The sequence below is a fragment of the Pinus tabuliformis genome, chromosome 9 (genome assembly GCF_031772625.1).
Source record: "Pinus tabuliformis cultivar Carrire ecotype Pingquan chromosome 9, CPIR1, whole genome shotgun sequence".
NCBI classification, from domain to species: Eukaryota; Viridiplantae; Streptophyta; class Pinopsida; order Pinales; family Pinaceae; genus Pinus; species Pinus tabuliformis.
Genome location: NC_142307.1, coordinates 300968302 through 301112480, shown reverse-complemented (window position 1 = coordinate 301112480; position 144179 = coordinate 300968302). Strand labels below are relative to the sequence as shown.

Here is a 144179-nt window from a genome sequence, read left to right as displayed (position 1 = left end):
TAGTAGGGAATTTATACACAAGACAAACAAAATCCATAACATATGCAGATAGATAAAAAGGAGGATAGACCCTTTGAGACAAGGATCTTTTAGACTGGTAACTGATAACAACCGTGTAAAGATTATTAGAAAGAATTTTGGCCCAATCCACAATATCAACATTTGTGGCAGCATCAATTAATGGTAGCCATTCAGACGAAAACTTGTTGATATCTGGCATACCAAATAACCTACAGAGCATGGCCGCAGCAAAACAATATGGAGAGGTGAGGGAACCAGTGCTGTACATACCGTTTTTGTCCTTTTTGAGTGGCTCCTCTTTCCTAGACCAATCTTTGGTGGTATCTGATAGGTCTGGGTTCTCCGCCGCGAACTTCTTAACTAATTGAGCATTATAGGTCATTTGTGGTTCAGGAAGATGATACATAAGCTTCAAGTCTTGCGCAACAAACGATCCGATGAGCCCGTGTCCTTGAATTTTGAATTGTTTGTTGTTCATGTCTGCATCATCAAGTATCCACTTGATCATGTCCGTATATGGTAGGATTTTGGGTCTTGCCGCTATTCTGTGAAGAAACGAACATGCTAGGTCCTCTAAGGACGCCTCAGAAGAGCGGTGCGAGCCCAAGGAAGTAACAACTTTCATTATTCTGGGATTTTCCTCTTCCAGCAGCCTGTACATGCTTTCCCATGTTGATATTCCTGCGTCTTTGTTACAGGGTGTGTTTGCTTACAAAGGCGCCATTTCCTTTGTCTTTTCCTTTGCTTCGGAGCTTTGAGCTTTGTGTTTCTTTCCCATTTCTTCCTGTGTCTGTGTTTGAATCGTCTTAGCCCTTCGTTCCTGCAGATTACGAGTGAAATGGAAATGACTGATCCGGAAGGGTGATGGGAGAGTTTTAAATGCAATAGATATATTAAATATGCCACCTTACGTGAAGTAAATCTCTATAAAGGCACGCGTCTTTAATTCACTTAATAATTGACAACTAATTCATTTACTATCATTAAAAGCGCATGATTTCAAGTCAGATTATGGTAAGTGTCTTTTTATTTGAATGGCGTGCCCGAAGGATTCATACTAAAGTGATTTATGGTTTGCTTACGTAAGATTGCATAGCGCACGATCGCAAATCGCACCATCGCAAATCACACGGTTTCAATATCGCAGCGATCGCAACATCACAGATTGCAGAACTTTGATGTCTGCCAAATCCTTGTCGGTTCATTTCTGCGATATGCGATCTTGCGATCGACGTTATTGCAGATCGGCGAATCTTTAAGTTTTTCTTTATGAAGATTACTTTTCTGCAACGCGATGACATTCTTAACACGAGGATTTTGCGCATATTGATATTTGAAGAGAAATGGAGGTATTTCCTATCTTTTGCAATGCAACTTTAAAGATTTTCTCTTTATCATAGACTTAGGTTTTAAAATGTTCAAAAGACTTACCTAAGCCTATGATGGTAACCTTATCTTGAGGGAAGGAAACTCTTGTTTTTTCTAAAAATTAACTAAGGGTCCCCATTCATTTAAGTATTATGGTCAACACTTAAATGAACTAGAGGGGGGGGTTGTTGCTAGCCACAACAATTGGCGATTCACTTGGGAGAACCCGTTATCCCTGATCTTCTATTGACACTTTCAAACTCCTGAAAAATAATTTCTCAGAGAACTTAAACTTTATTATAAAAAGATAAAGCATATCATACTTCAACCTGTTAATGATGTTTTGTTTCAACCTTTTTCTATTTTGATTACTTGTATCCTCGGCTTTGTCCTTGCATTTACATCAGCCATTACTTGGTCTTGTAAAACATAAAATAAAGTTTTCCCTGTGTAGCAGCCTTTTTTTTTTTAGATATGCTCCTTTGTCGCAGGTAGAGCCTCTGCTGCCAGCAGGCGTCCATAGCCTCGACAGGGTTACCTATTACCCAGTAATGATCCTTTATCCTGCTTAAGGTTATGTACAACTTTTTAGAGAAAAACCCATTTTGACACTCTTTCCTTTTTATTCTCTAAAGAACAATGTCTTGGTTTGGTGGCCAAATTATGACACAGTCATTCTCTTGATTTACACTTTTGCTGAACAAGCTGGCTCGTGATGAGACCCCTTGCCTTTTGATTGCAACAATCTTGAGTCGTTGCCCTGTTTTGGTAGACAGTATTGGCAAAGTCAGCAAGTTATAATATCTGTGATCATGATAAGCCGGCTCGTGATGAGACCTCTTATTCTTTGAGATATAGTGTTTCTTTCTGGGTTGTCCCTTTGAATGCTGCAATCTCCTTTAGCAGGGAGGAAATCAAATTTCCTTTCCTTAAGAAAGTTTTGGACGACAATGATGGAGTTGTTTGGGAATGGCTGTTTCTACAGAGAATCTTTATTTCGTTATTGATACCTTTCATTGTACTGACATAAAACAATTTCTTTACAGAGGTAGCTTTCTTCAGATTTCTTGGAGTTGAAACTAGCATCATATCTGGGTTAAAGTTCTAATGATAATAAGGATTAAGCTTTCAAAAGATTTGCTCTTCATAAAAGCAGAAGTTTGATGTTTTTGACAGAGAAAAGGTGTCGTTAGTAAATGTCAAATACTGTTAACCATAGCAAACCTTATTATGGAGACAAATATTAACTATTATGAGAGATAGACATTTTCTAGGGTTATGTACAGGATGGAGATAACCCCTTCTCTTATTTTGCCTATCAATTATCAAAAGCAAAACTAACAACCTAGTTAAATTACTCCTACTCCTATTCTAGCTATATACAGAAAATTAGCTAGGTGAAATGATATTTCCAATGGAACCATCTCTTCATTTTTATTCCTATCCATTTGTAACTTCCAAACATCAGTATTAGGATCCTAATTTTCCTTGGACTATTAATGTTGGATGTGGAATAAGAATGCATGAGCTCAGTTGGAATCCTGTCTGATATTTCTTTCTCACGAAAATTTCTTTCCAACTGGATACCTATTGGATCATCAAAATTAGGATGAACTTCTATTATGGATTGATGACCTCGTAATAGGAAGGATGATAAGCCAGGTTGTGAATATGATTTTTTAATTTCAATGGCTTGTAACATACTGTTCGTTAAAGCTGAGCTTTTAGCGATCTTGTTTAAAAGGAAATTTTCCATATATAAATCACTAAATGGTTCGATGTAAAATAGATGGAAATTCCCGGAAAGATCTTCATCAATTGGCGTGAATGGCCAATAAGTTTCGAAAGGTACTTTCCTTGGTTGATGGTGTTCTGGATGCCAAAGAAGTTTCTTAAGAAAGTCTGACATTGATTGATGTTGAAATTGAGAAAGTTCTAAACTTCCTTGACCCAGCTTATCTTTCCAAAATGGTGGCATGTCTTTCGAATGTTCTTTGATAAGATGCTCAACATGCCACAAAAATCTATCAAAAGTCTGAAAATTTAAAACAGAATCCGATTTTGTACAAAATGGGTGCAAGTGAGAAAGAAAGGGATGATTATCTGTACAAATAGTGTTACAGCACAACTGGGATTTACTTGTAATATCTTGCTTCTCACAAGGACTGGCCAGAATTATGGGATTCGAGTAACTTCGAATTCCGTCTTGTGAATCAGAAGATAAGTTATGATTGTGAGCAGGCCTGGAGGTTTCATCATAGTATGAATCATAGATCGGGACATTGTCTTGGATAGTAAAATCATGCAAATGATCTTTTACTTTGAAATGAGGGTTGACTGATATGATTTCTGAATTAGGATATCTCTCATTATCTGAGCTTAGTTGAGTTACCTGGGGTAACTCAACAACCTCATCGTTGTCAAAGTAGCTATCGTAAATGATTTTACAGGTTTCCCTAGATTTCTCTTTTTCGTCATATATTTTCAGACAAGGAAGGTGAAGTGGTTCTTGTTTGAAAGTGGCCAAAGGATGTTCTATAACTGTCTCATTATCCTGAAAACCTAATGATGGCTTGTTTGAATAATCCTCTGTGTTTCTTGAGATATCTTTAATATTGAGAGGGGAGAAATTATCATCACTAAAAACATCAGGATAAAGAGAAAAATGCGATTCTGGAACAATGCATTTGAAAACATCATGGAAAAATCTTTGTTCATCAGATTCATCATAGACATCGGGCTTTAGATCATACCTTTGTGTACTGATACTTTTTGAAAGAGAAATAGTTTGTCGTTCTAACCTTGGCACCTGCATTTGTTGATTTGCAATGATATTATCTGACCTTGTATCAAAGTCGTCTTCTGGTTCCAAGGTAGACTTTCCTCCAACATTCTCGCTTTTGTCTTCTTGCATTAGAGCATGCATGACTCCCAAGCTCTGGGGACTTTCTTCATCATGGCTGATTTGTATATTCAACTTGGAATCCTCATTCATGTTAGAAGAAAATGAGACAAAGGTTGAACTAATTTCTACTTGATCAGTCACAGGAGGTACGGAATATTCAGCATAATCTGAAGATTCATCATCGGTGAATTCACTTTCAAGATCATACTTTAGACAATTAAGATGAAATCGCATATTAAAATCCCTAACAAATTCATCTTGTTTCCGTAAATAATCAATTTCATCATATACCTTGTCATAGTCATAACAATCAAATTCAAAAATGAAAGCCTTGACAAATTGGTCCCAGCTGTGAATTGATGCAACTGGGAGGTTTCTGCACCATTTTTTAGCTTTCACTATGAATGTAAGAGTGAAAATTATGCATAAAACGCCTTCATCAATTCTCTGAATATCAGAAATTGAAACTCTTTGAATAAATTGAAGAGCATGATTAAAAGCAGAAGAATCATTCTTACCATTGAATTTTACCTTAGACAAGAGTCTTAGCACTTCTGGTGGAGTGTTGGAAGAGGTAGGAACACGGATGCAACTCCAAATAGGAATTTTACGAGCAGCCATCCTGATTCAAATCTTACAATTGAAAATCATTCCAACAGACACTATGTTCAGGCCCTCCTTCTAGCGCCAAATATGTTGAAGCCCCGAAAATCGGGTCGACAACAAGGGGGATACCCACCCGGTCCGGACCTTGGTTGGCAGCTCCTTATCCGTTTGGTATAGCGGGTCCGACTGGGGATAATGGGACCAGTTTCCCAATCTAAGGGGTGTGTGTGTGTAGAGTTGGATGCTGTTGATCTAAGAGTATTTTAATCTAATTTAAATCAAATTCCTAAACTAACACTATGCTACTGTAATCTAATGAGAAACAACACATCTAATCTACGCTAACCCGGGTGTATTTCTTCTGTTATGCGATCTAAAAAGATTTCGAACAATAGCTGGTAATAAAGATCATTCAACTATCATAAGAATAGAAATCAAATTAAGATAAACCATTCTGCATAAGAAGTTAAGCAAAACAGTTGTGAACAACATATCGCATAATAAGTTATTCATATATCAAGCACAAATAAATGACTCCACCGTACAGAAGTGCCAAATGGTAATCAACACATTCATGCATTAACATATAAACAACTGAAAACTACATATCACTTTAAGAATATGAACAGAAACATGCCAAGAGATAAAAGTACCATTTATGACTGGTTCCACTCATAAGCTTCAAGCAATAACGATTTACCTCTACTTGTTCTAACATCTACTAAGAGTACAAAAGTGCAACATCAGTAGCAGACATTAAATGCAAACATTAATAAATCTCGATCCATCCATTCATCAAAACCTCCTCTGAGGGTGCAGAAGTGCATGTTCTGAGGACAAGTTTTTGACAAATTTCTGGACCCTTCTCTAAATGCATGAGAAGGGTTAAAATACTACTTCCTAATTCTAATAATAGTATTATTACAAAATTTAGGATGCGGTTTTCAAATGACCATCCTTTTTCTAATCTAGTTAAAAAGAAAAAACAACATTCTAAGTAAGGCTACTTCTGAACTTGGTCCTTAAAGTTGCAAGTATCCAGCATAGGCTTAAGAAGAGTCGGTTGACTGATTTCGGCGCTGAGATGTGCTGCGAAAAAAACATCCATGAGAGCTGGCACTATTTTTCGGCCACGTTTGTGATGCATTTCACCGTCATCCATTGGTTGTGCAACTTGACTAAGTACGTCGAGTAACATTCCCAATTCAACCTGGCTAATGCATGGATTGCTTTCTCCTTTTCCTGCGCTTTCTGCTTCCATTCTGCTTCCAGTTGTAACCTCTTTGGTAGATACCCCGGGGTGGTCTCTGCGATTAAATTGGCCCTGTGTAAATTTTCATTTACACAGTCGATGAGAATGCTTGCCTGTGTAGCCGCTGTCTCCGCTGCTTGCTCCGCCTGCCTGATTTGATCGTCCAATCTTTTAAAGAGCAGTTCTTTATGGTTTTCGTTTATCCTGAGTGCACCTGCTCTTCTTCCCTCATCATCATCCTGCCATGTTAAATATTCCGTCACCCTTCTGTCACTTTGATCATAGTCACTCCGCAAATCTACCACCTGATTGGTGATTTTATCGCTCATCTCGCAATAGTGACTCCACTGTACTATTTTACGTCCCAACTCTTCCTGTTGCTGCAGTAGTTGCTCATTTAAGCCAATAGTTTTTGAAACAAATTCTGCCAGCTTAGGCTCATCTTTATGCATTTCTTGTAAAGTCTGCAATTGTTTTCCTTTTTCGTCGAGACTTCTTTGATAGCCTATCTACATCTGTTGAAAGTCTTCCTGCAGCTTCTCGAGCTGTTTGGAAGCTTCAGTGTTAACATTGGCTTGTTGAAACTGTTGTTGTAGTAGCTGTATCTGGTCTTCTTGTTCTTTCAATAGCTGCTGAACTTTTGATGCCTTATCAATAGTTGCAGAAGCATATGCTCCTGCGATCTGAGACAACTTAGTGAGGTTTTCAGTTGGGTTATTATTGGGGTCTTTCCATAAGACATCCAACTGTTCGGCATCTTGTGGCAGTGTATTTCTAGTTTGCTTTTCTTCCTCTGCCTTCTTACAACTGCTTTGTGTTGGGGACTGTAGAATACATCCAGTGGGGGGATTTCTTCTACATTAAGTAGAAGCTCAGAAGGTGGAGCGATCGGAGAATGCTCCGTTTCTGTGACACTGTTGACTATGGTCGGGACCACTTCTTGCACTACCTGTATATTGTTTACAGGTGTTTTTGGGGCTTTCCCTTCAAGATTGATCAATTCATTGAAGGTTTCCCATTCTTTGTCCAATTCTGTTGTGACGAGCGGTGCTTCGATGACAGGAGGGGGGACATCTCTTGGCGGAGAGGCGATAACTTGTTGCTGAGACATTGCACTTGACTGAGTTGTATCCTTAGTAGTTTCTTCACTTTTCCCTTGGTCGTATCCAGACTCTTTAGGATGCTTAGGCGCTCCTTGTGCAGTGTTGGATTTAGATTTGGAAGTGCTAGAGTTTTCGCTGAGGCTAATGCTCGGAGTTGGTTCTCTAGCGGGCAGTCGCAGCTTCTCTAGCGGAATATTGGCCAACCTTCTTTCCTTGTATAACATGAATCTTTGGAGGTCATCTGAAGACAACCTCGACTGAGCTTCCCGCAAAATTTCTTGGAGCGAACTTCTATTTTGAAATAGATCATCAAACAAATCTTTCTTCCTAGAGAACACTCTTATTTTGACGTTCGTGGTGAACTCTTGGGCGATATCATTTGGCTAAAATGGCCTTGTTGGGAATTTAAATAATTGAAGACACGTCACATTCTCCACTTCGGCGAAAGCGTGTCCTACATCGAAAAATGAGAAGGCCCCACAAGCTACAGGAAATTGAGGCCATATGGCCTTCTTTTTGTCTTTTAGTTCTTTGGTCAGACCGCCTTCTGAACAAGTTTGATAAGCAATTTCCCGAGCTAAAAGTTTATTAGGGATATATAGAGGTAGGACATGTGGAGGTATAGTGCTTCCAGAAACTCTAACATGAGTAAACCATTCTTCCCCGAACCATCTCGCGATGGGGATGATGTCAATTTGTGCCTCGGGAGAGCACCTAGGGGGGTCTTTATCATACATTATTCTATACAAGGGCAAAATGAGCCCGTGGCAAATCTGATAGAAGTGAGGAGCAAACTGAGAATCCCATAACACCTTATGATAGACATGGATAGGCAATGGGTCTTGGGTAGTCCATTTCCAACTCATAGTAGGGAATTTAGACACAAGACAAAGAGAATCCATAACATATGCAGACAGATAAAAAGGAGGATAGACCCTTTGAGACAAGGATCTTTTAGACCGGTAACTGATAACAGCCATGTAAAGATTATCAGAAATAATTTTGGCCCAATCCACAACATCAACGTTTGTGGCGGCATCAATTAATGGTAGCCATTCAGACGAAAACTTGTTGATATCTGACATACCAAATAACATACAGAGCATGGCTGCAACAAAACAATATGGAGAGGTGAGGGAACCAGTGCTGTACATACCGTTTTTGTCCTTTTTGAGTGGCTCCTCTTTCCTAGACCAATCTTTGGTGGTATCTGATAGGTCTGGGTTCTCCGCCGCGAACTTCTTAACTAATTGAGCATTATAGGTCATTTGTGGTTTAGGAAGATGATACATAAGCTTCAAGTCTTGCGCAGCAAACGATCCGATGAGCCCGTGTCCTTGAATTTTGAATTGTCTGTTGTTCATGTCTGCATCATCCAGTATCCACTTGATCATGTCCGTATATGGTAGGATTTTGGGTCTTGCCGCTATTCTGTGAAGAAACGAACATGCTAGGTCCTCTAAGGATGCCTCAGAAGAGCGGTGCGAGCCCACAGAAGCAACAACTTTCATTATTCTGGGATTTTCCTCTTCCAGCAGCCTGTACATGCTTTCCCATGTTGATATTCCTGCGTCTTTGTTACAGGCTGTGTCTGTATACAAAGGCGCCATTTCCTTTGTCTTTTCCTTTGCTTCGGAGCTTTGAGCTTTGTGTTTCTTTCCCATTTCTTCCTGTGTCTGTGTTTGAATCGTCTTAGCCCTTCGTTCCTGCAGATTATGAGTGAAATGGAAATGACTGATCTGGAAGGGTGATGGGAGAGTTTTAAATGCAATAGATATATCAAATATGCCACCTTACGTGAAGTAAATCTCTATAAAGGCACGCGTCTTTAATTCACTTAATAACTGACAACTAATTCATTTACTATCATTAAAAGCGCATGATTTCAAGTCAGATTATGGTAAGTGGCTTTTTCTTTGAATGGCGTGCCCGAAGGATTCGTACTGAAGTGATTTATGGTTTGCTTACGTAAGCTCGCATAGCGCACGATCACAAATCGCACCATCGCAAATCGCACGGTTGCAATATCGCAGCGATCACAACATCGCAGATCGCAGAACTTTGATGTCTGCCAAATCCTTGTCGGTTCATTTCTGCGATATGTGATCTTGCGATTGGCGTTATCGCAGATCGGCGAATCTTTAAGTTTTTCTTTATGAAGATTACTTTGCTGCGACGCGATGACATTCTTAACACGAGGATTTTGTGCATATTGATATTTGAAGAGAAATGGAGGTATTTCCTATCTTTTGCAACGCAACTTTAAAGATTTTCTCTTTATCATAGACTTAGGTTTTAAAATGTTCAAAAGACTTACCTAAGCCTATGATGGTAACCTTATCTTGAGGGAAGGAAACTCTTGTTTTTTCTAAAAATTAACTAAGGGTCTCCATTCATTTAAGTATTATGGTCAACACTTAAATGAACTAGAGGGGGGGGGGGGGGGTTGTTGCTGGCCACAACACATCCGCGAATGAGGTTTTGAAACTCAGAGGCATTTCCCAAGTCCGGTCCGACATCACTACCATATAACTTCTAAAAGTTAAGATCCTCGAGGTAGTCACAGGCTTGCAGTCCATCATACCGAATCTTTCCAATATCTTCACCACATATTTTCCTTGAGATAGGAAAGTTTCTCCTGGCTTCTGCCACACTTCAAGTCCTAGGAAGTAGTGCATCAGTCCTAGGTCCTTCATTTCAAATTCAGAAGCCAGCTCCCTCTTACATTTGTGAATGAGAGGGTCTGCACCTATTAGAAAGAGGTCATCCACATACAACACCAGTATGAGAGGCTTGTCATCTTCAACCTTAAAGTAAAGGTGAGAATTGTTGGGTGTGGAGCCTGATTATCTTCTATATTCAAAGGTATCGCCACATAGGACCCCAGTTTGAAATGGGTGCGGCAACGCCGCCCGTAAAATATTCGCTACAGGGGGGGTCCAAGGGGGGGCGGTTGCGACCTTTGGGAGCCCCCCCTTGGTGGGGGGTTTCGCGGGCAGCACCCTCGAAGCTAAAAACAACTGTAGAATTGCCTTGTAAAAGTATAGTAATTTCTAGTCAATCTGGGCCGTTCATTAGGTGGATGATCTGACGGTAGAACTTATGTTTAGTTTAGGGTTTTTTGCCCTAGAAGGCAACCCCTCTCTTTGTATGAGGGTATTGTATTTGAGGCTATGTGATAGATGTGTATTCTGTGAGCGAGAAACAGAGAGGTGAGACTGTGAGAGAAAACAGAGGATATTACAACAGATTTGCTGTAGGTTGTGTCTCTTCATTTTGCTGGATAATAGAAAGGAAGGACTGGCTGTTCGGGGTGGACGTAGCCCAAACTGGGTGAACCACGTTTATCTGTGTCTCTCTTGTTTTGTGCGTTTTCTGTGTTTATATTTCTGCAATATTTTATGTGTTCCATTGCTCCGTAATATATAATTTTATAACAACTGGTATCAGAGCCGAAGGTCTATTTGGCTGATAAACTCGTAGGAAAGAAGGGTTCCTGGTTCGAGTGGGAGCAATGGCAGAAGATGGTAAATTTTGGGTCGAGAAATTTAACGGCCAAAACTTCTCGCTGTAGAAGATGCAGATGGAAGATTATCTGTATCAGAAAGATCTATACCTACCATTGGGCAGAAAAACAAAGATGCCAACAGGCATGAAAGACGAAGAATGGAACCTTCTCGATAGAAAGGAACTCGGAACAATACGGTTGTGCCTTGCTGCGTCAGTCGCCTTCAACATTTCGAAGGAAACCACGATAAAGGGTTTGATGCAGACGTTGTCGAAACTATATGAAAAACCCTCGGCCTCAAACAAGATATTTCTTATGAAACGAGTATTTAATATGAATATGTCGGAAGGTGGATCTGTTGCAAACCATTTAAATGATTTTAATACAGTTACAAGTCAGTTAAGTTCTGTAGGGGTAAACTTTGATGATGAAGTTAGAGCTCTGTTATTCTTGTGCTCATTACCAGAAAGTTGGAATGGTTTGGTAATGGCCATTAGTAACTCTATTTCTGGATCTAGTACTTTAAAGTTTGATGATGTTGTCGGTACTATCCTTAGCGAGCAAATGCGATGGAAAAGCTCCGGTGAGACATCGGGAAATGCTTTGAGTGCAAAGTCTAGAGGAAGAAAAATGGAAAGAGGAAAGAGCTCAGGATATCGTAGTAAATCAAGGAAAGGCAGATCCAAGTCCAGATCGGGAATAGTATGCTGGAAATGTGGAAAGAAAGGACACCTAAAGAAAGACTGTAGATCTCGGAAGGGAAAAGAAGGAGATGCACAACAAGAAAACAATCATGAAGCAAATGTGATAGGTGAGGTGTTACAATATGCTTTGATTCTTTCTTTCGAAAATATTACTAATTCCTGGGTGGTAGATTCAGGGGCTTCATTCCATGCCACACATGATAAGAAGTACTTTCATGACTATGTTCAAGGAGATTTTGGACAAGTTCATCTGGTTGATGATAAACCCTGTAAAATCGTTGGAATGGGTAAGGTTCTTGTAAAATAGCAGAATGGAAACCAATTGCTATTAAAGGAGGTAAGGCATGTTCCAGATCTAAAGAAAAATCTAATTTCAACAGGGCAGTTAGGCGGTGAAGGTTGTGTGACAACTTTCACAGATAAAGCTTGGAAGGTCACCAAAGGAGCCCTGGTAATAGAAAAAGGCGAAAAGGTTGGTACATTGTATTTATGCAATGGTATTTCTAACTCTGTTAATGCTTTAACTTCCAAAGGAGCAGATGCAACAAAGAGTTTGATAGGTACTATTCAGAGCATGGAATTCGCAGAGAGAAGACAGTTCCAAGAACACCACAAGAAAATGGTGTGTCAGAAAGGATGAACAGAACAATCATGGAGCGTGCAAGGTGTATGAGATTGCATGCAGGATTGCCTTTAGAGTTTTGGGCAGATGTTGTAGATACTGTTGTTTATCTAATAAACAGAGGGACTTCAAGTTCCTTGGATGGTGGTGTTCCAGAGGAAGCATGGACAGGTAAAAAGGTAAACTACTCTATTTTAAAGCCTTTTGGTTGTGAGGCCTTTGTCCATATTGATAAAGAAAATAGAACAAAGCTTGAGGCAAAGTCAAAGAAATGTACCTTTATTGGATATGGTGTTAATGATTTTGGTTATCGCTTATATGATTACGAAAATCACAAAATCATTAGGAGCAGAGATGTAATATTCAATGAAAAGGTCTTGTATAAGAATCAGTTGCAGGAAAAGAAACATGAAAAGGAAAACAAGGAATACGCAGTTCTTGATGAAATCACTGAAAAAAGTAAAGGTGCCTAAAAATAATAATAATAATCAACAACCACAACAACAACAACCACCACAACAGCAACCACCACAACAACAACAGGCACCCGAAACACCTGAAAGTGGTGTTAGAAGATCTACCAGGATAAGTAGACCCCCTGTACGATACTCTCCTTCATTATATTATTTATTGTTGACTGATTCCGGTGAACCTGAATGTTATGAAGAAGCAATGCAGGTTGAAAGCAGGAAGAAGTGGGAGGTAGCCATGGAAGAAGAGATGGACTCCTTAATGCATGATCCATGTGGATATTGGTGGCCACCTGCCAATTCCACCTGGACCCCCACCATTGTCTTTCTCATCATTTTCAGTTTCCTTAATTGTAGCACAACTTACTATTTTTAGCAGTTTTTCGGGTCCTGAACTTCCGGAGCCGTTTTGAGGCCCTAAACGACGTTTTTTGGGGAATCCGGGGGCAACATGAGTCCATGGAATGGACTGGTGTTTCCCGTTCCAACAATGATAGTGCTCGGATAGATCTTTCTAATGAGCTATTGTACGCGTCAAACGGAGATCATATGCCAAAGTTACGACCCCGGGAAGTTGATGTACCAACTTACCCCCAAATGGGGCCCACAGTTTGGCGTTTCACCTCCTAGGGTTAGGTTTTGGAATGTTAAGGGTTTGCCATTGTTTCTCAACAATAAATAGGCCTTCGAGCCTCATTGTAAGACAGTTCAGAGGCATGTAGCCATCACATCTCTTCTCAGAGATAAGCTACCATCGCCCTAGCTAGTTTATTTCCATTTCTGATTGTAAGCATATTTCAGTATTTCCTATTAATGAAATGAAGTATTATTTCCGCTGCATCTTTGTGTATATGGTTATCTCTGTAATTTGTTGCGTTCCTGTTTAAATCCGGATCAGTGGTATCAGAGCGGTCTGCTTCTTCTCTGTTTTTCTTTGCATGTCCCCAACAAGGTCGGGATATAAGGAGTTAGGGCTTGAACTGGTTGAACCTTTGCAAGACCAGCCTCGCAAATCCCGACGGCCTCCCATGGCGGACGAGAAGAAAGACGAGGGGGCAGGAGATCCCATCAAAATCTTGCTCGAAGAAGTGCTCGAGCGACAACGGAACGCGATGATGGACAGCTTTGCGCAGATCCTTCAACGGCTACCCAGAAGCGGCGCATCGGCTTCCAGCAGCTCCTCTGGAAACACCACACCCTTTAAGGTACAAGTTAATTTTGAAATACCCATATTCGAGGGTCAGATAGACGCCGATGCCGTAGATAAATGGTTAAATATGCTAGAGGGTTATTTTTCTGTTCATGAATTTTCGAGTCGGGAAAAGATTGTTTTTGCTCTTCTCAAAGCAGCCCCCCACGTCAAGGACTGGTGGGAAACCTACTGCGAGCAGAAGGATGAAAGTACTGGCTCACTATTTTCAGCCGCACCCACCTGGGATTCGTTCCGGGATGCCATCAAGGAGCAGTACTACCCTGTCGGGAGCTATGAGGATGAATACATAAAGTGGACCACGCTGCGGCAGGGAAGGGACCAAGATGTGCCAGAGTTCACCAATCTTTTCCATACCCTTCGCACAAAGTTGGGTATCAAGGATTCAGAGCAACATTTGATACTCAAATACCGTGGCTGCGTGCACAAGTACATTCAGGAAGAAATACAGTTCCTAAACATCCCCTCGCTCAGCGCAGCATACCGGTATGCCGTCCAGGTCGAGCAGAAGTTTAAACAAAAGAAGCGAGACTTTGGATCTGCAAATCCAAAGCAGGGGAAAGGTGCCCCTAAACCACAGAACAAAGGACAAAGCCAAGGCGGGACAGCCCAAGACAACCAGCCGAAGCTGCAAGCAAAGAACAACGTCGCGAAGCCGAGAAAGGACACTGGAAAATGGTGCGAGTTCCATAAGAGCTCCACTCACAACACAAGTGAATGTCGGGCCAAGCAGTCACTGGTGGCTGAGCTAAAGGTTTCAGAATCAGATGCATGTTCCGACTCTGAGTCAGAACCCGATAAGGGGTATGAAAAAGGGAAGCAGATCATTGATACGGACCCCAGCGCCACTGTTGCTACCGCAAAGATCCAGAAAAATGAACCCGAAGATCCAGAGGAGGAGGAGTGTCTCTTTCACTCCCAGATGTGGGTAAAGGGCTCCCCGATATAGTTCATTGTTGATAGCGGGAGTCAAAAGAACCTCATTTCGGCAGAGGTCATGAAGCGGTTGGGCTTACCGACCACAGCACATCCACAGCCATACACCATTGGGTGGCTTCACCAAGGACGAGATCTTCGCGTGAGCCAGCAGTGTCGCCTTCCTTACAACATCAAGCCCTTCACGGATGAGGTATTGTGTGACATTGCTCCCCTTGAAGTTTGTGATGTATTACTAGGACATCCATACTTGTGGAAGCGACATGCTGTGTATGAATCAAGGCCCCGTGCTGTTATTATTACATTGGGAAATAAGTTGTTCAGGATACCAGAGGTAGCACCACCTGCCGCCATCTCTTTGATTACTGCAAAACAATGCAGTAAGATCATTTCCAAAACTAGGAAATTTGTTTTCCTGATGATACGCCCTCAAGGGAAGAAGAAGACAGTGGCCGCGGCCTCCAAACGGGGTCCCTCTGCATGGCAGCTGCAGATGGACAAGATTGTGGAGGAATACGAAGACATCTTCACCTCCCCGGCAGGGGTTCCTCTGCACTGTCAGGTCAAGAACTCCATCGATCTGACCCCTGGTGCGCCGCTACCCAATGGACCAATTTATCGGCGCTCCATTCTGGAGAACAATGAAATCAAGAGGCAGATTCAGGAGCTCCTGTAGAAAGGTCACATCCGTCCGAGTTCTTCACCCTGTGGGAGCACGATAGTGTTGGTACAGAAGAAGGATGGGACGTGGAGACTCTGTATTGACTATCGGGCGCTGAACAAGATCACTGTCCGTAATAGGTACCCGATCCCGCGGATTGATGACCTCCTAGACCAATTAAAGGGGGCGAAATATTTCAGCAAGATCGATCTAAAGTCAGGATATCACCAGGTACCAATCGAACCCTCAGATGTGTGGAAGACTGCCTTCAAATCCAAGGAGGGCCTCTTCGAATGGTTGGTCATGCCTTTCGGATTGACGAATGCTCCTACAACTTTTATGAGGTTAATGGATGACATCTTGCGGCCATTCACCAACTCCTTTGTAGTAGTATACTTGGATGACATTCTGATCTTCAGCCAGAGTTGGGAAGAGCACCTCCACCACATCCGACAGGTTCTCCAAACACTGCGGCAACACAAGCTATGTGCCAATTTGGAGAAATGCACTTTTGGCATGACCGAGGTTCAGTATCTGGGATACATCATTGATTAACAGGGGGTGCATGTCGATCCAGCCAAGGTCCAAGTCATTCGGGATTGGCCCTCTCCAACCACTCTAACAGAGCTCCGCTGCTTTCTAGGTCTTGCCAACTTCTACCGCAGGTTTGTGTTGGGGTTTTCTCATATTTCTTGGCCCTTGAGTCAAGTCACCAAGGGCGGGGCAAAAGCAAAATTCTTTTGGTCTGAATCTCAACAGAAGGCATTCAGGGAGTTGAAGGATCGCCTTTGCACGGCACCAGTGCTCGCGTTACCAGATTTACAACAACCATTTGAGGTCAAGACAGATGCCTCTGACTATGCTATTGGGGCAGTCCTTACTCAACATGGACATCTAGTGGCATATCACAGTGAAACACTTTCAGACACAGTCCGGAAGTACCCCACTTATGATAAAGAGATGTATTCCATTGTACAGGCCTGCCGACAATGGAAGCATTGCATTTTGGGGAAGGAAACAGTCATCCACACAGACCACCGACCTCTGCAGTTCATACAGACCCAAGGGAAATTGCAGAATGATCGCCATCAGAAGTGGTCTACATACCTGCAATAGTTTCACTTGAATATCAAGTATAAAAAGGGCAGCACCAATAATGTTGTAGATTGCCTCAGTCGACCACCGATCATGGCGCTAACCACCATGCTCAACTCTTGCGGGCACGAGACTTCTGATTGGCCACTTCTCTACAAAAGCGACCCAGAATTCGGCCACACATACCAGACACTCTTGGAGAGTCGGCAGGTTGCAGATTTTCACCTCCAGGATGCCCTATTATTCCACCTCGGTCACCTTTGTGTTCCTTCAAGCGAGCGTGCCAAGATGATTTGGGAAGCACACTACAGTCGGGCTGCTGGGCATTTCGGGGTTGAGAAAACAGTGGCAGTACTGCAAAATTATTTCTATTGGCCGAATCTTCGACAGGATGTTGGGAAGTACATCCGATCATGTACTGCCTGTGCCATTGCCAAACCGACCATTAAGAAGCAAGGCCTCTATACCCCGTTGCCTACCCCTAGTCAACCGTGGGAATCCATCTCCATGGATTACATGTCAGGCCTTCCTTCCACTAAGCATGGAAATGACTGTGTTTTTGTGGTCGTCAACAGGTTCTCAAAGATGGCCATTATGATGGCCTGCAAGAAGAGTATCACAGCAGAAGCCACTGCTAAACTCTTCTTCGAGCGAGTGTCTATCATCTCAGATCGGGACAGTTGGTTTCTCAGCACATTTTGGTCCAGTCTCTGGTCAATGCTGGACACCAAACTCATGAAGTCCACAGCCTTCCATCCTCAAACTGATGGCCAGAAAGAGGTTGTCAATAGGATGATTGTGCACATTCTACGCATGTATAATTCAAAGCATCCACGCACATGGGACGAGAGCCTCCCCTATGTTCAGCACAGCTACAACCGAGCTCTTCACAGCTCCACTGGCCATAGCCCTTTTCAGGTGGGTTTGGGATTCCAGCCACTATGTCCCATTGATGTGGCCATGCCACTTGCAGCCACTCACATGAATTCAGCTCATGTCCAGTCCGAAACAGATAAGGTCACCAGCTTCATTGAGCGCATCCAACATATTCGCCAGTAGGTACATGACATTCTTGAGAAATCAAATGCCAATTACAAGCAACGACATGATCAACATCGGGTGCCACACAAGTTTCAGGTGGGCGACAAAGTCTGGTTGCATTTGCAAAAGGAACGCCTTACTGGAGCCTATCGGAAATTGAGACCACTCCGATATGGTCCTTACACCATTACTAAGGCTATGGGAGACAATGCATTTGAGCTCAGCATTCCCCCATTCCTTGGCCTGCACCCAGTGTTCAATGTGGACCGCCTTCGGCCATACTTTCCACCATTGCTAGACACATCCGACATTGCAGAACAGCTCAAACCCACAGAATTAAATCCAGATTGCATGGAACAAGCTGCAACTGATCGGATCATGGACACACAGATCAAGAACACTCGCCAACAGAATATCCAACTGTATCGAGTTGTCAAAGCAGGCCAACTCCTTCAGCAGGGCAAGTGGCTCACCAGGGAACAAGTTCAACAGAAGTTTCCTCATCTCATGGAGGAGCTCAACACAATGGGGACCATTGCTTCCTAAGGGGGGAGGAATGATCCAGGTGGATATTGGTGGCCACCTGCCAAGTCCACCTGGACCCCCACCATTGTCTTTCTCAGCATTTTCAGTTTCCTTAATTGTAGCACAACTTACTATTTTTAGCAGTTTTTCGGGTCCTGAACTTCCGGAGCCGTTTTGAGGCCCTAAACGACGTTTTTTGGGGAATCCGGGGGCAACACGAGTCCAACAATGATAGTGCTCGGATAGATCTTTCTAATGAGCTATTGTACGCGTCAAACGGAGATCATATGCCAAAGTTACGACCCCGGGAAGTTGATGTACCAACTTACCCCCAAACGGGGCCCACAGTTTGGCGTTTCACCTCCTAGGGTTAGGTTTTGGAATGTTAAGGGTTTGCCATTGTTTCTCAACAATAAATAGGCCTTCGAGCCTCATTGTAAGACAGTTCAAAGGCATGTAGCCATCACATCTCTTCTCAGAGATAAACTACCATCGCCCTAGCTAGTTTATTTCCATTTCTGATTGTAAGCATATTTCAGTATTTCCTATTAATGAAATGAAGTATTATTTCCGCTGCATCTTTGTGTATATGGTTATCTCTGTAATTTGTTGCGTTCCTGTTTAAATCCAGATCAATGCATAACCAGACTTGGGATTTAGTCAGGTTTCCTGTAGGAAAAACTACATTGAAGAATAAATGGGTTTACAGGCTGAAGGAAGAAGATGGAGGAAAACAGAGGTATAAAGCTAGACTTGTGGTGAAGGGGTTTGCACAGAAGAAAGGTATTGATTTTGATGAAATATTTTCTCCTGTTGTTAAAATGACTTCAATCAGAACTATTTTAAGTCTTGTAGCAGCTGAAGATTTGCATCTTGAGCAGTTAGATGTAAAGACAACCTTTCTCCATGGGGATTTGGAGGAAGAGATATATATGCAGCAGCCACAAGGATATGAGGTGAATGGGAAGGAGAAACTAGTGTGCAGGTTGAAGAAGAGCTTGTATGGCTTAAAATAGGCTCCAAGGCAGTGGTATCTAAAATTTGACAAGTTTATGTCTGAACAAGGTTATACTAGATGTCACTCTGATCATTGTGTTTATTTGAAAAAAGCAAAATGATGGCAGCTATATTATATTTTTATTGTATGTAGATGACATGCTTGTTGCAGGATCTAACATGCAGGAAATAAATGTGCTCAAAAGAAAATTGGCAAATTCATTTGCAATGAAGGATTTGGGAGCTGCAAAACAAATCCTTGGTATGAGAATAACTAGAGACAGGAAAAATTGTAAATTAACATTGTCTCAGAATGAAGTACATACAAAAGGTGTTGAAAATATTTAACATGCACAATGCAAAACCAGTTAGTACACCTTTTGCTAGTCATTTCAAGCTTAGCAAGGAAATGTGCCCAAAGACCCAAGAAGACATGGATTATATGTCTAAAGTTCCATATGCATCGGCAGTTGGAAGCTTAATGTATGCAATGGTCTGCACAAGGCCTGATATTGCACATGCAGTGGGAGTTGTAAGCAGGTACATGAACAATCCAGGAAAGGAACATTGGATGGCAGTGAAATGGAATCTCAGATATTTGAAAGGTACCACAAATCAAGCATTATGCTTTGGTGGTTCAAACATCTCCCTACAAGGATATGTTGATGCAGATATGGCAGGTGACAGAGATAACAGGAGGAGCACTACAGGATATGTATTTACTGTTAGAGGAACAACTGTCAGTTGGGTTTCAAAAATCCAAAGTGTTGTTGCACTTTCAACAACAGAAGCAGAGTATGTTGCTACTACAAAGGCTAGTAAAGAAATGATTTGGTTACAAAGGTTTATGGGTGAATTTGGTTACTTTGTTGCTGGTTATTTTTATATTTATTCCTCTCAGTAATTATTTATGTTATGCAGTAAATTTCTTAACAAGTGGTATCAGAGCCACGCCCCAAAGTTAGCCAAGTGGATGAATCCGCGGAATGCCGAATGAAGGTGGTGGGCCTCGGTAATATCTCGATGGGATCCGTGGATGAGCTATGTTAGACAGGCGGTGTGCTCCAGATTCTTCATGGATGTGTCCTGGTCCCAACACGGTGAAGAGGAGTTGACCTGGGATAGAGCAAGCTCTCGAGGCAAGTGGTGCTTCCATGTAAGGCGTGTGCTTCCAACGCATTGGAGTGGAGAATCCTGGTTGGTAGAGAGTGGATGGATGGATAATCGTTTGAGGGGAGGCTCGATGGTCCTTTGTTCGAGGGGAGGATTGTTGGTATACGACCAAAGTCCCACATTGACTAGAAGTGGGGAGGATCATGGGTATATAAGGATGGACAAATATCTCCATTGGTATGAGGCCTTTTGGGGTAAAGCCCAAAAACAAATCCATGAGGGCTTAGGCCCAAAGTGGACAATATCATACCATTGTGGAGATATGTGGTGTCCAGAGTCCTAACAAGAATGGGCTTCACTCCTAATGAATCCCAGCTTCATCAAGTAGCTATCGATCCTCTCATACCATGCTCGGGGTGCTTGCTTCAGCCCATAGAGAGCCCTCTTCAACCTGCATACATGAGATTTTTGATCATAAATCTCTAATCCTTCGGGTTGCTCCACGTAGACCTCTTCTTTGATCGAGCCGTGCAAGAACGCAGTCTTGACATCCATCTGATGTAGGTTCTATCCTTGTGAAGCCACAAGGGCTATGATCAAGCGAATTGTCGTATATCTGGAAACAAATGCAAATATCATAGCCTATACCTCCCTTCTGGGGTAAACCACGAGCAACAAAATGAACCTTATACTTTTCCATACTTCCACTGGCTGCATGCTTTATCTTGTAAAGCCATTTTGAAGTAACAATTGTCTTGTCCAGGGTCTGGGAACTACTTCCCAGACATCATTCTCCATAATAGACTCATATTCTATGGTCATAGCATCCTTCCATAGTTAATGCTTGATGACATCTGAGAATGATGAAGGTTCATTTTGTATGATCGTGCTCATGATGGACAGGTATCCCTGATACTTGTTAAGTTTCTTACTTTGATGGAAGGTTCCTTAGGGTGCGGCATGTCCTTCAGGATGATCAAGTATCACCCTAAGCCATGAAGGCCTCTTCCTAGAAGAGGAAGGCTCATGTGGATGAGGATCAATCAGATCCATGGGTTCTTCTACTTCAGGCATTGATTCATCATCCTTTTCTTCCGGTTCCCTGGTGTCGACTTCTTGAGAGCTACTCAAAGTCAACAGATTGTCCACCTTGCTGAGAGCCATATCTTTGTCAAAGGTGACATCATGACTAATCACAACTTCCCTTTGACCGGTGGTGAACATTTCTTCAGGAGTTTAGGAACCCAATGCTTGATGAGGGCATCAATTTTTTACATATACGGCGGTGATTGTAGTTTCAGCCCATAGAAACTTTGGAAGTCTTTGATCATGTAGCATGGCCCGGACAACTTCCATCATCGTGTGGTCCTTCCTTCCCACCACACCATTCTGCTCAGGAGTATGTGGTGTAGTAGTCTCCCTCTTAATGTCAACCTCAGGTATGCCTGAGTAAACCAATTGTAATATATTGGAGGTCTTGCTTTGGCTTCAGGGGAATGGTCCCCTTTTGAGCTTTCCTTTGGCACATCCCGGACATACACCTTCTTTCTCTACTTGGAATTCGGGCATCCCTGTTACCATCTGTCTTACATCGGGTAGAGCTTTGTAATGAAGGTGGGCAAACCTTCGATGCCAAAGTTCAGACTAAAGAGTTGTGTCACAAGACATTACACCTAGCGGACTTCCATCGACCTGATATAATCAATCAACACTAAACCCAAGAGTAAAGGCATCTTTAACATTATTTTTCCATATACATACCTTGCCATTGCTGAAGGTTACCTTGTAGCCTCTGTCTTCCATTCCCAAGATGGACACTAGGTTCCTTTTGAGGTCAGGTGCATTTAATACATCCTAGAATTTCTAGCCTTCTTGAATGCTTGTCCTCTTCCTTGATTCCCAGCTCTCCTCTTACGTTTGCTGTTGAATTTTTCATTCCTTTGATTGCCATCAGAGGGATTTCTAGTTGCACCACTGCATACTGTACCATGCTTCTCTAATCATGATTATCATCATGCTGCCCATGTCCATGATTTTATCCATCATAATTCTGCTCAAACTAGTGTGCATCATCATCATGCTATCCTATATGTCCATGATCTGATGTTGCCCTTTATTTCCATGATCTCATTCATCATGATGCTCATGATCTCATACACAGTGACTTGCTTTATTGCAAATGTCATCGTCATTTTCTTATAGCCTTAGGTCCAGCCTTTCCTTTTGATTTAGTCCCAGAATTATTTCTTTTCTTTGCATGAGAAGAAAAGGCAGCAGGAGGACCTTTAGACATGGGCATTTCTTGCACTTCTTCCCTTGTTTCTTCTTGAATGCATCTAGCCATTAATTCCTAGAAACCAGGAATTACATTATAGTTCAAAAGAGTAGTCCTGAACACATACCATTCAAATGGCAATCCTCCAAGAGTTGTGAGTGCCATTTCTCTGTCAGTAATAGTTTCCCCAATAGATAGGAGATCGTTCTTGATCTCGATGATTCTTAAGAAGTATGCTTGCATACTTTCATCTTTACCCTTCTTGATTTCCCTCAGCTTATTTCTAAGAAACAAAACTTGATTTGCATCATTAACTTTAAATAAACTCACCAGTCTATCGTAGATTTCCTTGGAGGTGTCTAGTTCAGAGACGTAGGCCACCAAGTGCTTGTCGATAGAGTACCGAATGATCTTCTATTGTTTTGACTTCTCCATTTTTTCATTTGTTCGAAGCAGCAGCGGATGCATTTGATGGAGGCTCAACAATATTGCCTCTCACATGATCCAACACTCCTTGATTCTCAAGGGTTAGATCGATAGACATCTTCCATCCATGATAGTCAGCTTTCTCACGGAGCTTGTCTTCAGCAGGAAAGAGTGTTGAGGACCCCATAGTTCTTTTAGGATAGCCTTGCCAATATTCTCTTCGATGATTGCTCTTACTCTTGCTCGGGTTTTGTCTTCACCTCAGATCTGATACCATGTTAAGTTATGGTATGTTCTATGCTTATAACAATTTACTTCTTTTCCTTATTATATTCCAAAGATTAGCAATCACACGTACATAAAGTAAAGTGCAGATAGAACATTAAACGATCGACATAAAACAAGCCAAGACAAGAGACACAAGATGTGGCGGCTAGCCAGGGACAAACCCCACAATGTGTGGGGAAACCCTTTGATCAAATCTTCTTTTATCTTCAATAATTCAGCAGAGATAAATAGTACAATAAATCTGATTCATATCCGCAGTAGCAAACCCTAGATCAGCAACATCAACATTAGCGGCTTCATTATCAAACTAGGGTAGACCATATCTCACAAACTGACTGTCGGATTGACTTCATTCCACCACCAAAAGTTTCGGCTTTTAGAGGAGGTTCAGATGAACCTACAACGTAGTTCCAAAGAGGAGATCTTCTAGGCCACGCAAGTCAATCTTTACTTCTGCAGTTTTAGCTTCAGTTTCAACAGTTTCCGGCTTTAAACTAGGGCAGTCGATATCTTGCAAAGTGTTCGTCAGATTGACTTCATTCCACCACCAAAAGTTGCAGCTTTCAAAGGAGTTTTAGATGAACCTACATCGCAGTTCCAAAGAGGAGATATTCTAGGCCACGCAAGTCAATATTTACTTCTGCAGTTGCAGCTTCAAATTCAACAGCTTCCGGCTTCACATGTGTGAGAGGGAGACCCATTTCAGCGCAATAGAGAAGAGACTCATTTCTGCGCAGTAGAGAGAGAGAGATGTGATGAGATGAGTGAGTCCAAATGAGGAAAGTCCTCTTATATTTATACACAACGTTGGTGGGTGAATAGATGCGACTGTTGGGCTTCTGAGCCTACATGAGTTGTAGGCCGGCTTGATAATAATTCCATAATCAAAATAAATTGATATCTCCATGAATACTTATCGAAATCGGATGATCTTTATATCAATCCTACACCTCTCGACGAGAGGAATCTAATAAAAATATTATCAGCCATGAATAAGATGACCCACATGAAGTTTTTCCCTGGTTGCCAATTTTAACAAAGTTGTTATAGGTCCTTTTCGTAAACCTAGTCATACTTCTTTGTTTTTGAGCTTCTCTAGTCATGATTGTCTTATAGGAAACACATTGAGTTGCTTTGTAACCAAAGTTATGGCAAGAGAAACATTGGCCATTGAAGAAACTTCTGCGATTATCAAATCTACCAGCCAAATGATTGTAATTTCTATTGTCATCCATTCTTGAAGCAAATTGAGAAGTTTTTACCTGTGGTTGGTTGTATCTGTTGTTCACCCTTAATATGGATTGCCCCTGGTTTACCTGGTAGTCTTTGTTTGTAATTCGTCCCTGCTTTACCTGGTGATCTCCATTGGGCTTTTGCTCATTCCTCCTTGCTGCATCAAGATAACTCTTTGAGGTGGATGCTTGAGATGTTTCTCCATTATAACCCAGAATTGTCTTGATTAGTGGAGAACGTTGTACATTGATAATGTCATCCAGAGTTTCAGATCCTTTAACAAATTTAAGATTAAGAGCCTTTGTTTTCTCAATTTCTTGTCTAAGGCCAACAATTTCACTTTCTAACTTCTCAAGAAATTTTTCTTTTTCATCAAGTTGGAATTGCAGAGTATCAATGATCATATTCTTTTCTTTTAAACAGGTTTTGAGTCTAGAAATCTCTTTATAAAAACCATCTACATCCATAGCATCCATGTAATCATCATCTTCAAAAGCCATTAAAAGTTTATAATCATTACGTCGTTCAACTTCGTCACTATTTGATAGGCCATCACTGTCTTCATGAGTGTAGTAACTTTTCTTAGTTGCATTTTGTTTCTTGTTCCATCTAATAGGTTCCTTCCCTTTGTCAATCTTATCCTTGTGAGGACATTTCCACAAGCAAAGCATTTGAAGGGTAACTTACCTCGAAACCGTCCAGTACCCCGTTGAAGATTTCTGACAAAATTTGATTCTTCTTCTTCTTCTGATACGTGTCCTGACTCATAGTACTCTCCTTTGCCTGAAGCCTTGAAGGCAGCTTCTCTCCTGTCTGATGGACCTCCTTTCCTCATTTCATAAGCAGTTAGAATTTCGTGCAGCTGTGACATTTTAAGGTTTTGTAGATTCTCTTTTTCTTCTATTGTAGAAACTTTAGATTCAAACCTAGGGGACAAAGATCTTAGAACTTTTTCAACCACAACAACCTCTTTTATTTCTTCACCCAAATTTTTCATACAATTAACAATCTCATCTACACGAAGAAAATAGTTAGCCACACTTTCATCATTATACATCTTGAAATTTTCATACTGAATCCTGAGGGTTTGAAGTTTTGCTCGTTTTACCTGATCATCTCCTTCATGGCTCAGAACAATCCTGTCCCATATCTCTTTTACGGATTTAAACTGCATTACCTTGACAAATTCTGATTGAGATAGGCATCCTAATAGAGTATTGACAGCCTTTGCATTTGTTTCATATTTCTTCTTTTCAGCCGGATCTGTAGGAGTTGCTGATGGAAAAGTATACCCTGTATCTATGATATCCCAGAATTCTGTACCAAGAGATTGAAGGTAGGCAGTAACTCTTACCTTCCAACAAACGAAGTTTTTCCCATCAAAAATCAGTGGCCTGATTGATGCTTCCCTCTCGTAGTTGCTCATGATGAAAGATCTTTCTTCAAGTGATCAAGCTTCTTTTGAAGAACCGGTTCTGATACCAATTGTTGGAAATAATACTAGGGGGGGTGAATCAGTATTATCAAGTCAAATATTCCTTTTTCAAAATCAAATGATATATGCTACTTCAGTTAATTAAACCCGCGTATATACGCAACTATGCAAAAGGAAACCCGCATATATAATTCAAACTTTTTAATTTACTTTATCTTTCTGATGTTGATTGTTAATCTGTGTTTCACAAACAAATAACCGGTAACCAGAAACAATAAAACAGAGCAGAAAGACAATCGCACAAAAGAACACAAGATATAAGGTGGAAACCCAATGTGGGTGAAAACCACCTGCTGCAATTCGTCTCTATCTTCTCTTTAATTAGAAACTTATTTTTACAATTGTACTGGTGCAGTCCTTTACCAGTACGCAGGCTGCAACCTGCAGAGAGCTACAACCCTCTCTCGTTTTCCAGCTTCTCTTGGAAGGGAGCTACAACCCCCTTAGCTCTTGCACTAGCCAAGATACTAGTACATAGGTGTTGGCCTACAAAAGGCTACAACCTTCTCTTTCTTTTAGGGACCACGTTTCATAAATTTTCAGACTAGATCCACAAATAACATCAATCAAACATCAAGAATTTCTGCATCAACCAATCACCTTTTCACAAATCAAAACTGAATCAACATAAACGCTTCTCTGACGACTATGCCCAGATCACAGTAACAGTAACCACACACCAAATCTGAACCCAGAGCACTGCAACAATAAACAGAGGCAGCTAGATCACAACTCAAAAGATATACGCTTCTTTAATAACCTGAAACCTGCGTGCATACGCTTCTGCGTATGGAACAAATACGCTTCTTCGCTTCACTGAACCAGCATGTATACGCGCCTTCGCTTCACTGAACCTGCGTACAGGTCTATAAAGGATAATTCTCTCTTTCAGATATTCAAACACTAATTAACCCAGATTATCAGACTTATAGATCAAACAAGCACCACATATAGCAGGTCAAAATCATACAAAGATACTATCATTCAAGTTTAAAGATTATGACCCATCAATAGAACTTATCCTTCTCTTTGCGCTAAGGCTCCTCCTTCATTCAGATCCAGATCTGCACCATAACCCAATTACCAGTATTCCAAATCTAGCACTTTATCAGATATTCAATAATAATTTAGATCATACTTTGCCACATGATCTCCTTCCTCTTTTATAGTTTTAGGCCTTCCACAATACCACAGTCCAAAACCATAATAAATAATACCAAGGACCCAATACCTGGGGTCAACACTTCTGACGAGATACCATGGTCCAAAACCATAGGTTCAAATACCGAGGACTAACTACCACGGACCAAAAGTAAGTTCTCCAACATATATGCGCTTTTCCTTGCATGAAAGTGCGTGTATACGCATACACGCCTTTGAAACGTCTAACCTGCGTGTATACACGTATTCATCTAGATGAACCTGCGTATATGTCTTTTCCTTCATTCTGAAAGCCTGAACTGAGATCTGTTACCAAAGAGAGTTGCCATCAAGGACAACACCTGTGCCATAGCTCCAAACCTGTGCCATAATGCCAATATCTTATATCACTTGGCCGTTGATTCAAGTCAACAATGGAGAAGCAATTTTTTTCTTTTGGTCTAAATCTCAATGAAAGGAATTTGTAGAGTTGAAACATCACCTCTGCTCTGCAATAGTGTCACATTACCAGACTTGCAACAACCATTTGAGATCGGGACAAATGCCTTTGACTATGCTGTTGGGGCAGTCCTTAATCAACACGGGCATCCAGTGGCATATCATAGTGAGACACTTTCAGAAACAGTCTGAAAGTATCACATTTATGACAAATAGATGTATTCCATTGTGCAAGCCTTCTGACAATGGAAGCATTACATTTTAGGGAAGGAAACAATCATCCACACAGACCATTGATCCATGCATTTCCTATAGATGCAAGGGAAGTTGTAGAATGATCGACATTAGAAGTGGTCCACATACCTGCAATAGTTCCATTTCAATATCAAAGACAAGAAGGGAAACACCAATAATGTTGCAGACTGAATCAACCTACCAACGATCATGGCGTTAACCACCATGCTCAACTCTTGTGGGTACTGTTATCACAAAATCAGTACTAAGGGCTGCTACCTAGCAAGATCTCATGTAACTATTTCAACCAGACTTTAGACTAAGGATTAGCCTCCTTAGTCAGAGAGGGCTCTCTCACAGATCATGAATATGGATTTAGGACAAGGAAAGATGGCTAACTCTTTAAACAACACATGAAAAATAAGCTGGTTGGACAAATATCAAATTAGTCTTCATTGGGCTATGGAGTCTCACACATTCAGTAAACAAAAGCACAGTCATTTCATGGAAGTCAAGGCTCTTTACATCAGATGTTCAAACATACTTTACATAAACCACAGCTTGCCAAGCATACAGGAAGTCAGAGCATTAAACATGAATTCTGAGTGATTATGCTGTAACAAGACTGTAAAAGAACATTAAGAGAATAAACCACCATTACATTTGAACAATATGATCTATTGAGAATCTTGAGAAGAAACAACAGCTGTTTTTCTATTACTGTAATAAGTCTTTTACATCAGCCAAAATAAAACTCTGTTTTTCATAAATCTCCAACCCTACTTACATCAGAGTTTTCACCATATATAGGAAAACCAAAACTACAACTATCTTGAGTCTCCTCAACAAGCATGAAGGGAGAACTCGATGATCTACCATTAATTACCCTTATCTATTTCTAAACCAACTAATTAAATACATGAAGTGTTGGGCTGTAAATACATAGAATCCCAATTATATTTCAAATCCAACTCCATCTCCTCGTATGCATGATTCTCCTTGGATCCTTGACAGCTGTACAATTTCTGTTGTGGCTGAGACATGTTGAGGAACATTCACTGAACGAGCTGACCCTCGGGTGCTAGCTGTATAGATGACTCATAAATTGGCAAACCTGAACACCCTATTTTCACGGTCCCTGTCTTCCATTTTTCTTTACCATTTAAAGACCACACTCCAAGTTCTTTAATCCTTCAATAACCACGCATAACACCATATGCCTCATGATCTGGATGCTTTGTGGAGTGAACAAGTGTGCTAGCCAAAAATCTCGGTAACCCTACCAGAACCCTAGTATTTCGGTCATAAAGTGACTTTAAGAGAACTTTAGCAAAAAAAAAAAAACAAAACATTTCACTTTTTCTTCAAAACTCACACCTGTCACCATTTAAGCTGCTATGATATTCATATATAATCTCCCTCCTGTCCTCGAGACATTCCTTTCAAAATTTGCTGACCTCATCATCAAATTTCATTATTTCCTTATAAAACAACGTTCTACAGTAGTTTCGTAGCGCGCTACGAAACTACTGTTTCTTGCCAAAACAAAACATATTCATCTTGCAGCGCTTTCAGCTTAAAGTCATGACTTCTTCAGATATTTGTACAGGTGCATAGGGACCTAAATAACTTCAAAATGATAGAAGTTGAACCAAAATTTATCAAAACTTTGAAAAGTACCTTTCTTCTTAAGTCAGTGAGCTAGTTTACCTAGCTTCTTCTTCAAACTGCTAACCTCCTCCTTCAAAGCCTTATTTTCTGATCTCAGACACATGTTCAGCTTTCTCACATGTTTTGCTTGTTTAAGTGCTAGTATCATCCATGAGAATACATCAGAGCTTGAGTCAGCTTGCTTCAGTAGACTTGTGCTGCCCTTTAATACAACCCTCCTATAACTTGCATATCTCATTGCTCTTTCTTTAGAAAGACTCTTTGTCTGAGTTACCACTTCTTTGGTCTTTCCTGCCTGGTTTTTGATAGCAATGACATTCCCTCCTTGACTAATAACAACCTTTTTACTTTTGTCTTTACTTTTGGCTGCATGCACTGTTTTAGTCAAAATTTCAATAAACTCTGTACTAGGCATTTTTACAGCTGCCTCCTCTTTATGCACTTTCTCGGCCTCTTTCATTTGTCTTCTTGTAATTGGCCTCCTTGGTTTAAACACATATTCTTCACTTGGCTCCTCAAACCGTAACCTCTTTGAAGCCTTTGATTTCTTCATGCTCTCTGGTGAAGATTGGGTTAAGTCAATGTGCATTGGTTGCACTGGCTGATCTTGTTCAAGTTCCATTGGCTCAATCTGCACTGACTGATCTTGTTCAAGTTCAATTGCTTCAAGTAAATCAGTTAAACTAGCTTTTGACACAGGACTCTCTTCAACAGCAATTGACTTACCCTTTTCCTTGCTCAACTGACCTCTGGTTTTTACTCTTGATCCCTTTTCAACTTCACTTGGTGCAGGTGCATCCTTCTTCTGTTTAACCTTCTCTTTTGATGATGATTTAGGTGTCTCCTTGATCACCACAGGCTTGACTGGTTTCTTCAACTTGGTTTTGGACTTCTTTAGATCTTTCACCTCCTTCCTGATCTCAGCAAGAGTAGGTTCTTCAATCGTTTTCTCCTTTTCCTTAACAGGCAATGGAGTTAGGCCCGTCTTGCTCTGAAAGCCCGCCATAAAAATAAAGGAGTCCCAATCTCTTCCAATCTTCTGCAAACCATCTAATACTAACAACTTCACCAAACCATGATGGAACAGTGATGTCTCACAGTCATCTTTTTTCAACTGAATTTTATCACACATTTTACTCAGGCTTCTGAATAAGTAGAAAGGGATATCAATTGATGCTTTGCCTGTGAAATGTAACAAAAGCTTAAAATGATATGAGTACACTTTATTATACCTCCCTTCGCATGTTAAATACTTTTGGATGCATGTGAGAAGCAGAGCAAAATGTTCTTTCACGTAACTCCTTGGCACAACTTTCGTGAGATCCTCATTTACATAAGGTTCCTTCAAAAATTCCTTACACGGGCTCATGTCGAATTTAAAGTTTTTGAACCATTCATTTCCACCTCTAGGGATCTCAGTCACGTTAGAAATAGCTTCTGGGGATACAGGGAATTCTAGCATTGACACCTTAGAGTTTAAACCAGTAAAATTCAATGCAAAAGCTTTTGTTACCTCTGCGTGCCCACCTTGCAACTTCTCACAAAACCTCCAGCAACCAGCATTTTTAAAAGCTCTGGCTACACCTTCATCCTTTAAAGTAATATCAAGCCCCACAGGTTCTGTTCTTTGGCACCTACCGGATCGATGTTCCCTTTTCTCCATTTCACTTTGCAAACTTTCGAACAGAAAACTAACAGCAGCTTCAACTCAGAAGAGAACTTCAAACTTTGGGATACAGGCTCGCTTGCAAACAGGTCCTTTTAAAAGAAAACTCGGGCTCCCTTTCGCTTCAATCATTTTGACATACAAACAAAACAGTTCCCGCACTAATAACAAATATCATAATACAACCATACATCATAAATCACTTTGAATGATATTTAGGTGCGTGGTTTTGAACCTCATAGCGTAATGATGACCAAAAATGACTTGGAGAGGACATTAACTGACAACCTATGAACGGACCTGATGACTCATCCCCCCAGACTTGACATTTCAAGAAAATGCGCTGCATAAACCCCGAATCCCCGATTTCATAGCGCAAGCAGCTATAAATGGACAGAATTTGCTGCGAAATGGCTGATACATCACACGCTACGAAAAGGCGGAAACATCATTACGCTGCCAGATTGGCCAATCAAACTGCGCTGCGAAACTGCGCAAAGGACCAATGACGCAAACAAGATATGACATGCTTTAAAGAATTATGATGGAGATTGACTAACGGTTTTTTGCAATGATTCAGATCAACACCTTTTTAAAACATGATCCCTAAATACTACACACAAGACTATAACCATTCATCACACATGACAATGAAAACTTTGGGATAACATTATGTACATGGACTGTAGTACATTGACTGAAATTCTAAGTGATAACAGGTACAATACTTCCAATTGGCCACTTCTCTACAAAAGCAACCCATAATTCAGCCACACATACCAGACTCTCTTGGAGGGTCAGCAAGTTCCATATTTTCACCTCTAGGATGCCATGTTATGACACCTGGGACACCTTTGTGTTCCTTCAAGCGAGTGTGCCAATATTATTTGGGAAGCGCACTACAATCGGATCGTTGTGCATTTCAGGGCCGAGAAAATGGTGGCAGTATTGCAGAAGTATTTCTATTGGCCGAATCTTCGATAGGATGTCGGGAAGTACATCAAATCCTGCACTTCCTGCACCATTTCCAAACCTACCATCAATAATCAAGGCCTCTATACTCTGTTGGCTACCCCTAGTCAACCTAGGGAATCCATCTCCATGGATTACATGTTCAACCTTCCTTCTACTAAGCATGGCAGTGACTGTGTTTTTGTGGTCGTCGACAGATTCTCTAAGATGACCATTATGGTGGCTTGCAAGAAGAATATCACAACAGTAGCCACTACTAAAATCTTCTTTGAACGAGTGTGGGCACACTTTAGGATCCTACAATCTATCATCTCAGAACGGGACAATAGGTTCCTCAGTACATTTTGGTCCAGTCTCTGGTCAATGTTGGATACCAAGCTCATTAAGTCCACAACTTTCCATCCCCAAACTGATGGCCAGACAAAGGTCATCAATAGCATGATCATCCACATTCTGTGCATGTACAACTCAAAGCATCCATGCATATGGGATTAGAGGCTCCCCTATGTCCAACACAACTATAACCGGGCTCTCCACAACTCGACTGGCAACAACCTTTTTCAAGTGGGTTTGGGATTCCATCTACTATGTCCCATTACCGTGGCCATACCATTTGCAACTATTCAAGAAGATTCGGCTCATGTCTAGTTCGAAGCTAACAAGGAAGACAACTTCATTGAGCACATCCAACACATCCACCAATAGGTCCACAAAATTCTGGAGAAATCAAATGCCAAGTACAAGAAACGACATCATCAACATCGGGTGCCACACAAGTTTCAGGTGGGTGACGAAGTTTGGTTGCATTTGCAGAAGGAACACCTTACCAGATCCTATCGGAAACTCAGACTACTCCGATATGGTCCTTACACAATTACCAAGGCTATGGGAGAAAATTAATTTTAGCTCATCATTCCCCCATTCCTTAGCCTACATCTAGTGTTCAATGTGAATCAACTTTGATAATACTTCCCACCATTGTTGGAAAAATCAGACATTGCAGAACAACTCACACCTACAGAGTTAAATCTAGAATGCATGGAACAAGCCACAATTGATTGGATCAAGGACACACATATCAAAAACACCCGACAACAAAGGATCCAACTATATCAAGTTGTCAAAGCAGGCCAACTCCTTCACCAGGGCAAGTGGCTCACTAGGGACCAAGTTCATCAGAAGTTTCCTCATCTCATGGAGAAACTCAACGCAATGGGGACCATTGCTTCCTAAGGGTGGAGGAATGATCCATGTGAATATTGGTGACCACCCAGCTATTCCACTTGGACCCCCACCATTATTTCTTTCTATTTTTCAGTTTCCTTATTTGTAACACAATTTACTATTTTTGGCAGTTTTTCGGGTCCTAAACATCCGGAGCCGTTTTGAGGCCCTAAACGACATTATTTTTTTTTGGGAAAAATGGGTCTAACATGGGCTATAGATTGATGTTGGTCACTCAAAAGTTTTATTCCTCGGATAGATCTTTCTAATGAGGTATTGTGCGCATCAAACAAGGATCGTATGCCAAAGTTACGACCTTGGGAAGTTGATGTACCAATTTACCCAAACGGGGGCCATAGTTTGGCGCTTCATCTCCTAGGGTTAGGTTTTTGGATGTTTAGGGTTTTCCATTGTTTATCAATAATAAATAGGCCTTTGAGCGTCATTGTAACACAATTGATAGGCATGTAGCCGCCACATCTCTTCTCAAAGATAAGCTACCATCGCTCGAGGGATTCTTCGAGCAACATTTTGAAAGGATCCCCTGCCCCCTCATCTTTATTTTCTTCTACCATCGGAGGTCGTCGGGTTTTGCGAGGATAATCTTGCAATGGTTCAACCAAATCAAGCCCTAACTCCTTATACCCTAACCTCGTTGGGGACATGCAAAGAAAAAATGAGAAAGAAAAGACCACTTTGATACCATTGATTTGAACTTAAACAAGAATGCAACAACTTACATATATAATCATAAACACATATATGCAACAGAAAAACACTTCATTTCATTAATAGAAAAATACTAAACTATGCTTACAAATAGAATGGAAATAAGATAGCTCAGGCGATGGTAGCTTATCTCTGAGAAGAGATGTGGCGGCTACATGCCTTTGAACCGTGTTACAATGAGGCTCAAAATCCTATTTATTATTGGAAAACATGAGAAAACCACAAAAAACCAAAACCCTAACCTAGGAGATGTAAAACTAAGGGTTTGTGGGCCTCGTAGGGGTTAGTTGGGCAACCAACTTCCCGGGGTCGTAACTTGGTCATATTATCTCCATTTGGCGCGTACTATACCTTGTTGGAAAGGTCTTGCCAAGTACTACAGGTTTCACTGCAGGCCGTTGCATAAGGTAATGGGCCTACCACGAACCCCAAAAAAAGGCCGTTTAGGGGGTCAAAACTGCTCCGGAAGTTCAGGACCTAAAAAACTACTAAAGATAATAAATGATTAAATGTACAAGGAAACATATGAAACTGATGGGGGGGGGGGGGTCTAGGTGGAATAGGCGGGTGGCCACCAATATCCACCTTGATCACACTTGTTTTAGCCCGACCCGATGTATTAACTTACGATTTTGTTGTTGGTCCTCACTTCCTCCTTTGAGAGGGGTCAACCTCTGGTCACATGTTGACATCAATTTATATATATGCGTAACCTAATTAGTTTGACTGAAGTTTGACAGTTACTATGTCTAGTGTGTACATTGTCAGAAATAAATAGTTGTAATTTAATTATTTTTGCTATAATTTGATAGTTACTCTTCCCTATTGATATAATAGTAAACCTATGTGTTCAGTTTGGAAAGGGAATGGAATTCAAAGTTTCTTTTTGTTATTTTTTGTCATCAGTCTCCAAATGTTTAGATATTCTTGCCTTGCGCAATATTTCTTCATTGTGAATTATGAAAATTTAAATGACAGTAGCACTATCCTATTATACACGATCATGAGTTTTGTGGTACTTATTATGTAATGTTCATATTTTTGTTCTTTTAATTCCGCTTGAAATAAGTTTGTACATTTGTTAAGAGGATAGAGGGACCGATTCCAGACTTCCATGATTAGTCCGAAACTTTATGGACACAGAATCGGGTCCGTCCACTTGGTTGTTCATTCTCGGAATTTGCTTTCGGATTCACGACTCTCTAGAATTGGGATCATTGGACATTGGAGATTGATCGAGGGGGTTATAGGGAAACTAACTCACCCCCTCTCCTTGTTGGGTCTCATTTTCTCGTTCCTTGGTTCTCTGTGTTTCTCTCTGCTATTGAAAAGGGTCTACCCATTCAGAAAGTTGGTACAATCAAACCATGGAAATTGTTCCTAATTCTAAGATTCTTTCAACATTACAGGGTATGTTCGAACCCTCACGTAAGATAATTTTTACTTAAGGTTTTCTTCATGGCTACCATTTTTATGGGTTTCCTCTAAATTATTTCAATCTCCTAGTTAAATATTTTTCCCTTGTAGTGATGATGTCTCTTACCATACAGTCAAATACAAAGGGTTTACGAGAGTCTCAAAGTCTCACTTCAGGTTTGTTTTTTTTTACCTAATTAATATTGTTGTTGGTTAATTCTTTTAAAAGCAAAGTCGTGACGAGAATTTCTCTTTTGTTGGTTCATCTTGCGTAGTAGGGCTTCTTCTATGCCATTTGCATGGTTCAGATTAATCTCACCTCCTCATCTATTTACCACCCATAAACGACTTAATAATTCCCTAATTGACTCCAGAATTGATGATTGTATTTACCCTTTTTCCTTGTATATGGTACAACTACGCTACCGCAGGGTTTATACTGGTTCTTTTTGACTCGTCACGGTTGTCTAAATCTTGACCGACACCCTTTTTCGTTTTCGGTGTGCTATTCCCCATATTGGCTCTTAGATGAAAAAAGCCTTACACCCTCTTCTAATACTAGAAAATAAATGAAAGGAAACCCTAACTGGGTTAACTTTTCGAGTTCTCTCTTTTTATTTCTGGGCCATATTTTCAGCAGCGTATAGAGATGTTGTTGGTTCTAAGTTGTAAATAAAAAGGGTCTCAATGCACATTTTGCTGCAAGCATTGACTCTTGAATCTATTATTCCATTCTGTAATGGATGGTGTTAAGGTTTAACTATGCTTTAAGAATATATGTTGTTGGATACTTTTACAACCCCAGAGGATTTTGTTTTTTGTGGACTGCTGTAATAAATATACAGTGATATGTGGTTCATAGGGTTTGTGCCGACATCATTATTATTATTAGGTACGGGATCTTAATGCCTATGGTTGATAATTAATCAATTATTTACTCGATTTTCTTCAAATAGTACATTTTCTTCAACTGTCCGACAGGGTAGCAACCTTATGTTTGTAGGGTTTCTTTTTGCCCATGCGACGCTAGCTACCTCTCCACAATTGACTTGAACTATTCTTTGAATTTTCCCTCATGGAATTAACCAGCGTTCACTTACCAATCTACGTCATTAGCATGTTCAATACTATTTTCAAGAAAAACCAAGAATTTTTCTAATCATTTGCCTTAAAAAAACTAAAAATTCTTTCAATAAATCGTTTAAACTATTTAATTGTTTATGGATCTAAGCTTGTATCGTTCACCAGCTATTGTTATAGTTTTCATTAAAACTTTGCATGTGAATTAAAAATTTAAATGGAAATTCAATCTTTCAATACAAAAATGCTGGCAAGTTGTCTTACTCATTTAAGGAGAGACGAACACCCTACTCTTCCTCTGCAACGCCAACCTTAGAAATCGAAGACCACCCAAGCATTTTTATTGCAACACCAAAGTCCAAGAAACAACAACATGACACAACAACCTTCCATAAATATGAAATTTCGCGAGCATGCAAGCAGTTTTACCATCCACCACCATGGCACCCGTTTTAGAATCCACCCTCATGCCACTTGTTTTAGTATCCACCACTATTAACACTTGTGCGAGTGTCGACATTCTAGAAACAGTAATCACTAACGATTGCTACAAGTAGTTATCTCAATCGAGAAACACGAAGGAGTGGTAGAGAATCAAGCTACCAAGCTACCAAGCAACATCACATTCTACCAACAGTAAGTAGTGGTAGGAGAAATACTTATTTAACTATAGTTTACTTCAACAAATTTTTTAATTACATTAAATTTTATGCATTTATGCATAACTGTTATTAATCTTTAGTAACCTTCATCATGAAACTATCATGTTTTTGTTTTGTTTTGGTTTTTTTTCTAACATATTAAATTAATTTATTAAATGCATCATGCTTAATTATTAAATAAAAATCCATTTATGATATTATTTTATTTTATGACTATAAGACAAGTAGTTATTTAATTATACATGACTTGAACAAATTATTTCATCGCATTAATTAACTCGTAATAACTTTGATGATGAATCTATCATGTTTCATGTTTGCGCCTTTTCTGTAACATATTAATTTTTTTTTTTGTTTATGATATTATTTTATTTTATGACTATTGGACAAGTACTTATTTAATTATACTTCAGTTGAACAAATTATTTAATCACATTATTTAACTTTTAATAACTTTCATGATGAATCTATCATATTTCATTTTTTCTAACATATTAAATTAATTTATTAAATGCATGGTGCTTAATTATTAAATGAAGATGAAATCAGTATTTGTTTGAGAAAATAACATACAATATTAAACAAAATTCATCAACTCAGTTTTACTACACCGCGACAACATTTCAAAATCCAACCTTACCACGTCTCCTTTTCCCCTTTGCTGAGCGGTTGATTGAACACTCACACTAAGAATATGCTTGGCATATTCGCTCTTCATTAAATTCGCCCATCCATTATCAATAAAAAACAAAATTGACCAAACCCCCTTCCACCTAAAGTTCATACATATACATATATTGACAAATTACTTAATGTTTCCATATTTCATATGATGATTATTAATATTTTAATCAAATTTGTATTTTATAAAAAATATTAAAAGTATTATTTTACTACTATTTTAAAAACAATACTTTAGTTTATTTTTAAATAAATAAAACTTATAATAAAAATATTAAATATCCATTTATTTAAAAATCATAATGATGTGTTAATCCAAAAGACATTACTATTACAATATATTACAATATGGATCACAAAAATCTTAGATCTAATATCCATTTATTCAAAAACTAAACAAGTGCAATGAAGTTATATCTATTTATTCAAAAAAAAAACTAAACACATGCAATGAAGTTAAACATATATATACAACATATAGGTAGTGTCTACTTATTACACTTTTTGAAAAGTTTTCTGGTTTATTTTCCAATCTAATTTGTCTAGAATCTGGTAGGGATTTATTGAAATCACAAGATTTGACAGGTGAACTCTTCACAATAGAAGTGTCCTAGGAATTTTTGAGGGTGTAAAAAACCAGTTTAAACAACACAAATCAACATTTAACTACAAATCTTAATTACTACCCAACAAAGCCCAATTACTACAAAAAAAATCTACGAGATTTCTCAATAAAACTCCCAAACATATATAATATACCTCCAAGTTAAATTTTCCATTCAAAACGCCCAAACCACACGCAATGAAATTATATATAATATAATATAACTACAAATTATATCAATAAAATTATATATAATATAATATAATATACTTGCAAATTATATCTTCCACTCAAAACACCTACAACTATCTTATAGTTAGAGTTTCCACTCAAATACTTTGAATAGTTCTCTAGATATACATCTTATAGAAATGGGACTGAAGGATTAGACATGGACTTCCTGCACCTGTTCTATATGTAAAGCATGTACAACGTCTTTTCCTCGAAGATCCTTACTCATAAACTCTGTTCCATACTCCCCAGCTTTAACGGCTTTTTACAAGCTGGGATGAGCTGCATCGATTAGTTCGAGAGCAGTATCAATCAACACATCCTCTTGTGGACTCAAAAACATGGCCATGGACATGCGAGTCTATTTTGTGGACTCAAAAACATGGCCATGGACATGTGAGTCTGTGCTCGACAGTCTTGTATTTCCCATTGCTTACTATCTGCCATTGCACAACCCCTTAAATATTTTACAAAAATTCCGGTCAAGGTGTAACCCCAAGGAAATAGTCCAAATCACGGAAATAATTAAAATCCAAAAAAGAGTTGAAATAATTTCATTGAACTGTAAAAAATCCCTGATATTGATAATAAGAGCTCCAGGAACAGAGGGCACAGTGAACCAATCCTCATCTTTCCGAACCTGGAGACCATCCACCCCATCATCCAGCAGAATAATGAGCATATCGCCATCTGAATTGGGTTTAAGCCCATTCACCATATCTGGCTAAGGGAAAGGAGGGTAATAATTGATTCTCAGTTGGAGCAGGGTTTCCTTATTGAGGGTTTGGATATACTTTGGGTCCAGCTCCAAACCCTTGGAAAGAAAACCCAACAACTTCTCCATAACCCTCATTACCTCTTTGCTGTCTTTTTCATATGTTTCTCTTCACAATGCACACAAAAATGTATCAGAATGGATGCAATTAGCTCATTATCAAGGTTTCACAATGTGTATGTATATCTGTATAGAGTTGTACCTATATGTGGAGGGGTTTTTGGGCTAGTGCTCAACTGCTTTGGTCCACTCTGGAGAAATATAATGAGAAAGAGAATCAATCTAATCCAAGACCGTGTCATTAGAGATGTCAAAAAAATGGCCATAGCCTTCGAGCAGGTGAAGATCAGGCCTCACAGGTCACTATTCTCGTTTCTCTTCAACAGAAAGATCAAAGAACTCTGGTGAAACCCGTTTCACAGTCTTTAGCAATGACAGAGGTATGCCATGATTTATTATCTTCAAAACAATTGAAAACCCATGAAATCGTAATCCCAAGCGACCAGGAAATTGGTTGGATAAAGAAAAGAGAAGCAAAAAATGTGATTGCAATGACAAACCTGAAAGAAACCCCATTCCTGAGATGCTTGGGCTATTTGACTGACAATCTTGAAGCTTTGATCAATGTCTTCTAGGCCTATTAGATCAATGACAGGAAGAGATTGCTGGACTTGAGGAGGATGAGATGGTCTTTGTTCCGAACGAATGATTTAGCGTGCAAGGACTTGCTTCACTTGGATTTCATGTAGCGTCTGCACGAGATCAATTGGTCTCTAAAGTCTTTCAAATTGTTTTAGAAGAGCATCCATGGAAGGTGATGAGGATTCCAGATTCGTAGTAGGTAGTGAAATTGGAGTTGATTCCAAACCTCGACCAATTTTTTTTTTTAATAGCTATATAAAACATTCAAATGATGTCTCTGGTAAAAACAAAAAACAAGTTGTAAGTGAAGAAATTAGATTCCTCTAGACTCATGTAAAATCCCTATTTAAGATGGATCAAGACTAGTAAATATATGAATACTCTCAATAGGGGAAAGACACGATTGATCCGAATTGGATCCTAGAACACTCTCTAAGTTTTCATGAACTTTTAAAAATCATGCCAAAGTTTCAAGGTCTTATAAAGAGCAAGCTTATCAGAGATATCCTCGAAATAGTTGCAATTTTTGAATAGTGCGAAGCAACGAGGACTGTCAGTCAAGTGCACAGACCATCGGCCCATGGTAACGCACACTGTCAGAAATTAGCAAAACCAGAGATCAATTTAAGAAACGGGGTTAGTTTCTAATATGCGATTAACGACAAGGAAAACCCCTCAAAGAAGGAAAAGCCCCGAGCGCCCAAACCCAAAAAGTTATAAAATGCAACAGATATCGCGCTGATTCTGTTAGAAGTAGGGTCCCAAAAAAACCAGCAGAATATTGAAAGGGCTTCGAGCAGTAAGTGGTTTCAATCGAGTCCCGCCTGATGCCACACAAGGAGTGCCACTGTTGGAAATAATACTGAGAGGGGGGGGTGAATCAGTATTATCAAATTCTTTTAATAAATCTTCCTTATTTGTTCTTTGAATTATTTTTGCATGTCAGTACCATAAAATAATGAACATGAACAAGGAAAACAGATAGTCACACCAAAGAACAAAAGATGTAAGGTGGAAACCCAATGTGGGTGAAAACCACCTGCTGCAATATGTCTCTATCTTCTTTCAAATTAGAAACTCCTTTTAAAATGGTTTTGTACTGGTGCAGTCCTTTACCAGTACACAGGCTGCAACCTGCAGAGAGCTACAACTCTCTCTCTTGTCTTCCAGTCTCTCCTGGAAAGGAGCTACAACCCCCTACTTCTTTTCATAAAGCATCAAGTACATAAAAGTTACAGTCCACTACATTTATCAGATCATCAATAACAAAACTAACCCAGAACACCTTATCAACGGAAAAATTCAATCAACAGAACATTTTAAGACAGAGACGCAGTTTTCCCTTCTGTGGCCTGCGTCGCCACGCAATTCACCTTCTGCTTCCATGTGTATACCCGCAGAGATCCTTCTGCCGCGCTGCGTGCCCACGCACTGTTCCTTCAACCGCACTGCGTACTGTTACTGCAGGTACGCACCCAGAAATACTATCGCGCCGCGTACTTTTACTATGCGTACGCACCTGAACCTTAGTCGCTCTGTGTACCCACGCAGCTCTCCTTCTTCTGCTCTGCGTACCCACGCAGGTCTCCTGTTTCTGCTCTGCGTACCGACGCAGATCTCCTGTTTCTGCTCTGCGTACCCACGCAGCTCTTCTGTTAGACACCTGCGTCCTTCTGATTAGGGCCGAATAGGTAGTCCACCAGAGTGGCACAGTTGCTCAGATCTGATCATGCGCTCGAGAGATCACCCTTAACAGATTCGTCTTCAACTTCCCTTTCATATAGATCAAGCTTTTAAGACCATAACCCAATATTTCAGATCTAAAGATATTCAATTGCAAAAGATGCTTAGCCAAGTGATCTCCTTTGCTTTATATAGGCAAGCTCCTCCTAAAATCATGGAACAATACCACGAGCCGACACCATAATAACCCAATACCATCGGCTAAATACCAAGAGTAAAACATAAATAAACCCCACATGTGAATTTCTTTGCCTTGAAATGTGTGCACTGGGGTACGCACCTCCTGAATGGCTGGCCTGCATATCTGGACGCGGTCCCTGCATGGTGTACCTGCAGGTACGCACCTTCTGAAATGATTTCCTGCATACTTCTGAATTTTCAACAAATTGAGAGCCTTGCCACGGGAGTTGCCATCAAGTACAACATCTGTAACATATAGCCATACCAGAAACATAATGCCAACAATCTCCCCCTTTGGACTTGATGGCAACCTCACAATCTTCAGCTTCATCTTCATTCTCCCCCTTTGACATCAAGGGCAAAGGGGTATGCTCCCCCTAAGAACATGCTCCCCCTGAATATGAACTAGATCTGTAACAAAGAACCATAATCCTCCATGAAAGAGATAGAGACATATTGCAGCTATTTCCAAGATCTCCTTCTGACCATCCTCCATAATGCCAACAATGCATTATATGCTCCCCCTGAACTTGTACCATCAATCAGAAAAGGTTCAAAAATAAGATGATGCATCAACAACCCCCAGCTTTTGCCTGAGGTATTCAAAAGTGTCCCTGGGCAATGGTTTAGTGAGAATATCAGCAACTTGTTCCTTAGAAGGAACATACTCCAACTTGACCTTCTGTTCAAGTACTTGTTCCCGGAGAAAATGGTACTTGATTGGTATGTGCTTGGTTTTCGAATGCATAACAGGATTCTTTGAGATGCTGATTGCACTTGTGTTATCACATAAGATGAGGATTGGTGGTGTACAAGTGATTTGAAAATCCTGCAAGGTCTGCATCATCCAAAGGAGTTGGGTGCAACAAGATGCAGCAGCAACATATTCCGCTTCAGCTGTAGACAAGGCAATTGAACTCTGTTTCTTGCTGAACCAAGATACCAGTCTGGAACCCATAAAGAACGCACCACCACTTGTGCTTTTCCTGTCATCCACGCTTCCGGCCCAATCTACATCTGTATAAGCATGAAGTGTAAGATCTGTATCTCTAGGATACCATAAGCCATAATTTTGAGTCCCTTGAAGATATTTGAAAATTCTCTTTACTGCCTGAAGATGAGTCTCCTTCGGATTTTCCTGAAATCTTCCAACTATTCCAACTGCATGCATGATGTCCGGTCGGGTACCTGTCAAATAAAGTAAACTTCCAATCATAGATCTGTAGGTTGGTTGGTGTACTGCTGCAGATTCATCATTTGCACTAAGGCTACATCCTGTGACCATGGGTGTACATACTGGTTTTGCATCTTCCATACCATATTTCTTCAAAATCTGTTTGAGATACTTGGTTTGAGATAAAAAGATTCCTCCTTCTTTTTGTTGGATTTGCAAACCAAGGAAATATGTCAGTTCTCCTAGCAAGGACATTTCAAATTCTTTCTGCATGACCAAGGCAAAGCTTTGACTCATAGCTTCTTCATTTCTCCCAAAAATAATGTCATCTACATACACAACAAGTATTAGCAATTTTTCATTTTCAACTTTTATATAAAGATTGCTATCTGCTGATCCTTTTGAAAAACCTTGTTGATGAAGATATTTGTCCAAACGGTAGTACCAAGCCCTTGGAGCTTGTTTGAGACCATAAAGAGCCTTTTTCAATCTGCATACAAGATTTGGATCATTTCCAAGAATGAACCCATCTGGCTGTTCAATGTATACTTCTTCTTCCAAGTCTCCATTTAGAAAAGCTGATTTCACGTCCATTTGAAATACTTTGAAGTTTTGAAAACTTGAGAGAGCAAGGAACATTCGGATGGCCTCAAGTCTTGCAACAGGAGCAAAGGTTTCTTCAAAGTCTATTCCTTCTTGCTGCGCATACCCTTTACAAACAAGTCTGGCCTTGTTTCTAATTAATTCTCCATTTTCATTCAATTTGTTTTTGAAGACCCATTTTGTTCCGATAACATTCTTATCCTTTGGTCTAGGAACCAGCTCCCAAGTGTTGTTCTTTTCGATTTGCTCAAGTTCTTCATCCATTGCTTTCACCCAACATTCATCTTTGCATGCCTCTTTCACATTTTGTGGTTCAGTAGAGGAGAGTAATGCCAAATAGCTTGAAGCCTCTGCAACTGTTCTTCTTGTTTGTACACCTGCTTCTTTCTGCCCCATAATCTGAGATTCTGGATGATTCTTCTGAACATATCTGGATGGAGTCTTTTCTTCAATTCTTGTTTGCTCCTCTGGTTCTTCTTGAGGTTCTTCTTCTTCATCATTCTGTCGTTGGGGGTAGCCTTCATCTTCTTCGATGTCTTCATGATGTACTTGCCTAGGAATGTATCCCTTCTCATCAACCACTACATCAATGCTGTCAACAATTCTGCCAAGTCTTTTATTGTAGCATTTGTATGCTTTGCTATGTGGAGAGTAACCAAGAAGAATGCCTTCATCTGCTCTAGGTTCAAGTTTGCCAAGCTGCTCATCAGTATTCTTGATATAGCATTTGCTCCCAAAGATTTTGAAGTGCTTTACCGAAGGAGTCCTACCACTCCAGAGCTCATGAGGAGTTTGAGTGCTGTTCACCCAGACATTTGTTTTGTTAAGAATAATAACCGCAGCATGTGCAGCTTCACCCCAGAAAGTTGTGGGAGTTCCTGAATCATCAAGCATAGCACGAGCCATTTGTTGGACTGTTCTGTTCATTCTTTCCACAACTCCATTTTTCTGAGGAGTTCTAGCTGTAGAGAATTCTCTTCTTATCCCATGTTCTTCACATAAATCGAAAAATTCATTTGAGGTAAACTCCCCACCTCTGTCGGATCTGAGGCACTTAATCTTGTGACCTGATTCATTTTCAACCAAAGCTTTGAAGGATTTGAATTTTTCGAATGCTTCATCTTTGTGATTCATAAGTCCTAGCCAGACAAACCTGGAGAAATCGTCAATGAATAATATCAAGTATTCTTCTCCTCTAGGTGTTCTTTTCCTGAATGGACCGCATGTATCTGTATGTACTAGCTCAAGAGGCATGCTAGCTGATCCTTCCTTCTCTGGAAAGTTAGTTCTGGTTTGTTTTCCAAACTGACATGATTTGCATATGGTGTTGTCAGGAATTTTGATATCTGGAAGATCGTGAACTGCCTGATATTTGCATGCTTTCCTTATTTGTGAAAAGCTTAGATGTCCCAACCTCCGGTGCCATAACTAGTGCTCATCATCCTTGCTCAGATAGCATTGTTGTTGTCCTTCTTCAAATATGTACAGGTTATTTGGAGTTCTTTTGCCTTTGATCACTATTTTACCTGTATCAAGATCACGAACAAGACATCCATTTGATCGGAATATAACCTCGGTTCTTTGATCACACATCTGGCTGACACTTAGAAGATTATGCTTCAATCCATCAACATACAAAACATTTCCAGCCTTGACCTTTTCTTTTAACTGAGCAATGCCTTTTCCTTTTATAGTTGCAGGAGTATCATTTCCAAAAGAGACTTTCTTTCCTTTTTCTAGAGCAGAATATGACTCAAGTTTTTCTTTATCACCTGTCATATGCTTCGAACATCCACTGTCAATGTACCATAGATTTTCCTATCCCTCTGCATAAAATTCTATCCCACATCTTTCTGTTTATGGTTCCTTTATTCTCCATGTTTTGGTGCTTGAGGCTTGTTCCTTTTTTCTGCTGAAACCTGCTCCTGCATTCAGAGTCTTCATGACCAAAGTTATTGCAAATAGAACATTCAACTTCATTTTCAAGAACCGAAAAGTTGTTATAGGTCCTTTTTGTAATCCCGGTCATACTTCTTTGTTTTTGAGCTTCCCTAGTCATGATCGTTTTATATGCAACACATTGAGCTGCTTTGTGACCAAAGTTATGGCAAGAAAAGCATTGTCCATTGAAGAAACTTCTGCGGTTATCGAATCTACCAGCCAATTGATTGTAATTTCTATTGTCATCTATTCTTGAACCAAATTGAGAAGATTTTACCTGTGGCTGGTTGTAGCTTTTGTTCACCCTTAAGATGGATTGCCCTTGATAGTTTCTGTTTGTAATTCGTCCCTGCTTTACCTGATGATCTTCATTGTGCTTTTGCTCATTTCTTCTTGCTGCATCAAGATATCTTTTTGAGGTGGATGCTTGAGAAGTTTCTCCATTATAGCCCAGACCTGTCTTGTTTAGTGGAGACCGATGCACATTAATAATCTCATCCAAAGTTTCAGATCCCTTGACAAACTTGAGATTAATAGCTTTTGTTTTCTCAATCTCTTTTCTAAGGCCAACAATTTCACCTTCTAATTTTTCAAGATGTTTTTCCTTTTCATCAATTTGAAATTGTAGAGTATCAATGATCATGTTCTTTTCTTCTATACATCTCTTGAGTCTAGTAATTTCATCATAAAGGTTATCCACATCTATAGCATTCATATAATCATCATCTTCAAGTGCCATTAACAACTTATATTCATTACCTTGTCCATCTTCATCACTGTTTGATAGACCATCACTATCTTCATGAGTGTAGTAGATTTTCTTATTTGCGTTCTGTTTCTTGTTCCACCTAGCAGGTTCCTTTCCTTTATCCTTATAAGGAAATTTTGTAGCATAATGACCTACTCTTCCACAGGCAAAACATTTAAAGGGTAACTTACCTCTGAACCTTCTAGAACCTCTTTGAAGATTTCTGACAAAATTTGATTCTTCTTCCTCTTCTTTGTGGCTTGCTTCATAATAATCTCCTTTGCCTGATGCCTTGAAAGCAGCTTCTCTTTTGTCTGATGGACCTCCCTTTCTCATTTCATAAGCAGTTAGAATTCCATGTAGCTGAGACATAGTAAGAATTCGTAGATTTTCCTTTTCTTCTATTGCAGATACTTTAGATTCAAACTTGGGAGACAATGATCTTAGGACTTTTTCAACTACAATAACCTCTTTTATTTCTTCACCCAATTTTTTCATACAATTAACAACCTCATCTACCCGAAGAAAATAGTTAGCCACACTTTCATCATTATACATTTTGAGAGTCTCATACTGAATTCTGAGAGTTTGAAGTTTAGCACGCTTTACCTGTTCATCTCCTTCATAGCTTGTGACAATTTTGTCCCATATCTCCTTTGCGGATTTATAGTGCATTACCTTCATGAATTCTGATTGAGATATACATCCTAATAGAGTACTGATTGCTTTCGCATTTGTTTCATACTTCTTTTTCTCGGCTGCATCTGTAGGAGTAGCTGAAGGAAAAGCGTAGCTTGTCTCTACGATGTCCCAAACTTTTGTACCAAGAGATTGAAGATAGGCAGTAACTCTTACCTTCCAATAATTGAAGTTTGTCCCATCAAAAACTGGTGGCCTGATTGATGCTTCTCTCTCGTAGTTGCTCATGATGAACGATCTACCTTCAAGCGATCAAGCTTCTCTGAAGGACCTGCTCTGATACCAATTGTTGGAAATAATACTGAGAGGGGGGGTGAATCAGTATTATCAAATTCTTTTAATAAATCTTCCTTATTTGTTCTTTGAATTATTTTTGCATGTCAGTACCATAAAATAATGAACATGAACAAGGAAAACAGATAGTCACACCAAAGAACACAAGATGTAAGGTGGAAACCCAATGTGGGTGAAAACCACCTGCTGCAATATGTCTCTATCTTCTTTCAAATTAGAAACTCCTTTTACAATGGTTTTGTACTGGTGCAGTCCTTTACCAGTACACAGGCTGCAACCTGCAGAGAGCTACAACTCTCTCTCTCGTCTTCCAGTCTCTCCTGGAAGGGAGCTACAACCCCCTACTTCTTTTCATAAAGCATCAAGTACATAAAAGTTACAGTCCACTACATTTATCAGATCAGCAATAACAAAACTAACCCAGAACACCTTATCAACAGAAAAATTCAATCAACAGAACATTTTAAGACAGAGACGCAGTTTTCCCTTCTGTGGCCTGCGTCGCCACGCAATTCACCTTCTGCTTCCCTGCGTTTACCCGCAGAGATCCTTCTGCCGCGCTGCGTGCCCACGCATTGTTCCTTCAACCGCACTGCGTACTGTTACTGCAGGTACGCACCCAGAAATACTATCGCGCCGCGTACTTTTACTATGCGTACGCACCTGAACCTTAGTCGCTCTGCATACCCACGCAACTCTCCTTCTTTTGCTCTGCGTACCCACGCAGGCCTCCTGTTTCTGCTCTGCGTACCGACGCAGATCTTCTGTTTCTGCTCTACGTACCCACACAACTCTTCTGTTAGACACCTGCGTCCTTCTGATTAGGGCCGAATAGGCAGTCCACCAGAGTGGCACAGTTGCTCAGATCTGATCATGCGCTCGAGAGATCACCCTTCACAGATTCGTCTTCAACTTCCCTTTCATATAGATCAAGCTTTTAAGACCATAACCCAATATTTCAGATCTAAAGATATTCAATTGCAAAAGATGCTTAGCCAAGTGATCTCCTTTGCTTTATATAGGCAAGCTCCTCCTAAAATCATGGAACAATACCACGAGCCGACACCATAATAACCCAATACTGTCGGCTAAATACCAAGAGTAAAACATAAGAAAACCCCACATGTGAATTTCTTTGCCTTGAAATGTGTGCACTAGGGTACGCACCTCCTGAACGGCTGGCCTGCGTATGTGGACGCGGTCCCTGCATGGTGTACCTGCGGGTACACACCTTCTGAACTGATTTCCTGTGTACTTTTGAATTTTCAACAAATTTAGAGCCTTGCCACGGGAGTTGCCATCAAGTACAACATCTGTAACATATAGCCATACCAGAAACATAATGCCAACAGCCACGTGTCCGGCGGAAGAGAGAGAAAACCGCTCACATCGGAGCGTAAACATCATGTTACTTACCCACCCGATATGAATGGTGACTGTAGGATTTGGAGGCTCAAGATCAATGGTGGAGATGCGTTCTGATGGGTGACCGGACTTGATGTGGTAAACATGCAGAGTTCTATAAGATTTGAAGTCCAAGGAGGATGATGCGTTGGAATAAGGTCGTGTTTCGCGGGCATTCTTGGAGTTAACGGATTAAATGGTCGTTTTGAAAATGTCCAAGAGTACTGACACTCAGTTCGTTACGAAATAGGTGGCCACCTCCCTGTGAGGTGTTATATGGTGATGATTACGCAAAATAGAGGGATTCAGATGGACAGAGGTAGGGGAACCGGAAAGCCGAGAAGCGGAAACGAACAGTCAGAAAGTAGATTGGCTTTAAAGCCACAAATTGACAGACAAAGTGAGAAGGGGGGAGGTAAGTTAGCAAAGTTGAGAGCAGAGAGCATCAAGCCAGAGTTAAAACAGAGCCAGAGAAAGTCAGGGAGTCTGTGTACTCCAGAAAGGGCTTGAGAGGTTCAAGCGAACTCCTCTGTATATGTCTGTCATGTATGAGTCTCAGATTGGGCTCATACTACTGTGACCAATAGAGGTCGAGAGTCGGTAAGGAGAGTCTGTGTACTCTAGAGACTTGGGGGATCCAAGAATAGTCTTGCTGATTTATTTCTATTGTGTGAGACTCAAATTGAGCTCACTGTTGTAAAAACTCTGCTTTGAAAACATAATAGAGAGGCCACCACTGAAGGCTGGACCAGGAGACGTGGCCCGGGAGTGTTGGGTGAACTCCTTATTAAACTTGTTATGTTTATATGTTTGCTTGTTATGTTTTTTTTAACTACTTCAGTGCCTGTGTATTTCACAATCTTATTGATCCATTGCACAAAATAACATAGGCATATCCATGCACATGAGTCTGTAATACCTTATTAATTGTCTTAGATCAATTTCAGATCAAGTGGTACCAGAGCTCTAGGTTGTTAAGGTTAGACAAGATTGTGCTGGATTTTGTTGTTGAATGCTAACTAGGACAAAGCTCAAATTAGGAGAAGGGGAATTGGTTGAAGCTAACCCAAAAATTGGAAGAGTCTATCCTAGGAGGAAAATGGCAGAAGAAATTCCCTTGGAATTAGACTCTCAGTTCATGGATAGTTTCATGACCATGAGAGCCATGGTAGAGGAAATGTATAGAGAATTTAAGAAAGGTAGAGACGAAGATTCATCAAACTCCAAACAAGATAAAGGAGCAGAATAATCTCTCCTCAATGACCATTCTAAAGGCAAAGGGAAAGAAGAAAAGCTTCCCACACCTCCTAATAGCCCTGAAATAAAAAGAAGACATCCTTGATTAAATTAGATGTTAAATTTGATTTGCCGATATATAATGGAGAGTTGAATGCAGAGAAGCTGGATAATTGGATTAGACAGATTAATGTGTATTTCAGGGTGCACAACATTGATTCAGGCAGTAGTAAGATTCAGCTGGCCAGCCTACACCTTGGAGGCACTACCTTGGTATGGTGGGAAGGCAGGACATAAGCTGACATGAAGAAGCATGGTAAAATCCTTTCTGTCTGGAGTGAATTTGTTTTTGCAATTAAAAAACAATTTTATCCACTAGCTTATATGAATCAAGCTATGATGAGTTGGCAAAATCTTCGCCAATTGAAAGGGAAAAGTGTACGAAGTTACACCCAAGAATTTAGAAAAAGAGCGTTGATTCTAGGCATTTCTTTAAACTCACCTGAAACTCTGTTGAAGTATATAGGTGGTCTACATAGTTATTTGAGACATACCATTCTCATGTTTAATCCTACTAGCTTAGATGAGGTATCTATTTAGGTACACATCTAGAGGCTAGAGGCAAGAATGTGAACCCAGAAGTTGGGGGATCATTAAGACCCACTGCAAGAAAGAACAAGGAAAAGACCCACTGCAAGCAAGAACAAGGAAAAGAGAGGAAGGAAAATGTTGTACAAGAGGCCAAACCTTTGTGCACTCACTGCAAGAAGGATGGGCATGATGATGAACACTGCTGGATTCTGCATCTAGAGTTGAAACCCAAAAAGTACAATGGCAAAAAGAAGAAGATTGCTGTAGCTATTCAGAAGGATTTAGGGTCAGACTCAAGGGATGAAACAAAAATCACAACCACAGGTATAAAAGGTTGTCTGCTTTAGAGAATGCAGAAATCAAGAAGCAGGTATAGGAGCTACTCGAGAAAGGGTTCATAAGACCTAGCACATCACCATGTGGGTCTCCAATTGTCTTGGTGAGAAAGAAAGATGGCTCATGGAGAATGTGCATTGATTACCAAGCACTGAATAAGATAACGATAAAAAATCGTTATCCCCTTCCTCGCATAGATGATCTATTAGATCAGTTGAAAGAAGCTGTTTACTTTTCCAATTTGGACTTGCATAGTGGCTACCATCAGGTCAGAGTTGCAGAGCAAGATGCATGGAAGACTGCTTTCAAGACAAAGCAGGGATTGTATGAGTGGTTAGTTATGCCTTTTGGCTTAACTAATGCTCCTGCTACTTTCATGAGAGTAATGAATGATGTACTCAGGCCTTTTATTGATGATTTTGTCATTGTATATCTAGATGACATTCTTATATTTAGTAAAACATGGGAAGACCATTTGAAGCATGTAAACCAGACTCTAGATGCTTTAAAAAGAGAAAATATTTTTGTTAAGCTATCAAAATGTGAATTTGGAAAAACATCTTTGTATTATTTGGGTCATATTGTAGGGGGTGGTGAATTGAAGATAGATCCTTCTAAGGTTGCAGTCACTGTAAACTGGCCTAAACCCAAATCTGCTACAGAAGTTAGAAGCTTCCTAGGAGCAGCACATTATTGGAGAAAGTTTATTGCTAACTTTTCCTTGATTATAGCTCCCTTACATGCTTTAACAGGATTGAACAAGGTGTTCTATTGGGGAGGCAAATAGCAGAAAGCCTTTGACACCCTAAAAGAAAAGATTAGTACAACACCAACACTAGCACTGCCCGATCTTCAAAGACCATTTGAGATTGAAACAGATGCCAGTGACTATGCCATGGGAACAGTGTTGATGCAGCACGGTAAAGCCATATGTTATCATTATGAGACATTTAATTATGCAGTAGTTAATTATCCCACAAATGATAAAGAATTGTATGCATTAGTACAGAGTGTGAAAAAGTTGAAACATTATCTAATGGGAAAAGAGACAGCTATACATACTGATCATCAACCACTTCAATATTTACACTCACAAACTAAGTTGCATCAATGGGACACTATAGGTGGATGGGTTTTCTACAACAGTTTCATATTGTCATCAGATATAAAAAAGGCATACACAATAAAATTGCAGATATGTTGTCCAGACCAATTATAAATGCATCCACTATACTTAAGCATAACTCAGTATTGCATGAAAGCTACATTAAACAATATGCTCAAGATATAGATTTCAAAGATGTATATGCAACTTTAAGTCATGGCAAACAAGTAGAAGAATTGGATTATCATGTTAAGGACCAACTCTTATATCATTTTGGAAAGTTATGCATTCCTCAAACCGGAAGAGTAAATATAGTTCGAGAAGCACACACTTCTCTAATATCAGGTCACTTTGGTGTAAGTAAAATAGTTGCATAGCTGCAAAGATTTTGTTATTGGCCAAAAATGCATGAAACAGTTTCTAGATATGTAAGAGGGTGTACCATGTGTGCTAAAAGCAAGCCCAACAATAGAAAACTAGGCTTGTACACTCCACTACCAGTTCCTTCTCATCCTTGGGAAAGTGTTTCCATGGACTTTGTTGGGGGACTGCCTAAATCTATAAAAGGTCATGACTATTTATATGTTATTATGGATAGGTTGAGCGAAATGTGTATTTTAATACCTTATAACAAACAGATTACAGCTGAACAAACAACAAAGTTGTTCTTTCATCATGTATGGGTTCATTTTGGATTACCCACTTCCATTGTAGCTGATCAAGATTCCCAATTAGTTGGGAAATTTTGGTTGAGTCTGTGGGAATTGATGGAGACCAGATTAAAGAAGAGCACAACCTTTCATCCAAAAACAGATGGCCAAATAGAGGTGGTCAACAGGACAGTGATCCAGTTGCTCAGAGGATATTGCAGCAAGCATCCCAAGCTTTGGGATGAACATTTGTGTTATGTGCAACATGCTTACAACCGGGCTAAACATTCTTCTACACAGAGATCTCCTTTTGAGACCTGTTTTGGTTTCATACCAAGGTCTCCCTTGGATTTTGTCTTTGGTAAAGACATAGTGGTTGATGGACACATTGATGTGGACAAGGAAACCAAGTTCATTGAACCAGGTAGTACAGGAACAACTGGAAAATATCCAAGCCAAGTACAAGGCAAGGCATGATAAGCATCAGACTGAGCATAGTTTCCAAGTTGGTGATCAATTCTGGTTGTATATCAGCAAAGACAGAATGCAAGGTGAAGGTAAGAAGCTGAAGCCAATAAGGTATGGACCTTTCAGGATACTTGAGAAAATTGGTGAGAATGCTTTTCGCCTTGATTTGCCAGCTTACATGCACATCTATTCAGTAGTTAATGCAGAAAGCTTGAGACTGTTTGAACCTTCGTTGATTGAAGATCCCAAAGAGCAGAGCCAATTTCCTTCTATTGATGATCTGTTGCTTGAATATCTCAATGAGTTCCAAGAAGATACAGTTCTGGACAAGAAGGTGAGAACTACGTGTAGAGGGGATGTTGAGTACCTCAGAATTGGACTCAAGGGTTCAAAACCAAGCAATGCAAGATGGATAAAAATTGGGCAAGAGAGGAATCTATATCCTCACTTGATTGATGCTTAAATACCAACTTTTGGTGGTCCAAAAGCTTTTTCCATGGGAAGGCTGTGATCCGAATTGGATCCTAGAACACTCTCTAAGTTTTCATGAACTCTTAAAAATCATGCCAAAGTTTCAGGGTCTTTTAAAGAGCAAGATTATTAGAGATATCCTCGAAACAGTTGCAATTTGTGAACAACATGGAGCAACGAGGACCCTCGGTCAAGCACGCAGACCGTCGGCCCATGGTAATGCACGCTTCCACAAATTAGCAAAACTAGAGGTCAATTTAAGAAATGGGGGTAGTTTCTGATATGCGATTAGAGACAAGTCGCTAATCGAACATTGCAGGGAAAACCCCTCAAAGAGGGAAAAGCCCCGAGCACCCAGACCCAAAAAGTTATAAAATGCAATGGATATCGTGCCGATTTCTTCAGAAGAGGGGCCCCACAAAAACCGGCAGAATATCGGAAGGGCTTCGAGCGGTAAGCGGTTTCAACCGAGTCCCGCTCGATGCCACACAAGGGGTGCCACGCGTTTGGTGGAAGAGAGAGAAAACCGCTCAATTCGGATGGGTAAACATCATGTTACTTAGGATTGTAGGATCTATAGGCTCCAGATCAACGGCGGAGATGCCTTCCGATGGGTGACTGGACTTGACGAGGTAAATAGGTAGAGTTGTATAAGATTTGAAGTCCGAGGTGGATGATGCGTTGGCAGAAGGTCGTTTTTCATGGGCATTCTTGGAGTTAATGGATTAAACGGTCATTTCGAAAACGCCCAAGAGTACTGAAACACGGTTCGTTACAAAATAGGTGGCCACCTCCCTGTGAGGTGTTATACAGTGATGATTACGCAGAACAGAGGGATTCAAATGGACAGAGGCAGGGGAACTAGAAAGCTGGGAAGTGAAAATGAACAGTCAGAAAGCAGATTGGCTTTAAAGCCATGAACTGACAGAGAGAGTGAGAAGGGGGGGGGCAAGTTAAGAAAGCTGAGATTAGAGAGCATCGAGCCAGAGTTAAGACAAAGCCAGAGAGAGTTGGAGAGTCTGTGTACTCCAGAAAAGGCTTGAGAGGTTCAAGCGAACTCCTTTGTATATGCCTGTCATGTATGAGTCTTAGATTGGGCTCATACTACTGTGACCAATAGAGGTCGAGAGTTGGTAAGAAGAGTCTGTGTACTCTAGAGACTTGGGGTATCCAAGTACAGTCTTGCTGATTTATATCTATTGTGTGAGACTCAAATTGAGCTCATTGTTGTAAAAACTTTGCTTTGAAAACATAATAGAGAGGCCACCACTGAAGGCTGGACCAGGAGACGTAGCCCAGGAGTGTTGCGTGAACTCCTTATTAAACTTGTTATGTTTATATGTTTTCCTGTTATGTTTTCTTTAACTGCTTTAGTTCCTGTGTATTTCGCAATCTTATCGATCCGTTGCACAAAATAACATAGGCATATCCATGCACATGAGTCTCTAATACCTTATTAATTGTCTTAGATCAATTTCAGATCAACGATGCACATAAATAGGTCATTGTCTAGGTAGTGAGTATCAACATTGTCACAAAAAAATAAGTCTCTACAAATACAAGGTAGTGATTATCTACATTGTCACATAATCATGACAACAATGATTTTCACTGTTTTAATTGCGTTGGATAAATATGGGCAAGTTTGAAGACATTGAACTTGGGCAATGTGAAGGTGTCAAACCTTTTTGTTTTATACGTTGTATTGATAGAGATGTGTCACATTTTTTTTTTTTTTTTTTGTCCAGCTCAAACCGATGTTGGAATATGTCAATGTCAGATTTTATTTTACTAATTAATTTTACTTATTTTTCTTTTTTTAGGTCAAGTGACCTGTGTTTATCTAGGCTTCATCTGTGGCTTGAGAAATCGGGACTTAGGGGCATCTAAGCCGTAAAAATCACCATGGGCCAAACCAACATTGAACTTGGCCAATATGAAGGTGTCAAACCTTTTTGTTTTATATTTTGAATTGACAAAGATCTGTCACTTTTTTACGTAGGATTTTCAGTCCAGCTCAAACCAATGTTTGGAATATGTCAATATCAGATTTTATTTTACTAATTAATTTTACTTATTTTTTAAGGTCAAGTGATCCGTGTTTATCCAAGCTTGACCTGTGGCTTGAGAAATTGGGACCCATGGTGATCGAACCCACCTTGGGCCACACTTGTCCTGTGGCTTGAGAAATTGGGACCCATGGGGATCGCACCTAGCCTGGGCCACACCAACCCTGAGCTGACTGGATTTTAGCATGTCTCCTCCCCTTAGCACCAACGCAACAACCTCTGTGAGGTTCAATCCTGGGTCGCCTTCCTTATGAGGTCTATCCTGAACTGGTTGTGCTAGTGGGACTTAACATTAACGCTTTTTAAATGATTGTGTGTTGGAGTATGTCATAAAAGATTTTATTTTAATAATTAATTGTGACATAAAATGTTTTTAATTGATTTTGATTAATATAAAGATGTTTTCTTTTTCGGAAGATTTTTTTATTTTTGTGGAAGATGTTTTTTATTATTCTTCTTCTGAAAATATGTCAATATAGGCACTTATTTGTTTTTCATCTTTTCTTTCATTAATATGAAAATGCTTCTTTTTTAGCTTTAAAAGTTTTTGAAGATGTGTCAATATAGTAATTTTTTATTTTTTATTAGTTTTCTTCTCAATTAATTTTGAGTAGAAAAGATTGTTTGTTTTGAATGTCTAAGATATTGTCTAAATTTAATATTTAGACAAGTTATATTAGTTAGTAATATGATTATATACATTAAATAGCTGGTAAATATGAATAAATATGAGTCTATAATAAACATCAAAAGTCTTATTTCATCAGACATATCAAATTGTTAAAATTAAAAATATTATAAAAATTAACTAAATTGTAGTTTTATTTTAAAAAATTATTATTATTATTAATAAAAAAAATTAATATATAAATAATGTATATACATTTAAAAAAAACATGTAACAAGATTCTTAACCATGGATAATCACCACTAATTTTTCATGGAAATTTTTAATATGTAAATAGACTTAGTTACAAAATTATGGTCAATATCATGGCTTACCAATAGAATATGCCCAAAAAAACATAATTCATTTCATAGGACACCTGTTCATATGGATTTTTTTTAATTAATGAAATAATTAAAATGAAATAAAATACATAACTACTTTATAAATAAATCTTAGTATTTAATTTGTGTGTACTTCTAAAAATATTCTAGAATATTCTATGGAGATTAAATCCCTACCATCCACCTAATAATTATTGATAATTAAATTAAAATTCTAAAAACTCAATTCTAGAATAGACATACCTATAAACTTAATAATAGAATCAAATGTTTCATAATAAAGATAAATTTTCAAATATTTCAAGAATAGAACCATCTTCGATAATAGGTTCCAAAAATAAAAAATAGTAATGAAGGAACTTAGCTGAAGGGCTAAAGAAGAAGAACATGATTTCGATTGGGCCCGGGATTGATATTTCCAAGGCTTGGGCTTTTATTAATAGAGCTGTGAGTCATGTGAGGGATTTTGGGGAGTGGGAGTAGCATGGAGTAGCATTTCACTTAAATAACCATCATTCTTTCCTTCTTAGCTTGGAATTACGTCCAAGATCTAATAATAAAGCATAATTAATTGAGAGTAACTCTTCACTTAAATAACCATCATTATTTCCTTCTTAGCTTGGAAGTACGACCAAGATCTAATAGTAAAGCATAATTAATTGAGCTTAGGTTGGTCCTCGATTTTGTAATATCTAGGCATGTGAAGTGCCCTCGAACCTTTGGTGATTCTAGGGTGGTTATTGATTGGTTCTTGGGGATTGACACATTACATATTTTGACTCTAAATTCTTGGAAACAAAGGATTTACCAACATAGGAATTTTTTGAGACACTGAAGGTAGCACATATTCATAGAGAACACAACGTTGATGCAAATAGAAGATCAAAGGAAGCATTACTCCAGTATGTTGGACATTTAGTGATAATAGAAAAAGTTGGCGATGTCTTTAAGGTGAATGTATACAACATTTTTCTTATTTTAAGCTTTTGTAATGATTTTGTCTATTTTTATGTTTTCACTGTTTTTGCTCTGGTTGAGAAAACATGTCCAGAAAGTTGTATTTGAACAGTAATATGTGTACTTTAATTTCAATAAAATAACAAATATAGAATCATTTTATGTGCGAAAAAATAATCAAAAATAAAAATAAATAAATAAATAAATAATATTTATAGGGATTATTTTTCTCCACTTAATTACTTATCTTGATTTTTTTTAATATTAATATTGACAAGTTCTATCAATTATAATAAAGAATCGAAATACTTTATTATAAAGTTTTCTTGCACTTTTAGTTGATTGTGAAGCGAAAATATACCTCTGATAGGAAAAATAGTTAACAACAAGAACTCAATCAACTGACCTATCCCTTAAGGCTTCTTTAATATATATAATAATAATAGTTAAAAGAACAAAATTATTAAATCAATGATATAATTACAACATATAATTTTAATAAATTATATATATATATATATATATATATCTAATTTGAACAAAAGGAAATCTAAAGAAACCACAAATATAAAAAATTTATTCATGACCTTCTGATAGGTAAAATACTTAGCAACAAGAACTAGACCAACTGAGCTATCCCTTAAGGCTTCTTCAATATATATAATAATAATAGTTAAAAGAACAAAGTTATTAAATTAATTATATAATTAAAACATATAATTTTATAAATTATTTATATATAATTAATTTGAACAAAAAAAAATATAATGGAAACACAAACATCAAAAATTGTATCCCATATATAATCAAATACAATAACATTCTAAATTTAAATAGATTTTTATGGTGTGATTACTACAAGTATATTTTGGAGTTAAATAATAATATTTAAATTCAATTAAAAATTAGTCAAGTTGCGTGTGATACTTTAAATAAAATACAACAACCTTCTAATCTTAAAGAGATTGTAATGGTGATATTTGTTCAAAAAGATGGATAGGAATTTGTATTATTTAAAAAAATCTAGTTAGTAAGCGAGAACCTTTACATATTTTAATCTTCTTTGGATATTTTAAACTAAGCACGGTGGCTCAATCCCAACGCTCAAACAAGTTCCTCATGACACAAAAATTTGAGACCCTTTCCAACAAAAAATTCTCCAAAAAACTCCCAAAATCCAAATACATTTACATTTCATTATTCGCTACTTTTCTTTTGACTTAGGCTAACTTCTTGTTTTCATTGGCGAAATGACTCTTCCTCTCCTCCCAACTTGAGTCTAGCACATATTTTCTTCTATTTCCAATGTATCATTCTTCAGTGTGTGAAAATTGGACTCTTCCTGATTTGCCTAATCTGTCCAAGAAGATGCTTTTCCTGCAAGAATCCTTGTGGATTTAGAAGGGGATCCACTTTCCATGAGGTTTTTTTTCTTTTCTGCTTTTGTTGAGTTTGGAGGAGCCTCATTTGGATTCATTATTTCTTGCTTGGTTTATGGTGTCGCTGATGAAGTTTCTTTGGTTGAGTCTACTTCATTCTTGTCTTCTGGTTCTTTTTTTTTTTTTATCTTGAAGCACATCCTCTTTAAATATCGTATAATAAATACCATGAGGTCCTTCCCACCATTTGGGCCTTCATGTTATTTTCTAGTCTTTGTTGTTCTATAAATGCTTAGGGAAGTTTTTAATTATGTGCCTCGTTTCTTAACAGTCTTTACAACGAAAATAAATATATTCATAGTGGAGCTTTTGGACCTATTGGCAGGACACTTTGCTTTCTTGTTTGTTGTCATTTAATTTAGATTTGAATTGACTAAATTCCCACATCTTTTATTTGATCACTACTTTCCTTTCTTTCTTAAGCTGGGATCTATTTCACGGTTCATTGAAATGAAAGGGTTTGTTTTTCTTATTACTATGGTTTGTTTTAGTTAGTAGTTTCCCCTAAGAGAAAATAAATTGTTAAATTAAAGGCCGCTACAGAATCATAGATTTTGTAGCAGCCCATAATCATATTTATAATATCAGTTGGGTAGTTGTTATACATTAACATGGTGATTTTCCTATGTTTAGCATTTGTTTCTATGAACCTGAGATTTAAAATGTTTAAAATGTTTCCTATTCATATCCTTAACCTAAAGTTTGAACATACATTGGTTGCGTTGTGCGTTATTAGTTGATTGATGCTATGAATTGATCATACCATATATGTTATTGATATGCCCTATTTAATGGTATGTTCTTTCAACTTGAATATATGATTCTCACAAATCATTTCATAGATACACACTTATGGTAAATACTATGGTCGATCAACTTGTCATGTTAATACGCCTTATTACCTGCTTACCTGACAATTTAAACGCCTAAGTGTCATTATGTATTAGCGTCAATTGGTATAAGGTTTTATTATGGTTTGATTGCCCACACTTCAAGGTCATCCTTGCTCTGTCATTTACATGTACTTGACAATTCTAATGTGATATCCTAGGCTTCTTGAGAGGGTTTCACCAAACCATTCATTTTCGTATTTCTCGTTTGGCCTCGAGGGTTTTGTGGCTTAGGGTTGTATGTATGTTTTCATTATTTCAAACCCTATTATACCTTGACCTCTGAAGTTTGCTTCAGTGATATGCCTCCAGTAGTTCGACAAGATCTCATTGGAGCATAAATTGTTGAGGCAAATGATGAAATTTTAGTTTTGTTTTGTCAAGTAGATTGGTGGAAGTTCTTGCAATTGTTTCAAGGGCATAATGATGATCTTGTTAAGGAATTTTTTGCTTATTTCAATGGAAGGAGGGCTTAAAATGGTCGCCTTGAAATTAAGTTTAATTTGTAGTTTGTGGCAACAAATACCCAAATACCCTTAGAAGGTGAGTTTTGGTCCAAAAAAGTTGTGGTCAAGGGAATTCTATGGAAGAAATTGTTAGAAAACAAAGAATGTGAGTACTCTGTGAAAGGCATGCATATATCATTTCTTAAACCAAATTTGTGTAACTTGTTACATTTGATTGACAGATATATATATATATATATATATATATATATATATATATATATATATATAATGTCGTAAGGTCGATACAACATTATTTACATGTTCAAATTTCAATGGCCTTTTTAGGCCAAGAACTTAATTTACCCTACTTTCTCTTGAAGAGTTTAACCAAGATGTCAAAGTCTTACCAAGCTGAACATAAAAACCCTAAACAATATCTCTTCCATAACGGGTTAATATGTATATTGGTTAGATATCATTTAGCCTAGATGGGTGATGACTGGGATCCGTTTCTTACTAGAAAAGGTTATGGTAAACCCCCATAGTTTGATCCTGTAGAGTCTTATGCCAATAGGATTGTCGACCCTTGTCCTGTTGATTCAACTTCTGATCCAGGTGGATATTGTTGGCCACCCACATATTCCACTTAGACCCCCACCATTGTTTCTTTCAATTTTTTAGTTTCCTTAATTGTAGCACAATTTACTATTTTTGGGAGTTTTTTGGGTCTTGAACTTCTAGAGCCGTTTGAGGCCCTAAACGACGTTTTTTGGGAAAACCACCAATGAAAAATACAAGTTTTCAACTCAGTATTTGTTGTCAGTAGTTCTAGTCCAGGAAGTTGATGTACCAACTTACCCCAACAGGGCCCATAGTTTGGCGCTTCATCTCGTAGGGTTAGGTTTGGATGTTTGGGGTTTTCCATTGTTTCTCAATAATAAATAGGCCTTCAAGCCTCATTGTAAAACAATTCAGAGGCATGTAGTTGCCACATCCCTTTTGAGAGATAAGCTACCATTGCGAGATCTAGTCTTATTTCCATTCTATTTGTAAGCATTTTTCAGTATCTAATATTAATGAAATGAAGTGTTATTTCTGTTGCATCTCTATATTTATGTTTATATCTGTAATTTGTTGCATTCCAGTTTAAATTTGGATCAATGGTATTAGAGTGGTCTGCTCTTTCTATTTTTTTCTTTTCAAGTCCCCAATGAGGTTGATATATAAGGAGTTAGGGGTTGAACTGGTCGAATATTTACAAGACTAGCCTCGCAAATCTCGACAACCTCCCATGGGGGACGAAAAGAAAGATAAGGGAGAAGGAGATCCTATCAAAATATTGCTCGAGGAGGCCCTCGAGAACAAAGGAGCACGATGATGGATAACTTTGCCCAGATCCTTCAACAGCTGCCCATCGACAGTGCATCCACATCCAACAGCCACTTTGAAGGTGCCACTCCTTTTAAGGTACAAGTAAACTTTGACATTCCCATATTTGAGGGCCAAATAGATGAAAATGCCTTAGATAACTGGTTAAATATGCTAGAAGGATATTTTTTCTGTTCATGATTTTTCCAGCTGGGAAAAGATTATTTTTTCTCTTCTTATAGCCGCAACCCACGTCAAGGACCAGAGGGAAACCTACTTTGAGCAGAAGGATAAAATTACACCCTCATTATTTTCAGCCGCATCCACTTGGAATTCATTCCAGGACACCATCAAGGAGCAGTACTACCTTGTCAGGAGCTGTGAGGATAAATACATAAAGTGGACCACATTGCAATAGGTAAGGGACCATGACATGCCAGAGTTTACCAATTTTTTTCATACCCTTCACATGAAGTTGGGTATCAAGGCTTTTGAGAAACACTAGGTACTCAAGTACCATGAATTCCTACATAGGTACATCCAGGATGAGATGGAGTTCCTGGACATATCCTCGTCCGACACAACATAGCGATACACTGTCAAGATCGAGCAAAAGCTTAAACAGAAAAAGTGAGACTTTGAATCTTCGAATCCGAAGCAAGGGAAAGGTGCCCCCAAACCGCAGAAAAAAAGATAAAGCCAAGGTAGGGTGGCACAGCAAAACCCACCAAGGCCGCAAGAAAAGAACAACACCGCAAAGTCAAAGAAGGACATGGGAAAGTGGTGTGAGTTCCATAAGAGCTCCACTCACAACACAAGTGAGTGTCGGGCCAAGAAGTCACTGGTGGCTGAGTTGAAGGATTCTGAATCAGATGCATGTTCTGACTCTGAGTCAGAACCCGACAAGGGGAATGACAAAGGGAAGCAGATTATCGATGTAGAGCCCAATTCCACTGTTGCCACCACTAAGATCCAAAAGGAGGAACTCAAATATCTAGAGGATGAGGAGTGCCTCTTCCACTCCCAGATGTGGGTAAAGGGTTCCCTGCTACAAGTCATTGTCGACAACAGGAGCCAAAAGAACCTCATTTTAGCAAAGGTCGTGAAGTGGCTGGGCTTATCGACCATAACACACCCACAACCGTACACCATCGGGTGGCTTCACCAAGGACGAGACCTCCATGCCAGCTAATAGTGTCGACTTCCATACAACATCAAGCCCTTCATAGATGAGTTATTATGCGACATTACTCCTCTTGATGTTTGTGATGTATTATTATTCCAACCATACTTATGGAAGTGACATGTTGTGCATGAGTCAAGGCCACAAACTATTATTGTTACGTTGGGAAATAAGTTATATAGGATACTAGAGGTAGCACCGCCTACCGCCCTCTCTTTGGTTACTGTGAAACAATGTAGTAAGCTCATTTCTAAAACCTGGAATTTTTTTTACCTGATGATATGCCATGAGGGAATGAAGAAGAGGGTGGCCACGACTGCCAAATAGGGCCCCTCCGCATGAAAACAATAGATGGACAAGGTCATGGCAAATTACGAGGACATATTCACCTTTCTCGTAGGGGTGCCTATGCATTGTCAGGTCAAGCACTCCATCAATTTGACCCCAGGTACATCATTTCCCAATGGACCAATCTATCGGTTCTATGTTCAGGAGAATGAAAAAATTAAGAAGCAGATTTAGGAGCTACTATAGAAAGGTCACTTCTGACTGAGTTCATCGCCCTGTGGCAGCTCGATCATGTTGGAACAGAAGAAGGATGGGACTTGGAGATTCTGTATTGACTACCGAGCGTTGAACAAGATAATTGTCTGAAATAGATACCAGATCCCATGGATTGATATCCTTCTAAACCAACTCAAGGGGCAAAAATATTTTAGCAATATTGACTTGAAGTCTGGATATCACCAGGTACAAATTGAACCCTTCGATGTGTGGAAGATTGCCTTCAAAGCCAAGGAGGGCCTTTTCGAATGGTTGGTTATGCCTTTCGGGTTGACGAATTCTCCTGCAACCTTCATGAGGTTGATGGATGACATGTTGCGGCCATTCACCAATTCATTTGTAGTGGTATACTTGGATGAAATTTTGATCTTCAACCAGAGTTGGGAAGAGCACCTCCACCACATCTGATAAGTTATCCAAACACTGTGGCAACACAAGTTATGTACCAATTTGGAGAAATGCACTTTTGGCATGACCCAGGTTAAGTATCTGGGTTACATTATTGATGAAAAGGGGGTGCATGTGGATCTAGCCAAGATCCAAGTCATTTGGGATTGGCCATTCCCAACCACTCTGACAGAGGTCTGCAACTTTCTGGGTCTTGCCAATTTCTACCGCAGATTTGTGTTAGGGTTCTCTCATATCACTTGGCCCTTGAGTCAAGTCACCAAGGGAGGAGTGAAAGCAAAATTATTTTGGTCTAAATCTCAATGGAAGGTGTTCGTAGAGTTGAAGCATTGCCTCTAATCTGCACCAATTCTTACATTACCAGACTTGTAACAACCATTTGAGATCGAGACAGATGCCTCTGAATATGCTATTGGGGCATTCCTTACTCAATAGGGGCATCCAATCGCATATCACAGTGAGACACTTTCAGACACAGTCTGGAAGTATCCCAATTATGACAAAGAGTTGTATTCCATTATGTAGGCCTGCCGATAATGGAAGCATTACATTTTGGGGAAGGAAATGGTCATCCACATAGACCACCGACCCCTGCAGTTCATACAGATGCAAGTGAAATTTTAGAATGATCGCCATTAGAAGTGGTCCACATACCTGCAATAGTTCCATTTGAATATCAAGTACAAGAAGGGTGGAACCAATAATGTTGTGAACTGCCTCAGCCGACCACTGATCATGGCGTTAACCACCATGCTCAACTCTTGTGGACATGAGACTTATGATTGGCCACTTCTCTATAAAAGCGATCCATAATTCAACCACACATACTAGAAGCTCTTGGAGGTTCAACAAGTTCCATATTTTCACCTCTAGGATGCACTGTTATGCCACCTGGGACACCTTTGTGTTCCTTCAAGCGAGCATGCCAAGATGATTTGGGAAGTGCACTACAGCCGGGTTGCTGGGAATTTCGGGGTCGAGAAAACAATGGCAGTACAACAAAAGTATTTCTATTGGCTGAATCTTTGACAGAATGTTAGGAAGTACATTAGATCCTACACTGCATGCGCCATTTCCAAACTGACCATCAAGAAGCAAGGCCTCTATACTCCACTGCCTACTCCTAGTTGACCTTGGGAATCCATCTCCACGGATTACATGTCGGGCCTTCCTTCCACTAAGCGTGGAGACGATTGTGTTTTTGTGGTCATCAACAGATTGTAGGAGATGGCCATTATGGCAGCCTGCAAGAAGAATATCACATCAGAAGCCACTACTAAACTCTTGATCCGAACTTAAACAAGAATGCAACAACTTACAGATATACTTATAAACACAGAGATGCAACTGAAAAACACTTCATTTCATTAATAGAAAAACACTGAACTATGCTTACAAACATAATGGAAATAATATATCTCGGGTGATGGTAGCTTATCTCTAAGAAGAGATGTGATGGCTTCATGCTTATGAATTGAGTTACAATGAGGCTCAAGGGCCTTTTTATTATTTAATAATAAGAGAAAACCCTAAACAACCAAAGCCTTAACCCGAGGAGATGTAACACCAAGCGTTTATGGGCCCTGTTGGGGTTAGTTGGGAAGCCAACTTCCCGAGGTTGTAACTTGGTCATATTATCTCCGTTTGACACATATGATACCTTGTTGGAAATATCTCTCCGAGGAATACAACTGCCAACATGATTACTTTAGTAATCACTGGAATGTTTCCAAAAAATGTCTTTTAGGGCCTCAAAAAGGCTCCGAAAGTTTAGGACCCGAAAAATGCCAAAAATAGTAAACTGTGCTACAATTATGGAAACTGAAAAACTAAAAGAAACAATGGTGAGGGTCCAGGTGGAATAGGAGGGTGGCAACCAATATCCACTTAGATCAGTCCTCTCCCCTTAGGAAGCAATAGTCCCCATTGCTTTGAGTTCCTACATGAGATGATGAAACTTCTGCTGAACTTGGTCCCTGGTGAGCCATTTGCCTTGGTGAAGGAGTTGGCCTGCTTTGAAACTCGATATAGCTATATCCTTTGCTGCCAAGTGTTCTTGATCTATGCGTCCATGATCCGATCAGTTGTGGAATGTTCCATGCAGCCTGGGTTGAGCTCTGTGGGTGTGATCTATTCTGTAATGTTAGATGTGTCCAACAATAGTGGAAAGTATGGCCGAAGGCGATTTACATTGAACACTAGGTACAGACCATGGAACGGTGGGATGCTAAGCTCGAAGGCATTGTCCTTAACGGCCTTGGTGTTGATGTGTGGCCCATATCGAAGCGAACGAAGCTTGCGGTGGGGTCCAAAAAGGCTCTCCTTCTTCAAATGTAGCCAAAATTTGTCACCCATCTGGAATTTGTGCGACACTCGATGCTGATCATGGCTCTGCTTGTACTTAGCATTGGATCTCTCCAATACATCATGGACCTGTTGGCGGATGTGTTGAATGCTCTCAATGAAGCTGTTAGCCATTTTAGCTTCATAATGAACGTGAGTCGAATCTACCTGAGTGGCTGCAAATATTATGGCCACATCAATGGAGAATAATGGCCGAAATCCCAACTCTACCTGAAATGGGTTGTGGTCTGTTGAGCTGTGAAGAGCTCTGTTGTAGCCCCTTAGACTCCTATATATAGAAATGAGGTTTAGTCATTTGTATCATCTGAGAAGTGTTCATTTGTGTAATGTAAAGGAGGTTTCCCCCCCTAAGAGGTTGAATTCTAAGGCGTTGATCTATCTTTTCTATCTTTTTGTGAGCTGGTTTCATAACAAGCCACTCGATGGTGTACAACTGTGGATGTGCTCTAGTCTTTAGGCTTAGTCTCTTCATGACTTCTGCTGAAATGAGGTTATTTTGGCTCTTGCTGTCGACAATGAAATGCAACGGAGAACCCTTCACCCACATCTATGAGTGGAAGAGGCGTTCCCCCTCATCTGGATCTTCAAGCTCAATTTTCTGGATCTTTGTGGTGGCCAAAGTGGCACTGGGCTCCGCATCAATGATCTTATTCCCTTTGTCAGTCCCCTTATGGGGTTCTGATTCAGAGTCAGAACCTGTGTCTGATTTGGAAGCCTTCAACTCGGCCACCAGTGTCTGCTTGGCCTGACACTCACTTATATTGTGAGTGGAGCTCTTATGGATCTCACACCATTTTTCCACATCCTTCTTCATCTTCGTGGTGTTGTTCTTTACTTGTGGCTTCGGCAGGTTGTCCTGGATAGCCCCGCCTTGGCTTGGTCCCTTGTTCTATGGTTTGGGGGCGCCTTTTCCTTGCTTTGGATTTGCAAATCCAAAGTCCTACTTCTTTTGTTTAAACTTCTGCTCAATCTTTACAGCGTATCGATACACTGTGTCGAGAGAGGAAATGTCTAGGAACTCCATCTCGTCCTGGATGTACTTGTGTAGACAACTGCGATAATTGAGCACCAAATTCCGCTCAGTATCCTTGATACCCAACTTCATGCGAAGGGTATGGAAAGTATTTGTGAACTCTGACACATCTTGGTCCCTTCCCTACCGTAGCATGGTTCACTTTATGTATTTATCTTCATAGCTCCCGACAGGGTAATACTATTCCTTGATGGCGTCTTAGAAAGAATTCCAAGTGGGTGCAACTGAAAAAAACAAGGGTTCACTCTCTTCCTTTTGTTCATAGTAGGTTTCCCACTAGTCCTTGACATGTGGGGTGAATTTGAGAAGTGAAAACATAATATTTTCCCAATTATAAAAGTCATGAACTGAAAAATATCCTTGCAATAGATTTAACCATTTATATGAGGCCTTCAAATATGGGAATATCGAAGTTAACTTGTACCTTAAAAGGATTGGTGCCTCCAGAGTGGCTGCTCGCTGAAGATGCATTGCCTGTGGGTAGCCGTCGAAGGATTTGGGCAAAGTTGTCCATCATCGGGACCCTCTGTCACTCGAGGGCTTCTTTAAGAAACATTTTGAAAGGATCTCCTGCCCCCTCATCTTTCTTTTCTTTGGCAACGGGAGGTCATCAGGTTTTGCGAGGCTGATCATGGAATGGTTCAACCAAATCGAGCCCTACCTCCATATACCCTGACCTCGTTGGGGACATGCAAAGAAAAACATAGAAAGAGAAGACCACTCTGATACCATTGATCTGAACTTAAACATGATCACAACAACTTACAGATATACTCATAAACACAGAGATGTAGCCGGAAAACACTTCATTTCATTAATAGAAAAATACTTAACTATTCTTACAAACAGAATGGAAATAAGATGGCTCAGGTGATGGTATCTTATCTGTGAGAAGAGATGTGGCAACAACATGCCTATGAACTAAGTTACAATGAGGCTCAAGGGAATTTTTATTTTTGAGTAGTAAGAGAAAACCCTAAATAACCAAAACGCTAACCCGAGGAGATTTAACATCAAGAGTTTATGGGCCCCGTTGGGGTTAGTTGGGCAACTAACTTCGAGGGGTCGTAACTTGGTCACATTATCTCCATTTGACATGTATGATACCTCATTGCAATTAAAATTTTGAGGACTACAAATATCAATGCGATTATCTAAGTATCCTTGATACCCAATTTCATGCGAAGGGTATGGAAAGTATTTGTGAACTCCGACACCTCTTGGTCCCTTCCCTACTGTAGTGTGGTCCACTTTATGTATTTATCTTCATAGCTCCCGACAGGGTAATACTTTTCCTTGATGGCATCTCGGAAAGAATTCCAAGTGGGTGAAATTGAAAATAACGAGGGTTCACCTTCGTCCTTTTGTTCATAGTAGGTTTCCCACTAGTCCTTGACATGTGGGGCGATTTTGAGAAGTGCGAACGTAATCTTTTCCCGATTGAAAATGTCATGAACTGAAAAAATATCATTCCAATAGATCTAACCATTTATCTACGACATCTGCATCTATGAGGGCTTCGAATATGGGAATATCAAAGTTAACTTGTACCTTAAAAGGAGTGGTGCCTCCAGAGTGGCTGCTGGATGAAGATGCATCGCCTATGGGTAGCCGTCGAAGGATCTGGGAAACGTTATCCATCATCACATCCCTCTGTCGCTCAAGGGATTCTTTGAGCTCCATTTTGAAAGGATCTCCTGTCCCCTCATCTTTCTTTTCTTCCGCCATGAGAGGTCGTCATGTTTTTTGAGGCTGATCCTGCAATGGTTCAACCAGATTGAGCCCTAACTCCTTATACCATGACCTCGTTGGGGACATGTAAAGACAAACAAAGAAAGAGTAGACCACTCTGACACCACTGACCTGAACTTAAACAATATTGCAACAACTTAAATATATACTCAAAAACACAGAGATGCAGCCAAAAAACACTTCATTTCATTAATAGAAAAATACTGAACTATGCTTATAAATAGAATGGAAATAAATAGCTCAAGCGATGGTAGCTTATCTTTGAGAAGAGATGTGGCAGCTACATGACTCTAAACTAAGTTACAATGAGGCTGAAGGGCCTTTTTATTATTGAACAATAAGAGAAAATTATAAACAACCAAAACCCTAACCTGAGGAGATGTAACACCAAGAGTTTGTGGGCCCCATTAAGGTTAGCTGGGCAGCTAACTTCCTGAGGTTGTAACTTGGTCATATTATCTCCGTTTGATGCGTATGATACCTCGTTGGAAATATCTTTCCAAGGACTACAACTGACGATGCGATTACCTCAGTAACCTTGATACCCAGCTTCTTGTGAAGGGTATGGAAAGTATTTGTGAACTTCGACACCTCTTGGTCCCTACCTTGCCGTAGCATGGTCCACTTTATGTATTTATCTTCATAGCTCCCGACAGGGTAATACTATTCCTTGATGACGTCTCGGAAAGAGTTCCAAGTGGGTGCAACTGAAAAGAGTGAGGGTTCACTCTCATCCTTTTGTTCACAATAGGTTTCCCACCAGTCCTTGACGTGTGGGGCAGCTTTGAGCAGTGCAAACGTAATTTTTCCTGATTGGAAAAGTCATGAATTGAAAAAAATCCTTCCAATAGGTTTAACCATTTATATATGATGTTTGCCTTCGAATATGGGAATATCGAAGTTAACTTGTACCTTAAAAGGAGTGGCACCTCTAGAGTGGCTTCTGGATGAATATGCATTGCCTGTGGGTAGCCGTCGAAGGATCTGGGCAAAGTTATCCATCATCGCATCCCTCTGTTGCTTAAGGGCTTCTTTGAGAAACATTTTAAAAGGATATATTGCCCCCTCATCTTTATTTTCTTCTGCCATGGGAGGTCGTCGGGTTTTGCGAGGCTGATCCTGCAATGGTTCAACCAGATTGAGCCCTGACTCCTTATAACTTGACCTCGTTGGGGACATGGAAAGAAAAATAGAGAAAGAGTAGACTGCTTTGATACCACTAATCCAAACTTAAATAGGATCACAACAACTTATGGATATACTCATAAACATAGAGATGCAGCCAAAAAACAATTCATTTCATTAATAGAAAAATACTGAACTATGCTTACAAATAGAATGGAAATAAGATAGCTCGGGTGATGGTAGCTTATCTCTGAGAAGAGATGTGGCAGTTACATGCGTCTGAACTGAGTTACAATGAGGCTCAAGGGCCTTTTTATTATTGAACAATAACAGAAAACCCTAAACAACCAAAACCCTAACCCGAGGAGATGTAACACCAAGAGATTATGGGCCCCGTTGGGGTTAGTTGGGCAGCTAACTTCCCGGGGTCGTAACTTGGTCATATTATCTCCATTTGACACATATGATACCTCATTGGAAAGATCTTTCCGAGGACTACAACTGACAACACAATTACCTCAGTATCCTTGATACCCAACTTCGTGTGAAGGGTATGGAAAGTATTTGTGAACTTTGACACGTCGCGGTCCCTTCCCTGCTGTAGCGTGGTCCACTTTGCGTATTTATCTTCATAGATCCCAACAAGGTAATATTGTTCCTTCATGGCGTCTCATAAATAATTCCAAGTGGGTGCAACTAAAAACAGTGAGAGTTCACTCTCTTCCTTTTTTTCATAGTAGGTTTCCCACCAGTCTGTGACGTGTGGGGCAGCTTTAAGAAGTGCTAACGTAATCTTTTCCCGATTGGAAAAGTCACGAATTGAAAAATATCCTTCCAATAGATTTAACCATTTATCTATGATGTTTGCATCTATGAGGCATTTCAATATGGGAATATCGAAGTTAACTTGTACCTTAAAAGGAGTGTTTCCTCTAGAGTGGCTGCTGGATGAAGATGCATTGCCTGTGGGTAGCCGTTGAAGGATCTAGGAAAGTTATCCATCATCGCATCCCTCTATCGCTCAAGGGCTTGTTTGAGCAACATTTTGTAAGGATCTCTTGCTCCCTCGTCTTTCTTTTCTTCTGGCATGGGAGGTTGTCGGGTTTTGCGAGGCTGATCCTACAATGGTTCAAGCAGATTGAGCCCTAACTCCTTATATGCTGACCTCGTTGGGGACATGCAATGAAAAACAAAGAAAGAAAAAATCGCTTGGATACCACTGATACGAACTTAAACATGATCACAACAACTTACATATATACTCATAAACATAGAGATGCAGCGGAAAAACACTTCATTTCATTAATAGAAAAATACTGAACTATGCTTACAAACATAATGTAAATAAGATAGCTCGGGCGATGGTGGCTGATCTCTGAGAAGAGATGTGGCGGCTACATGCATTTGAATTGAGTTACAATGAGGTTCAAGGGCCTTTTTATTATTGAACAATAAGAAAAAACCCTAAACAACCAAAACCCTAACCCGAGGAGATGTAACACCAAGAGTTTATGGGCCCTGTTGGGGTTAGTTGGGTAGCTAACTTCCTGGGATCGTAACTTGGTCACATTATCTCCATTTGATGCGTATGATACCTTGTTGGAAAGATCTTTTCGAGGACTACAATTTTTGACACAATTAATTTTAAAATTATTTAGGAAATTTGCCAAAAAAATGTCGTTTAGGGCCTCAAAATGGATCCTAATGTTTAGGACCCAAAAAATTGCCAAAAATAGTAAACTGTGCTACAATTAAGGAAACTGAAAAATTGAAAGAAACAATGGTGAGAGTCAAAGAGGAATAGGCGGGTTGCCACCAATATCCACCTGGATCAACTCTTCTTTGTATGAGTGTGGGTACACTTTGGGATCTCATAGTCTATCATCTAAGATTGGGACAATAGGTTCCTCTGTACATTTTGGTCCAGTCTTTGGTTGATGTTGGAAACCAAGCTCACTAAGTCCACATCTTTCCATCCCCAAAATGATGGCCAGATAGAGGTCATCAGCGGGATGATCGTCCACATTCTGTGCATGTATAACTCAAAGAATCCATGCACATGGGATGAGAGCCTCCCCTATGTACAACACAACTATAACTAGGCTCTCCGCAATTCGACTAGCCATGGCCCTTTTGAGGTGGGTTTGGGATTCCAACCACTATGTCACATTGATATGGCCATACCATTTGCAGCTACTCAGGTAGATTCAGCTCATGTCCAATTTGAAGTCGACAAGGCAACCAAATTCATTGAGCACATTCAACACATCCGCCAATAGGTCCATGACATATTGGACAGAGTCAGTGCTAAGTACAAGCAACAACATGATCAACATCGGGTGCCACATAAGTTCCAGGTGGGCGAAAAAGTTTGGTTACGTTTGCAGAAGGAGCGCCTTGCTAGGCCCCACCACAAGCTTCGCCCGCTCCAATATGGGCCATACACCATTACCAAGGCAGTAGGGGACAATGCATTTGAGCTTAGTATTCCACCATTCCTTGGTTTTCACCAAGTGTTCAATGTGGACCGCCTTCGGCCCTACTTTTCACCATTGTTGGACACATCTGACATTGTAGAACAACCCACACCAACAAAGTTAAACCCAGACTACATGGAACAAGCCACAACTGATCGGACCATGGATACACAGATCAAGAACACCCGAAAACAAAGGATCCAACTATATCGAGTTGTCATAGTGTTGTAGGGAAAAGTATCCGATTCGGATGACCCTATCCCACTCTAAGGGTGATAGTACCTCAGCAACAACTGTAAAGGAAACTACTGAAGGTTTACTTCTTTATGAAAGCAAAAGAGAATGAAAGAATGCACTAACCGTTGCCTTGCGCTTAATGTCGAATCCAAACTCTTCTCTATGGCTGCTTGCTCCCGGCTCCTTGCTCTATTGCTGACCCAGCTACAATGAGATCCTGCAAAATAGCAAAGAAGGAAACTACAAGCAACATGCAATCATAACTGATTCAGGGATTAGTGTAAATCAAATATACAATTATCACAATATATCATTGAAACAAGAGCATATAGAAGAACCTCAATAGCTTTTATTAATGAAGAAGTAAAGGTTCTGAGAGTGTTACAACCATTGAAGGCTCCAATCCAGCAACACCTCCCAGCAGAAAGAATTTCTCCTCTTCACCTCCTTCAAGCAATCACCCAATAGCTCTATAGTGAAACCAACAACATATAATTACTTTGCACAAAATTCCAGCCTCCTGAGCTCATAGGAGAGAGCTCAATATATAGATGAATTGAGAAAGGATGAGTCAGCTTGCAACTGATGTGTAGCTGCCTTGTGTCCTCTCTCTCTTCAGTTGATCTTCAGTTCTTGAGTCCACTTGGAGAACTTTGCTTCCACTTGGAGAAACAGAGCCTCTGACTCATCACAAGGCGAAATCCCTGATCCAAGTGTCATTTTTGGAGCAATGACTCAGTGTGCCACTTGTCCAATCTCGCTCAACGCAGGTGGCCTTTGTTCTACCTACTTTGCAACGCAGGTACACCATAGAGGAGTTATGTTTCAGCGCAGAAGCCTAGTGGAGCACCTGCTTTGATTTCAGGATTGCTTGTTTTTGAGTGTTTTCAGGTGGAGAACTGATCTGAGAGCTGTTGGTTTGCTGACCTTGTTCCTCTAGGGGCAGGAACATCATGTTTAGGGAACTTTGGATCCCTTGGATTATTGACAATTCATACCTGTTGCTGTAAGGCACAAAATTGTCTATAACAGATGCCCCCTAAAGTATGAGGTCGTTTATCGGGTGAAATGCTTTATTAGGAGGATCTGAAGTTCATTCAATCTGCTGAGAAGTGTCCTGTAATAAGATACAATACAATACATTATTCTTTCATACTTTTTCATGATCTAGCTGAGGCGGGCATTCCCATGCTCAGTTTTATAAATACATTTTGGTACATAGAACAGACGATCGTCTGATGGTAGACTGATAATTCTTCGCTGAAATTATCATCCTTTGAGAAGGATGATCATCTGCTGTAATGATGTACATATCAAATGCCTTTATATCCTGAATATATATCGCAGCCCGGATGGATGAAACTAGATCCGGGGTCTTCAATCTCTTCTGATCTTCACTCGATGTACAAGTCGATCCATGTGAGAATTTCTTGAAGTCGAACATGAAAAGACATCGCTTGATTACCGGTCAATGATGTAAACCATTAACAAGCGCGAGAGGAATCACCGATAAGGATGATGACCCTCAAGGTACGGCAGTACAATTCACATGGTGGGAATAAAGGACTTGGCGTCGACCACCATGCAAAATCTTCTGGTCGAAGGTCATTGATGTATACATGTCGCCGGAAGTGAGAAACTTGCCATTGAGGCATGCAAGCTTCAAAGTACTGAAGGGGGTGTTCCTAGATCAACTCCTTGGATAGTGAGCTGATGTCGACAAGGAGCGATCCGTCAAAGGAGGGCCTTAATGAATCCCACATCAGTGACACGGAACGGAGCTAGTGATTGTGATGAGGTGAAAACAAACTGTGATGTATGATTCAGGGTGGCGGTCATGAAATGGATGAAGGACAATGTATGGCAGTGGATGGGACACGGTTGACTCTTTGCAGAACAACATCTCTTGAACATATAACGACACTGATGTGATGGATTGGTAGCATTACCCCAAATGTGGATGGTGTGGCGAGGACCATGGTTATGAGACCGGTGAATGAAACAACCCAACCCGATGTGATACGGAGGACAAAGTGTCATGTTCAAGAGCGACTTGCTACCATTAATGCTGTGAGGTTCTCCCAATTTTTCCCCAGTCATTGCTGACCAGTACCTCTTTATTTTTGTCAAGCTTGAGGAGGATAACATATGCTTGTTCTATAACCTGCCCTTCGGGCAAGCCCATCACTATGTTTTAACGAGCCTAGCGATAGGGAAACTCGTTCTCGTCTAAAGACAAGTTTGTCGCTATTTAATACATTTAACGAGTCTAACGACAAGGATAACTCGGTCCTTTTCATTTTTAGAGAGTCTGAAAAGGTACATAAAGTTGACTCCAAAATTCCTTTTTCGTCATCTAATCCCTTAAGTCCGAAAAAGTATAAAACAATACAGAAGGGATGAATTTTCGATTTCTTTAACGAGCCGAACAAAACAAGCGCTCGATCTTTTTGTGCAATAATCCCTCAGGTCCAAAAAGATTAAAATCTAGAGGAGGGATAGCTTTCCGGTCGCTTTAACGAGCTGGAAGGCCAAAACTTGGCAAACTTTTCATATTTTACGAGTCAGTGAAAAGAGCTCAAAGAAGACTCGTCTTTTGAGGAACGAGTGATGAACAGGGATAGCAGCAGATTCCAGGTACAGGTTGGAATTTTCCAATCACGGCAGTGTCACAAGGATGGCTAAGTGAAATCACTCTTCGCAGCTATTCCTCAAAATGGGTAAACAAACATATGGAGATGAACGATTGGCCAAATGAACGGATGGAGGTGATGGCATCTAAACACGACCAATGGCTTTTAATATGGCAGTCAAAGGTTACATTTCTCAAGGTTATTTACCGGTTCATTTTTTCTGGATGAGCTTGAACTGTAGGGAAAGATTGCTCACAATTTATGTTTATTTTTTAACGAGCATGAACTCTGTACAAAAATTGCTCGATTATGGATGCCCCCAGCATAATAATGCAGACGAGGCATATGCCCCCTAAACTTTAAGGGGCAGTTCATTTTTTAACGAGCTTGAATGCGTTCAAACCTTGCTCAATTATACCAGTCTTAATACAAGGAACGCCTCAGGTGAGGTATTCTTATTTAAGGAGCTATACCTCATTAGCTACTCCAATTTGGCAAGTTTTAACTTTTGCCCCACATCCTTTCTTTATGCAAGCTGGAAACGGCTAATCCTACGAGTTTAACGGGTTATACCTACAGGTTTAAAGGGAGGACCTAAAAATTTAAAAAAAATAAATATTTGTCCCGTGCTTGCACTCCAAAAGATTCGCATGCCCCCAGGTATAAAGTATAATTTCAAGGCTCTTCCCTCTTACTTATTATCCGAAAAATGGTTTTGTTTGCTGCCGCAAACTAAACTCTCTTTTCAGCGATGTCTATCATTAGGTTGCTAAGGATGGTGACTACTTGTTGCAGCAATTTCATCTCTTTCTTTGGAGACTGCCCCTACTTATCCTTCAAAACATATGTTTTAATGGGTGAGGCTTGACTTCAAAGATGGTGGCTACTTGCCGTCACAAATGGATCTCCTCCCTTAGGAGAGCCTATTTTTTTAGACAAAGGGAGCGAACTTTGTATCACTCACATAACTTTGACAAAAGAACTTTATCCTAGAACAACCCTCTTTTGACGGGGTACGGACTAGTCCATTCTTCTGCGGAAATTAACTTTATACCCAAGGTTTCCTCTGCCCAAGGCAGGCCAGGGTGCATGCCCCCTGGGTCCTAGTTCTTTCTTCCGAATCACTCGCATTCATCGGGAAGTAGAACCGGGGGAGGAGGCATTCCTTGAGTGAATAAACCGTTAAGGGATGGTATTTGACTATTTGTGATGCGTGATCCTGGAAATGAAAGTTGGTCTACGAGCTTGACCATTCTTCCTTCGTGCGGAAAACACATGACTCTAAAGAGTGAGGACACTATCGCCTCCATGCAATATATATAGTCTCGTCCAAGGAGTAAGTTATACACCAAGGGTCCCTGGACGACCATGACGTTCATATGAACTGTCTTCCCTTTCAATGTAATTGGAACATTGGGGAGAATCCCTAACGGGCGACTGGTTCCTTTATCAAAACCTGATAGATTTCTCATCTCAGGTAAAAGCGCTGGGCAACCCAGCGCTTTCCAAGCAATAGAGGAAAGGATACTCACAGATGCCCCTTCATCAATGATAGTTCCAGCCATCACCATTCTGTAGATTTGGACGATGATTCTGAATGGGATACTGGCTGGTAACCGGGGTCTGCCTAGTTGATTCCAATCAAAGGATACAACTAGGTTGCTTGGCGGTGGGACCGAATATACGGCTGGATACGACCCTGACGATGTTCCTTCCTGCGATAAAGGAATGGGCGCATTTCCCTGATGCTCATCAGAGTCTGTGTTGACGAAAAGAATATGGACGGTGTCATCCTTATTCTCTTCAGTGAGGGTGTCATTTGAAGATGAATCTTCAATGACTGTGTCATTTGAGGATGAAACCTCTGAAGGAAGAACCGGGTCAACTGCCGTTTTGACCTTTAGACTTTCGTCTGGTCTGGATTCAGTAGGTTCATTCTCAATGACCGACACTTCAGCTGACCATTTGAGCGGGCCAGCTGGATTTTCAACTATCGAGGGATTAGGCGCGAGTTTTCGGTATCCAGGAGGAAGTCGTAATGGTGAAACCGGACGATCTTCCAAAACTCTCTTTGCCTCATCTAAGAATGGACATCGGTGGATGGCATGATCGCCTTCACACAACATACAGGGTGATCTTGGTCTCCCTCTTCGTCCTTCACTCTCGCTAGTTGACGGACTACAATCAACATGACTACCAGAGGTTGATGCTACCGGATTGTGCAACCTTGGGGACCAGTCCCTTAGTATCCGGGGAATACAAGGACAATCACGATGGAAATGGGTCCCTTTGCAAATGACACATGGCGATTTAGGCCTGGTCGGTGCAGTGTGTGGATTTTTGTCAGTTGTCTTTTGCTTGCCCCCAGTCGCCTTCGCCATAGGCCCCTTCTGCTTCTTTTCTCTCTTCTTCTTTTCCTTCTTCTCCATGGGAGGTTGACCTTTGCCGGCTCTACCTTGTGAAGATGAAGGATCAGAGGAAGAATTGTAAGAAGTGGAAGGCTGGTGGGTAGTTCTAGACTGGTCTGACTGTTGATTCGACTGCTCAGGATTAGTGGTGATTTGAACTACATTAGTTGAAAAGAGCCATACAGGTAGGCCAATTGTCAATCCTGGAAGTGACAATGTGGCCATATGAGGCGCACCAACATCTCCCCAAGAGGAGAAGGGATTGGGACTTCCGCCAAGGTTACTTCCTTGGTTGGTGGGCTCCATACTTTTCAACTGAAAGATCAACGTGGGAATAACAGGTGATTATGTTCCTCTTAAAATAAATTTTATTAACGACGCTTTAGACACAAATTTGCTTTTTCATGTTTTAAGAGTCGAGAAAAAGCTAAAGATGACTCTAGTCTCCTTCGATGTATTAACGAGCCCGAAGTGACAAATGCTCGGATGGACTTTTTCAGTTATAGAGTTTGAAAAAGGCCAAAAGAAACTTCTCTGGAGTTCTAGGCAGAGGGTGTGCCAAACTTTTCGCGAAACCACAGAATACGTTTTACGGTACAGGTGGTCGATCTTCGTGAATGCTGTGTTCACTGCATCGCGATCAGTAGGGCGGCCGACACGGCTTCCTATGGATAAAGGCTTTTTCCTATAGGGGTCTCCCAATATATACGCGACGGTACGTGGGAGCACAAATCCGTATTAGTGCCGCCGACTCTCAGGAGGAATCACCCACCTTCGTAGAGATCGACAGTCACTATGTTTAACGATGCCGGAACACGTCTCTACCTAGACCTCTATATGTTTGCGTTATGTTACAAAGCGTTGTTATGTAAATTGAATTTATTTTAATGTTGATCTTGCTTAGCAGTTTGCCTTTAAGGATCACCACGAGATGTATGTAACAAATTCCTGAATGCAGTCTAAGATGAGAAGCAATCTTTTCAATCTTTCAACTTTGAAAATCTTAACTACTGAGGAGAAGAAAGGCAAATCTTTTCACACAGATCATAGAGCACACACTAATGCAATTTTTTCCTAAATCATCATGCAAACTTTTTCAAATGCAAAATGCACAATGCATGTATTTTCTTTTCCCTTTCTTAATGTTGATGGGTTACAAAAAGAAAGTTGCTATATAACTTTGATTTCGATTTAAAGCGAAAGTAAACAAGCTTGTCCAAAATCAAAAGACACCTTAAGATTTACTTGTTTAATCACTGGAAATACATGAAATCAAACCATAATGACGAAAGTAAAATGACTAATCAGCTATGGACAGCAAACAAGCTAACTCTTTAGACCAGCAAAATGCCTAACACAGGTTCAGATCTAAGAGGCCAAAGCAAGACTAGTTTACTTTTCGTTATGGGAAATTGTAAATGACGCAAGAAATACAAAAGAACAAGTGCAATTTCGTTATATAACAGAGGCAGAATGATGGCAAGTAAGGTTGGTCTCAGAACAGGTACAAGACTGGTAACTGGCTGCCAAATCTAAGTGAAAACAGGCAAGAGAAAGGGAGGAAACCCCAACTGCACTAGGCAAAATTGGGCCAACGCAGGTGCTGCACAGCCAGTCTGGCTCTCAGCGCAGGTAGCCCCTTCGGGACCTGCGTTGCAAAGCAGGTAGCCTGTGTACTACCTGCTTTGGAAAACGAAAGTTGCGTTTTCACAGTTTCCGGGTCACAATTTTCTCAAAAATACACAGTTTTTGCTCAAATCAGAAGCAATCAGTCAAGCACACTCAAAGGGATGATTAGGAAGGTGAAAAACTATCACTAAGAGCTTACAAGGATCCTTGTAGATCAGCTCTTCAAATCATGAACATGCTCAGAAATGAGCTAGAGTAGCTGCCCTCTACTTCGCTTTTGATATAGTCAAAAGCTTTTCGATTTGGTACTCTTTTGTTCAGGAAATGAATAGCAAAATACTACAAACAATCAAACAGATACGATCCCCAGTGGAGTCGCCAGTTTGTTGTAGGGAAAAGTATCCGATTCAGATGACCCTATCCCACTCTAAGGGTGATAGTACCTCAGCAACAACTGTAAAGGAAACTACTGAAGGTTTACTTCTTTATGAAAGCAAAAGAGAATGAAAGAATGCACTAACCGTTGCCTTGCGCTTAATGTCGAATCCAAACTCTTCTCTATGGCTGCTTGCTCCCGGCTCCTTGCTCTATTGCTGACCCAACTACAATGAGATCCTGCAAAATAGCAAAGAAGGAAACTACAAGCAACATGCAATCATAACTGATTCAGGGATTAGTGTAAATCAAATATACAATTATCACAATATATCATTGAAACAAGAGCATATAGAAGAACCTCAATAGCTTTTATTAATGAAGAAGTAAAGGTTCCGAGAGTGTTACAACCATTGAAGGCTCCAATCCAGCAACACCTCCCAGCAGAAAGAATTTCTCCTCTTCACCTCCTTCAAGCAATCACCCAATAGCTCTATAGTGAAACCAACAGCATATAATTACTTTGCACAAAATTCCAGCCTCCTGAGCTCATAGGAGAGAGCTCAATATATAGATGAATTGAGAAAGGACGAGTCAGCTTGCAACTGATGTGTAGCTTCCTTGTGTCCTCTCTCTCTTCAGTTGATCTTCAGTTCTTGAGTCCACTTGGAGAACTTTGCTTCCACTTGGAGAAACAGAGCCTCTGACTCATCACAAGGCGAAATCCCTGATCCAAGTGTCATTTTTGGAGCAATGACTCAGTGTGCCACTTGTCCAATCTCGCTCAACGCAGGTGGCCTTTGTTCTACCTGCTTTGCAACGCAGGTACACCATAGAGGAGTTGTGTTTCAGCGCAGAAGCCTAGTGGAGCACCTGCTTTGATTTCAGGATTGCTTGTTTTTGAGTGTTTTCAGGTGGAGAACTGATCTGAGAGCTGTTGGTTTGCTGACCTTGTTCCTCTAGGGGTAGGAACATCATGTTTAGGGAACTTTGGATCCCTTGGATTATTGACAATTCATACCTATTGCTGTAAGGCACAAAATTTTCTATAACACATAGTAGGCCAACTCCTTCACCAGGGCAAGTGGCTCACCAGAGACCAAGTTCAACAAAAGTTTCCTCATCTCATGGAGGAACTCAATGCAATGGGGACCATTGCTTCCTAAAGGGGGAGGAATGATCTAGGCGGATATTCGTGGCCACCCACCTATTCCACTTGGATCCCCACCATTGTTTCTTTCATTTTTCAGTTTCCTTAATTATAGCACAATTTACTATTTTTGGCAGTTTTTCGAGTTCTGAAATTCTGGAGCCGTTTTGAGGCCCTAAACGACGTTTTTTTTGGGGAAAATCACCAATGGAAAATACAAATTTAACCATAGTATTATCCATCATTAGTTGTAGTCCTCATATATATCTTTCTAACGAGGTATCATGTGCGTCAAACTAAGATCGTATGCCAAAGTTACGACCCCAGGAAGTTGATGTACCAACTTATCCCAACGGGGCCCATAGTTTGGTGTTTCATCTCCTAGGGTTAGGTTTTTTTATGTTTAGGGTTTTCCATTTTTTATCAATAATAAAGAGGCCTTCAAGCCTCATTGTAACACAGTTCAGAAGCATGTACCTACCACATCTCTTCTCAGAGATAAGCTACAATCTATTGAGCTAGTCTTATTGCCATTCTGTTTGTGAGCATATTTCAGTATTTGATATTAATGAAATGAAGTGTTATTTCTGATACATCTCTATATTTATGGTTATATCTATAATTTGTTGCATTCATGTTTAAATTCAGATCAACTTCGTCCATTGCTGAAGAGTCACACCAGGATGAGTGTGAGGTTTCTTCTTAAACACGAGGGCCACCTTCTTCGTAGGATAGTCAAATTGATGTTTCTGAAAATTTAACTTCTCTCAGAACTACCAGAAGTATGGAAAAATCTTGTAAAACTAGTTTTTTTGATGAATCTTCTCAACTCGAAGTATGACATGTTCATCCTGCAAAGAAATAGGAAATTGGTCAAGACATGATGAAAATAAAAAAATTGCAGAGAAAAATTGCTAGCGAGAAAAGAAATAAGGTTAAGGGATCCCTTGAAATTGTCCCTTTGGTTGAATTGGAGAAAAGTATTGAACCATATCTTAAAATAAATAAGTCTTGTTCCCAGGATCTTTCACTAGGACAAGACAATGTTGTCAATTCTGATGGTATTTCCTCTAAAAAACCTCACTCTGATTATTGGATCGCAAATATGTATTGGAAATAATGATATTTTCTCAATATTCCTCGTTTGGAGCATAAGATTTGCTAATTAATTTATGAAAACAATAAATTAAGGGTTGATTTCCAGAGAAAGGATAACTTTAACAAACAAAATTCATCTTTTTTTGAAGGTAAAATTGGGTCAAAAGGCACACACAATGTGGTTAATGCCACGAACCTCAAGGTTACCATTTCCTCAAAATTAGAGGGACCCAGTGTCAGAAAATAGGTTGTTTGTTTAAAAGTTGATGTAGGTAATATTTGTTTGATTCAATGTACTTTTAATTATAATAAAAAAGGGTGCCTACAAATTCATAGATTTTGTAGAAACCCCATGTTATTTTGTCATTACATTATCTAATTTTGGTTTGTTTTCTTAATAGATTTTAAATGATGGCAGGACAATCTTCTTGGGTAGTGTGATTTAGGATCCATCCACCCATTATGTATGGAAATTCTGTCTTCCATGTGTCATATGTTAAATTTCTTCTGGGCCGAGAAGGCGTGAACCTGAAATAATTTCTTGTTATTTCTTGTAACTGAATGATTTGAGGATAGCTTATGGTTATTTTATTGTAAGGTTGTGGGCCTTTGGTTATATAAATTTTTGGATTCATTTGCAAAAGGGGGATTTGAAAGGGAGAAACTCTGAACAAATTAATGTTGTTTATTTATTTTATTTTATTTTGGAATACATATTTTTCACAGTGAATCGACTTGTTTGAATTCAATCTATTACTGATGTTTGTTTTATTTTCCATAGTATTTTTATATCTTTTTATGTCTTTGTAATTGGATTTCTAAGACTTAGAAGATAGTAATTTATTTTTTTTAATGATTGGAATTCTTAAACATGATAAGGTTATTATCTCATTTCTTTCTTGATCAAGTATTTTTTTTTCAATTTGTCTTTGCTTAACCAAACTGATACACCTCTCCAGTGACTTGTGTCATAAGAGAGTTATCTATCTAGACATTTTAAATACTTGAATGTCTGTGGGTGGAAACCTGATGTTTAAATTTGTATAATTGCCTTCTCCCATTGCAAGTTGAATAAATATTGTGACTACATTTGATTGGAAAATTATATCATTTTCTCTTTTGAATTGTTTATTGGTTGTATCTATAAATCAAAACAGAAGTATTTGAATTTGATAGAAAATTGATTACATTTTTTCTTGTTTTCACTTGGCTAAGAACTATATATATATATATATATATATATATATATATAACCTAATGTTTAAATTTGTATAATTTCCTTCTCTCGTTGCAAGTTGAATAAATACTGTAATTGTAACTGATTGGTAAATTATATCATTTTCTCTATCGAATTGTTTATTGGTTGTATCCATAAATCAAAATGATAGAAGTATATGAATTCTATAGACAACTGATTACATTTTTTCTTGTTTTCACTTGGCTAAACAATATATATATATATATATATATATATATATATATATATATATATATATATATATATATATATATAGATATATATAGAATGTGAAATATTTAAATAAACATTGTTGTGCTATGTTTATTAACGAAATTAAGTAACTTGTATGTTCACAATTATTGGTTCGTTCATCATATATGTTGAGAATTATTTGACAACTAGTTGCATCTAGAAATAACATTTTATCTCATTATGTTGAATATTTCCCAATTTATCTATAGATCATTTTATCTTGAACTAGTTTCAGTATGATCTCGTCTTTGTCATTTGCATAATAATTGCATGTTATATCATAACTTGATTTTATAATATAGATCTTGCATTATATTCTAATTCTTATTTCTAATTGCAATTATAAATTATAATTATTTTGTATATCATATTTGTACTTTTGGCCTTCTGCTCATAAATCGTTTTAGGTTAATGCATTTGTACTAATTTTTTAATAGGAGTCACTTAGTTTATTATTTAATCATAACTTAGTATAGAATATTTTGTAGCAGCTACAACCACCCTCCCAAATTTTGGTTTGCACCAATTTCGGAGCCTCCCTTGAAGAGTTTCACTTGATGAATGCACACACTCGGGTTCACTCCGCGAGCTCGTGTGAGTATTTACATTCACCTTGCTTGTTCATTGCATTCAAGTCTCTGCATGCTGATGTCTAAGTCATGCTTGTGACCATGTTCAGGTTATGCTCAAGTCTTTGCTTCGTACGTGCTTGTTGTTTTCGCTATGAAAGCATCCTTCACACTCACACACAGAGTCACATTCACTATCGCACAAGCATTGTCTCGATCAATGAATGATCAATCATGAGTGTCGCGCTTGTCACTTGCACCATCAGTCAGTCATGTTGAACATGTGTGTCTGGATGGTTTGGTCGTTTTGTCGTCAAGTCATGCAAGTGTGTGTTCGTATGATCACCTATGCATCTTTCGATTGTTCACACACCCAGTCATTTTTGCTGAAGCTCTCATGACCAAAATCCCCTTTGAAAATCGGACCATCACCCCACCATCGAATGGATTGACTATCAACCAGAACAACACAAAAGCACCAAGCTAGTCTTTTCAAGCTGCGTTGCCCACAAGAAACTCAATCAAATCTCATGCTGGCCACCTAGATAGTTGGACTCGAAAGTCACCCTGGGACTGACTCCCCTCAAAAATTGTGCAGAGGCCACTAACCTCACTCGCTCAACTAACTGAGAAAATTACACAGATAGGCCAAACAGACACCAAGTGCCCATCCCTGTCTCCTTCAGAAAATTGTGTAGTTTTCCCAATCAGTGACCTGGATAGTTCACCGGCTGTTCATCTCAGAAATTGCACAGTGTTCATGAGTAGGAATTTCACTGCCCATCAGTCAGATTAGCTCAGAAATTGCACAAAGATGATCAGCAGGCTGATCTTTTGGCCTCAGTGCATTTTCCCTTGCCAACAACCCCTAAAAGCAGACTGCCAATTTCCTCCAGGAATTGCGCAGTTTCTGCTGCCAGTGACTCCACCAGCCAAACGGAAGTTCCCTCTGGGAATTGCGCAGTTTTGGCTACTAGTGACCCCAAAAACCAATTGGTAGTTCCTTCTAGGAATTGCATAGTTTTGGCTGCTAGTCTTCCAGGCAGTTCCCCCAAAAAACTGCGCAATCCCTGCCTGCTGACCCTTCATGCATCCCCGCTTGTTGCTCTGGAAAATTTCTCAAATCTGGCTGTCCTTCCCCCACTAACTGTTTGTTCCGAAAAATGTGCAAAGCATGCTTGCCTTACCTTCTTGTAGCTCAGACCGTCCCTCCCAAAATTTGCACAATTTTGTCTCCCAACCGAGCCAGACCTCGCAGATAGTCACTGTTGATTCAGATTGCCCATCTCCACCACTCAGTGACCCTTGTGTAGTTTTCATCAGTAGTGCTTGGAGACATCATCCTCCTTCACAACCTTGCTGCCTCTCCTAGTCACCTGCATCTGAAATGATCATGTTTCATGGTAGACTAGGAGGTTTTGGATTTGATGTCATCTTGTCATGAGTGACTACAGGTACAAGTACACCAACAAACATGGCAAGACAATGAATGAGATGAACAAAGGGAGCACATGCAAAAGGATAGGTTCACCAACAGATGAACAAATGAAGCATGTGGATTGGACGAATGCAACGACCATGCACCTTCGCAAAAAGATGAGCCCGTCAAGCCTTCCAACATGAAAGCAAGGAACAACATGCTAAAGCTTCATCAAGCGAACCAAGGACCATCAAAGACTCCACGCACTTCTCCATGCAGAGGTGAAGCTATGATACACCCTGAAGACATCCATCACCCAACAAAAATGTAGCTTGACATGCACTCCAGCAACAATACGAATGTACCAACACTATCATGTCAAGTCATGTCGCCCACATCTCCACTATGGGCTATGTTGTCAATCAATGTGATGTAACGTGGAAGTCCAAGAGACCCACTTGTTGAATAAAGAGTCATGTAAGTCGAAAAGTCATGGAATTCAAATGGTCATGAGGGTAGTCGAACAACCACAAGGGTCAGTTTCACCCTTGGCTATAAATACCCCCTCATTTGTACATGCAAGGGACTTTTCACCTCAACTCCTCCCACATAGCCAAGAGAGTCTGTAATATTTTCTTTGAGGAGTAAGTAGTGGCTCCAATGCCCTACACTTGGGGTTAGTGATGTATGGTGTAACGATGTGTCTTGGAACTTTCACTTAATTCAGAAGCCTGCTAACAGGCTAACACATTTTCACACATGTATTGTATCTGCCACTTGTAATGCATGCTTCTTTAACATGTGTTCTAGATCTGAACTGTTTCATTTGTTGTAATGCATAATCTATTAATGGAAATGTGTTGTATATGCTGTTAACGTTGTCTCGCCCGTGTAGACTGCTCTCTCGGACATCAGGCAGACCTTTCCCATGAAGCTTGCTATAAAAACCGTTGCACTCGTTTGGACTGATCGGTGAGTGTTGTATGTGTTATCTTACCTTGTATGTTGTGATCGCCGCATCCGTGTGGACTGCTCCTCCAGAAGCTGTGCATGGCCTGTTGTGTTGTGTGTTCCTAGCTGAGGTGGGACAGGTCCCATCCAACTTAGAACTCACCTTCACCCTCTCTGTAGGTTTTAACCTCGTACCAAAATTACCTGCATACGAATTCTAAAACACATAAAAAAAACAATGCGAGAGCATAACACATAAAACACATATACACAAATATTTTCCCCTGGATCCTAAAACCGGGACTACCAGCTTGATTTTTCATTATGTTCCTTTCAATATTACAATACATATTTATACATGTCGAAGCATCCCATACCATGGACCGAAAACCATCACGTCGAAAACCATGGACCGAAAACCATAGGTAGGTTCGCCCAACCTAATATAGGGTCCAATTTTTTTTTTTCCCGGGGCGCTGCCCTGGACCCCGTAGAGGGGGGCTACCCACCCCCCTCAAACCCCCCATACAGGGGGGGCTGCCACCCCCCCATGATCCCCCCCATTGCATAATTGGCGCAACAAAGGGGGGGCTCTGGCCCCCGTCTAACCTCCCGGTTCACTAGGTAGGTTAGTCGTGGAAAGAATATAACACAAACCAACACTCTCCCCCTTTACAATGAAAGAACCATTGACACAGGTACACTTGCACTCACTAGGCACCGTACCTCACTTCGCAAAGACAAAGCAGACCACTCTCCTGTTCTGAAAAGAAAGAGTTGAGGCAAATCCTTAAGACAATGGAAATGAGCCATCATATCGGATAGGAATCCCACACCAAACGGTGTGAGGTCTAGTTGGGACTTCATACCGGGGTGATCCCCTAATGTTGGCGGGTTCGGAACCGTCAACAGAATAATATAGTATAATGTTAATTTAGATTAGATTAGGTTCTTCTCAAATTCAATCCTTCATAAGAAGAATGGATCATAGGCTAACAGAGCCTTTAAACCCATCATGGGTGACCATTCCAAATGGCTTGGACTATTAAAGAGCCTCAGTCTGGGTCACTTCCTCCTTGTTGACAAGGGTGCATAATGTCTACTTCAACAAAAAGGTGCTAGAAGGAGGGACCCTTTGATTCTAAATGTCAAAAATTAGTCACAAATGTCAAAATGCTAGGTCACTCATTTGAAATAAGAGTCACACTGATCCACCTCTTGCTGAGGCTTCAACTAGTTCTCATCCATCACTTGAGCAGACCCACAATGAGCCTACCATGCCTAATCAACATTGCACACAAGAAAATATCGATCAGGTACTACAAATATCTCATAAAATCATTTCTTGAACTCAAGAAAGAATTGAGAAAACTTCTTCCCTTCAAAGAAGCATGTCTTCATGCTTAGTATCACCTCTTGAATTGAACATATACATTTAGTACTTGAACAATCTGAAACTATTGGTCAAACTATTCTCACAATTATCGATCGGTTACATGATATCCTCACCAGTAGACTAATCAAAATGTTTTAAATACCCGAGAGAGTATCTACTCAACCGACTTTGTTTGGTGGATCTGATTCTCCACCTTCTCTGCCTAGTTTACCCTCATCCTCTAGAACATATTCTAGTGAAGAAATCTCCTTTGACTCATCTAAGTCCGAGGGATCCCCTCAGAAGGCATATAATCAGGGTGATAACCCTAAAAAAAAACAAAATGACCCTACCACTCCTTGTTTGAACCAAGACATTGTATCCGTTCCTAGAGTGTAGCATCCTCCCCTAAGGAATCCACATAAATTTCTACCAAAATATGATCTTGATTTGAAGAAACCTGTTGAGGATCATGTTAAAGCATTCATGCTTGCCATCAGGCAAAAGTGTGTCTGTCAAGAGGATGTAGTAAGTAAAATTTACTCATATGCATTTGACGGTAATGTACTACTTGGTATTTTGCTCAGCCTCCTCAGAGCATAGTTTCATGGCCGTAATTTGAGTCTGCATTCTTGGAGAAGTTTGAGGCTAACAAACCACTTGAAGTCTTGGTTGATGATTTGTTTAATATAAATATGCAGAATAAAGTGAAAGTTAAGGAATTTAATGTTGGATTCTTTTCATTGAAGAATAAAATACATGTTGAGTCCCTACCTCCTCAAAATATCATTATCACCTATTATTTCAAAGTTTTACATCATGAAATAGTTGTATGGGTTATAAGATCCTAGACGCCCACTTTGTAGGCAAATTTTGAAGAAGCCTTAACATTTGGAAAATATGTTCTCAACCTTAAACCAAGTACTGATAAACAATTTGAGCATGCCTCTTCTTCTAGAAAGAAAGTGGAAATATCAAAATAGTCTGCTACTAAAAAATACCAATCAACCCTAGATTTAGAAAGCCTTCAAAAGGTTATCAATAAATTTTCTAATGAGATAGTTGAACTTAAGAAAGTTAAATTTGAATGACCATTAGGTAGGGTAAACATTAGAAATTCGTTTAAGAAACCACCTTTTCATAGACCACCTCCCCTTAATGAAGGGATTAACATAGAGGGATTAGAAAATATATTGCATGCTTTGACAACAGATCTTGATCCAACTATCAATAACAATGAATAGAAAGGAATTGAAATAAATTCTAAAAGTATAGAAGAAATTCAACCTCTTTATTTTTCATTGAATGTTTTTGAATAATATTTTGATTATGTTTGTGCATTTACTCATATCAAAGCTTTAGCTGAAAGCCAAACTCAACCTATAGTAGATAGAAACACCGATAAACATTCCCCTAACACTAAAAAATTTGCAACTTCATATATAGAATATGACCTAATAGATGGTCTCAAGAAAATAAAGGTTAATATCTCCTTGTATGAGCTTTGGAAAATTCTTGTAATTCAGAAAAAGGTCGAGCAACACATTCCTAGCATAAAAGCTCATGCGAGTAAAGATATAGTTTCCTTTGATAAATCAATTTTGGAGAATGTTCAAATAATGTGATTCAGTTAGCCTTGCTATTCAAAAAAGGAATCCACTGCCATTTTTTCTAACCTTGCAATTTTTCAATCGAAATTTCCATAATTGTATGATTGATATAGGTGCATATTCTAATGTAATGCCTCTTTCCATCTGCAAGAAGATTAATGCACAAATGAAACATTCTAATGTAAAAATTGTACAACTGGACACAACTTTTGTTAAAGTGGTTGCGGAACTAAATGATGCTTTAATTGATTTTTCATAAGACCGTAGAGTCCATCAGATCATAGATATTACGACTGTTGACATTCCTAAAGTTTGTGGATTATTTTTTAGAAGTACCTCAAGGTTCAGGGAAAGAAAAAAAATGAAGCGTCGAAGATGCATCCTAAATAAAAAAATAAAAAAAATTTGATGGTTGGGATTCGCTGCAACATCTTAAGGGATTTATGGACACTTATTTGAATCAATTATAGTTAACTTAGGAAGGGTGTGTTGTATATTTGTACACAGTTCTAGGCTGGGGAGTTGTGCCAAAGCATCTAAGTAAGGGTTTAATTGAATTGGATGACCAATGCATTAAACCTTTAACACTTGTAAAATATAAATATTTCTGAGAAGCTTTTAAGGGCTAATTTTCATTCATAACAGAATAAATCTTTAAATTGAGTTTGAAAGCATAAATTAAGAAGATATGTGATAATCAAACATCCATATTGAATATTTAATTAATCAAATATAGTTGATGCATGCAGAAAAATTCTACAACCAAACAATATATGTTCAAGAGATGACAAAAGGAAACAATTAAAAGATATAGAGGAACTAACTTAAACAAATTGTTTATTTAATTAATATCTTTATGATTGTAATGTTGTAGCAGGCTATCAAGGAGATTGATACTCAATCTAGCCTTACCCTAACTCTTATGTTATCTTGAACACATGCATAATTAAATTATGGAAAACATAAATGAATAAATAGGAAAAACTCACATGGACACAAAATTTGTTAATAATGAAGTTGTAATCCTTTGATTATCTTCATAAATATTGCAGAGTATTACAATATTGTCATTGGATCATCACAAGTGTTCAACCCTTCCTTCTTCAAATTACAAAATACTCATAGAGTGTAATTCAAAAGTATCTATATCTAATAAAATTTATTACAAAATGGAATATTTTCCAAAAATGATTTGGATATTACGAAAATAGAACACAAAAATATCTTTTCTTAGCTGATTTGAGTAATCAACACACAATTCAAGGGTGTTTCTTGACGACTACTGCTTAAAACTGGATTTTCTTCTTTCTGCCCCTGCTTTCTTGCTTTTTGCTCCTCCTTTCTCTGCAATTGGTTAATGAATTTTTGCATTTTAATTCACTCGATGAGTTCAAGTAATTTATCCCATCTTTTATCATTTGGGATAGAAAATTTTGTTACTTTTCTATATGCCTTATCGAACTTCGTGTATTTCTTGAAGGTTGGCCTAGTAATGAACAAATGTTGAATTTGATGTTGGATAAAAAGATCATATTCTAGGCCTTCAAGGAATGGCTTACCACTTATTATTCCTTTGAATTTGGAAAACTTGGTTCTATCTGTTTCTATCTCGTGCAACCTGTGTTGATAATTCTCTAGTGGAATCAAATGGCCACTAGAATCTCGTAGAGTAGGAAATCCTTTATAGTGTAGAATATTAAATTTTTTGTAATTTTTTTTTAACCTGTTCTTCTAAGTTTTAACATTTTTTTTCTAACTGTAATATTAAGTTCCCTTTTGTCAAAAATCTTCTTACTTATCAGACTGTATCAGTCCTGTCTTCAGTTCCAGATTCCTCTAGTTCTTCTTTATTTTAGAATTCGACACTTTGACTATTCTAGTTGCGTCCCCTCACTTATGATCTAAAACTTCTTTATTTTTTGTAATGTCTACCTTTAACCTCTGCACTAGCTCATCTTGTTCAAAATATTTCAATAGATGTCCAAAGTTCAACCATGGTTGAATCTGTATCGATCTATATATTTTATTTTTCTTCAGATAATGTTTTTGCAATCAATGATTCACTTTCATATTTTTCCAATTGCTTAGTTAATCTGAAGTTTTTTTGTACTTCGGTCATATATGCATTATCATCTTGTATCTTATTATCTTGGTTCTTCTCCAACGAGACTCTCAGTTTTTAAATCTCCATATCTTTTAATGACATATCTCCCATAGCTTTTTATAGTTGATATGTTGGATTCTGGCTAGTAGGATTTGCTTCTACCGTTGACACTGTTGTTGTAGATATTGTTTCTGTAGATGTCCCCACTCCAGTGTTCATTAGGAGTTATATTTCCTTGATCAATTTCTCCATCTATGCCTCCATTTTATGAATTTGTATATTTTTTTCTACAATCATCCGAAACATGTTTTATTTTTCCTTCACCATCTTACCTACTTCTTGTGCTTGGGGATGTTCAATTGTTGGTAATCTCAGTTGTTTCCTTAGTGCCAATATGTCTGAATTTATGCTTTTAATTATTTCCTCAACTACCTTTACATATCTAAGATTCAATCCTAATTTTAAAACCAGATCCTCCAGCCCCTTAATTTTGGTATCCTTTGCAAGAGAAGACATCATTTATAGCTTCAACTAAGTGTGAATATTGTTTAGAGATGCTTGTAGCTTAGAAGTTTCCATGCCAGAACTTGTAAAGGATGTGTATATCATTTCTCCTGCTTCCTAGTGCAGATAAATTTGATCAATAGGATGTATCTGTTTGGTATCAAATGAAAACACACAGGTTTTGAAATCCTTAGCTCTCTTAGGCACAGGGACTTTTGGTTCCAAAAATGCTAATTGGAATTTTCCATTTTCACTATTTAAGGCAGAAAGTAATCTAGTCTGAGTTGTGGAAGACTGTTTCCAGAACTCCGCATATGTAGAAATTTTTAGTGCCTCATTTTTCTTCTTCATCTCTAAGATTATTACAAAAATACTCTGTTGCATTGAAGAATAAGGAGAAGAAGGAGAATCTATTGTGGTTTCTTCAATCTACTGTAATGAAAATGCAGATTCTCCTGAAAGTATGACTGTAGTAGGTTCTTCAAAAGTTTGAACTTCTAAGGACTCTTCTTCAACATTTATAGTTTTTCTCCTCTTGAAAACTTTGAATGTTTCCTTCTGTAACTCTGATCCTACTGGAGATAGACTCTCTCTTGGTCTTTTCAATTATTTTTCTATCATCCTTGGAGTTTCCAATGTTGTTTGACTGGAAACTAGCTCCTCAACTTCCCGCAGTGTGTTCTCTTCCCATTCTTCTTTGTTGGCATATTATTCAATCTCAGGTTTTGCAATGTGCACATATGGTGCATACTTCTTCCCAACTCTCATTGATGATATTACTCCTAATGTATCATATGACCAACTAAAAATCAATCTAAAATTCATCTGACTTAACAAATCATCGACTTCTTTTTTTGCAGCTATGGTGTTGAATATGAATGGGCCAACCTATGATTTTAGTTTAAATTGAGCCTTTTATTTCCTGGAAAAAAAATGAACATCATCCATGTTAAACATCTGCCTGATATACTCTAGTGAAAAAATCCTTATGGGGAGGAACACCGGTAATTTGTAAGGTGGAAGCTGATTGAAGGTTGCTCTTCGCTAGAATTTGTTTGTGCTTTTGTGTTAGAAGTTCTAGTTGTAGGAGGAAATGGTGAAAGAATCTATTTTGGAGAGGATAATGACTTTTGTTAAGGTATTTGTAATGGATTTTAGTTGGGTTAACCATTATTGGCATGAAAGTTTTAATGCTTTTGAACGTTGGTGGGAGAATGAAATTGCACAATGGTCACCTGCTAGATTTATTGGAAGGAATGGTCATGACTAACCATAGAGGGAAATTGGTGAAATGTGGAAATTATGGGAGAAGTGGAGGAAGGCGATGAGTGGTTTGTGGGGAGGGTGGTGCCGATGGCTTATGGTTTTTAACGGAGGGGTATTGCAAGCTCAAAAGTTTTCGAAATAGAAAAAATTGGGGTGGAGTGAAACCGCTTTGTGGAGCCACGCATCCCCCCATTTACTTTCGAGGATGTGGGGGGTCCCGCAATGCATCAGAGACCATTGATATCAGCGCGCCCAATCATATTAGTCAAAAGTTGCAAGAAAATTAATTCTTCAGTGGGTTGTCAAAACGAATTTATTACAAAGAAAATAATTATTTATTGTTAAATACAATAAAAATTTGTGGCATTTAAATGTGCTAATTATTCTAGGGGAAAAATAATTTCTTTGCATTTTCTTTTCTTCCCCTTTTATTCGTTCTTTTAATTAATTATTTTTTTCCTTTTTCTCTATTTTTTTTGAAATGAAAGGAAAATTACAAAATATTACAAGGGTAAAAATAAGTTACAACATTAGCTCCATCTAGGGATTGCTTCCCCCTGCGAGATGTAGAGAACCTACAGATCCATATGTCTTCTTGTCAGGCTATGGAGTCTTTGCTGTGAAAATCACACTTACTGTGGAAATTAAAGAAAAACTAGAAATGTACAATTATGATGATTAAAAACACTTAATACTAAATATAATGCTTGAAATATTCCTTATTGACTGGCAATGAGAAATATTGTCCTTCCAGATTGCAAAGGATGAATGTATTATTTCCTTTGATTTCTGCAATACTAAAAGGTCCCAACCATAATTTATCAAACTTCCCATGTTTGCCTCTTTCTTCTCTTCTTGCATCCCATCTGAGAATTGAATTTCCTTGTCTGAAATCACTTTCCCTGGATTTTTTGTCAAACAAACTTTTCATCTTTTCTTTATATTGTAAAAGTTTGTGTTGAACTTCATCTCTATCTTGATTTAGCTAAATGATTTGATTGGTCCTTATTGAAAAATCATATGCTTCTTCATATGACTCTTGCAAAAAATTCATGACTAGAAATGCTATTTGTGTAGGAAAGATAGCTTCTATTCCATAAACAAGTTTAAAAGTAGATTTACCAATAGGCATTTTAAGTGAAACCCTGTTTTCCCATATTGTGTATTTGAGATGAATGTGTCGACTCCTTTTATGATTTGATAACAATTTCTTTATGATTTTAATCAAACTTTTATTTGATGATTCTGCCAGCCCATTACCTTGTGGATAATAAGGTGCAAAATGATGTAAATTAATTTGATATTTTGACAAAATTCTATCATATTTATGCTACTGAAATCTTGAGCATTATCTGTAACTGTTTGTCTTGGACAACCAAATCTAGACAAAATATTTTCTTCAATGAATTTACCACCATTATGTCAGTTTCATTCTTAACAAGAATTAATTTTACCCACTTTGTGAAATAATCAGTGGCTATTAATATCCATTTGTGTTGATTGTTGGAAGTTGGAACTATTTCACCAATGAAATCTAATCCCCGCTGCAGGAAAGGATATTACAAGGGATACAACTCCTCACCTTTTATCCAACCTATGAAAACAGTTTTAGCCAATAGAAACCTGCTCTCAGTATTTCATATGCAGTTTCCTTCCAAGCATAATGTCCTTCAAAAACTCCTTCATGATACTGCTCAATTACTCCCTTTGTTTCACTCTCATTCAAACATAACAAGAGTATATTTAATGGATCCTTGCAATACATATTTTCATTTACTATACAGTAATTTATGGCCTTGAGTCTAAGGTATCTACATTGATTTTTTTTGAAGTCAAGAGGGTACTCAAAATCATGTAGAAAATGCACATTGCCTTTGTATCAATCTGATAGTAAAAACTTTTCATCAATGTGTAAAGGAAGACGAATATGAAATGTACTGGAACAAGGTACTTGTGGATTCTTCTCACCTAAAATTTGAGAACGTTCTTGTGGATTCTTATCACCTAAAATTTGAGAAGGTTCTTGTGGATTCTTCTCACCTAAAATTTGAGAAGGTTCTTGTGGTTTCTTCTCACTTGAAATTTAAGAAGGTTCTAGTGGATTATTCTCACCTGAAATTTTAGAATGTTCTTGTGGATTTTTCTCACCTAAAGTTTGATAAGGCTCTTGTGGATTCTTCTCACTTGAAATTTTCATTATAGTATTAATACCAAGTGTTTTGAAGTTTTATCCTGCCAACAACTTAGCCAAACCTTGTCCTTTCACCAACTTTGTAGGTCTGATATCTAAATCAAACTCAAGTATCTTAGAAATCCATCTCCCCCTCTTTCCATTTGTATCAGGTTGAGTCAACATTGTCTTTACTTCATTGTTAGTAACATAAGAAATGTAAAACATAAATCCTAAATGCTTTCAAAGCTTGTACCAAGGCATAAGCTTGTTTTTCTATGATGTCATATTTTAGTTAAGCATCTCTCATAACCTTACTAAAGAAAGAAATAGGTTGCTCATGTTGATCATCATTTCTCTGCAATAAAACAATTGCTATGGTAGTATCTGAGGCAAAGGAGAAAATACTAAAAAGTTTAGAATAATCTGGGTTGGCTAGCACTGAGGCTTTTGAAATTTCCTTTTTGATCTATGAGAAAGAGTATCTAGCTTGGACAGTCCATTTAAATTCATTATCTTTCTTGAGCATATAAATAATATCTTTAATAATTTTAGCATAATTAGGTATGGACCTCCTTAAAAAAATTATCTTCCCTAAGAATGACTTAATTTCCTTTTTATCTCTAGGAAAATTGATTGCCTGAATTGTTGAAACTCTCTTAGGATCAAATATGACTCCTTTTGAAATTATGTGCCCCAACAATTTTCCTTTCCTCATTGGAAAAAGTGATTTTTTAGGATTAAGAGAAATCCCAATTTTTTTGCATCTTTCAAAAATTTCCTCAAGTATTTGATGTGTTTAGCATCATAATTAGAAAACGCTGTCAAATCATAAAGGTAAATGACTATGAATTTATTTACCTTACCAACAAATGTCGGATCCATTTCCATTTGAAATGTTGCGCCAACATTGATTAGACCAAATTGAATCTTGGCGTACATGAAAGTACACCACGTAGTTGTGAATGTTGTATTTTATCTGTCTTCTTAACTGGTCAGAATCTGGTTGTACCTAGAAAAACCACCTAACATTTAAATCCTATCAGAACCTGATACTCTTTGAAGCAATTGATCCATTTTTGGCAACAGATAATTATATTTTAGGGATAATTTGTTCAAGTTCCTAAAATCGACACACAACCTTATTTCTCCATTTTTCTTCCTAGTAGGTACTAGGTTAGCTATCCATTTAGAATATCCTTAGGGAGCAATTATTTTATCATCCAACAATTTTCTTACTTCTTTCTCAATAATAGGAAGTAAGATTGGGTTAATTCTTCTTAATTTGTACTGAAATGGCTTAGTTCCTAGTTTAAAAGTAATTTTGTGCTCAATAATAGTTGTGTCATAGGTTTTCAATTCTTCATATGACCATGCAAACACATCTCTCTATTGTTTAAACAAACTGACATATTTTTTGTTTTATGTCTTGAGGAAAAGAGGCTCAAATTTTGACATTTCTGATTTCTTCTGTAGTTCCAATATTATAGTCATGTACATCTTCCTATTATGAACTTAGAATTAAAGTATTTGATACATCGTTCTAATCAATTTTTTTTCAAAAGGAACTACTCCCTTTGGAATATAATTATTTGATAACTGAATGATATCATGATCAATAATTTTCTATTTAAGTTTAAATCTAAGTGACCATCATTTGATTTGATTTCATCATTGTTTTTTCTTGAACATGTAAGCCAGAAAATTCATCAATTGCCTGTGAGAAATTCTTCAATTGTTCATCATCTTCAAAAACTTTCCAGTATCTTATATTATCTGGGATGGAAGGTATGTACTTTACTTCAATTGAGTAATCTAATTTCAAAGGATTGGGTGTTTTAAAAGAACTTACAGAAACTGCCAAAGAATCTGCATGGATATTTAATTCTCTCGGAATTGATGAGATATTGAATGCATGAAAATAGTTTTTTACACAATCCCATACTTAATTCTTATAATATCAAAGCCTAGATCTTTGTTTGAAAAAGATTCCTGACCCGTTCTACAATTAATTTTGAATCACCATATACTGCCAGGTTTTGTACTTTCAAGCTTTTAGCTAATTCCAATCCTAGAATTAAGGCTTCATATTTGGCCACATTATTTGTGAATTCAAAATCTAATTTGAAGGATTGGGTTATGTTTTTCTTTTCAGGATAAATTAGTATAATTCTTGCACCAGATCCATCCTTAGAAAATGCCCCATCAAAATACATTTTCCAAATGTTACTATTTGAAAACTGAGGTATATTGACAATATCTTCAATTCTGGTTTGAGGATTAGAGAGATAAATTGCAACCAAAGTAAAAAGCATCCAAAATCTTGATCAATATCATATATTGGATTATATATTGCTTGATTAGCTTTACAAACAGTTTAATGAATCTTACTTCTTTGTATAGTCTTAAATGTTCACCTCCATAAACTGAGATTGTAGCATAGGACATGTCCATTTGCAAGTTTCCTCCAATATTAGCACAACAAGATATTGATAACAACATGCCAAACTTTGGTGAAATGTTTGTAACAAATATATCCAAAATTACACTTTTCACGGGGATTTGAGCAAGTGTAACAACTAAATATTTAATTAATCCCAGGAAAGGAACTTTCTTTGAATCAAAAGTGTATAGATCATGATATGGCTTGGTGATTTGAAACTAAAGTTGGTCCATGATAACTTTAGGCATCATATTATGGGAGGAACCAGAATCTAACATACAATTGTACAAAAGGAAATCATGAACTTTCAATGTAACATAGAAAGGTGGCACACTTTCATCAATCATATCTGAACTAGGTCCAAAAATAATTAAAGGTTTCTCATCCTGTAGGCTAATGACATCCCCTTTAGAATATACACTCGAAGATTGTATCCATTTGGATACTTGTTGTTTATAACCTAGATTTCTAAAATTTCAGATATAGGAGTAGTAATTTTAACCCTTTCTATTTTTTTTTTCAACATTAAAAACAATTGGAACAGGTTTTTCAGTAGTGGATTATTCTTGTAATTGATTTGGTGGTTGGAAAGAAGGCATTTCAACATATTTTACTTGAGGTTCATAAAAGGAAACCTTTTTTATAGATATATCAGGGCCTTGTCTAGGTCTTAGGTCATATCTTCTATTCTGTTCAACAATGAGAAACTCAGAAAAACCTTGATATTTTGAAAATTGGGATGAATCTTGATTTTGAGCTAGAGGATGGTCTTGACTGATTGTAACAATAGAATTTTGAGATGATGGATCTTCAAAATAATTAATATCATTTGTAACAACAGGGACAACTTCTTTAGGGTCTTGATCATCAATCATTAATGGAGGTTGAATTTGTTGATCAATATTTGGTCTTTGCAAAATTTGAGGTTGGAAAGGTCTTCTACATTGGAATTAAGGTTTATTTGCAACATGTTGGTTACTCTAGGTTGAGTTTCTATTCTTGAAATTATATTAGACATATTTATTAATAAAGAGGTTATTTCATCAATTTTATGTTCTTCATATTTGGTCTTTGATGATGAAGTACTTTCCTCTATGGATTTCATTTTGCTTTCAACCTTTTCTGCCTTTGCTTTCAATTTACTAGACGTTGACCTGTTTGCTTCCACTTCAATTGCATTAATTTGCTTGTTTGCTAAGGTTGTATATTTCATCTCTCTAAGAATTACATCAAAATCATCATCAAATGCTTTAGAAAATCTCACTTTAGCTGCAACGACTGGGGGTTTACAATCTGGTGGCATCTTGTTATAAATATTATTGAATCTCTTGATAAAGCGCAACAAGTTCACTAGGGTTTCTTATCAAATATTCAAATTTTTCTAAGTAGAAAACATGATCCTTTTTAATTCCCCATTGGTTCTTGAATATGTTGGTTAATTCATCCCATGATTTTATAGAATTTCCTTGTAATTGCCTAAACCATATACTGAAATTTCCCTCTAATGATTGAACAAAATGTATGGGGTAAACATCCTCATGTTCAATGTTCATATTATCTGCAAAATCAAGAAATGCAGCCAAGTGGCCTTCTGTAGATGGCCCAATTTCTTCATTGAATCTAGGAAAATGTTTCAAATACCCTTTAGGAAAATCATGAAGTTGGGCTATTAGTGGAAGTAATAATGTTGCATATCAAGTTGTTACAATTGGCCTAAATCCAACCATTTGGTGTTGTAATGGAAGTGTCTATTTTGGAGAGACAATTTTACTTGAATATGGTTGGGATGGAGGTTTTTTATTTTTGGAAAAATTTAGGATGGAAAACTAAATTCTAGACTTCAGGTATGATTTTCTCTTGATATTCAAAGGCTAAAATATTGGTGTAAATGTTATTTTCCTCTTTAGGCTTGGTAGAAATTGAAGGTTGAATATGTATGAGAGAGGAAATCAAATCATCTAGATTTAACTCAGGAAATTGAAGCTCAAGATACACTTTAGTATCATATGGTTCTGAATTGGAAGCAAGAAACTCGAAGGTCTCAAACTGATGAACTAGAATTGGCAATTGAAGATCTAATCCTTTAGAAAGGAGTTCTAAAACTTTAGGTGGAAGATTTGTTAATTCAGTGGGCATTTGGATTGATTTAAAATGATTAGCTTGTGAGGGTAGTTCAGGTGGAAGAGAGGAAAAGAAAAAGGTGGATGCTTCTAATATACATCTGATAGATGAAATTCTCACAAGTTTCTCTAGATCTGATAAAGGAGAGAAGAGCTCTGGATCTGAATGAGTTCTGGTATGCCCGCGTGAAGTTAACTAGTGAAGTCACCAGGTGAATTATTTTAGTTCATTGACGTGTTATTCACCATTAAGAGGTAGTTTTGATCAATGTCCCAGGAAAAAAATTCAAACTTCATTCCCCAACAACGATGCCAATCTGATGTTGTAGCTTTGTAAACAATTTTAGGCTAGGGAACTGTGCCAATGCATCTAAGTAAGGGTTTAGTTGAATTGTATGACCAATGCAGTAAACCTTTAACACTTGTAAAATCTAAATATTTCTAAGAATATCAAAGGGCCAATTTTCATTCATAATAGAATAAATCTTTAAATTGGGTTTGAAAGCATAAATTAAGAAGATATGTGATAATAAAACATCCATATTGAATATTTAATTAATCAAATATAGTTGGTGCATGTAGGAAAATTCTACATCCAAACAATATATGTTCAAGAGATCACATAATGCAACAATTAAAATATATAGAGGAAATAATTTAAACAAATGGTTAGTTAATTAATATCTTAAATGGTTATGAATTTGCAGCGGGTTGTCAGGGAGATGTTAGGAAAAATACTGAGAAGGGGGGGGGGGGTCGTGAATTAGTATTTAAAACTAATTATCATTTTATTTTCTTATTCAGATTTATGTACGCGACTATTATGAAGTAAACTTGTGTATGTAAGCGAATGTGATGAAGACAAGTAGCATATATCCAGTTCACTAACTTTTTTAGTTAATTCGTCATATGTTTAACATGAACCAGTATATCAATACCTCATTAAACATTAATAAAAACAATAACCATGTGTAGTAAGAACAAAATAATTCATAAAACACAAGAAACACACGAACACAAGGATTGTTTGGTGGAAACCCAATGTGGGAAAAAAACCACCGTTGTTGTCATCTTTGTCTTCTTATTTTATTATAAAGATAAATTTCTTATAAATTTTACTAACACAAAATCATACCAGTACATAGGAACCTACCTGTAGAAGGCTACAACCTTCTCTTGTTTTATAAATTCTTCTGGAAGGGAGCTACAACCCCCTTATCCTTTTTTCTTTATGGATCACTTTTCAAAATGTTTCAAACTGGATCCATTCCAAATATCAGACAACAATATTGAAACCAACACTGTACCAAGTCACTTAATCACTAAACCAAATGTATCATCAAATCAAACATAGAAATAACTTATTCAAACAACTAGACCAACTTATATCACTATATACTTACTCATTAGAATACAAAACCAAATACTGTACCTCAATGAAACTAGATTTTGTCACTGCAAACCCTGTCTAAACACATGTCAAAATATATACACTATTTTTTACTCATTCCTACGTATGTATGTGTTTTCCCTGAAGCATACTCGCGTATAGTTTTCAAAATATTGATAGCTGAATCTGTATATCTGTACCATTGAATCAATCACCCAAATAGATACTAAAGCCAACATAAATCACTGAACCAAATTCATATTATCACTTAGCAACATCATCAAGTCAATACTTTACTTCATAATCAATTCGGGCAAAACATTATTGTCAAAAATAGATAATTATAAGAGACTTCATTGACATACAACAACAAACGTAATAGAACAGATCAACCATTATCATCAACTCATACTAAAAAACCCTAGTAGAAATACATAACTCTTATAAAGTACTTTTGCATATGTATGTGCCATTTATACTTGACACTCGCGTACAAATCTGTTTATTTTGCAAAATGTATATGCGACTATCCAAAATCAGATCTGTGTAGGTACGTGATTTTTTTTGAAGAACACCTATGTACAAATCTGTAATTACTGAGTCAAACCTTCGCTGCACACCATAACACCTGTCAAACCCAAATCTCGGCATACACCATAACAGATACACATCATAAAATCATCATCACAAATCTATCAAATCATAAGTAGATTATTCAATATATATTTATTTCAGATCTAATAGATCTGATCCATTATCATACTCCTTGGTGCACACTTATTTTAGATCAAACCAATCATAAATAACCCAATACATGCACACTTAGCACTTTGATCTCCATCTCCTTATATAGCTTAGGCCTTAGCCAATACCTTAGGCCAATTCCATAGTTATGCTGATGGTATTCTTTGATGGGATCAAATATTCATTGTTGCGCTCATTACTATGGGATAATACCATGGTAAATACCCCTGGTATTTAGAATACCATGGTACAAAAATTGTATGCGACTTTTCGTTACCATACCCGTGTATGTACACGTATTTGTTCACAGGACATGCATATGCTTCTCAAAACATCACTGTTATCATTCATCTGTCTCTGAAATGATATTCCTTTTTCCAATCATTTTGTCATGTATACTCTTCATGTTGACATATTTATCAAGTAAGCTGCCATCAAGGACAACACATTAGTCATAATGCCAACAATCTCCCCCTTTGGACTTGATGGCAACCATTTTGGTGTTTGGTTACCACCACCTGTAGATGCATTTATAGACATACCAAGATTCTCTCCCAAGTCACCAAGCATTCTCCAAACACTAAGTTCTCTCCCCCTTTGACATCAAGGGAAAAGGGCTAACCAATGTTGAATGAAGACTTCTCTCCCCTTTGTTGACATGAGCGGTGTAGATCTGATCTGCTGAGTATGAACACTGAATGCTAACCATGCTGAGCATATGATGAAATTTTTTAAGATATTCAAAGAAGTACATGACTCTATGACTCAACCAGATATGACTTTTCCTATCACCAATGACTCAAGCTTACATCAATCACCCAACACAGTGGGGTTACATATTTGACTCAATATCAAATGCTTAAAATGGGATTACAATAGTCCAAACATGACTAAGTATTACAATGATTACATCATGGATCTCTATGTGACTTTTACATCAAGAGACATTTATGACCAAAAAAAATACCTCAATAAGACCATGATAGTCATCAGCAACTATCATACACCATATAGGATATGTACCTTCAACAATATATGTGTCTTTAGCAGCAGAATCCATGATATATACCGATCATGAACATCGTCATACTAGAATGCTAAAGAAATCATAATGCCAACAATGCACTATTAGAAGTATAGAAAATGCTCCCCCTAAACCTGTGCCAATTGTTCACTGTCATATCTAATTACATTAGTTTATCCATTATTTAGGCCATCAAAGCATCTTCATCAATCAATAATTTCATCAAAACTATTGTCAGTCACTGCTTTACAAGTTGTCAGCTGTCCAGAATGCCTAACGACAGTGAATCTGAAGCCATTTCCAACACCACAAAACCTCTTAGAGATAAATTAAACCCTCTCCATTGAATAGTTCTTGGAAAGAGCTTTCCAACGGTATATGGAAGTCCAAAAATGGACTCCTGGAGCAAAAGTTAGAGCATGTTGAAGTTACCATTGTAAAGCCCGGAAAACAAAGAGAAATGACCAAGTATGAAGGCAAATTGCAATATCGGGGACCCGAGAGCCTATCACAATCATAAATTGGCTATTAGAGGGGTCCCAAGCATAGGCTTACGGTTTATCGGTGGGTTATGGTACTGATCACCGATATCGCAGTCCCGCCCCTGCAGTCCTGCATCATCGGAAAATCAACATATCAGCATATCGACAATCGACGGGGTCCTAACTTTAAAGCCTCGCGGTGTTGCGATTTGTGATATAGTGTAACATCACCAGAGGAGGCAAACCTGAAGTCCCACATATCAAGCATGTCACATTCCCACAATACCGTGATCTCGCAGTCCCATAGTACTGCGATCCCGTAGTCCTACAATCCCGCGATCCTGTAGTCCCACAGTCTTGCAGTTCTGCAGTCCCATAGTCCTGTAGTCCTGCGATCCCGCAGTCCCGCAGTCTCGCAGTTCTGCAGTCTTACAGTCCCATAGTCTCACATCCCATAGTCCTGGATGGCCCTTGCAATACCCGATGGGCCATCCTTAAGGAATTGCGGGGGGGGGGGGAACACACTGATCGTATTAAAGCGTCAGGGATGGAAGAGGCCGATTTACACTGAAAAACCAAGGGCAGGCAGACCCCCATTTCTCTCTCCTCCGGGGGCCACGTGGCAGACTACCCACAGTCCTGCAGTCCTACAATCTCGCAATATCACGTGATATCGCCGATTTTTGATCGAGTGTAAAAGCGCTGGGGGAGGCCAAAAACGCTTAACAAAGGAAATGCATGAAAAAATCAAGGCCGAAAAACCCTTTCTCTCTTCTGTACGTGGCAGTACAAAAGATGACGAAACAAGTACAGAGGACATGTGTTACTCAAAATCGACAGTTTCAGGGGTACTACAAGGGCATTTCAGGGTGATGCGTGTCACCACTCACAGGATGACACGTGACAATGGTGATATCACCCCTGCAAATCAGTGATTGGTGATCACACAGGTTAAACCGCTCCTACACCGAAGTCTCCCTTACTTGCGATTGCGATTGTGATATGCGGGGGTTTCTTCCCAGATGCAATATTTCATGTGTTCCACCCTATAAGGATTTCACGTCTGGACAAGTCAGCCCACGTTATGAAAAGAAGTGAAAGGGTCTTCCTCTCCTGGGTTGCAATTGTGATATCTTCGGTGGGCTCGATCCCGACAATTGGCAATTGCCATGTCAAGGGGAAGTGCCAAAGTTAAAGCGTATCAAGTGCCAGGATGTAGTATTTGAGGTAACAAAGAGAAAAGGTCCCTGGATAGGAGCCTAAAGGCCTTAGCGCCCGGGGGTAAACCCCTAGTTATAGCCCTCAGTCATATGATAAGAAAAGTAGAAAGGGGCTAAACCAAAGGGGGCTAGGGAGAATTAGATCTTGTCGTTCTGCAATGCTTTCAAGAGTAAAAGTCTCACTACCTTACAACCCTGAAAGTATGGTACATGACTCTTAAGGCAGATGGGTCAACAGTTGAGTTGTTAAATGAAAGTGTTGCACATTGGTAGACTAGTAAGGGGGGCTTAGGAAAACTTAATGGCATGACATGGAGCTCCACTCAGATACCCGGTAAAGGACTGCCGAGACCCACTCCCTACTCCAGAGAATGAGTCATTCACGCAGTAAAGGCAGAAGTGACAGGGAACCAGCTGAACAACCAGAAGTACACACGATGATATAGACGTGGCTTGATCAGAAGGCTTCACAGGGACCACAAAGGACCTCTTCCTCCATCTTCTTATTATTTTTTGTAGTTTCTTATTTCCAAGAAAGGGAGAAAATCATAGTTGTAATCTTTGGGCACTAGAGCCTTACACTGGCCAAGACAAATAGTCTAGAAGATAGTTGGAGCTTAGGCCAAGATATTTGTTTTAACTATAACCCAAGCTCTTCCCCTCTTCTTATAAATAGGGGAAAGCAACATTATACAAAGGTTCCAGAATTTCTCACCCGATGGGTTTGAACTCTGTGATACCAATTTGGCTCATAAATCTGTAAGAAAATGACTTGTATTTCATACTGTATTACTTTACATAGCCAAATGTTTCAGACTAAGAAAAGAAATGGTGGTGATTCCCCCTTCTAAGTATTACAGTATGTTATCCTCCTGTTTAATTCCATTATATTCATATTCTTCTCTGCATTCATGCTATAATAGCTGCTAGAAATGATTTCATGCTTCCTTGCAGATCCATGTGTGTTGATTTATTAATGCATATGCCTGAATGAAGGGCTGAAATTATATCTTTAAACTGATATATATGAATAATAGCACCCATCATCTCTTCAATCCATTATCTCTGATTGTAACAAAAACAAGTGCAGAATTTCCCATTGCTTGTAGCTCTATGTTCTCATTATAGAATTCTGGATGTTTTTGGCTCTCTATATGATGAGTTATACTTTCTCCTAATCCTTTCTCACTTACTTAACAAATCCTATTAAGCTGTAATCCCCTTTTAAGTAATCGACCTCCGTTGTTCTACATTTTACTTCTGAGAATTGTGTGTGTGAGGAAGTACCTGAAATACATAACTCATACATTTAGAGGAATGAACCAACCCCTTGTTATCTTTCATTATGTGACAACTGGAGTGCTGCAAACCCCTCACATATAACCTTTCATGCACTCCTCTACTTAAGATGTCCTAAGAATTGGTCTACAATCAACCTAGAGGTTGTCTCTAGGGGGCTTTCTATCTCTCCTGCAATACTTGTGCTGCTGGTGCGATCTTAAGCGACAAAATCTTTCTTGTGTCATTGCCAGGGAACATATTAGAATATTTTTCCTTGGGTACGACAAAAAAATACATTTCCTCTGTTAGGTGAGCAGGCGAAGTGTGAGTTGAAGATCTCTCACCTTAGTGACTCCTCTGTTTCATTCTACGGTAAACATCCTGGAAATTCCACTATCCATTTCTCTATTTGATCATACTGGATTTCGGGTAACCCAATACTTACTATGATGCTACAATAATTGAAGCTTTCCCTACTTTTGAAACTAAAATCACTCATATAGGGAGGTTTCCGAGATGGCCCTTTCTTCATTTATGTCCAACCAATTTGCCCCACTGGGTTTCTCTTCTATTGGTGGTTATCTCAATCATATCCCTGTGTTTCATGAGTGGAATAGCGATTTGCCTAGATTTAGTGGGAACACATAGAGAGGACCTGACCAACACCTCAAAGACTTTCATGAATGCATGGAGAAACAAGGTATTCTTCTTGAAGATGCACAAATGAAGTTGTCCAAAATTTCCTTAGATGACAATGTTAGATTCTGGTACAAAACAATACCTCATGGCATCATATCTTCCCTAAGAAGTTTTAATACAATGTTCAATCACTATTACAAATGATTCTATCCAAAAAATGCTCTATTTGAATATTGTTGTAGATACTTTAATGACAAATACATTCTCAAGGTTGATGACTCTGTTGAATATGTTTGTGGAGCTCCACTCTGATAAAACATCTACTCGCATAAAGAAGAATCACCCACTAAGCGAGAAAGTGAAGAAGGAAACATCATTGAGCTGCCAACAAACCCTCAGGGGTCTGATTTGGAAGAATGTGATGTTTCCCCTTCCTATGATGAATACGACTCTGGTGAAGAGTCAAGTGATGTAGAGCCACAATGCTTCCAGTCAGGGGAAGCTGCGCAAGAAGAGGAAGCCCATCAGGAAGTCAGCGAAGAGCCTCTAGTTTTCAATGCTCATCTTTCGCCTAGAGAACAAGACCAAGACCCTCCTCCAAAGCATGATTCATATTATTCAGAGGAGGAAGAGATGGTCACTGGGGTCAAAAAGGGGTCGTTTACCAGCAAGTGGGGAGAAGGCTCCCAACAACAAGTTTTTCAAGAAGAGCCCAAAGCTGAAAGACCACGTAGAGTCTGCTGCTGCCTGCTGCAGAAAGATTCCTGCCAAGAATTTTCAACAGATTCTCCAATATATGACTCTTACAGTTCAGACAATGAAGAATCTGTTGCAGATTTCCAAGAGGGTTGGCCCATTGAAGAATGGGTAGTAAAAGATCAACAACAAGTTTTTCTTGAAAAAGCTAAAGTGGAGGAGTTGGACAGTGTTTGTGGCTGCCCTGGCCAAGAGGATATTGGTTAGTAGACTGCTCATGAAAAAGAGGCAACTACAAACTTTCCCTATCCATTCCATGACCCTGTGGCTAAGTACATGAGCCTATTCTTAAGCCAACAACAGAGGTTATGCCAACAACATGCATCAAACTTTTCATTTGCAGATTTTTCATGTTGCATGCCTGTTTTAATTTTTAATTTGCAGTAGTATGAAGGCATAAGGTCTAGTACTCAAATGTTGGCCTGGCTCCATTGGAGGGTTGAACTCACCTAGGTGAATTAAGCTCTGGTGCATAAGTAGGAATGTACATAAATAAGCTCACAAGATGAGCATTTTCTTTTCAGTTATTAGAATTTTTATTTTTGCGTTTTTTGATGAGGAAAGTCCCATGGAGATTTTGCTGGTTACAAAGTTCATATATTAATGACTCCATGCCCAATAGTGAAGGATGTTGGTTTGTAGGTTCTCAACACCTTGCCAGCAAGGCATTGTCCCCAGTTGGAGCCAATGTTGTAACTCATTGCTTTACAAGTTGTCAGCTATTCAGAATGCCTAACATAAATGAAGTTGAAACCATTTCCAACATCAAAAAATATCTCAAATTTAAATCATACCCTCTCCAGTACCTAGCTCTTAGAAATAGCTTTTCAATGGTATATGGAAGTCCAAAAATGTACTCTTGGAGCAGAAGTTAGAGCATGTTGAAGTTACCATTGTAAATCCCAGAAAACAAAGAGAAATCACCAAGTATGAAGGCAAATCGAAATACCGAGGACCCAAGAGCCTATCACAATCACAAATCAGCAAAATTTGGATAAGTTTAGCATCAAATTGAAGTGCTCATCATCCTGATTCCAATGGTGAGAACAAAACTCAAATTCGAGTCCAGATGACAAAGTTAGAGCAAGTCAAAGTTTTAGTTTGACTATCTAGGTAGCAAGGAGAAGATGACATGGCATAGTTTCAGGGAATAAGGGAGTGCCACATGGTAGGATACCACTGGACCTCACATATTTCATATTGGCGAAAAGGAGGAGCACTTAAGGAAGAATCGGCCCTTGGAATTTCCGGCGGCGATTGCGATATCAAATACCGTAGGCCGAAGGAGTTATGAATAGGCCCCGACAGGACTTAGTTGTGATATGATATACATCGCATATCACAATAAAGGGTTGGTGCTTGCGATATGGTTCATGGGAAAAGTGTCGATTGTGATTTTGTGGTAGGTGCAGATTATTATACTGTGATTAGGGGCATGGACCCGAAATCTTATACAGTGTGATTAATAAACCCGATGGGTCCGCAGTTGTTGCAAAGTGCTAACCATTGCGCCAAGGGTTTCATGCCGATTATGTTAATGTGACGGGAGTGCCAGATGCGAAGCAATTATGTTATATGGTGAATCTTAGTATCAGGTCCATAGTTATCGAAGGATGTTGTGTTTGGGCATTGGACAATCTGTCGATAAGCTGGAACTACTGATGAACCCACCACCGAGAGTCATGCATTGTTGAAATGGGTTGGTGGACAATGGCTTACTATTATCGTAGGGTGGTTGCCGTGAATTCTTCAGGCCCACTCCCGCCTGCTAACCTTGGGTATTATGTTGAAAATGCCCCAATTTTGAGGGATGCTGCCATGATATTATATATATGACTGTTGTGTCGGAGAAAGGCAGGGGAGGATTGGATGAATACAAAGATTTTACTGCATACAACAGACCCTGACCCTGGTAGCAGGGAGGTTTCAAGAAGGTTACAGAAGGCTCGATTATCCAAATTGAGAGTTTGGATAGGCATTTTTGCACTATTTTTTCTAGGAGTTCAGTGGTTTTGTCCATTTCCAAAGCTGGGATCTCCATTCTCTACCCATCTATAAGCTTGGAGGTATAAGGGTTGAAATTGCTTGTTTATGTACTTTTATCTCTTTTATGCCACTAACAAAAAGAAGGCCTCTCCACTATTGAGCAGGGCCTAGAGACGTAGTCAAAATTGGACGAACTCCATAATCAAATAATTGTGTCATGGTTTTTGTGTTCTTCTGATTATTTCCGCATTGTTTATGTGATTTTAAGTTCCATGGTTAATTAAATTTGTTATATGTAATTCCGATGCATCTGTAAGTAAAAGATCTTGGATGAAGTTTGGTCTCAGAGCAGGTCTTTGTAGATGCGAATTGCATGAGTTTATGCTAATGCAGAACAAGCTGCGAAAAGGAGAAGGAACAATTAACTCCTCTAATCCTAAAGTAGGATGTGCACAAGGAAGAAGAAACATGGAAAATGAAGAAGCTTGTTGCGAAGAGGAACATAATTTCCGAAAGGTATTCTAGAGTATGGCAGGGAAAGTAGACAAGTTGTTCACAGAGTGTGAGAAGGCACTTGGGCATGAGAAGAATGATGCCGATGATCATGAATCAACAAATCAGGAAGGTGGTGGAGAAGATCCTCCTCCCTTTCCTTCTTCCAGTGATAGTTATCATCACTCTCATAGAAATTCCAAACAAACCTCTAATAAACTGTTCTTCAAGTTAGATGTGAATTTCGATTTGCCCATGTACAATGGAGAATGCAGTGCAAAAAAACTCAATAACTGGATCAGACAGATGGAGGTTAACTGCCGAATCTAGTAGAGCGACAATGCTCTCGTTTGGTGGGAGAGAAAGTTACAAAAGGGCAACATGAAGTCAGGTAACCTTCTATCTTCTTGGTCTAGTTTTATTTCTGCATTAAAAGACCAATTCTACCCTATGGGTTATAAGAAAAAGGCACTTATGGACTGGAAATATTTAAGGCAAGGTAAGGGCCAAAATTTACAAAGGTTCATGGAAGAATTTTGGAAAAAAGCATTGAATCTGGGAATCTCATTAGATGCACCCGAAACTGTAAGTAATTACATAGGTGCATTGCATAGTTACATCAGACACTCATTATTACAATTCAGGCCTACTTCAATTGATATAGTCAGCGTTAGAGCTATACATCTTGAAAGCCAAGGCAAGAACGATCGAGATAACCAAACCAAGAAGATGCCATTCAAACCTCAGCATGGAAAATTCTAGAAGAAAGGAAAAGGGAAGGACAAGAATACTGTCGCAACCAAGAAGGGGGATGGAGCAACACCGTCATGCACTCACTGCATGAAGGATGGGCATGACGAGGACCACTGTTGGAAGCTACATTCAGAACTGAGGCCGAAAAGATTTGGTGGAAAAGGGAAGCATAAGACAGTGGAAACAACACATGACCTTTGATCAGATTCTGGCGATGAGACATTGATCACAACCATGGGCGCAAGAGGTACTCTTTATATTAATGATAGTTCTGATTCGGTTGCAAGAACTAGTTATTTGAATGAGCCTATGAGTCGTGAGTGAAAGAGAATTGAGTTGTTCCACATTAGAGTTGTCATAAAGCATACAAAGGTGGAAACTCTGTTTGATTCAAGTTCCCAAGAAAAATTAATCTTAGGGTCCTTAGTGAAAAGGTTAGGCCTTGAAACTAAACCTCATCCGAGTCCATACCCGCTTGGTTGGGTAAGCAATAAAGCCAAATTGCAGGTCACCAAGCAGTGTAGGGACAAATTTGTAATTGCTTCTAAATTAATTAATGAGGTAGAATTAGATGTAGTACCTTTGTACATCTGTGGAATCATCTTGGGAAGCCAATATTTATATGAGAGAAAGGACGGTTTCTTTCGACATGAAAACAAATACCACCTCACAAATGATGGGGTAGAGTATATAGTTAGATCTCATCAACCAAAAGTTAGTGCTAGCCTTGTCAGTGCAGGACATTAAAATACTGGTTAATTCTAGTAAAGGGTGCATGCTCATGGTAGTGAGGGCGAAACATGCCGAGATGGCTGACACTTTCAGAGGTTGTGATCTTTATCATAAGAAGGAATTATTTGAAATTGTTTTTGACTATGATGAATTGTTTCAGGAACTGAGAGGATTTCCCACTAAATGGGAAATCAAACATGAGATCAATTTGCAACACAATGCCCCTTTACTAAATGTTGGCATGTACAATATGGCTTCTATCGAGATGGAGGAGATCAATAAAAAGCTGCAGGAACTATTAAATCAGGGAGACATTAGACCGAGTTCTTCTCCTTGTGGCTCACCAATCGTGTTGGTGCCCAAGAAAGATGACACATGGAGTATGTGCGTGGATTACCGGGTACTGAACAAGATTACGATGAAGAATCAATACCCTCTCCCTCACTTTGATTAATTGTTAGATCAATTAAAAAATGATGTTTATTTTTCCAAGTTGGATTTGCGTAGTGGTTACCACCAGGCGAGAGTTGCAGAGTAGGAAATTTGGAAAGCTACATTCAAAACCAAGCAAGGGCTGTTCGAATGGATGGTGATACCATTCAAGCTGTGAAACACTCCAACCACGTTCATGAGGGTAATGAATGATTTATTTCAGCCATTTATTGATCATTTCTTTCTTGTGTATCTAGATGATATTCTTATGTACGGTAGGACATGGGAGGAACATATGTGTCACATAAATAAAGTGCTTGATTTTAGGAAGAAAGAGAAATTATATTTGAAATTATCAAAGTGTGAGTTTGGAAAGACTTCTTTGATTTATTTAGGCCATGTTATCGGTAATGGGAAATTAAGGATAGATCCCTCTAAAGTGGAGGCAATAATGAAGTGTCATGAACCCATGAATGTCATAGAAGTTTGAAGTTTTCTTGGCACGGTGCAATATTGGAGAAGGTTCATAGCAAACTTCTCCATTATCACAACCCCCTTTCACAACTTGAATAGCATGAATCAGGCCTTTCAATGGGGAGGAAAACAACAGAAATCCTTTGACACACTGAAAGAGAAGATCAACATGACACCAGTGCTTTCCGTACCAGACCTTCAACACCCTTTTGAAATTGAAACAAATGCCAATGAATATGCTGTGGGTGCTGTATTGATGCAGCAAAGAAACCCTGTTTGTTACCATTCAAAGACTTTCTCCTAGGCTGTTGTGAATTATCCTACGTATGACCGAGACTTGTATGCCTTGGTCCAAAGTGTAAAGAAGTGGCTACACTAATTGATCGGCAATGAGACCATCATCCACACAGATCATCAACACTTGCAGTATCTTCAGTCATAGACCAAGCTTCAACAAGCCCATCACTTCAGATGGATGGGATTCCTCCAGCAATTTCATTTGGTAATAAAATATAAGAAGGGTAGCAACAATAAAGTAGCAGATATGATTTCTCACCCTCCTATTTCTACATTTGTAGTATTGAAAAATGTTTCTTTTTCATTAGAAAGTTATTCTGAACAATATGCTAACGATAATGATTTTAAAGAAATCTATGCAAAACTAACTGGTGGATCGAAGGTGGACACTTATTACTTGCAGGGAAACCTAGTGTACCACCTTGGAAAAATGTGTATACCCAGTGATGAGAGGGTTCATGTCATCTGAGAGGCTCACACCTCTCTAGTGTCTGGTCATTTTGGCATTGAGAAAACTTTGTCATTTGTAGAGGTTTTTTTTTTGATCTCATATGAAAAACATTGTGACTTGCTTTGTAAAGGGTTGTGTGTTGTGTTCTTTTTCAAAGCCCTCTAATAGAAAACTTGGGCTCTACACACCACTCCCTATTCTGAGTCGACCATGGGAATGTGTGTCCATGGACTTTGTAGGAGATTTAACTATGTATAGGAAAGGTCACGACTACTTGTATGTCGTTGTGGATAGGTTTAGTAAAATGTGTATTTTAATGCCTTGTAAAAAGCAGGTCGCTGCTGAGCATACTGCTTTTCTTTTCTTTCAGCATGTTTGGGTCCATTTTGGGTTTCCCACATCTATTGTGTCAGATCGAGACTCCCACTTTCTTGGGGAGTCTTGGACCAGATTTTGGAGAATGATGGACACCAAGATGAAAAGAAACACGCCATTTCATCCATAGACCCATGGATAGAAAAAGGTTGTCAACCGCACCATGGTACACTTGTTGTGAGGCTATTGTGGGAAACATCCCAAGTTGTGGGATGAAAAACTTCCTTATGTGCAACATGCATAAAATCGAGAAACACATTCATCTACACAGGGCTCACCGTTTGAAACATGTTTTGGCTATCTACCCAGGGATCCCTTGGACATGGTCTTTGGGAAATAGGAAGATGGAAATGGACGAGATGATAGGGACAAAGCACTAAAGTTCATTCAGTGGATACAAGTAATTCATCAGGAAGTTCAAGAGGAGTTGAATAAAAGTCAAGCTTAGTATAAAGCTCGACATGATAAGCACCGAGTTGACCATCAGTTTCAAGCTGGGGACAAGGTATGGCTCAATATCAGTAAAGAAGGGAAGAAACTGAGACCCATTAGATATGGTCCCTTCACCATATTGGGAAATATTGGAGACAATGATTTTCATCTTGACTTGCCTGCTTATATGCAAATGTACTCCATGGTAAATGTGGAAAACCTTAATCTTTATGAACCTCCATTGATTATGGATACCGAGGAGGTTGCACAGATTCCTACAGTGGATGATTTTGCACCCGAGTATCTAGATAAGTTTCCTGAAGATATCATACTCGACTAGAGGACCAGAACTTCACAATGGGGAGATGTGGAGTACATCCGTGTTGGCTTAAAAGGAATGCATCCAAGCAAATCTCAATGGATGGAGAAGGAAAAAGTGAGGGAGCAATTTCCTCACTTACCAATTGACTGAAAAGTCTTTTTGTGGTCCAAAAGCTCTTAGTGGGGAGGATTGATCCAGGTGGATCTTCAGAAAAGTACCAGTGGCATGACAAAAGGATCAAAACTCAAAGTGGAAGAATCTGGATAAGCTTAGAATTGGATTGAAATGCTCATCATCCTAATTCCAATGGTGCGAATGATACTCAAATCTGAGTCCAGATGACAAAGTTAGAGCAAGTAAAAGTTTTGGTTTGATTGTCCAGGTAGCAGGGAGAAGATGACATGGTCTAGTTTTAGTGAATAAGGGAGCACCACATGGCAAGAGCCACTGAACCCTGCATATCACATATAGGAAAAAAGGAGGAGTTCTTAAGGAAGAATCAGCCCTTGGCGTTCCTGGATGCAACTGTGACATCACATATCGCAGGCTAGAGGAGTTACGAATCGGCCCTAGCATGACTTAGTTGCGATGCGATATACATCGCATATTGCAATGAAGGGATGGTGCTTGCGATACGGTTTAGGGGAAAGGTGTTGATTGTGATTTCGCGATAGGCACTGATTGAGATACTATGATAAGGGTCACATACCCGAAATGTTATACAATGTGATTAATAAACCCGACAGGCTCGTAGTTGTTGCACGCCAAGGGTTTCATGCCGATTGTGAAAATGTGTCGAGAGTGTCAGATGTGAAGACATTATATTATATGGTGAATATTCCTATTGGGTCCATAGTTATCGCAAGATGCTTTGTCTGGGAATCGGGCTATCCGTAGATAAGCTGGAACTGGCGATGAATCCGCCGCCGAGAGTCAAGTGGCATTGAAATGGGTTGCTGGAGAGTGGTTTACTATTGTAGAAGGGTGGTTACCGTGAATCCTTCAGGCCTGATTATGCCTACTAACCTTGGATATTATGATGAAGCTTCCCTGATTTTGAGGGATGTTGCCATGATCTTATATATATGACTATTGTGTCGGAGAAAGGCAGGGGAGGATTGGCCGAATACATAGATTTTACTGCATACAACAGACCCTGACCCTGGCAGTAGGCCAAAACCTTTCCTTGAGTAGTAGGGAGGTTTCGAGAAAGTTGTAGAAGGCTCGATTATCCAAATTAAGAGTTTGGATAGGTGTTTTTGCACTAATTTTCACCAGGAGTTCAACGATTATGTCTATTTTCAAAGCTGGGCTCTCCATTCTCTACCCATCTATCAGCTTGGAGGTATAAGGGTTGAAATTGCTTGTTGCTGTACTTTTATCTCTTTTATGCCACTAATAAAAAGAATGCCTCCCCACTACTGAGCAAGGCTCGAAGACGTAGTCCAAATTGGAAGAACTCTGTAATCAAATCATTGAGTCATGGTTTTTGTGTTCTTATGATTATTTCCACATTGTTATGTGCTTTTAATTTCCATGGTTAATTAACTTTGTTATATGTAATTCCAATGCATCTGTAAGTACAAGATCTTGGATCACGTGCAGTCCAACATCATTGGCACATCGACATATTGGTGATTGGCGGGGTCCTAACTTTAAATCCTTGCGGTGTTGTGATTTGCGATATAGTGTAACATTGCTGGAGGAGGTCGAAAAGAGTTTATAAAGGAAATGTGGTAAAAAACCAAGGTAGGGCCGCCCCCTTCTCTCTCCTCCATGTGGTGGTACAACTTATTGGTGATCGGTGGTGGGTAGTACCGCATCTCACAGTCCTGCATATCAACCATGTCACATTCTTGCAGTCCCGTAGTATCGCAATCCGGTAGTCTTGCAGTCTCGTAATCCCACAGATCTGCAGTCGTGCAATCCCACAGAACCACATCCAATCCCGCAGACCTACAGTCCTGCAATCCCACAGTCCCACATCCTGCAGTCCTGCATGGTCCTCGCAATACCTGATGGGCCATCCTTAAGGAATTGTAGGGGAAAAACACACTGATAGTGTTAAAGAGTCGAGGAGGGAAGAGGCCGATTTACACTAAAAATCACTGAAAAACCAAGGGCAGGTAGACCCCCCTTTCTCTCTCCTCTTGGGGGCCACGTGGCAGAGCACCCACAGTCCTGTAATCCACAGTCCCACAATCCCGCAACATCACGCGATACTGCCGATTTGGGATCCAGTGTAAAATCGCTGGGGGAGGCCGAAAAACATTAATAAAGGAAATGCATTAAAAAATCAAGGTCGGGCGGACCCTTTCTCTGTCCTCCATGTGGCAGTATGGAAGGTGATGCGACAAGTACAGAGGACACGTGTCACTCAAAATCGACATTTTCAGGGGTCCTACGGGGGCATTTTCGGGTGGCAAGTGTCACAACTCACAGGGTGACACTTGGCAGTGGTGATGTCACCTCTCACAGATCAGCGATCGATGATCACATAGGTTAAACTGCTCCTACACCAAAGTCTCCCCCGCTTGCGATTGTGACATGTGGGGGTTTCTTACTGGATGCGATATTTCATGTGTTCCACCCTAGAAGGATTTCACGTATGGACAAGTCAGCCTGCACTATGAAAAGAAGTTAAAGGGTCTTCCTCTCCCGGGTTGCGATTGCGATATCTTCGATGGGCCTGATCTCACTGATCATTGATCACCATGTCAAGGGGAAGTGCTAAAGGTAAAGCGTATCAAGCGCTGGGATGTGGTATTCAGAGTAACAAAGGAAAAATTTCCTTGGATAGGAGCTTGAAGGTCTTAGCACCCGAGGGCTAAGCCCCTGGTTATAACCCCCGATCATATGATAAGAAAAGTAGAAAGGGGATAAACCAAAGGGGGCCAAGGAGCATCAAAGCCCACCATTCTGTAGGGAGGGGAAGGAAAGACCTAACCTTGGCTAGACCTTGGCCTAACAGTGAAAGTTAGAAAGAAAGGATATAACCGGTTTACTCTCATCCCATAATCCCATTAGTCTTGTCCTTTCATCCCATAATCCAACTAGTCCTTCTCTGTCCTACTCTGTCCTGGGATAAATAGTCCCATTAGATTTGTCCTATCACTGGATCACTAGTCCCACTATTTATTTTCACTAGTCCCAATATTGATTGTAAGGAGAACTAGTTATGCTATTTACTATCCTTCTTTGCCTTTTCCTTTCATCCCAATAATCCATCCTTTACTCGCTTTCAAGAGTTAAAGTTTCACTACCCTGCAACCCCGATAGTATGGTACATGACTCTTAAGGTGGATGGGTCGGCAGCTGAAGTGTTAAATGAAAGTGTGGCGCAACGATAGACCAATAAGGGGGGTTCAGGAAAACTTAATGGCATGAAATGGAGCTCCACTCTGATACCTGGTAAAGGACTACCAAGACAGGCCCCCATTTTTAATTTGCGATAGGCACTTATAGTCGACCCACTCCCTACTCCAGAGAACGAGTCATTTATCGCCAAAATAGGTCCATGATAGTCTGCTGATCAGACTATCTCAGTGTAACTATTTCAAACCAATCTTTTAGCTAAGGCTTAGCCTCCTCAGCTTGAGAGGGCTCTCTCAAAGGGTTAATGATTTGGATTAAAGATATGAATAGATGGATGACTCTATGGTTTGTGATTGTATATGTTTATAGGTTGAAAGATAAAGGCTGACTACAATTTGGATATGGAGCCAAAGTATGTTTCAGTACCACAACAAGATCAACTTAACATGAAGTCAGGGCATAGAGAGTTTTTATGCATCAACAAAACAAAGATACAATGTAAGGAAACACAGTTTATAAATACATGAAGGAAGTTAGAGCATGATTGATGAGTTCTAAGTAACATGTATTCATACGACTTCAAGTAAGTGAAAGAGGAAAGCCATGAGACAATATGAAATTAAAAAATTTCTTTTAATCCTGAATATTGAAGCCAAAGCATTCTACCTAGCATGGAAGTCAAGGCATTATAAAGTTCAAGTGCAGAAATGAAAATATAAAACAGTGAAACATAGTTAGTTTATCTATGAAGGAAGTCAGAGCATCATTGATGAGTTCTGAGTATCATAAGTAAACACCACTACAATGTAAGTATTGGAAGATGCCATCAAAACAAGAACATACAAGAAATTTTCATGAATCTTGAGTTGTCTAAGTAGAAATCTGCATTAGGTTAAAAATATACACAGTCTGCACATAGAGCAGCAGCTGAGCCAAAAAGTCTCCAACCCTCTTGCTAATTCGACCTATTGCTTTATATATATCATTTACAACATGTGTTTCATCATCCCTCATCAAGAGAATTTGAATTTTCCATCAGTGACACCTATTCTAACCATAAAACAAACCTTTAAATGCATTTGATAGCTAACTAGCAGTCCTAGAGACCTAATACAATTAGGAGTGGAACTCCTTATTATGATTACAACAACCTTATATAAACATTTAAATGAATTCTTTAACAGCTTCAACCTCATGAAGTCTAATTTTATGAAGCCTCCCACGTTGTCACCTGACTGCTGATGACAAACCCTAGAAATTAGGGAACATGTTTACCTATTTTTAGGCTTAGGATCCTTGAAAATGGAATGTGGGACAGAGCCCTTATCTTCTCACTCATGACACATTTTAAAAAATGAAGGAGTTTTTTGTATTCCATTCCATATAGAACAAAAACCTCTCTTTGTTTTTAAAACACTTCCCTAGCTGTCCAGAATCTATCCTTGAAAAACACGTGTCAAACAGGAAAAATTCGTTCTCTGAAATTAGGGTCTCAAAGAAAGCTTATTATCTCCCAACTGAAAACACTTATGAAGAAAGTGAGATAGGTTATTGTAGCTGGAGATTTTATGAAGAGAAACCTTCCTCATAATTCCAAAATACATTTTCTTGTAACCACAAACAGATCTTGAATAAGACTGCTAAAACTAGAAGACAAAGCTTGACTTTTAGCAGTTTCGTAGTACGTTTAACCATAAATTCCTCCCACCTCAGAACGAATTTGAAGAAATGGAAAGATATTTTTATAGTTCAGCATGTTAGGAAGAAAATCCTCTTTTAGTTTTTGAAATTGAGTTTTCAGCTGCTCAGGAAACCTTCTGGAAGTTGACTAGTAAAAATAGTTTTTCTGCTAAAACAGGCTGCTTCAGGGGTTTCGTAGCGCGCTACGAAAACTCCTAGTTCAGTGATTTCGTAATGAAAAACTGGTTTTTTACACTGTTTGCGCTACGAAAATGTAGATTCGTAGCAAGTTTCAAAAATTTTCCAAAATGGATAAACACATGACTTTCAAAACATGATATGAGATCCATAAAGTGTAAAACAAGGTTGTTGAGCTTTATTTGATGATGGAAATGAGACTCTAACCCTATGACTTAGACTCCAAAAACCATAAAAGCGACTTAACCACCATCTAACATTATGACCTAGGAACAAATGTAAAATGTAAACCTTGACACAAGCTTGACACATGGAAATAATGTGTGATGTGGGACCAGTGATGGTCAAGAATGGAATGTTGACCTTATTTGACCATACCAACAAGACTCTTTTCTAGATCTTAGACACTAAAGAAACCATGGAAAGACTAGACCAAGACTAACACCAATCCTTTGGAATAGAACTGATGCTTTGAATTTAGAAATCATTTCTTAAGTGATAACAGTGGCTCCACTTAGGATAGTGTGCCCCTGTGGTGCACTAAGAACTTGTAGCTCTAGTGCCGCTATCCATTCTCTAGAATAAAACTCTGAACTTATGCCCAATCTACTCCTCAAACCTTTAATGATTTCTGAAAGAAGAATTCAAACTGCATCTACTAAAACAGATGCTTAGTCAACCTACCCTGAGCTTATTTGCATCTACCTACCCTATCAGCTGCAATCTCCACATGTAGCTCAAGGAACATGAGACTTCCAATGAAGCCAGTCATCAATCTAATCTGACACTTGAATCTCTTGACTATGCTTGAAGCAAAAATAAATCAGATACTGAAATAACCAAGGAAGCATGAGGTGTAACTGTTCTTCAAGATGAAAATATAACTGGAATCCTGAACACTAAATCTTTTCCATGTAGTTAGCTATAGGGCCAAAAAACACATGGTTAGTTTGATGATTCTCATAGCATCTTGTTACTTCTAACAATTGATCTTCAATAACAATGCATTCTTCCTCAATCACGAAAGAGAAAGGAAGCAATACCCTCTCCCTGTGTTCTGCCATTGAAAACTTTTGAAAAGAATGATCATGATCATGAAGACTATATGATTGAATTTGACCTTGTAAACCTTCAATGTCTTTCTCAATGTCCTTAGCAACTTCATCCAAAAATTTCATCTTATCTTCTGTCTTGCACTCAAATGATTTTAGATAAGAAGACAAGGACAAAGAAAAATTTTCATCTATTTCTTCATTAATATAATCATCATTCCATTGTTTGAAACCTTGAATTGAAGGAGAGTTTGCCACCAAATCTGATCTATCTATCCATTCCTCCAAAAACATAAGCCAAAAGTCTTCAAATGACTTAATAGATTTGGCAGGAAAGCTTTCAATCCACTATTTACATTTCCCTTGAAATGAATCATAGAACAACATAATGCAAACATCCTCATGCTTGACTCTAAGAAGCTCGGTAAAATCACAGAAATCAGATATATGCTTCAAAGTTAAACTCAAATCTTCTCCATTGAATTTTGGACCATTCCTTAGAAAATATGCATCCTTGGGAAAATGATTTGGGAAACCATGAATTCCTGAAAAATTTATGCATGCATACCTTGAAATAAGAATGTGTTGAGGGCCTCGAGATCGGGTCGACAACAAGGGGGATACCCACCCGGTCGGGAACCTGGTTGGCGGCTCCTTGCCCGTTTGGAGTAGCGGGTCCGACTGGGGATAACGGGACCAGCTTCCCGATACATGGGATGTGTGTGTGTGTGTAGAGTTTGATTATGTTGATTCTGGAAGCATTCTAAAACTACTGTAAATCTAACTTGCAAACTGATTCTAAGCTACTGAAATCTAGTGGAAACAACATATAGAATCTACACTAACCCGGGATGTATCTTTTCCATTACGCAATCTAGAAAGATTTCATACAATAACTGGTAATAAAGATTATTCAACTATCATAAGAATATAAACCATTTAAGATGAACTGTTTTGCATAAGAAGTTACACAAAACAATTGTGAACATCATATCGCATAATCAAATCATTCATATGTCAAGCATAAATACATGAGTCCACCGTACAGAAGTGCCAAATGATATCCCATATGCTCATACATTAACATACAAACAATATCAGCTGTATATCACTCTAAGAGTATAAGCATAAATTCGTCAAGAGATAAAAGTACCATTTATGACTAATTTCTACTTACAGACTTCAAGCAATAACGATCTATCTCTACTTGCTCTAATATCTACCAAGAGTACAGAAGTGCAACATCAGTAGCAGACATTAAGATACAAACATAAATAAATCTCGATCCTTCCATTCATCAAAACCTCCTCTGAGGGTGCAGAAGTGCATGTTTCGAGGACAAGTTTTTGACAAATTTCTGGACCCTTCTCCAATGCAATGAGAAGGGTTGAAATACTACTTCCTAATCTTAATAATAGTATTATTACAAAATTGAGGATACGGTTCTCAAATGACCGCCCTTTTTCTAATTCAGTAAAAAGGAAAAAACAACATTCTAAATGAAATTACTTCTTAATTTGGTCTCTGAAGTTGCAGCTGTCAAGCATAGACTTGAGAAGAGTAGGCTGGCTGATTTCTGTGCTTAGCTGGGCTGCGAAAACAACATCCATAAGAGCTGGCACTACTTTCTCGGCTGCGTTCATGATGCATCTTACTGTCATGCATTGGCTGTGAGGCTTAACTAAGTAAGTCCAGTAACTTTCCCAGTTTAGTCTAGCCAATGCCTGGATTGTCTCCCCGTTTGCATGTGCTTTCTGCTTCCATTCTGTCTCCAGTTGCAACGTGATTGGTAGGTACCCCGGAGTGGACTCTGAAATTAAATTGGCCCTGTGCAAATTTTCATTTACACAGTCGATAAGTATGCTCGCCTGTGTCGCCGCTGACTCTACTGCTTGCTCCGCCTGTGTGATTTGTTCGTCCCACTTATTAAAGAGCAGTTCCTTATGATTTTCATTAATCTTGGGTGCCCCCGCTCTTTTCCCTTCCTCGTCATTTTGCCAAGCCAGATATTCTGTTACTCTTTTGTTGGTCTGGTCATAGTAGTTCCGCAATTCCACCACCTGGTTGGTGATCTTGTCGCTTATTTCACAAAAATGCCTCCACTGTGATATTCTGCGCACCATATCTTCCTGTTGCTGTGACAGTTGGTCGTTCAAGCCGATGGACTCTGAAATAAACTCTGTCAGATTAGGTTCGTCTTTATGCATTTCTTGCACCGTCTACAGCTGCTTTTCCTTTTCTTCAATACTTCTTTGATGGTTCACCTGCATCTGGCGAAAGTCTTCCTGTAGCTTTTCGAGCTGCTTGGAAGCTTCAGCATTCTCATTGGCTTGTCGCAACTGTTGTTGTAGCAGTTGTATTTGACTTTCACGTTCTTTTAGAAGTTGCTGAACTTCAGAGGCCTTGTCGATAGTTGCAGAAGCATATGCTCCTGCAATCTGAGACAATTTCGTGAGATTCTCGATTGGATTGTCATTTGGGTCTTTCCACAAGACACCTAGGTGTTCAGCATCCTGAGACAGTGCATCTTCAAGCTTCCTCTTCTTTCTTTGTCTCCTTAAAACTGCCCTGTGCTATGGACTGTAGAATACGTCCAGTGGAGGAATTTCTTCTACGTTGAGTAGAAGTTCTGAGGATGGAGCGATAGGAAGATGCTCCATTTCTGCGGCACTACTGACCATGGTCGAGACGACTTCTTGCACCACCTGTGTATTGCTCACAGGTGTCTTCGGGACTTGACCTTCAAGATTTATTAGTTCATTGAAGGTCTCCCATTCTTTATCCAATTCTTCAGTGACAAGAGGTGTTTCGGCGACGGGAGGGGGAACTTCTCTTGGTGGCGAGGCGATAACTTGCTGCTGAGCCATCGTACTTGACTGAGCCGTGTCTTTGATTGTTTCTTCGTTCTTCTCTTCTTTGTGCACAGACTCTTCAGGATTTTCGGATATTTCTTTTATGGCGCTGGAATTAGATCTGGAAGCGCTGGAGTGTTCACTGAGGCTGATGATCGGAGTCGGTTCTCTGGTAGCTACTCGCAGTCTTTCCAGTGGAATGTTAGCCAGCCTTCTTTCTCTATACAATGTGAATTTCCGGAGGTCGTCTGAGGACAACCTCGACTGAGCTTCTTGCAAAACTTCTTTAAGCGAGTTCTTGCTCTGAAAGAGATCATCAAACAGATCTTTCTTCCTAGAGAACACACTTATCTTGACGTTGGTTGTAAATTCTTGGGCCACTTTATTTGGGTCGAATGGTCTTGGTGAGAACTTAAATAGTTGGAGACACGTCACATTCCCCACCTCGCCAAAAGCATGTCCCACATCGAACAAAGAGAAGGCCCCACATGTGACGGGGAATTGAGGCCAAATGGCCTTCTTTTTGTTCTTTAGGTCCTTAGTTAAACTGCCTTCAGAACAAGTCTGATAAGCGATCTCTCGGGCCAACAGTTTATCCGGGATATACAAGGGTAGGACATGCGGAGGTGCAGTGCTTCCAAAAACTCGAATATAGGTAAACCATTCTTCCCCAAACCATCTTGCGATGGGGATGATATCGTTTTGTGCCTTGGGAGAGCACCTTGGGGGGTCCTTATCATATATCATTCTATGCATGGGCAATATGAGCCCATGGAAAATCTGGTAAAAATGGGGGGCAAACTGGGAATCCCACAAGACTTTATGATAGACATGAATGGGCAATGGGTCCTGGGTAGTCCATTGCCAGCCCATAGTAGGGAATTTCGATACAAGACAGACAGAGTCCATTATATAGGCAGACAAATAAAAAGGAGGATAGACCCTTTGGGAGAAGGATCTCTTTGAACGGTAGTGGAGAACCGCTGTGTATAGAGTGTCAGAAAGGATTTTGGCCCAATCTACTATCTCAGAGTTAGTCGCGGCATCAATTAACGGTAGCCATTCAGATGAAAATTTATTGATATCGGGCTTACCAAATAGCCTACAGAGCATGGCTGCAGCAAAACAATACGGAGAGGTAAGAGAACCGGTGCTATACATACCGTTCTTATCCTTTTTCAATGGCTCATCTCTTCTTGAACATTCCTTAGTGGTGTCTGATAGGTCCGGATTCTCTGCTACGAACTTCCTAACAAACTCTGCATTGTAGGTCGCTTGTGGTTCAGGAAGATGATACATGAGCTTCAGGTCTTGAGCCGCAAACGATCCCACGAGCCCATGTCCCTGGACTTTGAACTGCCTATGATGCAATTCTGCATCATCTAAAATCCACTTGATCATGTCTGTATACGGTAGGATCTTCGGCCTTGCCGCTATTCTGTGGAGGAAAGAGCATGCTAGGTCTTCCAGGGATGCTTCTGAAGGACGTGATGCACCTGCGACGGCAGCAGTTACCTTGATTATTCTAGGGTTCTCTTCTTCTAACAGCCTATACATGCCTTCCCATGTTGAGATGCCTGCATATTTATTGCATGCAGTATCTGTGTAGAGGGGTGCCATCTCCTTGGTCTTTTCTCTTGTCTCTGAGCTCTGAGCTTTGTTCTTCTTCCCCATCTCGCTTAGCGTTTCTGTTTGATTTTTTGCCTTCACACTTTGCTCCTGCAGGTTATGAGTGAAATGGAAAGATTGATCAGAAAGGTGATGGGAGAGTTTTAAATGCAAGAGATAAATCAGATACGCCACCTTACGTGAAGCAAATCCGCATTAAGGCACGCGTCTTTATTCCACTTAATAACTGACAACCAAATTATTACTATCATTAAAAGCGCATAATTTCCAAGTCAGGTTATAGTAAGTGGATTTTCTTTGGGTGGTGCGCCCGAAGGAGTCGTACTATGGTGCTTTTATGACTCGCCAACGTACCCTTGCATGTCGCGCGATCACAAGTGTTAGTGATCGCAACATCGCAGATCGCCATATCGCAGATTGCAATAATTCAATGTTTGCCAACGTACCCTGCCTCATTTATGCGATATGCGATCACACGATCGCAACATCGTAGATCGGCGGACTTGTAAGCTTTAGTTCATGGATGCTAGCGTATTGCGATGCGATGTTGTCCACTAACACCGAGGCGATGTGCATATTGGCCTTTAGAGGGGAAACGAAGGCGTTTCTTATCTTTTCGTGATGCAACCTTAAAGATTTGCTTTTATGAACACAGGTTTAGGCTTAAGTCGTCCAAGAAACCTTTCCTAAGCTTATGCTTGTAATTTCAAAAGAAATCTTTGTTTTTTCGAAAATTAACTAAGGGTCCCCATTCATTCTAGCATCGTGGCCGATACTAGTTTGAACGAGGGGGGTTGTTGTTGGCCACAACAGAATGGTAGCATCTGAGTTCTTCATAACTCCAGTGTAATCACCATGAATCTATGAATTTTGAATTCTTCAATAATGGAGTTTCCAAGGTAGTTTATCAACCTCGAAAGATTTCTGAGCTCCTGCTACCTTCAAAAGTTCAGCTTCTTGATTTCGGGAATGATTAATCTTTAGACTCCCGGCAAATGCACCAAAATGTTATCACCAAAATAGGTCCCTGATAGGCTGCTGATCAGACCATCTCAGTGTAAGTATTTCAAACCAATCTTCTAGCTAAGGCTTAGCCTCCTCAGCCTGAGAGGGCTCTCTCAAAGGGTTAATGATTTGGATTAAAGATATGAATAGATGGCTAACTCTATGGTTTGTGATTGTATATGTTTATAGGTTGAAAGATGAAGGTTGTTTACCATTGGGTTATGAGGTCAAAGTATGTTTCAGTACCACAGCAAGATCAGCTTAACATGAAGTCAGGCCATAAAGAGTTTTTATGAATAAAAAAAACAAAGATACAATGCAAGGAAACACAGTTTATAAATACATGAAGGAAGTTAGAGCATAATTGATGAGTTCTAAGTAACATGTATTCATACCACTGCAAGTAAGTGAAAGAGGAAATCCATGAGACAATATGACATTAAAAACTCTCTTTGAATCCTGAGTAGTGAAGCCAAAACATTCTACCTAGCATGGAAGTCAAGGCATTATAAAGTTCAAGTGCAGAAATGAAAATATAAAACAATGAAACATAGTTAGTTTATATATGAAGGAAGTCAGAGCATCATTGATGAGTTCTGAGTATCATAAGTAAACACCACTACAATGTAAGTATTGGAATATTCCATCAAAACAATAACATACAAGAACTCTTCATGAATCTTGAGTTTTCTAAGTAGAAATCTGCATTAGGTTAAAAATATACACGTTCTGCACATAGAGCAGCAGCTGAACCAAAAAGTCTCCAACCCTCTTTCTAATTCGACCTCTTGCTTTATATATAGCATTTACAACATGTATTTCATCATCCCTCATCAAGAGAATTCGAATTTTCCATCAGTGACACCTATTCTAACCATAAAACAAACCTTTAAATGCATTTGACAGCTAACTAGCAGTCCTAGAGACCTAATACAACTAGGAGTGGAACTCCTTATTATGATTACAACAACCTTATATAAACATTTAAATGAATTCTTTGACAGCTTCAACCTCATTAAGTCTAATTTTATGAAGCCTCCCACTTTGTCACCTGACTGCTGATGACAAACCCTAGAAATTAGGGAACATGTTTACCTATTTTTAGGCTTAGGATCCTTGAAAATGGCACGTGGGACAGAGCCCTTATCTTCTCACTCATGACACATTTTAAAAAAATGAAGGAGGTTTTTGTATTCCATTCCATATAGAACAAAAACCTCTCTTTGTTTTTAAAACACTTCCCCAGCTGTCCAGAACCTATCCTTGAAAAACACGTGTCAAACAGGAAAAATCCGTTCTCTGAAATTAGGGTCTCAAAGAAAGCTTATTATCTCCCAACTGAAAACACTTATGAAGAAAGTGAGATAGGTTATTGTAGCTGGAGATTTGATGAAGAGAAACCTTCCTCATAATTCCAAAATAAATTTTCTTGTAACCAAAAATAGATCTTGAATAAGATTTCCAAAACTAGAAGACAAAGCTTGACTTTCAGCAATTTCATAGCGCAAGTTTAACCATAAATTCCTCCCACCTTAGAACGAATTTGAAGAAAATGAAAGAGGTTTTTATAGGTTAGCATGTTAGAAGAAGAGCCTCTTTCAGTTTTCAAATTTGAGTTTTCAACTGCTCAGGAAACCTTTTGGAAGTTGACTAGTAAAAACAGTTTCTCTGCTAAAACAGGCTACTTCAGGGGTTTCGTAGTGCGCTACGAAAACTCCTATTTCAGTGATTTCGTAACGCAAAACTGATTTTTTACACTGTTTGCACTATGAAATTGTGGATTCGTAGCAAGTTTCAAAAATTTTCCAAAATGGCTAAACACATGACTTTCAAAACATGATATGAGATCCATAAAGTGTAAAACAAGGTTGTTGAGCTTTATTTGATGATGGAAATGAGACTCTAACCCTATGACTTAGACTCTAAAAACCCTAAAAGCGACTTAACCACCATCTAACATTATGACTTAGGAAAAAATGTAAAATGTAAACCTTGACACAAGTTTGACACATGGAAATAATGTGTGATGTGGGACCAGTGATGGGCAAGAATGGAATGTTGACCTTATTTGACCATACCAACAAGACTCTTTTCTAGATCTTAGACACTAAAGCAACCATGGAAAGACTAGACCAAGACTAACACCAATCCTTTGGAATACAATTGATGCTTTGAATTTAGAAATCATTTCTTAAGTGATAACAATGGCTCCACTTGGGATAGTGTGCCCCTGTGGTGCACTAAGAACTTGTAGCTCTAGTGCCGCTATCCATTCTCTAGAATAAAACTCTGAACTTTTGCCCAATATAATCCTCAAACATTTAATGATTTCTGAAAGAAGAATTCAAACTTCATCTACTAAAACAGATGCTCAATCAACCTACCCTGAGCTTATTTGCATCTACCTACCCTATCAGCTGCAATCTCCACTTGTAGCTCAAGGAACATGAAACTTCCAATGAATCCAGTCATCAATCTAATCTGACACTTGAATCTCTTGACTATGCTTGAAGTGAAAAAAAACCAGATATTGAAATAACCAAGGAAGCATGAGGTGTAACTGTTCTTCAAGATGAAAATATAACTGGAAGCCTGAACAATAAATCTTTTCCATGTAGTTAGCTATACAGTCAAAAAACACATGGTTAGTTTGATGATTCTCATAGCATCCTGTTACTTCTAACAACTGATCTTCAATAACAATGTATTCTTCCTCAATCACAAAAGAGAAAGGAAGCAATACCCTCTCCCTGTGTTCTGCCATTGAAACTTTTGAAAAGAATGATCATGATCATGAAGACTATATGATTGAATTTGACCTTGTAAACCTTCCATGTCTTTCTCAATGTCCTTAGCAACTTCATCCAAAAATTTCATCTTATCTTCTGTCTTGCACTCAAATGATTTTAGATAAGAAGACAAGGAAAAAGAAAAATTTTCATCTATTTCTTCATTAATATGATCATCATTCCATTGTTTGAAACCTTGAATTGAAGGAGAGTTTGCCACCAATTCTGATCTATCTATCCATTCCTCCAAAAACATAAGCCAAAAGTCTTCAAATACATTTCCCTTGAAATGAATCATCGAACAACATAATGCAAACATCCTCATGCTTGACTCTAAGAAGCTCGGTAAAATCACAGAAATCAGATATATGCTTCAAAGTTAAACTCAAATCTTCTCAATTTAATTTTGGACCATTTCTTAGAAAATATGCATCCTTGGGAAAATGATTTGGGAAACCAAGAATTCCTGAAAATTTTATGCATGCATACCTTGAAATAAGAATGGTAGCATCTGAGTTCTTCATAACTCCATTGGAATCACCATGAATCTATGAATTTATAATTCTTCAACAATGGAGTCACCAAGGTAGTTTATCAACCTTGAAAGATTTCTAAGCTCCTGCTGCCTTTAGAAGTTTAGCTTCTTGATTTCGGGAATGATTAATCTTCAGACTCCCAGAAAACGCACCAAAATTTTATCACCAAAATAGGTCCCTGATAGGCTACTGATCAAACTATCTTAGTGTAAGTATTTCAAACCAATCTTTTAGCTAAGGCTTAGCCTCCTCAGCTTGAGAGGGCTCTCTCAAAGGGTTAATGATTTGGATTAAAGATATGAATAGATGGCTAACTCTATGGTTTGTGATTGTATATGTTTATAGGTTGAAAGATGAAGGCTGGCTACCATTGGGCTATGGAGTCAAAATATGTTTCAGTACCAAAACAAGATCAGCTTAACATGAAGTCAGGGCATAGAGAGTTTTTATGCATCAACAAAACAAAGATACAATGCAAGGAAACACAATTTATAAATACATGAAGGAAGTTAGAGCATGATTGATGAGTTCTAAGTAACATGTATTCATACCAATGTAAGTAAGTGAAAGAGGAAAGCCATGAGACAATATGACATTAAAAGCTCTCTTTGAATCCTGAGTAGTGAAGCCAAAACATTCTACCTAGCATGGAAGTCAAGGCATTATAGAGTTCAAGTGTAGAAACGAAAATATAAAACAGTGAAACATAGTTAGTTTATCTATGAAGGAAGTCAGAGCATCATTGATGAGTTCTGAGTATCATAAGTAAACACCAGTACAATGTAAGTATTGGAAGATGCCATCAAAACAAGAACATACAAGAACTCTTCATGAATCTTGAGCCGTCTAAGTAGAAATCTGCATTAGGTTAAAAATATACACAGTTTGCACATAGAGCAGCAACTGAGCCAAAAAGTCTCCAACCCTCTTTCTAATTCGACCTCTTGCTTTATATATAGCATTTAAAACATGTATTTCATCATCCCTCATCAAGAGAATTCGAATTTTCCATCAGTGACACCTATTCTAACCATAAAAAAAACCTTTAAATGCATTTGACAACTAACTAGCAGTCCTAAAGACCTAATACAACTAGGAGTGTAACTCCTTATTATGATTACAAAAACCTTATATAAACATTTAAATGCATTCTTTAAAAGCTTCAACCTCATGAAGTCTAATTTTATGAAGCCTCCCACGTTGTCACCTGACTGCTGATGACAAACCCAAGAAATTAGGGAACATGTTTCCCTGTTTTTAGGCTTAGGATCCTTGAAAATGGCACGTGGGACAGAGCCCTTATCTTCTCACTCATGACATATTTTACAAAATTGAAGGATTTTTTTGTATTCCATGCCGTCTAGAACAAAAACCTCTCTTGTTTTTTTAAAACACTTCTCCAGCCGTCCATAATCTATCCTTGAAAAACACGTGTCAAACAGGAAAAATCCGTTATCTGAAATTAGGGTCTCAAAGAAAGCTTATTATCTCCAAACTGAAAACACTTATGAAGAAAGTGAGATAGGTTATTGTAGCTGGAGAGTTTATGAAGAGAAACCTTCCTCATTATTCCCAAATACATTTTCCTGTAACCACAAACTGATCTTGAATAAGACTGCTAAAACCAGAAGACAAAGCTTGACTTTCAGCAGTTTCATAGCGCAAGTTTAACCATAAATTCCTCCCATCTCAGAATGAATTTGAAGAAAATGAAAGAGGTTATTGTAGTTCAGAATTTTAGGAAGAAAATCCTCTTTCAGTTTTCAAAATTGAGTTTTTAACTGCTCAGGAAACCTTCTGGAAGTTGACTAGTAAAAACAGTTTTTCTGCTGAAACAAGTTGCTTTAGGGGTTTCGTAGCGCGCTACGAAAACTCCTAGTTCAGTGATTTCGTAATGCAAAACTGGTTTCTTATACTATCTGTGCTACGAAAATGTGGATTCGTAGCAAGTTTCAAAAATTTTCCAAAATGGCTAAACACATGACTTTCAAAACATGATATGAGATCCATAAAGTGTAAAACAAGGTTGTTGAGCTTTATTTGATGATGGAAATGAGACCCTAACCCTATGACTTAGACTCTAAAAACCATAAAAGCGACTTAACAACCATCTAAAATTATGACTTAGGAACAAATGTAAAATGTAAACCTTGACACAAGCTTGACACATGTAAATAATGTGTGATGTGGGACCAGTAATGGGCAAGAATGGAATGTTGACCTTATTTGATCATACCAAAAAGACTCTTTTCTAGATCTTAGACATTAAAGCAACCATGGAAATACTAGACCAAGACTAACACCAATCCTTTGGAATACAACTGATTCTCTGCATTTAGAAATCATTTCTTAAGTGATAACACATGTAGTAAAGGCAAAAGCGACAGGGAACTAACTGAACAACTAGAAGAACACACGATGAAAGAGACGTGGCTTGATCAGAAGCCTTCATAGGAATCACAAAGGACCTCTTCCTCCATCTTCCTCCTGTTTCTTTTTATTTTATGTAGTTTCTTATTTCCAAGAAAGGGAGCAGATCCCGTTTGTAATCTTTTGGCAATAGAGCCTTACACTGGCTGATACAGCTAGTCTAACAGACAGCTGGAGCTCAAGCCAAGATATTTGTTTTAACCGTAACCAAAGATCTTCCCCTATTCTTATAAATAGGGGAAAGAAACATTATAAAAAGTTTTTAGAATTTCTCACCCGATGGGTTTGAAATCTGTGATACCAATTTGGCTCATAAATCTGTAAGAGAATGACTTGTATTTCAGACTGTATTACTTTAGACAGAGATATCTTTCAGAATAAACAAAGAAGTGGTGGTGGTTACCCCTTATAAGTATTACAATATGTTATCCTCCTATTTAATTCCATTATGTTCATATTCTTCTCTGCATTCATGCTATAATAGATGCTAGAAATGATTTCATGCTTCCTTATAGATCCATGTGTGTAGATTTATTAATGCATATTCCTTAATGAAGGGCTGAAATTATATCTTTAAACTGATATATATGAATCATAGCACCCATCCTCTCTTCATTCCATTATCTATGCTTGTAACTCAAACAAGTGTAGAATTTCCCATTGCTTGAAACTCTATGTGGTCACTATAAAATTATGGATGTTTTGGGCTCTATATGATGAGTTATGCTTTCTCCTAATCCTTTCTCATTTACTAAACAAAGCCTATTAAGTTGTAATCCCCTTTGAAGTAGTCGACCTCCGCTATTTTATGGGATACTTCTGGGAACTGTGTGTGAGGAAATACCTGAAATACATAACTCATACCTTGCAAGGAATGAGCCAATCCCCCTTATTATCTTTCATTACGTGACAGTTGGAGTGCTGCAAACCCCTCACATATAACCTTTCATGCACTCCTCTACTTAATATGTCCTAGGCACTGGTCTACAATCAACCCAAAAGCTGTCTCTAGGGGGCTTTCTTTCTCTCCTGCAATACTTGTGCTGCTGGTGCGATTTGAAGCGACAACACCATCTCTCCATTTTCAAACGTTTTTCACTACTGTGTTGCTATCCCAGAAGTTGCCTGTCCAGAATGCCATTTGAGATTAGTCTATCGAGTACCCCCTCTCGATGTCATTTTCTAACCTCTCCATGATAACCAGGCACTCCAATCACTCTTGTACACTTGTAAATTTACTCAGGGATTCGTAAAAATGAAGAAAGCAACCCCCTAGACCCCAGAGTCCTGAGAGTCCAAAACCTATTCCAACGTTGAACCCCTCATGGATATAGAGGCTCAAATAACTGACCCTTCTTGTGTATTTCACCTAGCTAACCTTTGTTTTGACCTATATGGAAACCATGTCAGGAGGGAGGACCCATTCTAGGTACTTGATTCTAGCATATACTACCAAATCGCACACACTATGCACCATTTTCCAGAATTCATCTCCTATTTGGCCACAACATTGATCCGGATCTTGGTGGGAGGCCCTCAAGATATAAAAGATTGAAATGGATCTTGGGGAGGAGGCCCCCAAGATCTAAAAAATTGAAATTGCCAGAAGAAAAATAGGAGAATGCCCAATAAACAAAACCACAAAGAAACTTTTTATTAAAAGAGATAATAACTGTAAGGACTACATTATGGTGGACAAACTGTCCTTTTACAAAATGTGACTTGTTATTTATAGTCTTTTTCAGTTACAATACCATGGGTCAATTCCATGGGCAGATGTCACAATACCATGAGTCAATTCCATGGGTGAATGAATACCATGGGTGGATGTCATAATACCATGGGAAAATACCATGGGTGAATGAATACCATGGGTGGATGTCACAATACCATGGGTGAATGAATACCATGGGTGGATGTCACTTACAATACCATGGGTAAATTCCATGGGTGGATGAATATCATGGGTTGATTCCATTTTATATTCAGATCATTCCTCCCTCCTTAAGAAGCAATGGTCCCCATTGCATGATGTTCCCTCCTGCAAAGCCTTTGTTGAATATGAAGAGCCACTGAAGATCAGGGTTTTATGTGGTTAACCCATAACCATGATGAATGAAGATTCGAGGATAGAGATATCCTGTAATGCTTATGAGCAATTGTGATACTGATTGTGTGTGGCCTAGAAAATGGACTTTGATGAAGTGTGGGTTTGTGGATGACCCATAACCATGATGAATGAAAATCCGAGGATAGTGAGACCCTGTAATGCTTGTGACCAACTGTGATACTGACAGTGTGCGGCCTAGCAAATGGAATTCGATGAAGTGTGGGTCTGTGGATGACCCTTAACCATGAAAAATGAAGATCTAAGGATAGAGGTACCCTGTAATGCTTGTGACCAACTGTGATACTAACTGTGTGCGGCCTAGCAAATGGACTTCGATGACAAGGATTTTGTGCGGTTGACCCATAACCATAATATTGGTTGTTGATGAAGTAGTAGGTGCCTACATAGCTTGGGGTGGGAGGAAACATCTCCAAATAACCCAAGTCGAATGTTGCTATGCTGAAACTGATGAATGTGAAGCAAGTTCCTACTAAAGTGAGGTGGGAGGGCACATCTCCAACAGAAAACCACTCCGAATGCTGCTCCAGAATTAAAATGGACATAAATCGGTCAATATAACTTAGAATATTTATTATAAATTGTTCTTGGAAGCAGAAGGACCACTTTTCATCTTCCCATGTGTTGGAAATCCTTATCTAGACAATCTAGAATCTCATTTTCGCGCTGCAATTTTTTTGCCGTCACAAAAGTTCTGAAAAAATAGTTGATTTTAATTCAGTGATATCTCCCAGATCCAAACACCGATTCAACCCATTTTTTTTGAAAATTTGGTATTTTTTCACAAGGAATCCATAGAGGTTATTTGTTTTTGTACATATTGCAACAAATTTTCCATATCTGATCTGCAAACTCGCTGCCCAAAAAAAATTCCTACAAAAAAATGAAAAAAGAAAAATTCTTCCTGCTTAGGCCAAGAAAGTGCTCTGTGGAGGTTGCAGCACGTGCCTAAAGTTTGTTGAATATTGCTGCAAAATTTTGAACCTGAAATATGCATGAAACCCTCATTCCCATGGAATCATAACCTGCTCTGATACCACTGATCTGGATATTGGGGGGAGGCCCTCAAGTTCTAAAATATTGAAATGGATCTTGGGGGGGAGGTCCCCAAGATCTGAAAATTTGAAATTGCCAAAAGAAAAATAGGAGAATGCCCAATAAACAAAACCATAAAGAATTTTTTTATTAAAATAGATAATAACTGTAAGGACTACATTGTGGTGGACAAACTGTCCTTTTACAAAATGTTACTTGTTATTTATGGTCTTTTTCAGTTACAATACCACAATTCAATTCCATGGGTAGATGTCACAATACCGCAAGTCAATTCCATGGGTGAATGAATACCATTGGTGGATGTCACAATACCATGGGAAAATACCATGGGTGAATGAATACCATGGGTGGATGTCACTTACAATACCATGGGTGAATGAATAACATGGGTGGATGAATATCATGGGTTGATGCCATTTTATATTCGGATCAAACATACATTGATGAGAAAAACTTATTCATTTCCTCATTTGGGGCCAAAATTCTCAAAGTAACCCCAAAGTTTATTCAAAAATCCTTGGTGTACCCTAGTTCTCCATAACCCTAAAATTTAACTAATGCAAACTTAGTGTATCTTTACTCTACCTTCCCAACCAATGAGCAACAATATTTCTTGGAGATGGTCCTAGCCCTTAACCTACAAGCCCTGACTATACCTGACAACTTTCCTATCACCATATTTCCTGAATCTATCCAACCTATCCTATCCCTAATTTCCCATTTGCTGGGGGATGATAATGCTAGCATAGCAAACAAATCCACCTTGGGGTTTTTTAAGGCAAATGATGCAACCCGACCACATGTTTGATATTCCAACCTACATATCTGAGGCCCTAAGGTTTTAACTGCACCATTTTTCCACCACATCCTATTTCAGGTACCATTCTTTGTTGTTCTATCTATTTGTTTACACGCATGTGGATGAGTTTGGGTGTCTGGGCCTCGACTTGGTGGATGGAAACAAGAATAGGAAATCAGTTTTTTGACTCGGACATTGCTGTTAGAAAGAGGCCAAATTTTTATGGTTACTCTCAATTCATATAAAATTATATGACCATTGCATATAAGATTATCCATGGTTTTTCTCCCACCAGAGTTCTCCGCCAGCAAAGAGATCTCCTCTAGCTTACCAAAGACACCAGGGTAAGGGACTGGTAACTCTTTGGGGATAACACATAGATAAGGGTTTATGGGTGTGAAATTTCCCCATACCATCTACATGTGTTCTTGCTTATGAGGATATTTTTCATAGAATTCATCAGGAACTGTTACGATGTAGACCAAATCCACTTTGTCCCTGAAAAGAAAGGACATATGTTTAAACTGGGAAAGCCTGTGGGACCTTTTGTTGTCAACTTTAGGTAGGCTTTGAAGGTAGTTGAAGCATTACTCAAGAAAATGAATTTTGAGCTAGGATATGCCTAGCATTATGACCCTCATGGTTTCATCTGCTAAAAGAAGGGAGAAGATCAAAGCTTCAACCTATGAACATGAGTATAACATTGAAATTGAATGGAAAGCTAATCTTGATTCATGGCTTATGGATAAAAAATGGATATCGAGCCTTCAGTAGCCAAGGAAAAAGCACAAAAGAGGACTGTGGACCAGACTGGAGATATAGAGATGGAGGATGTACATGAAGCTAAAAAGGAAAAGACCCATGAGACAAAAGAAGAGGAACTTGAAACCAAGCTAGTGGACACAAGGCCAGATCAACCATGTTTCCAAGTGACCTTGGAGGATCCATCACAGGTTTCTACCTTATCCTCTTTAGAGGTAGCTATCCTAGGTGTAAAATGAAGTGCAACTGCTACTGGGTCAAGTTGTCTTATTTGAAAGGCTATTGAAGAAATGAATAAGAAGGTGAGAAAGGAGATGCAACAACAAATGACATCTCTCTCAGTTCCATACCATACTAGGTTGTTACTTGCTATGGAATTATAAAGAAATCAGATCAATTTTTCACTACAACATCCACTGGCACAATCCTTTCCTTTAGGTTCTCAGTTCAAAGACTTGGATGTTTCACTGGATTTAACAAGTGTTCCCCTGCCAGACAAGATAAATTTCCATAGGTAGGCTAGAGAGATGCTTTACAAAGAGCTTAATATGAATGCAGTGACCATCAAAAAGGTAGAGAAGATGCTAGAAAAGGATGCAACCAGGTTGAAACAAGAGAGAGGCAACTCAATGTCTCTCCACATGGAGAATGAGAGCTTCAAGGCACTGGCCGTGAAGCTAGGAGTGAATCCAGAAGATAAAATTTCTTTTCAAGCTCTCCTATAAAATCTCTCGAACAAAAATCTAGGAGCTGAAGATGCTAGGTAGTGATCATGTCCAATGCAAGGAGCTTGCACATGTATAAGAAGATAAGGAGATACTGGACAATGAGCTCATTGACAATACCAATGAAATAGTGGCCCTGAAGCAGTAGGCATCAGAGATGAAAAATAGAATAGACTCACATATATGTGAGGTGATACTTCTTGAAGATCCTCGAAAGCCAACCAAAAAACTCACTAAGACCTTCACTGAGCTCCAAATTTTAGGGTGAAAAATGATTAGATGCTAACTAGAATATCCTAACGCAGAAAGAGAAGAAACTGGAGAGTTCCAAGACAAACACATAAATCATTGGTAAGAATCTACAAGAAACAAACCAGGAGATCTATGATCTAAAGGAAAAGATGAACGTAAACATGTCCCTATTGCAAGCCAAGCAACTAGTTTGGCATGAGATCATTGAAGAGGTAAGGAACCAATGGGAGTACATAACCTTGATGGATGAACAAAGGATTGTAATCAAGGATTATGAAGGCTTCATCTTGTCAGCCAAAGAGGAGGGAGAAAAGAACTCCTATATTTCCAAAAGGTTCATCCAGTTTATGAATGAGAGGCCACTCAGTGAGCTAAGGCCCATAGATGTGGTAGACAAAGTAACTGCTATCATGGAGATTTCCAAGGTTGTCCAGAAGGAGGAAGCTAGGGTTAAAGCTGAGGAGTACCTAAAGGTGGTATCAAAAAATGTGGCTGCCTTCAACACTATGTTTGACAAGATTGTCAGAGCAAGTTTTCCTACCTACTGAGACTTTGGGGGAGTGCTAATCTAGTGGGAACAATACAACCAAAGGCTAGTGGAGACCAAAATAAAAGTAGTTTATTCACATGATAATTCTGCTACTCTGAAGGGTAAGACCGTGGTAAACTATATGAAGAGGGACTTTCAGTGGCTGGGGATGTTCAAGGCCCTATTTTTCCCTAGAATGAACTACATAGGTTTGACCAACCTCAAAATTGCATATCAATGGTTCTTCCAAGATCCTCTGCCAACACCAACACTGTGGAAAATATGTGAGTAATTCGTCAACCTTCCTGTGCTCCAAATCATCAAACCATCTATGTAGCCTCCAAACCTTCCTATTGTGACTAGTGATACTATAGATCATGTCGACTATGAAACTTTTGATTTCTTGTTTATGTAAAATTTTTATTTTCAGTCAGTCAGTTAGGGTTCGATTGGTACAACTGTGCCACAGAGCATGCTAAGGTTTTTGCTATGATTGTTCATTATAATGAAATCGAGAAGGAATATTTTTTAATGGGATCTCTTTGTAAGGCACTATAAAAATAGTTTTATGAGACTAAACCAAAGGTTCAAAATTTGGATTTTCCAAGAGAAAAGTTTTGTTTATTGTCAAACTAAATGTATGCTATGTGGAAGATTAATACAAATTTTGGTGATTCCAGCTCATTTGAATATGTAGTATGTCTTTTGTGTTTGTTCCATATATCTTTATTATTATTCTCAGATACAAGCAATAGTAGTTGATGGAAGTGTTTACATGAATTTATGGATTCATATTAGTATAATGCTGATGAAAGGTGCCTGTATTGATATGAAAGCTAATCCTTAAAATTCGCTCCATGTGTCTTTGCATTCCATTCAATTCTTCGTTCCATCTATTTCACTCTGAATTTTGATGCACGAGATTCTTAGATTTAAGCCCTATGTATTGATTTTCCCTCTTACTCAAGTCTTCTACCTGAAAATACTATAACGACTGAAAAACTATAAGTTCATCTGATGTTGGCCACTACAGATCTAATGCTAATGCTTCTGTGAGTAATAGTTTGCATCAAGATTTTACATTTCTCCTCTTAAGGACTGTTCTGAATTGATTTTCCCTTAAAATGTTAAAAACTATGTGTGATGTGAATTTCCAACAGATATTAAAGACACTCATCAATATGTCCTAGGGATTGGTATCTCCTCAACCCAGGGGTTGTCTCTAGGAGCTGCAACCATGTCCATACTCATGATAGTGAAAACATTTAATTTTACTAAGGTCTTTCTTCTTTCTATGGTTTTATCTAAATTCTGCCTCAACTTGGGCCTTATTTCCTTTGGTATTATTTCCTTTACCAACTAGATAATAGTCTTCTTCCTCATCAGATTTTGATGAGACTCCATCTATAATTTTTCTTCTAATCTCCTCCTACACCAAGTTAGACCAAATTCTCTCCCAATATGGGAGCTTGTCTCTTCCATTAAATGAACCCTGATAGTTATGGAAGGACTTCGGAAGGCCAAGGAGTGATAAGATCACAAGTTCAAATGATGACATATTTTCTACTACTCCTCCAAGTTCATCTATGACTTGACTAAATCTGGATAGCTATTGAACAATGATTTCATTTTTTCCCATTCAAATGTTCCTGATCTTATATCTCAATTCTAATTTCCTGGCATCATTGATACTTTTGACTAACTCTGTGAGAGTTTTCCACAATGGATAAGAAATCTTATTTCCATGAAAACTTGAAACCAGATGGTCTCTAACTCCCTACATGATAAATTTACTCCTGCCTTTTGCTATGTCTTTCTTCCACTGATCCAATTGCTGTGCATATGATGTTGCTGGTTTTGGAATATAAGTTTGTGTGTACTCCAATACTCCATTTCCATCCAACACAACTTCCATTCCTTCTTTCCAAGATATGAAATTCAAGGTACCATCCAATGCATACTCAAGCCTCAATCCATAGAAGGACATTGTTCCTGCACTGAAGAAAATTCTTGCACCACAAATCTGCTATTCGAAAATTCTCTGAGAGAAGATCATGAACTCAATTTCTGTATAGTTTTCAATGGCTCTGATACCATGTATAAATGACTCGAAATTTGTAGATGCTAATGAATTTAGACTGAAAAAATAGAAATTTTGTTCTTCTGCTCAATTTGCAAAAGGGAAAACATATAATATAAACATATTCAATCACAATGAACACAATATTTTTAGTAGGGAACACAAATGGGAAAAGCCCCTCCTTTATTTGTATTATATGAGTAAATTGATCTATTACAATGACTGCTTCAATCCTTGAAGCTCAATCGGCACTGCAATACTAATCTCCCCTTGAGTTTTCTCTGGAAATCACTTAGCCAAACTAGGCCTCCTGCTCCTCCTATTTCCTTACGCAATTCAACTCCTAAAGAATAGGAAGAGATCCTATTTCCTTGTGCAAATCCCAAGAGAATGAGCTCACTTGCTACATGCAAACTATATACACTCTAGTATACAATAATAAATACAATTATGCCTTTTCCCTCCACTCAACTAGGCAATTCGAATTTCATGCATGAATAGGGATATTTTGAGTAAATTGACTAGTTAACTGAGAGATCAGTGAGTTAACAACAATTGAAACTACTCAACTAAACTCCTACTAACGCTATTCATGACTAGAGATCAGATAATTGAGTTTCACTCACTATAACTCCACTAGATTGCTAGATCTTAGCAATCAAGTCATGCACAAATTTACTTGACCACAAACTCAAATTCATTGACTTGGCCATGTCACTCTTGTTAACTGCAACTCAAGTCATCCCGGTGATGTGAAAATTCAAATTTCTCCATTTTATTAAGGCACAAGTCAATTGAAGCCTTTTCTTGCTACAATTTAACAGAAATTGCACAAGGTCATAGGATTATAATACAATATCAAAGGATATTACATGGTAAAAACCTCAAAAGAGAACCCTATAGAAACTAAGGGGAAAGGCTCAATTATTTATCATTCATTTATGTACAAAGAGTAGTTACGACTTTTGTATCGAGAAAATGCTAGTAAGCTAACCACTTGCCTATTTTTTTAGTTCACTTTAAAACCACAACTCCATTAGCTATGCCTAAAATATATAGATGCTATAGGTTAATATTTATTGAACTTGGGATCCATCAATTCATGGAAAGTCCAAGATAGGTTAATTGAAAGTAAATCAACCTTATCTTCATATCTCTAATGCTTTATTTTGATAATTGCAATGTTATTTATTGTGCACATGTAATTATGCACCAACATCTCACTGTAAGATTGAATTGGAGTTGAGAGGAAGGAAGGATGATTTACATGATATCCAAATACAACTTCCTTCACCCTTAGAAAGGATTGAAGGCGAATCAAGTTGGATTAAGTGAGTGTCTTGTTGAATCTATCAATGCTTTGATCTTCTTAATGGAAAAATTTCAAGTCAAGAATTTGACCATGATTGCATTTCCATGTGTAGTGCGTATCGACGGTCTTAATGTGTTTAGTGCATTGATTCTCAACTATATTTAATGAAATTTGGATGGAATTGAAATTGTAATGCCAAAGAAATGTTTGTTGATCAAGAGGAAAACTAAACACTGTGAGAAATTATCAAATACAAAAAAACTTCTTGATTGACATTAACATTGCCTCAATGCTCTACCCATGTAGAAGTATTAACACATCAATTCTTTCTAGACTAAGGGATAGGACTGAAATGAGGTTGAAAGTGTAACCAAAACTTGGATTCTAATCATCAACATCACCCACTTACTCTAATCTATAATTATCACTGAGGAAGGTGATCCATTTAGTATACTTGATGCTAAATTAAAAGTATCTTGGATGTAATGAAGTATATCTTGCATTTCCTTCCAATAACTCTCATGAATATCTTACATGAAGTGAGAGATCAAACAAACAAAAGAGGAGAGGTATAGATGGGAATGGGTCAAGTACAAAATACTTTAAACTGTATTTTGTGGTTGGCATAAATTTTGACACCTATTTGAAAAGGACTAGGGGTAGACTTGCAATTTTCCATGTGAAATTTAGGAACAAGGTTAAGGGCATACTTAGCTCATGGAACAAAATCCCCTTATAATATTGTTGGCTTTGAAGGATAATGAAATAATGAAGAAAACCTAATTTGAACATCCTAAACCAAGTCAAAACACTAGACTTCATATGGTTGTAGGATTTAACGGTGATTACTACTAGTGATAACTAGGTAATTGACATAGAGGTCAAGCGTGAGGAGGTTACCGTTTAAAACTTTAGTGTAGATATTGGGATTGAATTAACCCTAAAGAAATTAGAACCAAGAAGGAAAATTTTCATATTTTCATACCAACTTAGTTGGAGGAGCTTTCTTGAGACCATAAATGATCTCTTGCGGTGAAAAACAAGGGAGGAGTCATCTTAAGATTTTTTTTGATTCCATTCCATCTAGATTCATTCATTCAAGTCCCCATGTAGAAATACATTTTTTCATTCCTTTTGATACACTTCCCAACCTTGAAAACAATGAGTGAAAGGACACGTTGAATTAAATCCATCTCTACAAAAGGGGCAAAAAATTATGAGTAATCAATACCTTCAATATAAGAGAAACATTTGATAACAAGGAATTCTTTAAATTTTTCCATGCTTCCATCTATTGCAAATTAATTTTTTTGATCCACTTGTGATGAAACAAATTGTTACCTTCAAGAAAAGGAGCAAGATTCCAAGTGTCATATTTCAATAAGAAGTGCATTTCTCCTTTCACAACTTCTTCCTATTTAGATAGACCACTTTCTTATTTATAAGGTTGAGGATATTTAGTATTGATGTGCTTGGTAATACTGTTGGGTATGTGTTATATTATTTCCATGATTAGAAATTTTTTGGGTTGACCCATTGATGATTTTGTACATAGTTTTACGCATGGTGGTTTTTCCTATGGTTTTATAGATCAGGTCAAGGGAACTATGATTATGTTATAATACAAGGTTAATGGATTGGGGGTTTAAAAATGCTTAAAAATGTATACAATATATTGTAACAATGAAAGGAATATAATTTTTGAAAAATGCAACAAGAAATTCTCAATTTGATTTTGCCTTGATTAAATTTTGAAAATTCGAATTTCCACATCAACAGAAAACTTGGATGTAGTTAACTTGTGTGACATGGATTTTATCACCTAGTTTACTCAGTAAATTCGAGTTGGAGGAGTTATATTTTAATTAAGAATTTGTGATTGCTAATTTGTAGCAATCAAGATCAGTTATATCAAGTTATTTTCTGTTAAACTAGTTCCAATTGTTGGAGGAACTAGTGGAAGGTCAGTTGTGCAGTGGGACTTCAGTCAAACTCAATGATCATCTAGTTAACTAATTGATCAACCCAAAATAACTAGTGCATGTAGAGAATTCAAGTTACCCAAATGTGGTGGAGATTCGAAGGCAATGTAACTTCAATTGTAGACTAGTCTTGAGTGTACAGGTGTTGCATGAAGTTAGATGATCAACCTTAGGAATTGCGCAATCCATTTTGGAGAAATTCTTAAATCACAGGGGCCTAATTTCTCAAGAAATTTCACAAGGAAATAAGGGCTTAAGAAGAGATAGAAATCGACGAAGTCCATGTTAGAGCTTCTCAGTGAGAAGAGAGATAGGTTATTCATTTGCAGGTTGTGCTTAGTTGAGAAAATAAATTGTAATACATCTCTATTCATCATATTAATGCAAGCATGCATTGGGTTTTTTAGCATATTTCTTCCCCTGAAAAAATATTGTGTGCATGTGTGTTATTTCTCATTACA

General features: G+C 38.8%; 1 pseudogene; it reads right to left on the bottom strand.

Annotated features, from left to right (window-relative positions):
• Nucleotides 1–38776: 38776 nt before the first annotated feature.
• LOC149148408 (oxoglutarate-dependent flavonoid 7-O-demethylase 1-like) lies at nucleotides 38777–116634 on the bottom strand (annotated as a pseudogene).
• Between the last annotated feature and the right edge of the window lie 27545 nt (nucleotides 116635–144179).